This window comes from Leopardus geoffroyi, chromosome A3 (genome assembly GCF_018350155.1).
Source record: "Leopardus geoffroyi isolate Oge1 chromosome A3, O.geoffroyi_Oge1_pat1.0, whole genome shotgun sequence".
NCBI lineage: Eukaryota > Metazoa > Chordata > Mammalia > Carnivora > Felidae > Leopardus > Leopardus geoffroyi.
The window spans coordinates 39,283,294-39,427,472 of NC_059336.1; the positions used below are offsets into that span (position 1 = coordinate 39,283,294).

General features: G+C 37.7%; 3 protein-coding genes across 18 annotated transcripts in view; 1 reads left to right on the forward strand and 2 right to left on the reverse strand.

Moving 5' to 3' along the window:
* Positions 1-3,164: 3,164 nt before the first annotated feature.
* Positions 3,165-70,244, reverse strand: ESF1 (ESF1 nucleolar pre-rRNA processing protein homolog). 2 transcript variants are annotated; one of them, XM_045445338.1, is made up of 14 exons: positions 70,140-70,244; positions 68,123-68,799; positions 62,422-62,801; positions 61,490-61,603; positions 58,708-58,808; positions 57,521-57,673; positions 55,253-55,367; positions 53,488-53,635; positions 46,529-46,690; positions 19,534-19,655; positions 15,673-15,760; positions 7,084-7,166; positions 4,738-4,884; positions 3,165-4,022 (listed from the first exon to the last, which is right to left on the reverse strand). In XM_045445338.1, exons 2-14 carry the CDS (start codon positions 68,754-68,756, stop codon positions 3,729-3,731), a joined length of 2,541 nt encoding a protein of 846 aa, XP_045301294.1. In that variant the 5' UTR covers positions 68,757-68,799; positions 70,140-70,244; the 3' UTR covers positions 3,165-3,728. The 2 variants fall into 2 exon arrangements, with proteins under 2 accessions (XP_045301294.1, XP_045301295.1); XM_045445339.1 differs by lacking the exon at positions 70,140-70,244 and adding an exon at positions 69,879-70,126.
* Positions 70,244-97,828, forward strand: NDUFAF5 (NADH:ubiquinone oxidoreductase complex assembly factor 5). Of its 11 annotated transcripts, none has more exons than XR_006703345.1 (12): positions 70,244-70,539; positions 73,442-73,482; positions 75,610-75,673; positions 78,277-78,324; positions 79,641-79,744; positions 81,631-81,670; positions 84,892-85,089; positions 90,182-90,242; positions 94,182-94,242; positions 94,970-95,066; positions 97,013-97,107; positions 97,460-97,522. XR_006703345.1 is itself a non-coding variant. In XM_045445340.1 (11 exons), the coding sequence occupies exons 1-11, from the start codon at positions 70,318-70,320 to the stop codon at positions 97,807-97,809; spliced, it is 1,038 nt and encodes a 345-aa protein (XP_045301296.1). In that variant the 5' UTR covers positions 70,247-70,317; the 3' UTR covers positions 97,810-97,828. The 11 variants fall into 11 exon arrangements, 5 of the variants coding, with proteins under 5 accessions (XP_045301297.1, XP_045301296.1, XP_045301298.1 ...); XR_006703344.1 differs by having other exon boundaries at positions 97,024-97,107; XR_006703346.1 differs by lacking the exon at positions 94,970-95,066 and having other exon boundaries at positions 97,024-97,107.
* Positions 97,829-122,785: 24,957 nt separating this feature from the next.
* Positions 122,786-144,179, reverse strand: part of SEL1L2 (SEL1L2 adaptor subunit of ERAD E3 ligase) — a 122,518-nt gene continuing 101,124 nt past the window's right edge. For 3 of the 5 annotated variants that reach the window (XM_045445350.1, XM_045445346.1, XM_045445349.1), the window contains exons 13-20: positions 142,337-142,399; positions 141,683-141,770; positions 137,591-137,739; positions 136,295-136,460; positions 136,112-136,186; positions 131,348-131,520; positions 123,124-123,252; positions 122,786-122,989 (exon numbers count right to left, since the gene is read on the reverse strand). In XM_045445350.1, coding sequence (XP_045301306.1) covers positions 122,867-122,989; positions 123,124-123,252; positions 131,348-131,520; positions 136,112-136,186; positions 136,295-136,460; positions 137,591-137,739; positions 141,683-141,770; positions 142,337-142,399 — 966 coding nt within the window. In that variant the 3' untranslated portion in view covers positions 122,786-122,866. Of the gene's footprint in view, positions 122,990-123,123; positions 123,253-128,054; positions 129,670-131,347; positions 131,521-136,111; positions 136,187-136,294; positions 136,461-137,590; positions 137,740-141,682; positions 141,771-142,336; positions 142,400-144,179 lie in introns of those variants that run through there. The other 2 variants (XM_045445347.1, XM_045445348.1) reach the window with 2 other exon arrangements.

Here is a 144,179-nt window from a genome sequence, read left to right on the forward strand (position 1 = left end):
GAGCGAGAGCATGAGCGGGGGAGGGGCAGACAGAGAGGGAGACACAGAATCCAAAGCAGGCTCCAGGCTCTGAGCTGTCCGCAGAGAGCCTGACGAACTCACGAACTGCAAGACCATGACCTCAGCCAAAGTTGGACACTTAACTGAGTCACCCAGGCGCCCCGGAACAACTGTGTTTTTAATTTCAGTTTTCATATTCCATTGTTAGTACATATACAGAAATGTGATTAATTCTTGTGTGCAAGACATTGTATCCTATAATCTTGCTGAACTCATTAGTTTGAGGTGTTTTTTTTTAAATTTATTTATTTTGAGAGACAGAGGGAGGAACAGAGAGAGGAAGAGAGAGAATCCCAAGCAGGCTATGATGTGGGTCCCCATCTCACGAACCATGTGAGATCATGACCTGAGCTGAAACCAAGAGTTGAACCCAGGCGCCCGTTTTTGTTTTTGTAGATTCCTTGGGATTTTCTATGAGGGCAATCGTATCATCTGCAAATTGGAACAGTTATATTTCTTTCTGTCCAATCTTTATGTATTTTTTACTTTTTTATTCGTTTTTTGCTAGAACTTTCAGTATTATGTTGAATGAGTAGTGAGAGTGGACATTGTTTTAAGGATACCTGGGATATGTTTATGCAGATATAAGACAAGCAGACATGGGAATGACAGTCATGATGTAAGTTTTTTATACTCATATTCCTTCAAAAATGGGGGCATAGCATATCACAGAAAGGGGCCACAAAGAGAAACACTAGGTTTGGTCAGGAAGCAGAGAGGGCAGGGGAAGATATGGGCAAGAGCTTTCCTTGTGGTTTCTTTGGGGAGGGATGGGCAAGATGGGATAAGCAGGTTTAGGATTTGCAGTAGGCTCTAGGGTACATGGGCTGTTCCTAGTATGTCTGCTTCATGGACACAGGGTGAATAGAGTAGGGGGATAGAGCCCTGAGTGTGAAAGCCCAGTAAAGGAGGTGGTTGGGGATATGGGCTCTGGATTGGTTGGTTTGCATTTGAAAAGCGTGCTTGCTTGCAAGTTATTTACTATCTCCAGGAATTGGCTAGCATGGGGTGGGGCAGTTTCTCTAGGGTCAGTGAGGCTTCAGCCATCAAAGCCATCATAATGCAGAAAACTTCCAGAGACAGGGTTAAAACAGCCTTGCTTCCTTCTCAATCTTAGGAAAGCATGCAGTCTTTCACTAGTCAGTATGTTAATTTTAGTTTTTTCATAAAGATACTCTTTATCAAGTTAGGTAGTTTCTCTCTATTCCAAATCTATTATTGATCATGAATGGGTGTTAGATTTTATCAGATACTTTATCTCATCAATTGATACGATCATTTTATTTTCTTTAGTCTGTGAATATAGTAGATTATGTTGATTGAATTTGAATCAGCCAGCTCTGTGTACCTGAAATTAAACGCCATTTATTGGTATGGTGTATAATTCTTTTTACAATGTTGGATTCAATCTGCTAATTTTGAGGACTTTTATGCCTAAATTCATGGGACAGATCCTCGAGGAGTCACATTTCTACATACAAACCATGTCAGTCAGTGTTTTTGTACTGTCTTTGTCTGGTTTTGGTATCAAGGATACCAACAATAAACAAATAAAATAAATGTGACCTTAAAGGTCACCCGAACTATTCTCACATTGTTGGAATTTTGACAGTGTCCACTTTTCCCCTGAGTTTTACTACTAGCAATTATTTATTGATATCCTCACATTCTTGGTGTGGAATGTTTATTTAATGTACCTGATAATACTATTTTCATTTTTTCTTCTACCTAAAAAGTATCAATTCATTGAGAAAAGGAGTCAGAGCTATGCATAACTTAGAAGCTCAACTTATTTGTTGTAAGCAATTACATGCCTGATTAGTAATATGAGATTTACAATTAAGAACAGTGACTTAAAAACATAGAACTCAGGGGCGCCTGGGTGGCGCAGTCGGGTAAGCGTCCGACTTCAGCCAGGTCACGATCTCGCAGTCCGTGAGTTCGAGCCCCACGTCAGGCTCTGGGCTGATGGCTCAGAGCCTGGAGCCTGCTTCCAATTCTGTGTCTCCCTCTCTCTCTGACCCTCCCCCGTTCATGCTCTGTCTCTCTCTGTCTCAAAAATAAATAAAAACGTTAAAAAAAAAAAAAAAAAAAAGAAAAAACATAGAACTCAAAAACAAAAACAAAAAAACAAACCAAACCAAACCAATCAAACACCAAAGGGCTAAGTTTCACAGGAATCTTAAAATCAAACCCTGAGTAATTCCTACATTATGATTAAATATTTTAAAGGAAACGAATAATTATAAAACTGTTTATAGACTATATTCATAAACATATTAAGATTCATGGTCTTTCAGTGAGTGAAATACTGGGAAGTTCACAGAAGCATCGATAGGAACACTGCTTTATTTGGCTGAATTACCTAACAATGCCAGTGCTTTATGAAAACGTACACACACTCACACACACACACACACACACACACACACACACACACACACACACACTACTCTGCCTTTTTCTCTGTTATAATGAGCAGTGTCCTCTTTTTTTCTTTCTCCTTTCAGAGTCTGTTTATATGCCCTTGTCATCTTGATATCCCTCTGAGTTTTCCATCCTTTTATTCTTAAAAACACATACTACATTAGCAGGCTTGAATTTTTATATGAAAAATGTTAAGCTTACTATTTACCACAATTCTGGCTAAACTCCTACTGCCTTTCAGGAGCTACCGTATTTATCATTTGTTCTAAGTGACCATTTGTTTTTTATCTTATTTATATAGCACATTTAATTCTCCTCTCTAAATGGTTAATAGTTTATAAAACCTAGGCCAGAGGAGATCCAGGAGTATTAAGGCCCTACAGGTGTGTTTTAACTTAATTTTAAAAGAAATTAAGAATCCTTAAACTCTATAGCAACATATCTACCCTTCTAAGCATTCCAAAAATCTGAAGGGCAGACAGAATTTTCTGTTACTACAAATAGAAAAATCATTGCAGAGCTCACGAACATTTCAAATACAATTATGAGCAATGCAAACCTGGAACTGCCTCTTCGTAGAGTTGTCCTCTTAGTCAATTTTTCAGGTATTTTTTCAGACAGTTTATTTAAGGTGCTATATATAAATATAAAAGTAAAGAAGTCAGTGCTACACAAAATAATAAAAATATTTTATACTTTTATTTACAAATTAATTTCATAAACAAACTATAATAAATATGAACAAACAATGAAGTTATTGGCTTCTATCCATTATGGCCAGAAAAATAAATTTACATAGATACCTAAATCTGCCTCCTTTTCCAGAGAAATTAACATATTGCATCTACATATTTTCAAATTGTTCCTAACTCTTATTCAGACTTAACAACTGGGCACTGCTCTATTTTTATATAGAATTGTAAATAATCTTTTAAAAAATTAGGACAAGAGTAATTTTCTACTAGTATGACTCAATTTCATAAAATACAAAAATTTTATAAATTTTGTATTTCAGTTTAATTAAATTAATTATGATTAATCTGTGGAAACATACAGAACAAATCTGTCAATCATCCACAATTAAGTCAAACTGTTGTATAGGGGAAGAAATTTTACAACTATCAGAATAAGATTTTATTCATATTCTTGAAAGAAAGCTTTGTTCCCAATAAATATTCCCTCTATCACTTCAGTACACTTTAGGAGAACACATTCTCAATCCAAAAAGAAACAACAAACAGCTATTTGACTTTTTGTTTTTTTCTTGCTTGAAACTGCTCTGTTTTGTTTTTTACAGATTTAATCAACATTGACAAGGCAGGATCAATGGACCTCTTTTGTGATTCCTTTTGAATTTCACTCTCTTTTTTCTTTATTGCCTGAGTAAGTTCTTGTTCTTTCTGTTCTCTCTGCCGGGCTTTCTCCTCAAGGATTTTTTCCATAGCTTTTGTTTTCTTGAAATTAGGATCTGAAGGATCCAAATTGAACAAGTGGGAAGTATACATTGCCTGAAACCGTGCATCCTTAACATTTACCTGCAAATACAAAAGAAAAACAAATAAATTAATAAATCAGAAGGCCCAAAATGGGGCCAAATTTTGAAGTGAGTTGTTGATTATATAAAATACAAATGTGAGCATTTTGTATTGATTCATTAGAAAACTGTATCCCACAGTCAATGGAGTTTTAAGGCCTACTCTTGGAAGTCATTAAGTAGTTGCTGACTGCTGTTTATAGATTTTTTGTACAGGCTCAATCAAACCCACACATAAGGCCTGTATGACTATTAGGAATATGTACTTATTAGCAAAAAGAGGGAAAAGAGGGAGTGACAGAAACAAGAGATATAGCAATGAAAAAAGTATAGCCTATTGCAGTGGCTATTGTACACAGTGATATGATGTGACATGAACCTGTTATTTTTCAGTCAAGCTTGAGTATGCATATCTTTCCCACTGTGAGCATCACACTGCATGCGATTCTAACATTAAAAGGTATGTATTTTTGGTGCAATAGGGCTACCAAAAGACAAGCCAATACTTCACCTGGTACCCAACTAAATAAACAGTGATTTGATCCACCCTGGGATGAACTGGCTGTTTTGGACTAAAAGATGGTAGCTCTGGCTCTACTACGGGCCCTTCTTAAGACATTTCAGGCTAACTTTGGTTGTGCTCAGTGATCATCTCCAGAGTTGACTTTAAATTCAATACCACCTTTAAGAGGCTAATGACTTTTGTCCCTGGTTACCTCAAAGTCATCCTCTAATAATTCCTTCTTTTTCATCAGCAGTTTTTTCTTCTTTTTGCTTAGATTCTGGTGCTCTACAATCTTATTATAATTGAAGTGTTTCTTGCTCTCTTCCTCCTCGTCCATCATGAGCAGAGCCATTTCAGCCTGTTGAGAGAAAATAAAGATCAAATACACAACAGTGCTTTTTTTCCCCCAAGCAGAAGTATGGGGCACAGATATCCCCTCTAGGAAGAGAACCTGGTCGCTAATGCTCTGGGACATCATTTATCATCTATAAACTGATTGTAGATTATCAAAACTCATAAAGAAACCCAAAGATCTTGGTAGAGCAATAAGGTAAAAGTTTTAGAAGCATCACCAAGAGGAATGAAAGTCTGTATTTAAAAACCAGACATTTCACTTATTTTAACTGGTTAATAGGCTATAGAAAAGATTCCCTAAATCTCTCAAATAAAAATTTCTCATTTTCACCTTGGTCTTTAAAAAAAATATATTTTTTTTAATGTTTATTTATTTTTGAGAGAGATAGAGAGACAGAGTGTGAGCAGGGGAGGGGCAGAGAGAGAGGGAGACACAGAATCTGAAGCAGGCTCCAGGCTCTGAGCTGTCAGCACAGAGCCTGACGCGGGGCTCAAACTCACTAACTGTGAGATCATGACCTCAGCTGAAGTTGGACACTTAACCAGCTGAGCCACCCAGGCGCCCCATCACTTTGGTCTTTTTAAGTAATGACACTCAATCTAACAATGTGTAGTATTTTGTGACACAAACTACACTTTCCAAACATGTGCTTTAACAGCAAGGTATTTCTTCTTTCTTTTGCTTTTTTACCTTTAACTTTTCAATATTGATACATTTCTATAAAGGCAGGATTTTAATATTTGCTTCTGAAATCTAATATGTCTGTTTCCACTGAAGAGTGGCATTTTCTACCAACCATGGGATTAAACATGAACTTTGAGGAACTGAGTAAATACTAGAGAAAATGTGTACTAGAGAAAATACAGAGTATGCTGTCAGGCTTTGGTGAATTTTCCTATACTAACACTTAAATGGCTTTAATTTCCTTTCACTTTCATCACTGGCACCTTTAGTTGGCTTTCTTTTTTAAAGCCATTTTCCACAAAAGATTTTCTTTGTGTTCCTTTACTCTATGAGCATTACTGTTACGTGCAATAAATGGAGGTTAGAAAATATGCATTATGGTGCAGAGTTTAGGTGACCAGTCAGGCTGACTCCCAGGGAGTGACATGAACATCAGTCATAGGGACACTGTTGACTCCAATTCCTACCTCAACAAAAATACATATTAATCTGTGCCATGGATCTTTGGAGTCACTGAAGCATAAGGGTCACTGCATTTTCAAGAAAAACTTTAATTTTATACATTAAATTTATGTTGTTTACATAATAAGAGAGAAATTAGCACTTGACAACATAAAAGCAGTCTGAATTATAGGACAGATCTGGATTGAATTAACTTATGGCAATATTATTTCAAGGTTTTAATAGTAGTATTTTTGGTCTTACAGTAAGAATTTAAAAATTTTTTTATTTTTTTATTAAAAAATTTTTTTTTTACATTTATTTATTTTTGAGAGACAGTGAGACAGAGCACAAGCGGGGGAGGGACAGAAAGGGAAGGAGACACAGAATCTGAAGCAGGCTCCAGGCTCCAAGCAAGCGTTCAGCATAGAGCCCCACGCAGGGCTTGAACCCACGAACCATGAGATCATGACCTGAGCCGAAGTCGGTCACGTAACTGACCAAGCCACCCAGGAGCCCCCCCCAAATTTTTTTAATGTTTATTTATTTTTGAGAGAGAGAGAGGGAGAGAGCCAGAGAGTGAGTGGGAGAAGGGCAGAGAGACAGAGACACAGAATCCAAAGCAGGCTCCAGGCTCTGAGCTGTCAGCACAGAGCCTGATGTGGGGTTCAAACCTGTGAACCACGATATCATGACATAAGCCAAAGTCGGATGCTTAACCGACTGAGCCACCCAGGTGCCCCACAGTAAGAATTTTTAACAATGAGTTATTTTCCTTTTAATCAAAAAAGACATGCTTTGGGTTTGAGATAAATTTCAACTTTGTACTAGTTGGAAAAATGTTTGGTAAAACTTAAAAACTGCATTGCTAAAATACTTAATTATGTGTTTTATAACTTAATTATAAATACCACTGCTATATAAGTTTTATCTTTTATATTATATTTTTATTTTTTATATTTTATTTTATAAGTTATTTTTTTTTTAGGGACAGTAGAAACTTATGCAGACAACTAACTTTATTTAAATTGTACATATCAATTATCCACTAGTCATGTAACAATGATCATGTTTTACCTTTTGTCTTTCTATTTCAGCTTCTTCCACTGGAGATATGCCATCTTTTGTAGATTTCACTGATTTTTTCTTTTCTTTTATACCTGGCACAACAAACCAACACAGAAGGGGGGAAAACTGTAAGACTATTCATAACATTCTGACTATGCTAGGAACAAAAATGCAAGATATCTAGGAATAATCTTATCAATAAACGTATAGAAACTGAAGAAAGTAAAAAAAATATTACTAAGTGACGGCTATGGGTGTGAATGAAATAAATACATCTGGATGGGGTGACTGAATATTATAAAGAAGGAATTTCTTCTGAAAGTAATGTATGATTACATCATTAACTAAAAAAGAAAAACCATAAGATCATTTTAATAGGTATAGAATATGCATTTGATAAAATTCAACATCCATTCATGAAATAGAACAGTTATGGCTTAGTATATAATAAAATGCAGCACCATACATCACTGGAAAAAGAAGAGATTATTGAATAACTGGTGCTGGGCAACTTGCTTTATTCTGGGGGAAAAAAATTGAGTTGCAGCATCATCTTCAATGTACAGGAAAATAATGCAGCTAGATTAAAGAGTTTAACATTAAGGGGGAAAAAAACAACACCTAAGAGATATCCAGGAGAACAGTTACCTGAGCTTAAATAGAGCTTACATTTTTAGTGTAAGAACAACAGAAGAAATCACACACACACAAAAGTTACTTTAGTATATAAACTCTTAAAACTCTGTATATAAAAAACTCATCTGGAAAATGAAAAATTCATCTTTGCATTAAGAATTTCACAGTAAAAGTTTAACAAAACTCTCATTCTCTGAAGACAAATTTGATCTTCGGTTAACTTTCTAGTGCTATTTTTGGGCAAAACTACTTATGGTAATAATGGCTCCTTATTGGTACCCTGCTTATATTCCTAGGGACTCAGGGACTTCTGGAGACAAGATGTTAGATGAGATGTTCTTGTCCTGAGTGACAGGTAGTCATGAACAGCAATTAAAGGCACTTGAGTCTGGAGCAGTTGACCTGGGTTTAAATTCCAGCTGTACCACAGTTCGGTTGAGGCAGTGTGGGTCTGTGTCCTTATCTGTAAAATGGCGATTATAATAATAGCACCTACTTCATAGGGTTACTGTGAGGACTAAATAAATTAGTAAACATGAAGAGGTCAGTTAATACCTAACACACAGTGCTATAAAGTGCTTGTTGTTACTGTTATGATAGTCTGACTACACATACATAAGATGTCCTGGGCTCCTTGGCGATCATGCTGATGCCTGATTTTTTCTTCCTTTTTTGGGTCTTTGGAGTAGGAGGGATACAAAGGGAATGGGTGTCAGGGTGCAAAAGTATGAAATACTAGTGTAATGAATAAGACGGTTCAGAATCTACAAAGACATGTTCTGTTACTCTAGAATGTTATTACACGATGCCAATCTTCTCTGAACTACTGAACATGGTCTTCTTTGGCTAAGCTGTGTTCTGCACTTCCAACGCAGAGAAACCAATGGTCTCTAAGCTTACATAGTACTTACTATTGTGATAGGCAGCAGCACTGTTCTCTTCACTTTATATATATTAACTAATTTAATCCTCACAACAATGCTGAGGTAGATTCTATTATTTGTTATAATCTTCATTCTGTGGATGAGGAAACCAAAGCACAGAGAGCTTAAGTAATTCTCTCAAGTTTAGTAAGTGAAGGAACCATGATTTAAACCTGAGCAGTCCAGCTCAGGCTCTCTAATGTTAATCACTAAGCTATATTCCTTCACTATCAAATGTCATTCTCCTTCTAACAACTCTTTCCATTTAAAATCCATTTTGTGGGAATGCAAGCTGGTGCAGCCACTCTGGAAAACAGTATGGAGGTTCCTCAAAAAACTAAAAATACAACTACCCTACGACCCAGCAATTGCACTACTAGGCATTTATCCAAGGGATACAGGTGTGCTGTTTTGAAGGGACACATGCACCCCCATGTTTATAGCAGCACTATCAACAATAGCCAAAGTATGGAAAGAGCCCAAATGGCCATCGATGGATGAATGGATAAAGAAGATGTGGTATGTGCATATACAATGGAGTATTACTCGGCAATCAGAAAGAATGAAATCTTGCCATTTGCAACTACGTGGATGGAACTGGAGGGTATTATGCTAAGTGAACTTAGTCAGAGAAAGACAAAAATCATATGACTTTACTCATATGAGGACTTTAAGAGACAAAACAGATGAACATAAGGGAAGGGAAACAAAAGTAATATAAAAACAGGGAGAGGGACCAAACAGAAGAGACTCATAAATATGGAGAACAAACTGAGGGTTGCTGGAGGGCTTGTGGGAGGGGAGATGGGCTAAATGGGTAAGGGGCACTAAGGAATCTACTCCTGAAATCACTGTTGCACTATATGCTAATTTGGATGTAAATTTTAAAAAATAAAAAGTAAAATTAAAAAAAAATGCATTTTGTGGGGTGCCTGGGTAGCTCTGTTGTTTAGGGGTCCAACTTTGGCTCAGGTCATGATCTCATGGTTCGTGGGTCTGAGCTGCACGTTGCTGCATTGGCCTCGGTGCTGACAGCTTAGAGCCTGCTTTGGACTCTGTGTCTCCTTCTCTCTCTGCCCCTTCTCCACTCTCACTCTGTCTCTGTCTCTCTCTCAAAAAATGAAATAACATTAAAAAAAATGCATTTTGTTGTGAAAAAGTAAAATTCACAGAATATAACATGGTTGAATAACTGCAGCTAATGAGGGATAATAAGAAAAGCAAAGCCTAAAGTGGAGAGAGGCTTTAGAAACTGCTCCATGTGTATTAAGTCCCTGCTGTACTTCGGCAGCCATACCCAGCTGAGAGAAAATGCCAGCATAAAGTGTTTAGGTTCACCCCTCAGTGCTACCAAGGCATTTGTCTACACTTCCAGGAAGAAATATTTGTAGACAGCCCTTCTTCCTAAAGTGTAAATCTTTATTGCTCCTATCTCAAATATTCTCCAGGAAATGGAGGTATCTATTTTCAGATTATAACGTTTTCTCTATTTTAAAGAATGTATATCTATATCTATATATATATCATCAGGGTTCTAGTTTCTTAGGGTCTGACTTCCACACCCTAAGTTTACTTCTGCTCCTATGTTCTCAAGGCAAGAGTTCCTTCTAAAGTGAATGGACAAGTGACGTACGCAGAAGATCATCCCGTGGCAGGAAAAAAACAGGCTGTATATGATTAATACATAAAGGAGATAAAGATCTTCATATACAATTGTGGGAAATGATTTCAAAGAACCCACAACTAACTGTTCCAGATTTTATAACAACCTGGTGAAAAGTAATAAAAATAAACTTGAAAGAAAGATTGTAGCAAAGGAGGAAAAAGAATCTCCAAAATGGTAAGGGTTAAAAATGATATCCAATTTTAGCATGATAAAAATTTTTTTGCTCACAAAGAATTTACTCTGCCGGCCTGAACTGTTTAGTCAGAAGATAAATAATGTGTAGAAATCCTTTCTGCACCGTTAACAAGATCATATTAAGAGAGCATATCTTATTTATTTTTTTTTAAACATTTTTTTTTCTCCTTGGAAAGTTTTCAGACCTAAGTTAGATAAGAGTACTAGGGAAATGAAAGTCCCTGTTCTGAAATGTTGTATTTATTTTTTAGTAAATCTTCTGGCAAGTAAAAAACCACATGTCCTGGGACTGCTGCAAAAAGTACATATGGATGATTCTAATACATTGACAGAGATTCAAAATCAGATGTTAATGGCTTAAAAAAATAAATCTAAACAATCCTTACTGGGGCTTACTATCCTTACTATCTCTTTAAGCAACAAATGTAACAGAATACATCTATGGAAAAAGATTTGTTGTAAAAAAAGTTGACCTGTACAAGGAATATCTGTAAAGGAAATTTCATATTCTATTACTTGTAATGTCTGAGAAGCGTTCTCATAAAAAACTTCCTCCAGAGGGTTTAGCTGAGTACTTCTTAGGAAAACAGTTAAAAGAATTCACTGGAGGGCAAATGCGGTCTCAGTACTGACCAGAAGGGAGTGATAAAGCCCCCTTTGCAATTCACTGTTTTTGTAGCAAGTTCCAAGATTAACAGATACAGATTGTTAATCATCCTTTGGACCTGGGCATTCTGGCTTTTCTGGGAAATCCAGCAGTTCCCTATATCCACTTCTTTTTATTTATTTATTTTTTTTTTTTAATTTTTTTTTTTTTCAATGTTTATTTATTTTTGGGACAGAGAGAGACAGAGCATGAACGGGGTAGGGGCAGAGAGAGAGGGAGACACAGAATCGGAAACAGGCTCCAGGCTCTGAGCCATCAGCCCAGAGCCTGACGCGGGGCTCGAACTCCCGGATCGCGAGATCGTGACCTGGCTGAAGTCGGACGCTTAACCGACTGCGCCACCCAGGCGCCCCCCCTATATCCACTTCTTATACACATGGGTCCTTGGCTCTGGTTTTGGTCTTCACAACATACTCGTAGGGTTACAAAATGGGAGCCCATTTAAACTCAAGTTCTACCATTTACCACTGGCCCTTGGGCAATTCAACTATGTTTTTTGAATTTCAATTTACTCATCTATAAAGTGGGCTGAAGTTTGGATTAGAAGACAGAGTACATATAAAAGCATTTTAAAACTGCAAGCCAACATATGCAAGCAGTAGGATATAAGCACTCATCATACTGTTTGAATGAATCAAGTATGTATACCATATTATTAGACTTTCAGGATGGCTTATTGTTTATCAAATATCTAGGTTGTCAAGACAAAGGATACATTTTAATAGGGTATATTTACATGTGATGTATTTTATTTCTCTCCTACTTCTTCAAAAACAAAATCTTATTAAAGAGTTTATGCAATTAGACAGCAATAAACAAATTTTTCCAATACAGCTGATACTTGAACAACACAGAAGTTTGGGGCACTGACCCCCCACATGGTTGAAAATCCCTATGTGCCTTCTGACTTCTACAAAACTTAACTACTAATAGCTTACTGTCAACCAGAGACCCTACCAATAACATAAACAGTCGATTAACACATATTTTGCATATTTGTACCTACTACATTTATATTTTTATGATAAAGTTAGAGGAAAGAAAAAATGTTATTAAGAAAATCATAAGAGAAAATACATTTACAGTACTGTACTACATTTATAAAAAAAAATCCACGTATAAGTGGATTCACAGTTCAAATCCATGTTTTCAGGGTCAACTGTATTTCATTTCTAAGAGAAAAAATTAACTATTCACTAATTCTAGAAATACATATTTTTGAACCTCTCATTTGATATCAAGTTTGTAGTTTAGAAAAAAATTATAGCAAGTTTATAGTGTAGGGGAAAAACAGAAGGAAAAGTGAGAAAAGATTTCTAGTACTCACAACTGGCTCCTAACCTAAGCCAAACATCAGGTCTGGCATTAATCAATGAACTCAATTCCTCCATATTTTGAAGAGTATGTAAGTTTAGCTCTATGGGATTGCCAAGGGCAAAGGTGTTACAAATGTATCCAAGTCCATCTGGCTTAAAATGTCTCTGTCCTGCTCAGCCATGGGGCTTGAACTATACACCCTTCCAAACACTAACGCTTTTCCTCCTATTCCACAGCTGCTCCTTCTCAGTTTCTTCAACTTTCTCCCTACCTTCCAAGTAGTACCTTCTCCAGTATGACAGAGTAATAGTGCCTTGTGTAAGCTTTACCCAACCTAGAGCCCAATCACGCACACTCCTCTCTTACCAATGCTTTTAACTTCCAGTTCTATGGTTTGAAATACTATTTATATGCTATTGATTCCTAAGTTTGTACCTGCACTGACTTTTTGGCTGATCACCCAGACTTCTTTATAAATGTAACCTAATACATCTCAAAGTGATTATACCCAAAATGGAACTATTGACCTTACTTCCCACCCAAACCTACTGTTTTTACATTCCTTCCTAACTCAGTAAATGGAAGAATATTCTTCTAGAGACTCAAAACAAAAATCTAGTTCTGCTAAATTTCTTCCTTATTCAAGTAAGTCCACAAGTGTATGTCTAAAATAGATCTAGAATTCCATTTACTTTTCTCCTTCCAATTCCATTACTGGCATGCTACCTAAACCAGTATCACCTCTTGAAAAGCCTGGTCTCTCAGCTCTCACTGATGCCTTTTCTTCAATCTGTTCTCTTCACAGGAACCAACATATACACCAGATCATGTCATGTTCTTGCTTAAAGACCTTTCAGTGGCTTTCTGCTGTTAGGAGAGTAAAATCAAAATGTGTTGCCATGACACAAGGCCATGCAGGGTTGATCCTGTGTCCCAGCCTGGCCTCCTATCAAACTCCTCTGACCGTTTTCCAGTCACATTGGGTCTTTCAATTTCTCCAACACAAGTTCTTTCTCACCTCACAGCCTGTATACCTACTTTTCCCTTGTTTGCAATGTTCTTTATGCCTGACTTCTTCTTATTCTACAGGACTTATTCAAATGTCACCACCTTGGAAAAGCCTTATTTTTTTTTTGGCCCCCCTCTGTGTCTAAAGTAAGCTACTCTTCCTTCCTCCCAGTTTTATCCTCTATATTACGCTATTTTCTTTAAAGTTTGTTTATTTGGGGTGGGGGAGGGGAGAGAGAGAGAGAGAGAGAGAGAGAGAGAAAAGGAGAGAGAGAGAAAGAAAACACGGAAGGGGCAGAGAGAGAGGGAGAGAGAATCCCAAGCAGGTTCAATGCTGTAAGTGCAGAGCCCCATGTGGGGCTCAAACCCACAACTGTGAGACCATGACCTGAGCCAAAATCAAGAGTCAGACACTTAACCGATGGAGCCACCCAGGCACTCTTACCCTATTCTCTTTAAGACACTGATCATATTCTTACAATATTCTTATCTGTTTACCTGTTTAGCATGACTTCCTTAATACCACAGACTTCTCAAGAAACATAACTGTGCTTGTATTACTACTGTTATATCTCTAGCCTAGCAGAGTGTCCAGCACCGAGGAGGCAATATTTATTGACAGTATGAATAAACAGACATGGCAAGATACATTTTTTTTGTCCTAAAATTTATGTAAAAAAAAAAAAAAATTCTCAGCCTTTCTGTTTTTCTTTTCCCTTTAAAGAAACAACTTAAGCCCAGATACAAATAATTACTCTTAGGATTTATTCTGAAATCAAAAGTATATTGAAAGCAAACAAATTTTATCTACACTTTTCCTTGGAACTTCTGCTACTACCTTTAGTGAGAGCTTATTCACAATTTACATGTGCTGATTCCAAGACACAAGCCACCCCAAGCCATCAAACAATTTAACTTACTCTTTGAATCCTGCCCTGAGTTCTACAATCTGACCAGACTGTACATGCCAAATGAAGCACTTTGGAATGAGAACAAGGAAACTATAATGCTTTGCATTTCTCCATTATAAACTTGGTTTTCTGAAAGCAGAGGATAAGGCTAAAATCCATCATCTTCTAGAAATGACCGCTCAGGTATGATAAAAAGCAGAATATGCTAAGTTTCCATTTCCCTTTCCAATTCCTAAGAATCTGACATCCTATAACAGACTTTATTCATCTTGATCTCCTTTTTCATCAAAAAAAAAAAAAAAAAAAAAAAAATGCGAGTGCTAAAAGGCTGTAACAACCAGGAAATAATTTTGAGCAATTTTGACTTTCCTGTTGAGAACTATTCTGGCCCACTAGTCATCAGGGACAAGAAGCAGGGAAACTTCATAAAATCCTTCTCTTTACAATGCCAGCTTGGAGTTGCTCCAGGAGTAAGCCTTTTGGAGTTCATGTGTGTGGTATTCTGATCAGGAAAAAGGCAAAATGCATGAGAACAAATGGAAAATGCTTATAGTAGTCTCTGTACTGACTTGTGTATGTATGGGCTGAACCTTACCACACACATTTACACATAACCAAAAGGTAAGAATGAAAGCATTAGGGAAAGAATGAGCAGTGCATATACGATGGAAACAAAGTTCCTTGGATACAGGAAATCAAATACCAGATAGTTCTGGGATCCAAGGTAAAAGGGGAGGAAGCTGGCTTTCATCTACAATGATGAAGCAGGATAAATGTAAAAATGGATAAATGAAACATAGATGTTTTTGTATATTTGAGCAGAAAAGCTTTCATGCTACAACACCATGTAAAAATTCTAAGAAATTTATACACACATCCACATAAACAAATTTATTTCACACTTTCACTTTTTCAGTCTTTGTAAAGACCTAGAGATATGTCATAGAAAAGCAGTGTAAGCACACAAGAAGATCACTTCCTTTCCCCTCATCTTTTTATAGTCAATCTGTCTACAAGGATATTTCCAAAAAAGGGATCCCTAGTAAACCATTAAATCAATCACATCACCAAAGCCTCCTATAATGAAATTATTTGTATGCTGACCCTTTGTAACTGGATAGATGTTTATACCCCAAAGGACAGACCTTGCTTATAAGCCACTAAAAGAGGTACACAAATTCTAGGAATTTTAAGAGAATGAGTAGTTTACACTGCTTCTACCCATGTCACCTTTCTTTAAATTCCAATTAAAAACTCAAATATGGGCTGGCTTACCTATTTTTGTAATTTCTTCGGCAAAGTATGGGTCATTCAGATCAACATCAGAGGGAAGTTCATCTTCACTGACCTCTTCAGCAAGAGCCTTAAGGTGAATATAAAAATACATACAGTTTATTACAAAGACCATGAAGAAAAATCCTATCATTTCTTTTTCTTTTTTTATGTAAGTACCCTATTTTTTTTTTTTAATTTAAATTCAAGTTAGTTAACCTATAGTGTAGTACTGGTTTCAAGAGTAAAATTTAGTAATTAATCACTTACATATAACACCCAGTGTTCATCCAAAAAAGTGCCCTCCTTAATGCCCATCAACCCAGTTAGCCTATCCCCCCACAGCAACCCCTCCAGCAACCCTCAGTTTGTTCTCTGTATTTAAGTTTTTTATGGTTTGCCTCCCTTTCTGTTTTTATCTTGTCTTTCCCTTCCCCTATGTTCATCTGCTGTGTTTCTTAAATTTCTCATGAGTGAAATCATATGATATTTGTCTTCTGACTTATTTCACTTAGCGCAATACACTCTAATTCTATCCATGTTGTTGCAAATGGCAAGATTTCATTCTTTTTGATCACTAATATTCCACTTTGTGTATATACATATATCCGTAAATATATATATCACATCTCATTTCTTTTATTTTTTTTAAATTTTATTTTTTTAATGTTTATTTATTTTTGAGAGAGACAGAGTGTGAGTGGGGGAGGAGTGGAGAGAGAGAGGGAGACACAGAATCAGAGGCAGGTTCCAGGCTCTGAGCTGTCAGCACAGAGCCCAACACAGAGCTCGAACCCACAAACTGCAAGACCATGACCTGAGCTGAAGTTGAACGCCCACCGACTGAGCCACCCAGGCGCCCCAACATCTTATTTCTTTTAAATCAAACAGTACAATCTAGAATGAAACCAGTTTTTAAAATTAATTTGTAAAATAACTCCTATCTGATCATTCTTTTGTTTCTTCAACAAATATTTATGGATAAAAATAAATATTTATGGAATATTTAATAAATGCATAAAGCTATGTAGGGTTGTTGGGAAAAGTGAAAGTTTTCAGATACATGGTTTCTGTCTTTAAAAAAAATTATAATCTGGTGCCTGGGTGGCTCAGTTGATTAAGTGTCCAACTCCTGATTTTGGCTCAGGTCATGATCTCATGGTTTGTGAGTTCAAGCACTGTGTTCAGCTCTGTGTTGACAGTGAAGAGCCTGCTTGGGATTGTCTCTCTCTCTGTCCCTCCCCGACTCACACTCTCAAAAATAAATACATTTAAAAAAATTAAAATGAATAAAAATTTTACAATCTATAAAAAAAAAGCTAGACACGTAAACAGACACATATATTAGTAATAGCAGTTCAAGATAAGAAGTGCTAGAAGAAGCAAAAATGAAATGATACAGACATTCAAAAGAGAAGAACACTTTTATGTGGGTGATCAGTGAAAAGATGTGGCCTTATCTCTCACAAAATTGAGAAATGGCAGTGACTATCAACAGCTTGAAGTTATACATTGTGGATTATCATGTAAATAATTATTTATAACAATTTATTTGCTGGTTAAAGAAAGTGATTTTTTTTAATTTATTTTTTTTTAATGTTTATTTATTTTTGAGAGAGACAGAGACAGAATGCGAGTGAGGGGCAGAGAGAGAGGCAGACACAGAATCCGAAGCAGGCTCCAGGCTCTGAGCTGTCGGCACAGAGCCCGATGCAGGGCTCAAACTCACGAGCTGTGAGATCACGACCTGAGCCGAAGTCGGATGCTCAACCGACTGAGCCACCCAGGTGCCCCAAGAAAGTGATTTTTTTTATTATGAAAATTAAAACATATGCAAAAGCAGTAAGGACAGCTTAATGAAGCCCCTGTTTTCATCACCCAATTTTAACAATTATTTTGTTTTATCTATAATCCACCCTTGAAAACTCTTTGGCTATTTTTAAGCAAATGTGTTGGTTAATATTTTTCCTAATCAAATTTGAACAGACTGTCTACTAAATTAGAATACTTAAATAAAAAATCAAACCTATATAATAAATAGGACATGTGAACTGAGGTCAGACAAACCAGATTGAGGTTATTTCCAAGAATCTAAAAAGTGAGTCATTTTAACAAAAATATTCAGAATACATACTGTTAAATATTATCTTCCATGCTGAAGAAGACCCACCAAGCCCTAAAAAGTATTCATTTTGATATTAATATCCTTTTAAGAGCAAGAGCTTCTATGAATTTTGTTTACCAAACTCTTAAAATAGATTCAGTAGTAACAAATTTTTCTAACAAAGATTATAGAATAACTACGTATCTACTCACGTCACTGATTTTAGATCTAAACTTTAGCTGCATCAATTATTGCATATAAACATGTATTCATTTCTTCAGTAATAATTTTTCAACGTCAAAATGGAAGCCACAGTGAGGAAAAGGGGCAAAATATTTTTAATATGAAGGAAATTCTTGAAACTCCTCTGTATACGAGAACCTGTGGGTGGAAGGGATCTGTGGAATCCAGCAGTGATCCAGTACAGAGCACTGAGCCTAGAACAAACTGGCACTCAACAAACATATTTCTAGTGGTAGTAATGAGTCCAGGCTTAGCCCAATGAAGGGAAAGAGTAAAAGCACAAGATAAGCTCAAAGTGCCCAGCAAATGAAAATAGAAGAGAATAGCTACTAAAGATCTCAGAAACAAGAGACTACTTTATTGACCCAAAAAGACCCAGTTGTAAGTTTTACAGTACACAGATGGCTTAATAACTTGTGAAATTATTCTATTTAGAAGATATTTTACTTCCTGCTTAGTTTTAAAAGAAGTTCTAAGGAAGAGGGGGGACAGGGCTTTTACCCTTTATCCTCATTGTATTATCTATTTCCAGAAACACTGACTAAATAGAGGAGTATTAAAAATCCCTCCAGTGCATCATTCAATTTTGCAGCGTTCCATCTTCACAAGCACTGAAAGTCACAGCTGCATCAAAAGCACAAGCTTATGTAGTATATTTAGAGAATACGGTATAGTGGAAAGGACACTGGAGTGAGAGATCTGGATTCTGGTCTCAGCTTGGCCATTAATAAGCTGTGTATCTGGAGATGAATCACTTAATTTCCAACAACTATAAAGCATCAAGATTGGACTAGAACTAATCGTTTAAGATTACTAAAGTTGCAAAATTCTGTGATTACTGATATTATCTTAAGGCAATAACTGTACTGCTAGAATGCTACATTTCAGTGACAAGATAGAGCATTTTTAGCAGCAAAAACCATTAAGTGGTCTCTGCTGTTACTAAGGACTCTGTGGAAAAGATATTATCCCCAAATAATGGGAGTCAATCAGATTTTTCAAGACAACATATTAGCACAGAGGAAATAGGCTTAATTAAAGGGATTTAATGACAAGATGTTAAAAGATTCATATGATTAATACTGAAAAATGAAAAATTCAGGTTGAGAAACACAAATGTAGAAAAAAATTCATGCATGTTAAAAATTTCTATGTGTATATATCCTCAAGTAGAAGAATCTGTATGCATATTTCTTTCTCAAAAATAGAAACAGAACCAAACTGTTTTATATCTAGGTATCAATTAAGCTGTTTATTTTATTTAGGTAGCACGTAAATGTAAAATACTAGAGCACAGTAGTTAAAGTGGCTCTGGGCTTTTATTAGGATTTGTACCTCATTATGTAGCTTTGCAGAAAACACTTAAGCTATTGGGTTTTCCCTTTCCTCTTTCTTAAAATTGTGATAACATGGCCTACTCTAGTGAGTGGTTAGCTATCTATCTTCTGATATCTTCTGCTTTCTTCTGATACATGATTGTTGTTCAATAAATATTTGCCCAAAATTATCATTGATACCTTTTGTTTCTTTTTCAGTCTTTTCTTCTCTTTCTTTTTCTCTAAAAATTGTTCCCAAGGGGTCAGTTTATCTTTTCCTTCCAATTTGTTTCTCACCATCTCTTCTGCACTTTCTTTCAGACCTAAGAAAAAACACAAATAGAGTTCAGTTTAAAATGTTATTATCTTATTTTAAATTCTATGCCATCCTTTTCATACATTAGCTGGATATAGTTCTATATTCTACAAAAAGAAGCTTCCCTCGTCCTTAGGTAAAATAAAAGTATATATTTAAAAAAATAATAAAATAAAAAAATAAAATGTTATCTTCATTCAGTTGAAAATATAATTTACCAAAAAGATCACTTACAGATATTTAACAGAGTAACAAAATAAAATACAATACTGAATTATGTAACTCCAAAATCAGAGTAATATAGGATCAAATCATATCAATGCTATTTCCTAATAACAAACAATAATAAACTTAACCAAACCAAAATAAATAAGCAAACCCAGCAAGTTGATATGCCGTCAAACCACTAAAGAAAAATCCTTTATTTAGGTTTAAATTTTATTTCTCTATACTTAAATTGCTTTGAGACTCTAAGAAAAATCCTGGAACAAAATCTTCTCAGGATACAACTAATCATTCACTTTTAATAGCAAATGATAAGTGGTCTTTAACATAATTATATCTAATTGCTCTGTTGCCCAAATAAAAAGACTGCATTCCCTGGTAACTATAGGTGACTATCAAAAATTGATTAGTAAGGCAATCCTTGTTGAAATAGGCCAGGAGGAAAGAGTTCTCATAATCTCTCAACTACTCTGTGAAATACATCCTTAAGATCAAAAGGACCACCAAGTTCTGATTCCACTTTGTATGCTTTAACTCTTTCAATGTTGTCATTTGCTCTTGTACTTCATCTCTAAATACTTCATCTCTATTTCTTATATTCTGCAGTACCTAACTTGTGTTTCTACAAGGCTTATGTAATATCTGGACAGGAGTGAAAGTGGGGAAGAAAAAGCCCTGAGGCTGACCTACCATCCATGAAGACCCTCACTACTGCCAAAGTAAAGGAAATGTGATTACTGGTGCTGTCACCTTTGATAATAAAGATGTTTGTTTTACTTTACAGTATTTTCTGGACATCATGGTTCAATTTGGAGAGGAGGCAGCTTCAATATTTAGATGACACAATATTCATTTCAGAAAAATATTAGTGGAATGATTCAAAATGCTTTTTAAGAGAGTCACGGTCAATCCAGATCATCTTCCCAGATATTTTCTAAATTCTAAGGTGAAAACAATCCTAAGGATATAACAATTCTTTTTTTTTTTTTTTCCCCTGGTAAGTATACTGAGACTAAGAACATTCAGCAACTTGCCTAAGAACGTACAGCTAGGAAGCTACATGACTGTAATTGCCTGGCTATCCTCTATACCATGGCCAGATACATCTAAAATGCTGGTCTGACCCAGAGAAAAGAAATGTATATAGTGGATGAATAAAATCAAAAGCTTTGGGTCTCAGTTTCTTTATCTGCAAAGAGCGGATGGTCTAGATCAGAAGCATGCAACCCTCCCACCTACATACACATTGTTTTCCCCCTCAAAGAAAATATGTGGTAGAAGTCCAAATACATAACAACTAAAAGTAGTGTTTTGGGTCTTGTGCCTCAAAGAACAGCCTGAAACAGCTGGAATAGATGATCTCTAAGGTCCCTTACTTGGCTTTTAAGCCAAGACTTAATCTCCAAATTTCTATGACTTAAAAAAGTATTAAATTATATGCATACTCAAGGTTATGTAGATTTGTTTTTATGAGATACTGTTGGTAAGATCTCTGATTTATTGCATGCCAAATCAGAACCACAACTCTCAATTCAAAGATGTTTCTTATGAGAAAAATACAATTCACTTTACTTAACCATTTGTAAGGAAATGTGAACTGTATAAAATGATGTCCAGATCTCTGACTGAATCAACAGATACACAGCACTAAGGAAATGTAAATTGGGACCCTCATTTGGGAGAAAGCAACAAATCCTGACAAAAGACGTTGATTTCAAATAATAAAATAGTAGGTTTATATATTATGCCTGTGGGTTAGCATGCAATCAGTCTAGCCTAATTCTACATGCACAGTATTGTATTATTAAATAAGATGTTTAAATAATCTTTAAGGTATTATAGTATAATTTCTTCAAGCACTAAGAAAGATTTTATTCCAAAATATTAAATTGATATATTTAGAGACTTTTTTTTCACCAAAAAGTATTGTTTAATTTTGATCCCTGAAGCTTAACGCGATGTTTAGAATGATGCTGAGGAAAGTTCCGTACCATTGTCTCTTTTAAGTAACTAGGACATTGTTTTGATGTGTCTCAATCACTATGAACTTCTACTACACATGTAGGGTCTTAACATTCTTTGGAACATGGGTACCTTGAGAATTTGATAAGATATAGAATCTCTCTCTGAAACACTGTACTGGAAACACCTGCATACAGCATTCAGGGGCTTATGGATACTCAAAGGTCATTTCTATATAGGGATCTAAGGGTCTCAGGCAAAGAACATTTACAGGTGCAGTAGAGGTCTACGGGAAAACAGGAGGCCAGCTCCCATAACTTCAAAACTTATTAGCACTGTGACATTTGTAGGTTCTATAGCAGGATTCCTCACTTTAGCACTACTGTCATGTTGGACCAGATAATTCTTTGTTGTGAGGAACTATCCTGTAGTTGTAAGGATGTTTATCAGTATCTCTGCATTATCCAGTAGATGCCAATAGCCTCAGTCATGAAAATAAAAATGTCTCCAGATATTGCCAAATGTCTTCTTGGGAGCAAAATTACCTCTAGTTGAGAACCACTGTTCTAAACAATGATTAGAAGTCATTTCTGAAAAGAAGGGCTATTTCATTACTTGTATCAGAGAAGTTATATATTATTTTATTTGGTACTTGATTATATAACATCTATTTTACTTTAGAGTTTTCTTCCAACTAAACCAAAGGCAGCTAAAGTCACCTTCTTTTGTATTCCATAATATTTAACATAGTGCCAGACACATAGTAAGTACTTAATAAACACTTAATTGATCTGTCTTGAAGGAGGAATTCTTATTTCAAGCCAACTGTTTGATCTTGTAAGTTTGGAACATATTCTCTCCAACAGAAAATGAATCAAAACTTTAGGATATAAATAAATGGCCTTTATCCCAAAGTGGTCTGGGTATGTGTGTTTAAGGACCTATAGTTGTAGAAAATTCATGAAATATTATTCTCAGAAAATATTTTAAACTTTTTTTCTGGTATTTAGTTGGTTTATAACAACAAAGAAATAGTTATCTTCAGTTCAATACAGTCTGTAATTTTTTTGCCTGGCTCTCACTTAATACACCAAATGTGTATTAAGTAGAATGACAAACACATTGCAGTGAATGAACACAACACCATGATAACTTAAAAATGCTTTGTTCTCATTGTCATCATGAGGTCATTTATATCTCTTGCCACAGATCACAGTTGTTTATGCTCTGGTTCTTAAAAATATGTCCATCCCAGAAGCCTCTTGGCATATGCACAAGAACATTCTTCAGACAGTTTTAGCCTCATTTGAGAGAAGCCACTATGTGACTAAAAAACAACTTCATTATAACTGTTTTTAGTTTTGCACAAATTTGTTTTTAAAAAGTTTAAGTGTATAGCCAAGGACTGCTGAATTAGTTAAGAATAACTCAATAATCCTACAAATAAGGGGTAAAAAACTCTTTCAAAGCCAGCCACAAACAGATGATTCAATTATGACAATAATTTAAGTACAATCCATTCAAAATTATTTTGGTAGTTTGCATATATACAAAAATATTTTCAAATATGTTTTTAAAATCCACTAAAACAAGACTATATATTTCTCCTGACCTTACTCATTTGAAATATTTGAAGTCTTCAAGGGGAAGGACATGAATAACTTAACTCAAGTAGGTAGTATAGTTGGTTTTGTTTATAAAAACAAAATGCATATTTTAAGATTTCTGATATAGGCTGAAACTGGCACTTTTTATTTAACTGAAGACTTAGGATCCATTGAGAATACTTATGAACATTTAATGACTCAATCTTTATTCATAGTTGTAATTCCAAAAGCAGTTTTTAAAATTTTTTTTTTTTTCAACGTTTATTTATTTTTGGGGCAGAGAGAGACAGAGTATGAACGGGGGAGGGGCAGAGAGAGAGGGAGACACAGAATCGGAAACAGGCTCCAGGCTCTGAGCCATCAGCCCAGAGCCTGACGCGGGGCTCGAACTCACGGACCGCGAGATCGTGACCTGGCTGAAGTCGGACGCTTAACCGACTGCGCCACCCACCAAAAGCAGTTTTTAAAATGTAACTAACTACCACCACCACCACCATCAGAGAGAACTCCCAACTTGGAATTTATTCTATGTATAAGGGTTTTAGAGGAAAACCACCAGCCATCTCCTGAAGAACACTGAAATCAAAGGTATCTGTTCAAATGGGCCAGTTATCCTCAATGGGGTAGGCAGAGGGAAGAACACATTTACTTATATAATAGAAGTCACAGGAATACTTGGTCCATGTGAGTAATGAGGATCTTCCCGGTGGTATTTTTTTCTCCACAATAATCAAGTCATTATGTACTTAGGTATCCTTAAAGCATACTGGATAAGTCAAACTATCAACCTTTGAAATAAGAAAGGTAAATACTTGATATGTTTTGAACTTGGTTTAAGACTTGTTCAGAACAAGAAATTGTTTAGAACATGTTCAGAATCTGGTCCATAATTTCTTTTTTTTAACTTCTGTAAATCCCTCTTTTTTAAATTCTTACAGTACTATATTCTTTTATTCTATACCATTTATCACAGTTGCAACTTCATACTTGTGTGATTTTTAAAATTATTATTAATGGCTGCCTCCTTTACTAGCTTGCAAGCCTCGTGAAGATAGAGACCATAGCTTGTTTCCCCCCTGGCCTCGCAAGAGTACCCTGGTGGCTAGTGGAGGACCTAAACAGACACCTAATGTCTGTTAAAAGAAATGTACAAATGAAAGGATAAACAAGTCAAACTTGTTCCCAACCTACAGATAGAGGGCAACAATGCGTGAAACTAAAAAGTAAAATAACTAGTTCGGGGAACAATAGTAAACAGTAAGAATTATCAATCAGATAGAACTGATACAAATGCTCCTTGTACACACTTAATACTGTTACAATATGGTTATACCTACTATGTGGAAACAACATAATAAAGATAATAAGGATAAAAGGGTGTAGATAAACTACTTAGACTGGAAATGGCTTCTCCCATAACATTTAATTCTGTATCTCCCAAAGCATTCAATGAGGTATCCATAGAAAATACCTAAAAAGTATGTACTGAATGAATACATGTTAATGTTTTTTGTTGTTGCTGAATGTCTAAAAACTATCAGTGGGTAGCAACTGTTTTACATTTGCCTTGAATTTGAGCTTATACTCTAAGCTCTTCTAAATCTTTTACTCTCCCTTAAGAGTGATGCCTTCCATTTATAAGTATTTTCAATTTATTATGAACCAAGCTGTCCTCACTTCTTAGAATTGAATGTTCTTAAAAAGCCGACTTCAAATACAAGACATTTGGGCCTCATTAGGGAGCTATTGTTTTCTGTATTTGTCTGTACTTTGTTTTTTGTTTTTTTTTTTCCCCTTTCAAGTAGTTTGTAATCACAATGTATATAATAACAAGCTGTCCTAATAATAACAGAATAAAATTCTGGCTAACTCTGATGAAGCCATTTTGCTATTTAATTTATGGCAAAGAGGAATGACAACTGTTTATTCTACCCTTATTTTTTACATGTAATGTTTACAGACAAGGTAGAAAGTTAATACATAACTTTTAAGAAGGGCTAAGATGTAAGGAAACAAAGGGGATTTTTTGGAGTCTAGTCACAATAAGAAAGCTCAAATAGAAATGTTATACTAGCTCAGAAGCAAGGACTTTCCCTTGGGGACATACATCCATCCGTTATGGTCTAGCATGGATCTTGGGTTTTAATGGGCTGTTAGTCAAGGAGGCAAGAGGCAATGTTCAGTGTCTGATTATGGTGTAAGTTCCTATCAGAAACCACTACCTTGAAGCCAGGATCCTTAAGGGTACCTTCAGTGGGTGCTGCCCCTCCTCCAAAAATTTAGAGGGAATGAATACATGCCTTTTTGGGCTTTGGCTTTGAGCAGAACAAGGGAAGTAAAAACATGTTTTTTTCCCCAGAGAATTTATAACCACAAGCCTACAAATCCATGGGTTTGTGGCTAGAATTCACACTATCTGTGTGGCCCCAAATACCTCAAACCAAAAATTTGGTTTCAATTGGTCTTGGAATGGAAGCGCCCTTAGGCGTCTGGCAAATACTTTCTAAAGCACTCTCTGAAGAAGTACTTTTGACCCGGGCCTCTGAGAATTCCCATAGGTAAAGATGGATCCCAGAACAATGAGATCACAATAAAAAGCCAATATGAGCCAGAGTCCACAGAAACAAAATAATACAAAGCCAGATCTATAACAGCTAGAGATTTTGGAATTATCAGATACAGAATAAGAAATCAGCACATTAAAAAAAACAGAAAATTAAAAGATAAGATTATCAAAAATATGAGACAGATTTGGAAACAAAACTTCCTCAAATGAAACATATAACTGAAATAATAAAGTCAACAGCCAAGTTAAACAGCAGCCTATACAGAGGTAAAGAAAAAAAATGAATGAACTGAAAGACAAACTGGAGCAATTACCCAGCATGCTTCATAGGTTCAAAAGTATGGAACATGTGAGTTATCAGAGATAGAATGAGAAGGTACCACACATATCAAATGGGATTTCCATAAGGAAAAAATAGAGAACATGAGGAAAACACAATATTTTAAGAGAAAATGACTGAGAAGTTTTCAGAACCGATGAAAGATAATAATCTTCAAGACTGTGGGTATCCTGTTAACTCTACACAAGATTAAAGCTACCAAGCAAAAATATGATCTAGATAAACCAAAATGAAATCCTAGAACACTAAAGTATCTTAAAAGCCAGGGACAAAAGATAGCACTGTGGAGAAAGGCAACCCTTTCCTAGCAGGGTTCAGAAGTGGGCCCCTGGGACATGGAATTAAGATGGTGTGTTCTTTAGTTATACTGGCTTCCTCACCTGTAATTGCCAACAGGAGTCAAGGGGGAGTCTTGTGATACACAGTAAATTTGCCTCTCCCCAGAATGGGGTTAAGTGGGGACTAACCTTGGTGCATCCATGGCAACAGAAGTAGATACCCCTCCTTCCCTAATCTTCAATACTCACAGCCTCACCACCAAAATCCGCCTTGAACCCACCAGGAATAATCTCTGTGCTTTTTATCCCTATTTTTGGTCACCCCAAAAAGCCCCTAATCATCAGGTCCCCCCTAATCTCCCATGTTCTTAATCTCAGAAGTTAACTATACATCTACTTTTCTGCCACTATCTCTTCTTCCCTCCACTCTCTACCACTAAATCTCTGGAATTAACAGTGCATTAACAGTAAAAACTCAATTATTATATCTCTGAACATTTTCTTCATCATCTTGCTTTAACTGAATTTTGGCTCTGCCCTGAAAATACTGCAAACTTCAGTACTCGCAAGTGGTTTGTTGTTGTTGTTGGAGTTTGCTTTCTTCAAAGAGCCTTCAACCAATTGTTCTAGGGGGGCAGGGTATATATGGGGGTCATTTGTACTCTTTATCCAGTTTAAGAAGTGTGGTACTAGTCCAGGGACAGACTGATAAACTAATAAAACAGAGAGCCCAGCAATAGATCCAGGCAGTTTTGTTTGTTTGTTTGCTTGTTTTGTTTATGCAGAATATATTCAATATAGACAAGATCCATGCAGTTTTGAAACTCTGGTACATGACAGAGGTGATAGGTCAGATTATTGGGGAAAAGGAGAGATTATCTAATAAATGGAAGAGGATAAAAAAAAACTCTATGTAGGGGCTCAGTTAGTTGAGAGCCCACCTTCAATTGGTTGAGCGTCCACCTTCAGCTCAGGTCATGATCTCATGGTTTGTGGGTTTGAGCCCTGCAGCTGGCTCACTGATGTCAGTGTGGAGCCTGCTCCAGATCCTCTGTCCCCTCTCTCTCTCTCTCTCTCTCTCTCTCTCTCTGCCACTCCCCCGCTCACACTCTCTCAAAAATAAACATTTAAAAAAATCCATGTAGAAGAAGATGAAACTGGATGTCTACCTTATATCATATAAAACATCAATTCCTGATGAATCAAGGACTTAAAAGTCAAACACATCAAAACTTTCTACCTTTAGTAGAAAATAAAGATGAATATCAGTCTCATCTGTATAGAAAAGGATTACTTAGATGAAACACGGAAACCATTAACTATAATGACTGACTTAGCAATATTAAAATCAAGAACTTTTATTCATTAGATAAACCTCCAGGAGAGTGTGTGGCAAGGGGTTGAGGCTGGGGAAGAGTTTCATATTGAAGAAGGACAAAGGACTGTTCTCAAAAATCCTATAAAAGACAAAGGACTGTTATGAAAAATAAATCAAGAATCAAAAGTCAGCAGAAAAAGCACAAACAATATAACAGAAAAATGGCCAAAAGACATTTATGAGTATTTCACTGAGGAGGAAACATATATGTCCAACAAATACATGAAGAGATATTCAATTGCATTTGTGAGAAGTGCAAATCAAGCATGCTGGTAGGAGTATAAACTTAATACCAGCACAAAAGAATTTAGTATTTCATCTTATAACCGTGAACATTCACACACCTTATGACCCAGCAATTACACTCTTTGATAAATACCCAGAAAAACTTAAACATGTACTAGAAGATGCACAGAAATGTTTATAACAGCATGTTTCACCATAGTAAAGAACATCCCAAATATGTATCCAACAGGAGAATGGATATATAAACTGTGGTATATATACTCAAATGAGCTACAGCTACACAAAACAGAGATAAATTTTAGGAACGTGATGTTGAATGAAAAAAAATCCCCAAAGATTTTTAAGTATCTACAACAAATCCACACTCCTCCCCTCAATGTTAACATTAACAGCTTTAGTGAGATAGTATTTAATATACCATATAATTCACCCATTTATATAATTCAATAGTTTTTTAATATACTCACAAGTATGTGCAACCATCACTGGTCAATTTTAGAACATTTTCATCCCCTCAAAAAGACACTCTATCTCTCCGCAGCAGGACACTCTTAAATACTCCCTCTCCTCCTGCAACCACTAATCTACTTCCTTTCTCTATAGAGTTTCTTATTCTGGATATTGCATATAAAATATGTAGTCTTTTGTGATTGGCTTCTTTTACTTAGCATATTTTCAAGATTCATTCACTTTGTAGCATACATTAGTACCTCATGCCTTTTTATGCATTCACACTTCTTAGGAATACTTACGAATGAGATGGAAATATATACAATGGAAAGCCAAGGATTGAATACCAAGATGTGGATGATGGTTATAATAGACATAGAGAAGTAGGGGAGATCAAAAGGATAAATGTAAGTTACTACACGACCCTAGCTTTTGTAGTGGATTCACTTACTGTTAAAAATAAATAAATAAATAAATAAATAAATAAATAAATAAATAAATAAAAGGGCCATGCTGGACCAATGAGAGTGCCCTAACCCAAGGATTATAATTAAATTATATGAACCAGAGGTATAAAAGAATAAAGAGACAAGGTTAATAAATTTGACTATACCTTTTTTGTTCTTCAAAAGATACTATAAAGAATAAAAGACAAAATCACAAAGTAGAAGATATATGACTGATAGAGACCAATACAGAATATATGAACTCCTATGACTCAGGAAAACAAATATTACATAAGTCAAGATACATGAACAGGCATTTCACATGAGGAAACACTAAGAGATGTTTTTCCTCATTAGTAATTAGGCAAATGCCTGAACAATCCTTTAGGTCAGGTCATATCACTTCCATTTCACATTTCATTTAGAGTAAAAGCTAAAGTCCACCCAGAGGTCTCAAAACCTTCTGTGATTTGGCCACCTTTCTGCCCTCATTTTCTACTACTCTCCATTCCCTGGCTCATTCTGCTCCAGTCACTTCTGCTTTAGTGTTCTTGGGCATATCAGAAATACTCCCCCTAAAGGCTTTTGCATTTATTCTTTCCTCTGCCTGAAATGCTCTTTCCCAGGATAACAACTAGTGTGTACTGTCCTTTCCATTAGGTCTTTGTGCAAATGCCACTTTCTCAATGAAGCCTTTCCTGACTGTCCTATTTAAATCACTACCTACTCTCACCCCTGAACTTCCTACTCCCCATCCAGACTTTATCTTTTTGTTTCTATAGCCCTTAATCACCACTTCATTATTTTACCTATTCATTTTCTATCTCCCCTTCTCTCCTTTCTCCTAACCTCCATAACCTAAAGTGTAGGACCCCATAAAAGTCTGTTCAGTGTTCCATGTCCAGAGAAAAGAAGAGTCTGGCACACATGGCAGGAACTCAACAAATATTTGAGAGTAACACACACATTAAAACCATACCGAGATACCATTACTTATATATTCAACTGGTAAAAACTGAAAAGCCTGACAATATCAATTAAAGATGAGGATAAAGAGCTTTGGGAACTCACGGAAACTACCAGTTAGAGTAAAAGCTGGGAAAACAATTCAGCTCGACCTAGTCAAGGTAACTCTGTGAGCAGGCTCCACAACCAAGGAATTCTACATATACCTAAGGCATTCTCTCTCTGTGTGTTCCTAGGTGAGAAGTCCAAGAATGTTCACAAAGATATTGTTTATGATTGGAATAAAGTATAATAACTGTCAATAGAACAGCCACATTGTTACATATCTACAATGGAATTCTGTGTAATAGTGAAAATTAATAGACCATATCTTTATATATTGATATGGATAATCTCAAAAATAGAATGTTAATAGAAAAAAGGAAATGATAGAAGGATACAGAGAAGATACTTTTTATAAAGATCAAAATTAATAAAACTGTTTAGGGATATATGTATATGTGGTAAAATGATCACACAGAAAAAGAAAATGATTAACATGAAATGTAGTTTCATAGTTTCCTCTGGTAGAGGAAGGAAGAGGTTGTAACTGAGGAGTCTCATAAAGGACCACAGATATTGGTAATGTTCTTTCATTTTTTAATTTAATTCTTAAAATTTATTTATTTAAAACCAAGTTAGTTAACATACAGTGTAGTACTGGTTTAAGGGGTAGAACCCAGTGATTCATCGCTCACATATAATACCCAGTGCTCATCCCAACACATACCCTCCTTAATGACCATCACCCTTTTAGCCCATCCCTCCACCCACCTCCCCTCCAGCAACACTGTTTCTTCTTTGTATTTAAGAGTCTCTTATGGTTTGCCTCCCTCTCTGTTTCTTATTTTTCCTTCCCTTTCCCTATATTCACCTATTATGTTTCTTAAATTCCATACATGAATGAAATCATATGGAATTTGTCTTTCTCTGAGCTATTTAGTTTAGCACAGTACATTCTAGTTCCATCCCCAACGTTGCAAATGGCAAGATTTCATTCTTTTTCATCGCCGAGAATTCCAATGTATGTATATACCACATCTTCTTTATCCATTCATCAGTCAATGAACATTTGGGCTCTTTCCAGAATTTGGCTATTGTTGACAGCACTGCTATAACCATTGGGGTGCATGTGCCTTTTTGAATCAGCATTTTGTATCCTTTGGATAAATTAGCTAGTAGTGCAATTGCTGGGTTGTAGGGTAGTTCTATTTTTAATTTTTTGGGAACTGTCATACTGTTTTCCAGAGCGGCTGCACCAGCTGCATTCTCACCAACATTAATGTAATGTTTTTTCTTAAGCTGGTACACAGGTGTTCATTTTATTATTATTATTTTTAACTGTAGAATACACTGTTTACATTTTGAATCTGTTTTTTTATACAGGTAGTAAAGTATAAAAAAAGTAGTTAGTGCTTACTCTTTGACAGCTGTGTGCTAAAATTAAAACGGCTTTCACTTGTCTTTTGTCATTTACTCTCCATCAAAATAATAAGTACTTGTACCCAGATTTTCTGGTACCAAGCCCTCTATGCTCTTTTCATAATCACAGTAAATTATTAATGCTATGACAAATTTCACTATAAGCAGGTCTCAATCTAGACACTGTATTTGAAAAATCTACCTATAAATTAGTGGCTTGAAACTGAGCCTAACTATTTTCCTCCCTGGAAGAGTTTCTGACCACAGAAGCTATTAATATAGAAGGACATTTTGAGGCTGGGGTCCAACCAAAATTGTATTTCTAAGTCAATTAAAGAAAAAACTTTATATTATAAAAGTAAAAGGAAATGAAAAACACATCAACCTCCCTAGCATTTCAGTATTTAACAACTTTTCAAGTTAGATTTTTCTTGCTGCAACCTAAGTATTTCCTTCCACATTTAGCTGGAGTTTATATATAAGTAAACTATACACTCTGACTACTTCTAAAAAGATTTTGCAAATAACTGCTAGGTAGCAGTACCCTGGCAAACTTTTTCCTATTGCGGTATAAATGATAAATGTTTACATAGCACACTGGAATAGATGGAGGAAGCAACCAGAGAAGGAAACCAACCTGAGGGCTCTGGTTGGCCTAAGGTCTAAAGGGATCAACCCTTTGGCAAATTTGTAATCCACAGGCAGTATATTGGTTGGGAATCTCTGACACAGACTATCATTTAAAGGTTACTCTTTCAACTTTTCCAGGATGTGTAATTAACCGAGAGTCTATTTCATTGGCAATGTCCTCCATTACATTTAAAAAATTATAGAATGAGAGTGATATAGAATGAAAGTAACAGTAAAACTTAGGACTTTGGGATGCCTGGGAGGCTCAGTTGGTTAAGTGTCCAACTCCTGATTTTGGCTCAGGTCATGATCTCAGTTTGTGAGATGGAGCCTCGTATCAGGCTCCTCGAGGCTCTCTCTCTGCCCCTCCCCTGCTCACATGCCCTCCCTCCCCCCAATAAATACATAAACATTTTAAAAAACCCAAAAAACTTTCGGGCGCCTGAGTAGTTCAGTTGGTTGAGCGTCCAACTCTCAGTTTCAGCTCATGATCTCACATGAGCCCCTCATCAGGCTCTGTGCTGTGAGTGTGGAGCCTGCTTGAGATTCTCTCTCTCTCCCTCTTCACAAAGACTCACATTGTCTCTGTCTCTCTCAAAATAAATAAATAAATTTTTAAAAAATTTTTAAAAACAACAACAAAACCTTAGGACTTCAATACTTCCACAGTTTATCTTATGTCAGCACTGTTTCTATTCTTAGGGATTCTTTGGTGACATAATCTACTAAGGAAACCATGACAGACCAAACATTCTTTAGGCCTCAAAAGATAGAATCTTAGAATACCAACTAATAACATGCAGGCCCAGAAGCTTGTAGTGTTCAACAACAAACACTCAAAAGATTTCTCTTGCCTTTTCTGTTTGTTAACTTCCAAAGCAGCTTATTAGTTAGAGGACAGCCTTCTCTGACATCATCACACAGGTGACCCTGGCTGCAGACCAAAATGTTCCCAACAGCCTGAGAAGTCTATGAAAGTACACACTAGGTCATCCCAGGTAAGTGCTTATTGTTTTTTTTAAATAAAATTTCTCCAAATTCTCAAATAAAATTCACTGAACACATCTTTACGTATCTTTGTGTACACAAGAGTAAACATACACAGGTTGAGAAGAGCACTAAATGAAGATAGTAGGCACCAGATTTAATTAGTAATCCAAGGAAAATACTCTTTAAAATTTTTAATGGGTACTTAAGTTAGACACATCAAGGTTTGAAATATAGTTTTCCTATCTCCCACCTTTGTGATCTTGAGTAAGTCTGTGCCTAGTTAAGGGTTCTGTAAGATGCATTAATAATCACTAAAGAATTGCTGGAAGAATTTAATGTCATATTTTTTATAAAGCACCTAGCACAGTTTCTGATACAGAATAGGCATCCAGTAAGTGCAAATTTCTCCTCTAAGAGCATTGTATTTATTTAATTAATTTTTTTTGAATTTTTTACTTCATTATTATTTTTTATTTAAGGGACAGAGCGCACGAGTGTACACAGGAAAGAGGGACTGAGGGAAAGAAAGAGGGAATCCCAAGCAGTTTCCATGCTCAGCACAGTTGGAGATCATAACTGATCCTGCAATCACAACAATTCTGGGATTGTGACCTGAGCTGAAATAAGGAGTTAGCTGCTCAACCAACTGAGCCACACAGGCATCCCCAAAGAGCATTTTAAGATGTAATTCTTCTGGGGTACCTGGGTGGCTCAGTCAGTTAAATGTCCAACTCTTGGTTTTTGGCTCAGGTCATGATCTTATGGTTTGTGGGATCAAGCCCCACACTGGGCTTTGCTTGGGATTCTCCCTCTCTCCCTCTCCCTCTGCTCTTTTTCTGTGTTTGCTCACGTGCTCTCTCTCTCTCTCAAAATAAATAAACTTAAAAAAAAAATAAAATGTAATTCTTCTTGATCAAAATTATGCATCCAAATTACTTTAACAAATATTTTAAAATCTCCCCCATGCTTCTACATAAAGGACTAACGGGAATCTAAAATGAAATCTATTTTATGACAACCAAAGCTGAAATGCTTAGAAATATCTTGGTTAAGTCCTTTGCAGCCAGAATTCCATATTTTATGTGAGTCAATTCTTAGGGAAGCATATGCCTTCAAAGTACATGCTTCAACTTACCACTAAGGCATATTATTTCAAACACCAAAGGGAACTCACTCAAGTCACAATTACTGGCACTCCTCTTTTGGCATACAGAGGATCAGGTTTTCAAGCTATGCCAACTAATTTAACAGATACAGGTTTTCCATGTCACTGAATGAGTAAATTGAGTTAAGGATGTATCTCTTGACAGCTCATTTGATGAGTGCTATCATTAATGAAGATTATCCTAAGGGAAGAAGGTCTGCAACCTCTTTCTCTAGTAGGCAAACAATGTCTCATCAGGCAAACAGTGTCAATGTGAAATGAATAATACAGAGCCCTTCCCACATGAAAATCGGCAGATTCAGCCTGCCTAGCCTAGCCACCAGTTCGAGCCACAGACATTTTTACTGGCTTTATCTTGGACCTCATAGCTGAAAATTATCATTGCACTATATAGTCAGTGAACATCTGTCTACAATAGTCTAACCAAAAGGGCACTGAGAAAGGCTGGCAAACGTTTCAGAGAACCAGAATATGGCACATGGTCCCACAGTGGGATTAAGTTTTGTATCAAACCAAAGATCTGCAGAAAGTACATATGTCCTTTCCTTTATGTGGCTTCAAAACCTGAACCTACTGTAGAAGCTAGTTTTGATTCTGTGCAAAATGTTGTTAGCATTTCTGAGGCATCTTCAGAAGTGAAAAAATGTTTCCCAGTTAGCATCATGAATTAATAGAACTGTTTCAAGATATATGATAAGAGATGTGAAGATGTTCTACTATTAGGAATTTACCCTAGGGGCACCTGGGTAGCTCAGTTGGTTAAGCATCCGACTTTGGCTCAGGCCATGATCTCATGGTTCTTGAGTCTGAGCCCTGCATCAGGTTCTGTGCTGACACCTCAGAGCCTGGAGCCTGCTTCAGATTCTGTGTCTCCCTCTCTCTCCCTGCTCCTCCCCCACTTGCACTGTCTCTCTCAAAAATAAATAAACACTAACAATAATAAACTAATTAATTTTAAAAAGAGGAATTTACCCTAAGAAAACCCAATATAAGGTTATGTTATCCACAATAGCAAAACATTAGAAAGAGGCTAAAACACAACATTAGGGGAGTGATTCATCATTTATATATCAGAAACACAATGGAATGTGGTACAGGCATTATGATTATAAAGATTATTTAGAAACAAATAAAAATAAGTATGAAAAATGAAACAAAAAAGGAGAACTCAAAATGAGGGTCTAATATAATCAATTATGTCTGCTTATAGAAAATGTATGAAAATGAATGTGTTATAGTTAAAATATGGAAGCAATCCAAGTGACCATCACTTGGATGGATAAGTAAAATGTGGGGCATGCATGCACATGTGTGTGTAATAACAAAATTATTCAGCCTTAAAAAGGAAGGAAATTCTGACATATGTTACAACATGGATGAACTTTGAAGACGTTACACTAACTGAAATAAGCCAATCACAAAAGGACAAATCTTGTATGATTCCATTTGTGAGTTACTTAGTGTGGTCAAAATCATAGAAACAGAAAGCTGAATGGTGGTTGCCAGGGGCAGGGGGGAGGGAGAATGAAGAGTTACTGTTTAATGGACACAGATTCAGTTTTGCAAAATGAAAAATAGTTCTGGAGATGGATGAGGATATGGCTGTACAACAACATGAATATACTTAATACCACTGACTGTACACTTAAAAAATGGTTAGGATGGTAAATTTCATATGTATTTCATAACAATAAAAAATATCAAGAAAAAAATCAATGTGTTTAGTAAACATAACGTTATATGATTTTCCAGTTTCAGGAAAAAAAAGAACAATAATGAAACTGCTGAAAGTAAGTAGTCTGAGTGGATTCTAACAGAATAACATATGGAACATGTGTGAGAAAAATGATGGTTGGCTAGCGAGGCAGTTAGCATATAGAATGATGATGTGGGACAACCTCAAACAGAATAGGCAAAAGTTCTGCTTTAAAGACCAAAGAGTTCACAACTTCAAACAAATCAGCATAGCTGTGGGCTGTGGGAAAACAATACATGAAACAAGCTCGCTCTTCTTGAACTGACTTCAGGGAGATTATAAATCTGTGGCAAAAGTACTACTGTCTGGAAATAGTGGCTACAGATGCAAACAGTACAACTGAAGTGATATATGGGCAGAGAAGGAATGACTGATTAAAAAAAAGTCATCCTAGATGTTTGCAAGCATCCCAAGACAGCAGACCAATTAACCTGAAACTTCAAAACATACAGGAATTTTAGCACTTTCTGAAACTATGACTGGTATAAAAATATCCTCAATTCTTGCTTCAGATATTTTTTTAAAGCTTTTTGGAAAGCTCTTTTTAAAATTAAGTCTTAATATTGTTAAGAGAGAAAATAATCTTTAAAATAATCCAGGAAATTCAGAGAAATTTACTGGCAACTCTATGTAGAAAATGTGCTACCAATCAATGTTTTTAGATAACCCTAGCTGCTTTTCATTTTTATTACACATTCCATAAATGATTCTTTTTTTATTTTTTTCACATCAAAAAATTTCAGCTTATAACTTCACAAAATCCTTACAGTCAACGTGTTAACTGGATGATTCATGGAAGGAGCACACACCCTACAATTCTAGCCACTTACTAGCTGTGTACAAGACAGAATAATGTGCTGCAAACTCATTTCCATCCCATCATCAAAACACAAAGCATACTGCAAATTCTTTAGCCTAAAGTTCAGGTTTCCCATTTAATGCTTTCCTCTCCACTCAATTCAAAACTTCACACATCTGGTTATTTTAAAAGTTGCAACCAAAAAACATTTTTGTGAATACATTTCAAATAATGAATACGTTGACAATAATTGGATATACCGATATAGCCAAAAGTAAATAATGAACAGGTTTTGAGATGTATGAAAATTAAAATGTTTGAAACTGAGCTGCCTAGCAAAAAATACCCAACTGATTCAAAAACATTTTAGTTTTGAATAGAGAATAATGCAAAGAACATAGGTATGTGTCATTAATGTGTCTCTGTGTTTAAGCTTCCCACTGGGACACTAAACAGAAGCATGAGGGTGGAATAAAGGGGAAAAAAGGAAGGACAAAGGACAAAGTGGACACCAGAATAAAAACAGAATTACAACTGTAGAGGGTAGAAGAAAGAGTAAGTTAAGGAAGAGCTGTACCCATACCTTCTGGCTCAGTGAACTGACTGAGACAGTAAGAGGAGTCCTTGCTGCTTCTCCTCTGGCTTCCATGTCTCCTTTGAAAAAGAATCCTACAGCTCTAGGTTCCAGACAAGAGCTCCCTCAAGAAATTCAGTCTCACCACATTAAAGCTTTAGTACCACCAGTACTAATCTCATTATGCCCTTTATCCCTATTTTAAACTGTCACCACAAGAAGTCTACAACTTCCAACTCATCTAATAAAGATTGAGAACATGACCATTTCTCACTCTTCCTCAACAATGAAGGCCTTCTACAAGTTAGTCAGTTACAATCGTTCATTAGTAGTCATTAACAGAATTTTCTTCATTTACCTGCTAATCTGAGTCTCACTGAAACCTGTTCTCCTCTGGGGCCTATATCCCAAATATCCTTTTTAGGTGGTGAATTTTTCTTTCCCATAGTTTGTCCTTACTACTAATTGCCACCTCCAGTCCACTGGCTGGCCCTTCTCCCTAAAGTCCCCAACTCTGAATGGCATGTTATTAGACTATACTACCCACAAGCCCTTTTTAATTTTTTTTTTTTTAATTTATTTCTAAGTAGGCTTCACACCTAGTGCCGAAGCCCAGTGAGGGGCTTGCACTCACAACCCTGAAGACCAAGACTTGAGCTGAGGTTAAGAGTCGGATGCCCAACTGGGTGCCACCCAGGCACCCCTACAAGCTCTTCTTATTGTAGATACTTAATAACTAGTCTCTCCCCTTATATCTTGAAAAGCTAAGCCCTTGGCTCACTGCCACTCTCCAATATAAGCACTGTCATATTGGTGATTGCAGTATCTACACAGATGATCTTGGGCCTTATAGTTCACTGACCTCCTCTTTTCCTATTACTCTATACTCCATCTTAAAAACTTACTCCCAGGACCATAACTAGACCATGTCATAATCCTAAATTGCAATCTCAGCATAATCTTAATTTCAAGTATCTTACTCTTCAAACACTAGCTCTAATCTTTCCATTATATTCTCTCTAGTATCTAACCTTCTGTCTCATAGGGACCTACAATCCATTAATCTTCTCACCTCTTCCCCATCCCTCATGCTCAACATACCCTCATTTTCCTCCTAACCCAATATAGATACCTTGGTCCATCATTACAATCACTGCCTTGCATATAACTTTCAATCCCCTTACCCCTCTCCTGCTTGGTCATAGTTGGTTGACAAATCTACTAGACTGGTTTAGTCCAACTCTCCCCTTACTCCATGATTGCACCACATCATTAAATGTGGCTAAAGAAAAATATAATTATGTTGACTCATCTAACTTTATGTGAACATGAACTGCAAGTGCACCCTTATTGGTGTTCAGCAGTACTATTAAATTTCCCTCTTTACCACTCTCTTAGACAACTATTTCATATCTTCTTTTTGTCCAAATCTCTGCCTCCTCTCTTATCCCTACTCTCAGCTGATGACCTTCTTCCTATTTCACTTGAGAAAATACAAGCAAATAGAAGAGCACTACAAGCTGTCACTACCATTTCTACCCATTACCCTGTGATCATACTCCTTGCCTTCTCTCTTGGTACAATGGATGAAATGCCCATGCGCATAGATCAAAAGTCAATTCTTCCACTTGTGTAAAAATATTCCAACTCTTTTTGCCTACTTTAGAACACAGTTCTCTGTGCATCATCATTTTTTCCTCTCTCTGGTGGATCATTTCTAGAAGCATGTTATTTTCCCCATATGAAAGAAAAATGCTCTCTTGATCTTACTTCCTCCTCCAGTTTCTTTCCCATTCCTCTGTGACCCAATATAGAAAAAACCCTCCAGATCTGTCAATCCATTGGTCCATAATAAATTAAGAAAGGGGGTAGATGCTAACTAATAAACGTAGAAGGAATGACAGAAAATCAGCAGTTTTCAATGAATGGTATAATAACTTGATTCAAGCAAGGATCATCAAAGAATGCAATGCCATCAGATAGGATTTTGGGGAATAGGGTAATTTTATACATCCCACAAATTACTTACCAGTTACAAAAAAAAAAAAAAAAGTGCCTTTACAATGGAAAAACCAGTCAGATGCCACCTTAACTGAGTGAGCAAAGTTAACAGCACAAATAATGGGACAAACTGACATCAGGAACTTCATGATATGAAGCAATGGGTAGTATACAACACCATTTATGGAGAATTCTTGCCAAAGCCTTTCTCTCTGAATTAACTGTGAGAAAACAATCAGACAAATCCAGATTGTGGGTATTCTATAACTCACTACTGTACACTTTAAAACTGACTGACACGATTACGAAAGAACTATAAAGAATATTATTGGAATGAATGAGAAATCTGACTATTTATCAATCTTAAATTCCTTTAGTGTGATACTGTGCTGATGTAGAAGACTCTGTTTTTGGAAGTTACATGTTGAAGTACTTTTTAGGGATGAAGTGTCACGATACCTGTAACTCTTGAACAGTTAAATACTTTAGAAAAAGGAATTGTCTGTACATGCTGTCTCCAATTCCACCCCTCATTCTCTCTTGAACCCACATTAATCTTATCCCTTTCATTCCACCAAAACAGTTAAAAATCACTGGATATCTGATGATCTCCACACCGATCATTTTTAGTCTATATTTTATTGACCCATCTTTTCATTGAAATGCTTTCTTCACTTGGCTGTCTGGATACCCTACAATCCTGAATTTTCTCCTGTGGTTTTTGGTGGTTTCTTCCCAGTTGTCTTTGGATAAATCTATGTATGTTTTCCTCACCTTCTAAATGCTGCAGTACTCCAGGGATCAGTTTTTGAACCTCTTTTCTTCCTTTCTACCTATACTCACTCTTTTGGTGTTCTTCACTTTCAGAGGCGTGGACAAGGAAGATATCCAAATTCAGATCTCCAGCTATGACCTCTTTCCTGAACTCTAACTTGTATATTCAAATGTCTCCTTGACATGCCTATTTTGAGATGTAATAGGCATCTTAAAATTAACATGTGACCAAAAGAGAATTTTTGAGGTTCCTTTGCAAACCTATTCCATCCACAATCAGGAGTAGTACAATAGCCTCTTGACTGATTTTCTCCATTTTGTCCTTGCCTCCTACCTTAATCTACCCTCAACACAGCACCCAGGATGATCCTGTTAAAAAAATAATTCAGATCTTATCACCCCTCAGCTCAAAACTCCAACAGTTTATCATCTCAATCAGAGAAGAAGTTCAAGTCCTTCTGGCTCCACGTTACCCGTCTGACCTCATCTATTATTCTTTTTCCCACTTACTCACTCCAGTCACACTGCTCTCTTTGCTATTCCTTAAACACAACAGATAAACTATAGCTTCGGGGCCATGTACTTGTTATTACCTCTGCTCTCATACTCTTCTCTGCATGTCTCACTATCTGACTTCTACTAGTTTCTGCTCAAATACTATTTTTTATTAGACTCATCTGAACATAAGATTTATGAGGTCAAGGATTTGTATGTTTTGCTCACACTGTGTCTAGAAAAGTTCCTGGCATTAGCAGGTGCTCAATAAGTATTTGAAGGAAAGTTGGAGTGCTGAAGGATATTGAGAAAAAAAGAAACAGATATCCTTTTCACTAGCATCTACTAAACCAAAGATAACTAAGGAAAAGAGGACTTTTATCATATCTAATGTTTTAAGATTATAAACAAATGTCATTATTTGTTCATATTCTGGATGGAATTTCAAAAATATTATTTACATATACCCTGTATCATCTACAACCAAAAAATTGTCACATCGATTATTTGAACCATAATGTAAGAGAGGTTATTTAACATATGAGCTAAAACTGACTATCCCTCATTTATATGTACATTACAAATTCCCTAATGAGGCACATTCACTGGTGAAGACCTAACATACATCACCTTATCTATTTATCAAAATGAGTCAGCCAGGATACATTTTTAGCAACACACTGAGATGGGAAAAATTACTCCACAAACATCAAAATAATGAACTACAACTTTATTTAAAAATTTTATCATTCAACATTTTTACTTACTCATAATACTAACTAATGTGATCGTATTACTACATTTGCATAAGGAACTAAAGTATCAACAGAAAGTCTAGTTTATTCTAGTTGTTATACCAATGTACCTGTTATCTGCCTCCTTTAATACTATACCTTTAAGGAATTAAACTCATGCTGTTACTATAGTATATAACCCAATGTAAAAAGATTAGAAGTTTAAATACTCTAAAATAAAATTCCTTTTAAAAACCAAATGATGCTAAGCAAAATTAGTCAGAGAAAGACAAATATCACATGACTTCACTCATATGATGACTTTAAGACACACGGGAACACAGATGAACACAAAAGAAGGGAAGTAAAAATAATATAAAAACAGGGAGGGGGACAAAACATAAGAGACTCTTAAATATGGAGAACAAACAGAGGGTTACTGGAGGGGTTGTGGGAGGGGGATGGGCTAAATGGGTAAGGGGCATTAAGGAATCTACTCCTGAAATCACTGTTGCACTGTATGCTAATTTCAATGTAAATTAAAAAAAAAAAAATTTAAAATAGTGTAAAAAGAAACCATATTCCAACAAGTGTTAGTGATTAACGGTACTTATTTTTCTGAAAAGCTTAATATTTTGGAAATTCAAGCCATAGAACACCTAGTAAATGAGATAGTATAATCTCATACTGACCCTTTGTGGTTTATTGAAGTACAACATAAAAGCCCTGTGGTTCCAGGTAACTATTACTGGGAACACACAAATCCACCAAAATTAACATATGACATGAATAGTACTGTAGCTTATCAGGTACCTTTATAAATATCTCAGTTTCAGCAAAAAAGGTATTACTAGTCCCACTTTCCAAACAAATAAACAGATCCTGAAGATTAGCTTATTTGTGTCATTTACTATATACATTATATAAAAGACCCTTTATATTTACACACATGCACATTTATGCAGATACTCGTGTGCATGCATATACCAAGGATTCACAGATAGCAATACTCTATTTGAGACTTTCAAACATACTATGGCTAAAGACTTAAAAAATATATACTATATATTAGAATATCAACTGTCCTCCATTCAATTAGCAGTAAAAAAAAGAACATATCTGGGGTGCCTGGGTGGCTCAGTCGGTTAAGCGTCCGATTTTGGCTCAGGTCATGATCTTGTGGTCCGTGAGTTTGAGCCTTGCATCGGGCTCTGTGTTGACAGCTCGGAGCCTGGAGCCTGTTTCAGTTTCTGTGTCTCCCTCTCTCTCTCTCCCTCCCCTGCTCATGCTCTCTCTCTCAAAAATAAAGTTAAAAAAAAAAAAAAAAAGAATATATCCAATTTTGATGGTAAGTCCACAAAAGTGGCACTTTTACTTATTGCTGAAGGCATTATAAGCTAGTACAACCCTTTTGGAAAACAATTTGGCAATTATCTCAAGACACAAAAAGTGTTCATGCGTTTTCCTAGTAATTCCATTTCTGGGAAGTTATCCTATAAAAATAATTCAAAATATGGAAAAAGCTATAGATTATTTATAACGTCCTAGATGCTTGGCATCTGAGATTTAACATTTGAGGTTTTGACACTGGTAGTTTTAACAACTTGTGAGAGAACCACAGGTTGATCCACAGCATATGTCAAGTTGCTATGTGAACGAGAAAGTCACAGAACTACCGGGTGAGCTTGACTGCCAGTATATAGCTTTCTTTGTGGTCTGACTGCTCTCTAGATGCTCAGAAACATTTCTAAAATGGGGAGAGAGGGAATGGACATGTTCATTAAAAAACTGTTTAAGGGGCGCCTGGGTGGCGCAGTCGGTTAAGCGTCCGACTTCAGCCAGGTCACGATCTCGCGGTCCGGGAGTTCGAGCCCCGCGTCGGGCTCTGGGCTGATGGCTCAGAGCCTGGAGCCTGTTTCCGATTCTGTGTCTCCCTCTCTCTCTGCCCCTCCCCCATTCATGCTCTGTCTCTCTCTGTCCCAAAAATAAATAAACGTTGAAAAAAAAAAAAAATTAAAAAAAAAAAAAAAAAAAAGAGATACTTTAAAAAAAACTGTTTAAAAGTAAAAAGCCCTATGGGGCACCTGGGTGGCTCAGTCAGTTAAGCCTCCGACTTTGGCTCAGGTCATGATCTCATGGCTCTTGAGTTTGAGCCCTGTGTTGGGCTCTATGCTGACAGCTCAGAGCCTGGAGCCTGCTTCAGATTCTGTCTCTTTCTCTCTCTGCCCCTCCCTTGCTCATGCTCTCTGTCTCAAAAAGTAAATAAACATTAAAAATAAAAGGCCCTAAAATAGTAAGCCAGTTACTTGGCTGGTGATGAATGTGAAGAGTCTAAGAAAGTACTGATATTTTTAGGTTAAAATTAGTAATGGTCTTCAGTCACATTTCTTTCCAATACCTTAAGTCTACCACAGTGAAAGATCAGAAATATGATTAAGTGTTCAACAACAGAGAGATGATAAATCAATCCATCTAATCACTCAGTGGCTGAATTAGGATACTGGAATTAACAGACAATAATTTTTTATTTTACATTTTCAAGATATTTTCTGTGACATTAATATTACATCTAGAAATTAAACCCAAGATTAAAACGTACTGCTAAACAGAAAAAGGAAGAGTTCACATTTCATTTCATAAGGTCTGCACTACCCTGATACCAAAAACACTACAAGAAACAAAAACCATAGACAAATATTCCTGATTAACATAGGTGTAAAAAATCTAACAAAACATTACTAAATTGAATTCAGGAATATGTAAAAAGGATAGTACACCATGAGCAAGTGAGGTTTAGCCCCAGGAAAACTGTATTACTTATATCTTCCAGGTATAAACAAGTATAAATATCACTTTTTTGTAATTTCCCTATATAACTGTATTAATGTAGACAAAGGTTTGATCTGGTCCACTTGACAAAGCTGAAGTATTTGCTATAAAACTTCTCAATCAAGTTTGTTATAAATCTGCTTTCTCAGTCAATTCAACACTCCAATTCAAAATGTTCATTTTAGGGGTGTTTGGGTGGCTCAGTCATTTAAGCGTCCAACCCTTGATTTTGGCTCAGGTCATGATGCCATGGTTCATGGGACTGAGCCCCACGTCAGACTGCACTGACAGTGCAGATCTTGCTTGGTATTCTCTCTCCCCCTCTCTGCCCCCCACCTGATCATGTGCATGCATACTCTCTCAAAATAAAATGATAAAAACATTAAAAAAAATGTTCATTTAAAATATCTTCATTCAATGAGCTCATTCTAAGATTAAACTGTAATTACAATGTATTTTACTTAAAAGACAGAATTCAACATTCCATGGAATTATAAAGTAAAGAACCTCAATCATAAAGTGAAAGATGTTCTTCACATTCTCAAGTGGAATGGTTAGATCACCTTATTGTGAGACTTACTGAAAAGAGCATCTAACCCCTTAAAGCAGCCTCTTTGATTTTTTTGGTGGATAATTCTAATGATTAAGAGAATTACTCTTTATATTAAATTAAACTCTACCTTCCTTCAATTTTTATTTACTAGCAGAAGTACTGACTTCTGAGATAATAAGAGCAATTAAGTCTTCATTAATACAGTCATCCTGCAAATACTTGAAAATAACCAGTAAGTCACTTTGTAGACTTTTCCTCTCCAGGCTAAACTTGAGTTCTCCCAACAACTGTTTCAATAACACTACTAAATTTCATTTTTCTTACCACCATTTCCTGCAAAAGACAAACATTTAAAATAAATGGGCTACAACGTAGCACCACATTCCTACAGGAATATGCAGGAGATGTGTCCACCCTAGCAATTTTATTACACTAGTCAAACAACTACCAACTATCAAACTATGCTAGTTTCCCCCCTAATAAAAATCTATGCAAACATTACCAGTGAAAAAACATACTAATTGTATGAAATAGATACAATTGAATATAGAACACTTAATTTTTTTTAAGTTTTATAATTTTTTGAGAGAGAGAACAAATGTGCATGCATGTGTGTGTGAGCAAGAGAGAGGCAGAGAGAGAGAATCCCAAGCAGGCTCCACACTGTCAGGGCAGAGCCTGAAGGTGAGGCTTGAACCGTGAAATCATGACCTGAGCCCAAATCAAGAGTTAAACTTAACCGACTGAGCCACCCAGGCACCCCAAGAACACTTGATATTCCTACAAGTTGTTAATACTCTTTGATCTAGAGATGAATTGTGGGAAAAGAACTGAATCCTGGTCAAAAATTATACCTAACTTTAAAAGATATATGTGTATGTTGTACACCTGAAACTAACAACACTGTATATTAACTATACTGGGATTTAAAAAAAAAAAAAAAAAGATATACATGTATGTAAACAGCAGTAATCTGCAAAAACAATATTGGTTCCAAGGGTACATGTTGCTTTGCTCAGGTTGCTGAAAAAATGAGTATGCTAGAAAACAACCCTCATTTATAATAGCTTTTATCTTTGTTTAGCTTTGACATGGTTTTAATTAGTATTGTACTACTCTAAAAAAATGTTGAGCCCTTCAAGGCAGTTATAAAAATCACTTACTATATTTCTTTGACTCTTCACAGCAAAACTGAGATGGAAAACTATGTATTAATGTATTTTGTGCTAGTGAAACCTCACTAATTAAGGTCTAACAGGGGTTATGGGAGAAAAGTTCATTTACGAATTACATATTTTAAAAAGAAGTTTAAAGACCTTACAACACATGGTGCCTGTATTCAAGTTTGTACATCTTAAGAATACTGGAATCAAACCTAGGAAAGGTCTATCTTCATAAATAGACAGAAATACTTTACAGTTAGTAAATCAAAGAAACCAATCAAGAATAAAGTGGCAAGAGTCTATAACACTACTCCCTAAAAAAATTAAATGATGTATGCAAATACCATGTTAACTTCCTCACCAAAATATTCCTGGAAAATAAGATTTGTTTTTGTTTCTAAGAGTTATTTTTCTTTTCTTTCATATCTAAAATACCCTCAATATCCTGAAATGAAGAAAAATAAATGAACATAGTAAGTATATAATTCTTACCTGGAACCCACTTAATTTCCATTTCCATATCATTTTCTTTGCCTTTCTTTTCTTTTTCTTGAATAACTTGCAAGAGCTGTTTGTATTTAGCAATTTGTTCTTCATCATCCTTCTGACTTTTCTTTGTTTTCCCATCTTCTTCCATATTGACTTTATCATCACCTAATAAAAAAAAATCAATTTCATCTAACCTACAGAAATAATTGACACTTAAATCTAGTATTTAAATCTCACAGTCACTATAGCACCTTCTAAAAGATGTTATTAGATATAATGCAAAAACAGAATACCAAAATCAGACAAATTTCTTAATATTAAATGAATTCATTGAAAGAATTAGGTCTTGTTTATAATAAAAATCATTTGCAATATAAGTTCTAAGTAGTGTACTTGGAAATCTCTCTTTTATTAAAATTCATATTTCAAAATAATTTTATAGACATGTAACATCCTTGGACTTCTCTTCCCTATAAATAAGACAGCAGAGATAGCTTTTTATCCCTCTTTACATCTTCCACCATCTGGCATAGTGGCTTTAAAATGTTATGGTCAATACAAGGGTGAATGTTGTTGGGATGCATGTGGTACATGGATATAACTGTTATACTGAAGAGACAGATAAAGGAAGCTGCTTGTAGTCCAAAATGAACAATAAAGAGTCTTTTCCATTTGATATGCTTACTCTCAGGATCTCATTAATACACTGAGAATAAAAGCAGATAAATTAGAAGTTAATTCAATTAATATCCCTCTGTGGAAAAATATCCACATTTCCATGTCTTAATTTATAAAAATAATAATTAGAATACAAAGGAACAATATAAAATTCAGGGCAACAAACACCAAAGAAAACTAATACGTGAAAAGTTTGTTCGGTCTATATTTCCACTGTAATTTTCCAAGTCAAAAACATAAATTAAGAACCTAGGTTTTAATGCAAAACATACAGACTTATTGAATTGACTAAATGTCCCTGGTAAAGGAAAATTTAGAAGCAGCATAATGAAGACCCTCTCTTCTATAAGCTATGGCTAACCGGTCACTAAAAATGTCTAATATCATCAAACATTTAGCTGTCAAACATCAATGTTAACAGATTGCCCTCACATCTTAAAAAAGGTGACATGGAAAAAACATTGGTTAAGTAAATGTTTTCATAGTTTTTTTCTCTAAATGAATAAAAAAATAGTCCAGGACATTCTTTCCATCCTATCACACTTTTATATTTTCACTCAAACAGCTGAAATTCATCTTTTTCCTGTTTGTGCTTTGTGCCACAAAAATAATGTTGGATAGAATTCTGTCATGTATCCCATAACTCAATGGATAAAACATCAGGAACACATTAACAAAATGGCAATGTATTTCTTTCTATTAAAAGCTTACTTCTGAAAACATAATTAGAAGCAAGCTCCTTCCAGGTTGAAATTTTAGTGGTAAGTCTCTGATGGCCTACTTTAAATTGATTTTTTCCAGTACTAAAATTTTACTTTCCAAAGCTCTAAAATGTGGGATAATTCATGTAAATCTGTTTTTTCCCAATTCAAGGACAATACTTTGTGAGAGCCTTAATACTATATAAGGAATGAAAAAAGTAGTCCAACAGTAAGAAGCCCTGTGATGATCTTTTATAAACAACACCAGGAACATCTAGTAACTCTAAAGCATTCAAAAATACTAATGTATCTATCAGAGGCACTACACTGCAGATTAAAGTAAGCTGGCAATCAATTAAAATAATGAAGAAAAATGCATGCTTTTAAAACTTAATGAGTAGTATATTTAAAACAAAAAGCCATTAATTCTTAAAGTTTTAGAAGTAAAAATATATGATACATGGTAGTATGGTAAGCACTTTGTGACCATTATCTCAATCTTTCCAAACATGAGCCAGGTACTATTATTATCCTCATTTCATAGTTGTGGAAAGAAAAGCACACGGGCTTAGGAAAGTTAACCTATGTAACTTTACTATGTGGTAAACTCAGGATTTGAAACCAGTGGAGCACAAGATCTTAAAAATATACTACACATCACATTTTTGTCCAAATGTCAGGGGCGCCTGGGTGGCGCAGTCGGTTAAGCGTCCGACTTCAGCCAGGTCACGATCTCGCGGTCCGTGAGTTCGAGCCCTGCGTCAGGCTCTGGGCTGATGGCTCAGAGCCTGGAGCCTGTTTCCGATTCTGTGTCTCCCTCTCTCGCTGCCCCTCCCCCGTTCATGCTCTGTCTCTCTCTGTCCCCAAAATAAATAAACGTTGAAAAAAAAAAATTAAAAACAAACAAACAAAAAAAAAAACAAAAAAACAAATGTCAGTATCATTTCAAGTCTAGGTCAGTTCTCTCAAACCAATCAAAGAAACCTATTAACATTCTTCACAAACATACATGTTCTCTTCTTTCCTTTAACTTAGATCAGCTAGTGAAGAAAAACTATTCCAGAATTATCAGAAAGTGATAAATGACCACACAGGCATGTGAATAAAAAGAATCTATAGACAAATCAGTATGTATATGAGAGAAAGACAGGCTATTTGAAAAAGGACTTGGTTGTTCTGATCATACTAGAAATAAAATGGTCACTAATCTGGAGTTGAGTTTGAAATGCCAAAAATTAATAAGCAACAGTCACTGAAGCCTGAAAAAAAATGAGAAGGCTTTTATGCCCAACATAACTACCCTTGCAAATCATACTTTTTCAGAGACTATTAAATACCTAAGAAATTATGTGGTTTTATTAATATGAGATGTCTGAACAAAGAAACTAGGATGACTTTTCCATTCCATGTGTGGAGTACAATTCACGTTATGAAAAACTTAGAAAAATAATGCAGTATCTTCAGTAGTCTAAAAAATGATAGGCCAATCATAGGATCTCAGAAAGTTAGTTTAATGGTCCTATGATAATACTAAAAAGAATTTTATGGCACAAAACCAGACACAACAGAACAAAGAACCCAGAAATGGACCCATAAACATATGGCCAACTAATCTTTGACAAAGCAGGAAAGAATATCCAATGGAATAAAGACAGTTTCTTCAGCAAGTGGTGCTGGGAAAACTGGACAGAGACATACAGAACAATGTACCTGGATCACTTTCTTACACCATACACAAAAATAAACCCAAAATGGATGAAAGACCTAAAGGTAAGACAGGAAGCCATCAAAATCCTCGGGAAGAAAGCAGGCAAAAACCTCTTTGATCTTGGCCGCAGCAACTTCTTACTCAACATGTCTCCGGAGGCAAGGGAAACAAAAGCAAAAATGAACTACTGGGACCTCATCAAAATAAAAAGCTTCTGCACAGCAAAGGAAACAATCAGCAAAACTAAAAGGCAACTGACAGAATGGGAGAAGATATTTGCAAACGACATACCAGATAAAGGGTTAGTATCCAAAATCTATAAAGAACTTACCAAACTCAATACCCCAAAAACAAATAATCCAGTGAAGAAATGGGAAAAAGACATGAACAGACACTTCTCTAAAGAAGACATCCAGATGGCCAACTGACACATGAAAAAAAATGTCACTCATCATCAAGGAAATACAAATCAAAACCACAATGAGATACCACCTCACTCCTGTTAGAAAGGCTAACATTAACAACTCAGGCAACAACAGATGTTAGCGAGGATGCAATTCTGCATGAAAACTGGCGCAGCCACTCTGCAAAACAATATAGAGGTTCCTCAAAAAATTAAAAATAGAGCTTCCCTAGGACCTAGCAATTGCACTACTAGGTATTTATCCAAGGAATACAGGTATGCTGTTTCGAAGAGACACATGCACCCCAATGTTTATAGCAGCACTATCGACAATAGCCCAAGTATGGAAAGAGCCCAAATATCCATTGACTGATGGATGAATAAAGATATGGTATATATATACAATGGAATTCTACTTGGTGATGAGAAACAATGAAATCTTGCCATTTGAAACAATGCGATGGAACTAGAATGTATTATGCTAAGTGAAATAAGTCAGAGAAAGACAAATATCATAATGATTTCACTCATATGTGGAATTTAAGAAACGAAACAGATGAATATAGGGGAAGGGGAGCAAAAACAGATAAGATAAAAGCAGAGTGGGGGAGACAAACCATAAGAGACCCTTAAATACAGAGCACAAATTGAGGGTTGCTGGTGGGGTGTTGGGAATGGGTGATGAGCATTAAGGAAGGCACTTGTCGGGATGAGCACTGGGTGTTATACGTAAGTGATGAATCACTAAATTCTATTCCTGAAATCATTATTACAGTATATATTAACTAACTTGGATTTAAATAAAAAATAAATTAGATAAATTAAAAAAAAAAAAACAGAAAAGAAAAAAGAAAAAAAAAGGAAAAAAAAAGTGTGAACCATAATGTAAACAATGGACTTTTCGGTGATACTGATATATCAGTGTAGGTTCCTCATTTGTAACAAATATGCCACCTCGGGATGTTGACAATAAGGAGGGCTGTGTGTATGCATGTGTTAGGAGGGTGGGCAGAGGGATGTGGGAACAATGTATTTTCAGCTCATTTCTGCTGTGAACTCAAAACTGTTGTAAAAAATATAGTCTATTAAAACAGAAGAAAAGAAAGGCTCAAGAAAAAAACAAAACAAAACTGGAGTAATGTAGTCCCAGAATGACCAGAGCAAATGAAAGTTCTCTGATTAGATACTCTCATCTCAACTATCAAATTAGCACACAAGGTTAACTACATATACAAGGAAACAAAAATAATAGAAATGAACCCAAAAAGACTTAACATACTGAAATCATCAGATACAGACTTTAAGAAGATACTTAACTCTGTTTATGTAAGTGTTGAAAATATCTGCAATGAATAGAAAATTATATAAAGTGGTATTGCTGTTTTGAAAAATGGCCAAACAGGACTTTTGGAAGGCTATCAACAGATTCAACACCACTGAAAAGCAAATTAGGAACTGGAAGATAGGTCAGAAGAAAACAGCAGAATGCAGCACAGAGAGATGATAGATCAAGAAATATACAAGAGTAGCAACATGGAAGTTACAGTGAAAATATCTTATATACATACATATATATATGTGTGTGTGTGTCCACACACACATAATTAGAGTTCCAGAAAGAGAGGGAAGAAGAAATGTGTGACTAGACAATGGTTGAGAAATTTCCAAAAGGGATCAAAGATACCATGGCACAAATGCAAGAAATCTAATAAACCCGAAGCACACAAATAAATCTGTTAGTTCACAGTAAAACTGAAGACAAAAAAAAAAAAAAAAAAAAAAAAAAAAAAGGAAAAAAAATCTTTAAAAGTAGTCAAAGAAAAAAGAAATCCAGGAATCTAGATAACCTTCAAAAGACTGAAAAAAGTAGTCACGAAAAAAATTCTAGACAATCTTCAAAACACTGAAAATGTCAGACAGGTGATTTCTCAAAAACGAGGAAACTACAAGTCAGTAGGATATTATCATTATCATTAGTGTGGGGATGGAGAGGAATTCCTAGAATTTTTTTTTTTTTAACTAGTGAAAGTATCTTTCTCAAATGAAAGCCAAACAAGGATATTTTTTTTACTAAAACTCAAGAGAGTTTGACACCAGCAAACACTACCAGAACTTATCAGGGATATATTTAAGACAGAAGGAAAATGGTCCTTAGAAGTATGACATTTAGAAAAGAATAAAGAGCAAAAAAAAGTGAAGAAAATGTGGGTAAAATGAAATAGGGCAGTTTAAATATCAATATCCCGTGGAACTTATAAAAAAAGAGGATTACAAAACAGAGGATAACATGAAAGTCGTTTTAAGATTCTCTGTATTATCTAAGAGGTTAAAAATATTAATTACCATTAGACCTTAATAAATTAAGAATGCAAGTCACAATTTCTAGAACAATCACTAAACGAACTGAAACAGTCTACTTTCCAAACTAGTTGAGGAGAAAATGGAATACAAAAAATAATCAATCCAAAAGTAACTCCTAATAATAAAAAAGGAGGCATTATAGAGTATTTGACTAGTTTGTTAAGAGACTACAAAACTATGTGAATTAGGACAAGTCTAAAAGGCCAGGCTTTAGGCACCTGGGTGGCTCAGTCACTTGAGCATCCAAATCTTGATTTTGGGCTCAGGTCATGATTCCAGGGTCATGGGATTGAGCCACCCATTGGGCTCCACATTGAGTGTGGAATCTGCTTGGGATTCTCTCTCACCCCTTCTGCCCCTCTCCTCGGCTCACATATGCTCTCTTTAAAAAAAAAAAAAAATTAAAATTAAAAGAATTAGGGGCGCCTGGGTGGCTCAGTTGGTTGAGCGTCCGACTTCAGCCCGGGTCACGATCTCACGGTCTGTGAGTTTGAGCCCCGCGTCAGGCTCTGGGCTGATGGCTCAGAGCCTGGAGCCTGCTTCCGATTCTGTGTCTCCCTCTCTCTCTGCCCCTCCCCCGTTCATGCTCTGTCTCTCTCTGTCTCAAGAATAAATAAACGTTAAAAAAAAAAAAAAATTAAAAATAAATAAATAAATAATTAAAAGAATTAAAAGGTCAGGCTTTTTTTGTTTGGTATAAGCTGTGGGGGAGGGGCAGAAAAAGTGGGGGGAACAGAGGATCCAAAGCAGGCTCCATGCTGACAGCCGAGAGAGCCTGATGCAGGGCTCGAACCTACAAACAGTGAGATCATGACCTGAGCTGAAGTTGGACACTCAACCGACTGAGCCACCCAAGCGACCCTGTTTGGTAAAAGTTTTAAACAAAATGTTTGTGATTAAAGAAATTCAGGCCAAAAAAATACTTCTAAAAAGTTTCAAATATTATCCATAGGTGTATATAATACTGTACACTTGAGTATGCTTTGCAGGCAGCCTAAGAATTAGCTTGGCACTCCCTTTAAGCTACTGCCAAAGACGTATTTCCACTAATAAGCCTAGGTTAGGGATCTAAATGCTTGTGAACATAGAACACCAAAAGACTAACAAGTACCTTGTAGCTCCTCTTCTATCTCCTCTTCATCTTCACTAGAGGAAGCTAAGTAAGCTTGAAAATCCATGTCCAAAAGCTCTTCCTTTTTAAACTTCCTGTTGAGTGTTGTAATTCTTTCATGATCAGTCTCATCCCAAGTGATTTCCACCTTCACCAATAAGAATAAAAAAGTATCAAAATATTTGTCGTTAATGTGGATGTTTAACAATATTTAAAAGGTTAAGACATGTTAAAGCAAATCATAAATGACATGCTTAATAAAAAGTATTTTATTTATGAAAGAGGAACCATTTTCATCAATCTATGTTCTTCTATCTCTCTGCTATATGCAAGGTACTCTATTATTAGGAGTAAAAATTCATCAGTGTGTTAATTAATTGTAGGGAAAAGAAATAAAACACATTAGTGAAAACGTTACATTATTATGAACCAAGAAAACATGTTTTTCACCTGGAGTTCTATGTGAAATCTATTAAAGCTTTCAACACAATTTCAATAGGGTCCTTTTTCCAAAAAAAGATCAAGAGCCACTGATAAGAAATGTATCTACTGGTTGGAAGTACAGTAAACCCCCACGATACAGAAATTCATCTATAACATGATTAGTCTGTTGATTGATTCCTGCCCTCTATGCAGCCCCTATTCTCAGATGGGGTCTTGTCAGATGTTTTAACTTCATTATAAGTTAATGAATTATAAGGGTGGGTCCCCTATGTTTTGTTTTGTTTTGTTTTGTTTTCTCCTCAGGCTAATCTCCCCAGATCAGGACAACCAAATGGGCACCAGTTAACCAAAGGATCCCTAAGATAACTGTCACTACCTTAGAAGCTCTAACTAGTCACAGGATTCAGAATTACCCCTATTCAGAAAATTTCCCTGAGATGATAACCATAAAACTGCTACTAGAACTGGTACAGATGTGGATGGTACCCTACGAATTCCAGAAAAGCTGTCTGGACAGTCTTGCCTTGGTCATTTTTCAGTCTTGAAAAGAAACCAACCCTACATTTTACGTTACTGAATCTTTTAAACTACACTTATCGCATAATGGTGGGGTTTTACCATACTCAGTAACTCATCAAGGTCACATAGTGCCCACCATAGCATGCGGAAGACAGATACAATAGGTTTCTCTACCATCAGCCTGTCCTCAGAAGAGCACAGTGGTCTGTCACAGAAAAGGCAATGGGAAGACTGGGTAGTTGCTGCAGAGTCTATCTGTGGGTAGAAGGTTTATGGGGGGAAAAGAAGAGAGAAGGTAGGCAGCTAAGTAACAAACTAATTCAATAAAAATCTTCTGGCCGTTCATTATTAAGCATTAATGTGACATCTAGTAGTCCTGAATTACTTTACTTAAATTGTTTTTATAATTTTGGATCATATCCGCAGAAAAAATGTGTTTCTATTTAAAATTTCTATTGGTTTTAACTGTGATTTGAAATAATCTGTTACCTCCTTCTCCTTACTCTGTAGGGTATTAATAACTGACATATAACTTATTAAAGAATCTAGTTGAATAAGAATGTACGGGAAAGAGGAGAAAAACATTTGCGGGTAAATGACTCAAGCTTAAAGGCATAACAAAAATTTGAAAATAGGTTCAAAGAAATAAAAATGCAAATATACTTGTGTTTCCCTTCAACTTGTATTTGTGCATTAAAATTTTGAATACTTTCCATTTTCAAAGATGTTATAAGTAAATAATACACAAAATATTTTCTTAAAGCAAGAATCCAGCTATACACTTTCAACAGTTAAGAAATACCGTTGAGGTTCCCATCGCAGCAGATGTGAAATATTTTGGTGTATATGCTGTTAAATCCACTTCTGAGGCTATGTCCTTGGGCTCATCATCAAAGGTAATATCATCTGGTATAAACCTAAGAAACAAAAAATAAATTTATTTAAATATATGCTGTAGTGATAAACAACCAGAGTTTATATTCTCCCCTAATTAGTTCTAGTTTATACATACATACCATATAAAAGTTTCTATAAAACACACATGTAGATGAGGCAAACAATGTTAGAAATGACCTTGTTGCAAAATTTCTGAAATTCATAAACCATAAATCTGTAATTCCACTAAATTTGAATGAACTCTGTAGGTAGAAACCCTGCATTAGGAATCAGTTAATATGAATCAGGTGCAAACACACATGGGCCGCCCCCCCCCCCCCCACCCCCATGTTTCAAAACGACCTAGACTCCTGATGGCACAGTCTTGGCTTGTATGTGGTATTTTGAAGATAAAATAGAACTAATAATGGATAAGTGTTCTAAATATAAAGTATCAGACACAGAAGGTGTCAGTGAAAAGAAGGAATAAGCTTAAAATTAAGACTAAAAAATCTTCACAATATTATCTTACAATATCTTTTCATAAATAATTAGCTACTAAGTGTAAATGTAATTGTCTGACAACGCTTAGGCATCAGGCTAAAGAATAGGGGGGAAAAGCATAGTTAAATAACCCATGGTTAATATATTTAGGTTTTGTAATTTATATAGATTTTGTTCCATACACAAAAAAAGCATATGCTCTGTAATCCACTAAAAATTATTTGTTGGTAGAGAAACAGATAATTAAGGTTCACTAGGTCTACACAGTATCCTCCTCCAGCTACACTTCTGCACAGATTTAGTAGAAGAGAAATAGGTATCTGAAATCAATATTTTTAAGTGTTATTAATGTGCATGCATTTATATTTTTGGGCAGGTGAAAAAAAGTTTCTCTAGATAATTGGAGAGTAGCAGAAAACTCAATTTTCTTTTCTGATGCATGCTTAACAAAATAAAACAGGGAATGTAAATTTTTTCTATGGTCACTGATCTTATTTTCTAGGCCTGCCAGACCTTATTCTAACATAGTATGGAAATGTCCCCAAACAGAACTAGAAAGAACAAAATGATCCCAAAAACATGTTAACATGAATTCGTAACATCCAAAGAGTTTGATATTCTAATAATGTTTGGTAACTACTATTTAAACATTCAGAACAAGTACCTCCAACTGAAACTCTTAACATAAAAGAGAAGGAAACACTTGTCTGATGAGATAAGCCCTTTGTGTTAAATATGCAAACATACTAAAATTTTATTCCAAATTATCAATTCAAAAATTTTTATTTGTTTTTCTACCAGTCGGAATGCTTTCAAAGTATGAAAGCCACTGACTATGAATGATGCATTTTTTTTCGGAAATATTTCATTTTGAGAACAAAGCCTCTCACAAACCTGGATACAGAGAACTGATTTTTATTCAAAGTGTCATAGTAAAATGGTGTATTGGGTTCAAAAGGACTAGGCTAATGATAAAATGGTACAGTAGTTTAGTTTCCTGTTTCCTCAGAACTGACATTTACAACCACCTAAGGGTTTTCAGCTCTGGGTCAGTGAAGCCTGTGCACGTGGTGAAAATAACGCCGAAGTCCAAAGACAATGCCGGCAACACCATTCATTCATTGAACAGCATTTATGGCGGCATTGTCCAATGAAACTTTCTGTGATGATGGCAATCTGCTCTATCCAACATATGGTCTGCCCTATATCTGCTCTGCATTAAGTACTTTACATATGTCTAATGACTAAGCAAATGAATGATTTTAAAATTTTTAAAAATTTTAAATAGTCAGATGTGACTAGTGGCTACTGTATTAGACAGCACAGATGTAGAGGTACCAGTTTATTAGCAAATTCCTCTGCCCCTACCTCAATGCTTTTTTTTTTAAGTTAATTCACCTGGTTCCTAGTTCTAAAAGAGAGTTGCAAAGAAAATATCACTACATATAACTAAAAACATAGCCAGTATGTTTGAAATTCAGGATATAAATGTGGGGTGACTCATACATAATAGTTTAGCATTTCCTTTTATAGTTTTCTTTAAGAGTGATGCTCCACAGAAGCAAACAATCCCAAAGCAAAAAATCCTCTTTCACAACATGAAACAACATAAAATACTAGGAGTCTAATATTTTACTTCTTATAATCATATTGTGCTACAAGATAAAATCGGTAAGACATACTGGATTACCTTAGATCTATGAATGAACAACTACTTTCAAATTCCAGGCCATCACAATCCTCATAAATTTTGCCAGCTGTTTCAGGGGAATCACAGTCTACTACTGCATAATAGTACTTGAGTCGTTTGAATTGATAATCTCTCAGTTTTTCTCTAGAAGTCCTAAAAGGTAGAAAACTCATTAAGCTTAGAACACAAATACCGATCTTCCTTTAAAAAATAAATGTAATTGTTTCAAAAAATTGTTTCATCCCAATCTATCTTTCTTTCATGACTCTCTGCCTTTATGGGCATTAATACTTAAGCTCATTTTATTATTTTGACAAGGCACAGACTAGGTATTTTGGTTGAAATTTAGTGTCTAGAAGAGTGTAAGAATTACATATGGTTACCTAGAGTTTAACTCTTGAATAGTCATTTTTTTTATTTTGCTACCACATATAACCGCTCAAGTAAAACTGCTGAACAAGTTTATAATGTTAAATGTATTCTATTAACATAATATATTAACATTAATATAATTAATGATAATTAATAATTAATGATAATATTAATAATTAAACATATTACAAACTATGCTAGGAAAGCATTAGTTCTAAGCACAAAGAAATTCCTGATCTGGTAAAATGTTTATTTCAGATTTATGTGTTGTCAAGTCTAAATGGTTTTAAGTTTAATTTCATTTAACATATTGAAACTCTTCATTGGCTCTCTTCTGCCACCAATCTTGTCAATTACCATTTTTATTACGTGCACATAGCTCCACCTAGTGGTTTAAAAATTACCTTAAATTTTTTTTCAATACTACATTATGATGATAAAACAATGTTATCACTATTTTTTTATTTAATCGTCAAATTTACAAAAACTGTATATTTTGAAGGCAAATAGGGTTTCAATGCCACTATTATGGAAAGCAACATCTCAGGAAAAAAACAAAACTTATTCAGAGCAATGAGGCTGAGAAATGTTTTTCAAAACTGCAGTAATTTGTGAATACTGAAATGTAAATATACACACAAAATGTTGTTGGAATAGCATGCCACTTCTGACAGACTTTAATCTGCTTTTGCAACCTGTTTTAACGATGAATGGCAGCCAGAGCATAAACTTTAGTTCCATTACAGTGACCACAATTCTGAGTTAGTGACATTAACTTATGAGATTTAATTTTATTTTCTATAATGGCTTAATACCAGTCCTTTTCAGGGGCATCTTCAGGTATACTTAATAACTCTACTGGTCCTTGAACTTGCTCTTCCTTCATCCTCTCCTTTCCAAATTCTGAAGGATATATCTAAAAACACACACACACACACACACAAAATAAGATAAGATCAATATATTCTTTACTTTTCTTACAATATCCGGAACTCCAAGAATTACAACTGAACTCAATGAAAACAGCAAGAATGACTCACTTCCAAACCTACTACGGAAAGCTAAAACATTCTGAGGAATCTCCTTAAAAATAGTTGTTTTGGTTGGAATGAAACAGATGTGGAACTTGAGAACAAAAACAGAGTGTCTCCTGCATACATCAACTAGGACAAGATGGTTCTGGAATCCAAGGGAAAAATAAAAGCAAAACAAGAGTCTAGGTACTCAAGGAACTCAATGTAAACACACACATGAGAAATGACTGTTGACGCAAAATACACAAAAATGATTACTGAAGGACATAAAACATACGTAATAAAAAATAATTTTGTAATACTCAATTTATCTTTTAAGTCATATCATTTATCCAATATCCATTATCCAATGCTTTAAGAAATCCTTTAAATAGAGGGGCTCCTGGGTGGCTCAGTCTGACTTTGGTTCAGGTCATGATCTTACAGTTCGTGGGTTTGGGTCCAATGTTGGGCTATGCTGACAACTTGGGGAGCCTGGAGTCTGCTTCAGATTCTGTGTTTCCTTCTCTCTCTGCCCCTACTCTCCCCCTGCCCCAAAATTAATAAACTTAAAAAAAATTAAGAAATCCTTTAAATATAACTGAAAATTATCACATAGTTTAGATACAATCTTGGTATAAAAAAAGGATTCACCCTGATTGGGATTTGGTACTATTTTTTTTTTTTAAGTTTATTTATTTATTTTGAGAGAGGGAGTGTGTGTGTGAGCATGAATGGGGGAGGAAAAGGGAGAGAGAGGGAGAGGGAGAGGAACAGGGCGAGAGAGAGAGAGAGAGAGAGAGAGAGAGAAAATCCCAAGCAGGCTCCATGCTGTTAGGGCAGAGCCCAATGTGGGGCTCAAACTTAAGAACCATAGATCGTGACCTGAGCTGAAACCAAGAGTTGGACATTTAACCTACTGAGCTACCCAGGCAACCCAGGATTTGGTATTTTTGTATACTGGCTACTTTTGAGAGTCAAGAAATATAACTGTATTAATTTGTCTTGTTTGGATACTACTGGGCTTAATATATATGTTAACAAACTATTTTTTTTCAATTCTGTGCAATATGCAATTTATCAAATAGGGGATTTGAGTTTTTCCTATTAGTGTAAGTGGCAATAATAGGTTTTCACGTAGAAGTTTTAAATATATATGTAGTCACATCTGTTGATTCCTTTTCCCTTTTCAAAGTCTAGAAATTCCTAATACCTATTTCCTGAAACACAGATTTAATAAAAACACAATTTCGTTTTATTCTGTTTCTGGGGTTTGATTTTTTAATTTTTTCCCATACTTTATCTAGAGTTTATTTTGGGCTATTATAAGGTAAAGATCTGAAATAAGCTCTTCATATAAAGACTCATCCATTTGTTCCAATATCAGGTATTCAAACTTATTTTGGTCTAAATTATAATATAAACTCTTCTATTTATCTATTCCATTCCATCTATTTGTCCCTCTATTTTTACCCAAACTTGTTAACTCACATAGCAATATAAAAGATTTAGATGTTGTACCTGACAGAATCCTTTTATACTGGTGTATTTTCCCAAAAATGTATTAGTCATTCTCACTGTTTATTCTTTTAGATGATTACTGGTATCCTTTTTCTTTACTTTCATTTGAACTGAGATTATGGCTGAAACTACACTAAACCTATAGAACTGACATCTTTAAATATTTAAACAGAATTATAATTTAGAGCTGTTTCAGGCACTACACTAAATACTAAGTGTGAGTTTCTTTTCATTTCATCCTTACAACTACCCTAGGAAATGCTATTTTTGCATCCACTGCCAGATGAGAGAACACATCTGAGAGATTAATAAAATGCCCAAAATCACATGCCATATATCAGAATCAAGATTTGTATTTTTTTTTAATGTTTATTTATTTATTTTGAGAGAGAGAGCATGAGCAGGGGAGGGGCAGAAAGAGAAGGAGAGAGGGAGTCCCAAGCAGGTTCAAGCCTGAGGCAGGGCTGGTTCCCACAAACTATGAGATTATGACCTGAGCTGAAATCAGGAGTTGGATACTTAACTGATTGAGCCACCTAGGTGCCCCCAGAATCAAGATCTGCCTGCAGTCTGTCATACAACAAAGCCTAGATTCTTAACCATTATGCTTGCTTTCCAGAAATATGGTATCTCAAAATTTAAGTTTTTCAAATTTACCAGTGTTACCATTTCACATATGTCACATATATTTAAGGGAATTCTCAAGGATTTTGTGTTTCTGCTGCTAGTAAAAATAGATTTTTTTTTTCTTAATTGGTTAAGAATTGAAGAATGCAATTAAAAAATATTTATTTTATACTCTGTCCCTTTATTGAGCTTTATATATTGTAATAGCTTTCCAATTGATCTCTTTGGGTTTTTAAATTACATACAATCACCTAACCCATCAATAGCAATACTTTTACTCCTTCCTTTTACGTTTGTTATACTGGTTTCATGCCTAACTACAGTGGACAACTGCCAGATTATTTTCTTTAAAAGAAAAAGTATGACTTAAAAAAAAAAAGAAGATCAGATTCAAAATGTTTAGAAGTATTTACTTCAAAATGAAATCAATTCTCACCTTTACAGAAAATATAACACCTCCTTTAGGTTTAAATGAATTAAACAAAGCCAGCAAATCTTTTGCCTTTAATCTGTCCCAGTCCATGTTGCAAACAGCTAATCGACGTGTAATCTAAGAAATGAGAAAAATTAAATATTACATAACCTCTGTCATTCCCAACACTTATAAAATATACAAAAAACGTAATGCTTTCTTTCCCCCAAAATTCTGACATCATCAATATAAGTATTTATCTAAATAGTTTCAATATGTATAAGAGAAAACTTTGGTCCTGAGAAACTTAACAGAAGACCATGGGGGAGAGGAAGTGGGGAAAAAAAACTTTACAGAGAGGGAGGAAGGCAAACCATAAGAGACTCTTAAATACTGAGAACAAACTGAGGGTTGATGGGACGGGGGGAGGGAGAAGGTAAAGTGGGTGATGGGCATCGAGAAGGGCACCTGTTGGGATGAGCACTGGGTGTTGCATGGAAACCAATTTGACAATAAATTATATTTAATATAAAAAAATAAATAAATAAAAATAAAGACGATATTTAAAAAAGAAAAAGAAAACTTTGGTTGAGTCACACATGATAAAACTGTCAACAGATAAACACTTTCTCTTATATGGTTTTTAGTTCTTGAATCAGAATACGATAATCAGCTGATTTTTTAATAACCAAGTTTGTTAAGCTATTTTGCTTCCCATGCATGAGCATGGAGGTTAAGTAGATTACCCTATATCATTTCTAATAGGTGCAGTAGGAACTGAAATAAAAACTACCAGCTAAAACAATCAATTCCATGTCAAGAAGTTTTAATGAGAATCATCATTAAGAGTATTTACCAATAAATCTTTTCCCAATTTAATGACATCAATTCTACCATTCATAAAAGCTACTTGTACTGTGCTCATCACATATAATCTTATTTATTCAAAAGTTCACCTCATCAGCCCGAGGAGCATCTTTATCTAATTCTCTCCAAGCATGCTCAAAACCAGAGTCCTCTGGCAGTAAATCTGCCATATCTTCTTCATCTTCAGAACTAGTTTCTATATTTCCTTTACCCCTTGCAAGATCAGGACCACTGTCACTTTCATCATCATTCTCACTCTCCTCATCTTCATCCTCCTCCTCATCATTTTCATTTCCATCAACATCATCATCAGTTGAACTTCTACCAATGCCTGTAATTTCATCTTCAGATTCTTCATCACCTATTTCACTAGCACTTTCTGAATCTTCCTCCAGAGCATCTTTGTCAAACCTCTTACCACCTGTCGAGTTTTCATAACCATCACTGTCTCTTGCCATTAGCGAAACCACTGCAAAAAACATTAAAGGAGGGAGAAATTAAGAAAATGTAAACACAATTAAATTCAAATCATGTTATTCTGACCTCAAATTAAAAGTAATTTCTATGTCGGGGCGCCTGGGTGGCGCAGTCGGTTAAGCGTCCGACTTCAGCCAGGTCACGATCTCGCGGTCCGTGAGTTCGAGCCCCGCGTCAGGCTCTGGGCTGATGGCTCAGAGCCTGGAGCCTGTTTCCGATTCTGTCTCCCTCTCTGTCTGCCCCTCCCCCGTTCATGCTCTGTCTCTCTCTGTCCCAAAAATAAAATAAACCTTGAAAAAAAAAAATTAAAAAAAAAAAGTAATTTCTATGAAAGAGACTTAAAAAACAAACAACCCCTAAATTCAACAAAAGTTCATGCCTAAATTACTTGATAGAAATTTTGATATGTACCCAGATCATACAAGTAGATTCACATATTTGTTCAGAATTATGCAGTGCCTGCTGTGTGCTAGGTGCTCAATATAAAATCATTGGTAAGAGAAGTTATTAGTTAAGCGAATAGATGGAAGGGTCTGGATCAAATAAAATCAATCACATCCATACACATAAAGAGCTACAATAGGAGTCTCTATATAAGTGCAACTGAGTTGCTACTTGAAGGATAAAGAGGAAGTATTCAAGATTAGAGCAATGAGGGAAATGCTCCAAACACCAAGAAAAATAACTGCAAAGATCCTAGAATAGGAAAAAACTGGCAAGAATATATGGACTGCAGGTGGCCAAGAGTCAAGTAAGAAATTAAACTGAATAGCGAGGTACAGGCCACGCTTTCCAAAAACCATGTAGAAGGTTTGGATTTTGTCATAAAAGCAGTGATAAGCTACTGCTATGCTTTCAGAAAGAGGGACATCATCAGATTTGCACAGTGAGATAGATCACCTTGACTATGCTGTAGAAACTTGACCAGATGGAGTCAAGAGGATATGATTAGAAAATTAGAAGTGTAGTACAATACTCCTACCAAGAGATGAAGATAACACTAAATTATTAGAAACAGATACAAAGAGGTTAATGAATTCACTTCAGAGTTTCGGAGTCAGGAGTTAAAATCAACAGTAATTAGTGACAGGGGCTTGGTATGAGGCACAGAAGTTTTAGAATTGTCAAAGATGAGTCCCAGCTTCTTGGCTTGAGGATGGATGGATAGATAGATAGATAGATAGATAGATAGATACACAGATACATAGATACATAGATAAACATGCAATATTGGAAAAGAAACAGTTTGCTTGCTTGGTAGAGGTAGATCATGAGTTCAGTTTTCACTACGTTGAATCTGAAGTGCCTTGGAATCATATACGAGGAGATATCAAGAAGGCTGCTGGCTGTATGAGTTTACAGCTCAGAAAAGTTGCGTGCTGGAGATAAAACTTTTCACTCACTCATGTGTAGTGATAACAGAAGCTTGAGATGTGGATGAGATCACCTATGCAGGGCAAAACACAGGTTTTCTGCTAAATCTTGAACTTTGTAACTAATAGCAATACTATGAAGAGTGAAAGATTGTTTTTACTTATATTGGATTTTTTTTTTTTAACCCTCATAACTCTGAAAAACCTCATTTTCTAGTTCTAAAGCAATTTATATGATTCTTTCTACTATGGGTATGTGTATGTTCATATACAGTATCTCACACATTTTATTCATCTTTAGGTTGGAGCTTATGTTTCTGCTTAAAGCTCTATTTGGAGAAATGAAAAAAATATTAAAAGCTTAATGCTTAGAATGAAATTCAAAGTTAGTTTTTCCCTTGGTCCTATAATCTTATAATAGTTATTCATTGACCTACTATTTACTACTTACTTTACTATGTAAATAAAAGGCATCGAACTCAGGAAAAGAAAAAGGGAGATGGCTTGTAACATGATCCTATGCTCCTGATTGTTCATAAGCCAAAAGAAATTGTTTATTGAATAATGAAGCTTTATTCTAAGGTAACACAGAAGAGACATCTAAATTTGCCTGCAGAGAGGTATTTAAGACAGGCTTCACAAAGATGCCATTTGATCTGAGACTAAATGAAAGAGTTCTGCTAGGAGGAAAAGAAATGGGCTTCTGTTTTAGTACCACAAGAGAGTGGGGGACCATAAAAAATAACTAGCCAGTAGATGTGAAAAAGCCAAAAAAAGGAATTATCATAAGTTCTGCATATGAGATCAAAAAACACCACAACAGTGAAGGAGAGTTACTATGAGGCAAGCACCAGAATTCACTTTTAAGCAACGTGCTCAGAAATAACACCTCAGAGATCTACCTTTATCTAATACTGCAATTATTTCTCAAGCATCAGTCATTATTATGCCATTTTCATGATTTTTGCATATCACTGATGTTTTTCACTAAATTGAAATTTTTTTTAATTAAAAAAATTAGCTTTGTTCTAAGTATCTCTGACGTCACAGATGTGATGTAGTGGTTCTACTTTTTCTTAAATAAATATTTATTCCTAAATACATATCTATTAACATAAAAAACTTTGAGTATCTTGTTACATATGCCATGTTTTTCCGTATGACAATGGTACATACATCACACTTTGTGTGTGATTTGGGTTATATAATAAATCAATACACGAAAGACTTAAAGAAGATCTAGTATTTTAATATTTTTGATAATATCGAGTACATTCAGAGTACTGATTTATTCAGTAAATATTTGCTCAGAGCCCACCATGTATACAATACTAGATAATGTAGGATTATCTCTCTATTCCTGGATGGTACTGCTCTACAGTAACTGTAAACAGTACTTACCTTGCTACTTAAAAAAATGCTTTGTTACCCCCCCCCATTATAAAAGTAATGAATGCTCATTGGAAAAATATTAAGAAAATACAGGTTAATAAAGAAAATAAAAAGACTAGTAATTTTTCATGCAGAGATACCTGGATGGCTATTTTGGTACATAATTCCCTAAATCTGTTTTCTATGATGTATCCATTAATTTTTTTAAGTAGCTTGTCACACCATTATTACTATTTTGCAACTTATTTTCAAAGCTTCATATATCATAAACGTTTGGATATATCACAATTTATTTAATCAATCCCCTGATTTATGCTAATTTTACATTTTAAAAACAATGCTATAATGCGTATTTGCACTTATGCCCAATTAAAATAAGTTCTTAGGAGTACAAGTGCTGGGCATCAACATATCATAATGACACATAATACCAAACCATACCTCCTCACATCACCTGTACCTTGCAGCACTTAAAAAGACCCCTGCACATAGTAGTTGCTGGAATGATAACTGACAAATGAATAATGAACAAAAGATGGTTATATACAAAGTCACTATTCCTTACTTACACCTAATGCCTTTCTAGACTATAGAACTGATGTAAATTACTGGAAGAAACATGATGGGGTAGAAAGAAAGATTCAAAGACTTGAGTCGCAGGCCCAGCTCTGTGTATCCTAACATAAATCACTTTAGTCTTGTTTCCCAATTAATCTATCCTAATTTCTCAAGCTTACTGAGAAAATTTAATGGAGATATATAAAAAGATTCTATAAAATCAATCCAAAGGATTATATGGGTATGTTTTATTAATCCAATGCCCCAAATCAAGTGAAATTTAAAAGAGGCTAGACTAACATCTCACAAACTCAGCATCAAACAAATCTTGCTGCTGTTCCTATTCTGATCTTATTCTCCAATTTTAATAACCAAACTCCTATCCCTTCTCCTTACACCTCAGTTTGCTGCCTGGTTCCACTACAAACGAAATGACACCCCATCCTGACCTCCTACTCCCTATCTAGAATTCTATCTACTGCCTGATACCTCCTACCTTTCCAATATAATCTCAGCCTGTCAAGACCTCTCGGGCTCTTCCTGGATGCCTATCCTCCTTGGGTCTCGTAATCACAGCCAGCTTTGGGTTCACCTGAATACCAACTTTCAATTAACAACATCAACAACTGGCAACACCAACACTCAAAATTCCTTGCTGCTGGACGGGACACAAAATTTTAATAAGTAAACAAGTAGGCATGAACTAGAATCAGACATTTCTTAGTTCCAAACAACCACTTTTAGCTGTTTTATCCACTCACCCCTTTAAAGACTTTATTATCTAATCAAATGGGAATACTTATCTCTTCTGAACATATCCAACCATATCTTTGCTCAAAAAGTCCTTTCTATATGGAATGCTCTGGTCCCTCAATTTACTTTTTCCAAATCTGATGGTACTTCTCCTATCAATTTTTCTCTGGTTGCCATATCTTGAGCGACGTCTTCCTCTGAATTCTCATAGCCCTCTGCTAAATATCTTTTATACCACTTACCATTATTCTATCATATATTATGGACCTAATTTCTTCTACTTTAGATCTGTGGTGTCCAGTATGTACAAGCAGCCACATGTAGCAATTGAGAACTTGTAATGTGGCTCATTCAAATTTTATACTTGAGATTAGTATGAAAATAGAATGTAAACTATATCATTAAACTTTTTTTAAGTTGATTACATCTTGAATGAACTTTTTGATGTGTTAGGTTAAATATTATGTTATTAAAAATGAATTTCACCTGTTTTTTTTTACTTCTTAATGTGTCAACTAGAAAATTCAAAATTATACATTTTTTATTAGACAGTGCCGCTTTAGCTGATGCCACTGCAGAGTTTAGCAGGATGTTATTTACAAAAGAGGATCTGCAAAGGGCCAGGAAGGGCTGAAATCAAGGCCAAACTCCACTAACACGCTCTGCAGGCGTGTTGTGTCTGCTCAGGGGAAATAAACCTAACTGCTTCACCCAAAGCTGCTGGCCCTTACCAAACTGTGAGCTCTGGGAGCTCTGCATGTCTAAAAGGGCGTAACTTTTTCTAATATGCACAGACATCATATAAGCTAGTAGTAGGCCTAAGATGGGGGCCCATATCTTACTCATGTTTATCTGCCACATTACAAGTTACTACAAGTAGCTGAATGAAGGATGAATGAGTACCCAACTCTACTAACCCTCTTCAGACACCTCTTCTTACTGTGTGATGACAACATATAACACTTTATTTGGTTACAGAACATAGCTCTCACTAGTCCCCACCACAAATCACAATCATTGTGTAGCCTCAAGTTTTTCTCTCCTAGCAATTAATAACACAAAATAAAAAATTAATAATCATTACATGGTATTCTTTCTTTCATAGCTTTATCTCCCAAATAAGCATTTGATCATTCTCATTATACTATAGAAATTCTTACTACGTCTCCTTTTTAAAAAAATCAGTATAAAAATTAGTAATGTAATATCAAAGTATCTGTAATTCTTTCCAACAAACCTGATAGCATTTCTCTTCTTGTCTTAGAGTACTTGAGCTTGGGAGATTTCACAATTTCAGAGACGCCCAAGTCTACCTTTCCTTTGGGACATGACTCTGTACTATGTTGAACAATGTTTTTTTTCCCTGTTGTACTTTTCTGTGTAAATTCTTCTCTGTTTTTCTTAGAACTTATTTTTGAATCTACCTTCTTAGATTTGCATGACTTTTCCATTTTCTGAATTCTGTCAGAGTTATCCAAATCATTTTTATCTCCAGAATCCTTTTGATTAATTTTTTTGCTTTCTCTCTTTTTCTCTTCAACTAGATTTTTTGATTCTATTTTGTTGTTAGTCTGGGGTTTTTTCTTCTTCCTTTTCTTTTGGTTCAATGCTTTATCATCTTCATAAGATAGATCTGAATCAGAATCTGAAAGGTCATAAAAACGCTTCAAGTCCTCTGTAGTGCTGTGGTTGATGGGGCGTCCTCTTTTATCCACAGCATAATTCAACTTGAACCTTTTGTCATGAAACATTGCTCGAAATCTCTTGTCAATTTTGACTTTTCGATCCTTTTCTGGCATTTCCCAAAATCTTGGGTCCTTTGTAACCCTCCTAAACCGCTGGTCACTCATTATTTCTTCTTTGGATGCCATTTTTAAATGTCTGACTGGACAAATGCTTTGAAGAAATCAAACACTAAAAAGCAAAACAAATATTATAATAATGAAGGATTAGTAATACAAGATGCTTTGGGAAAAAATACTAATTCACAATACATTCTAAGTTAAACGTACATAAAGTTAACACATCCAATTTCATTTCCCAAACTTATTCTTAGTCACATGCAGAAAAGCAAAAACAATCAGAACATCCTCTTTTGATTACAGAGCATTTGGAGAAACAAATTTAAGGCAAAACCAAACAGAACTCCAGGGCTTTACAGAGGGAGGCAAAATGCTTACTAGCCAATTGGCTTAGTAAGCCAATGCTTACTAGCCAACTACTCGGAGTTTGTACATTTCTTTTTATATACCTGTACTTGTTACAAGTTAAAAGCTAATGTAATCAAGTTTCCCAAGCCTCAGTTCGTCTCATTTGTTTCTTCACATTCTGGTCCCATTCTGTTAGTCTTCACCTCATGCTACTCTGGACAGCCCTTAATTCTACATGGCTAGTGTCGTAACAGACCCAAATCAATTAGGTTTAGCTCACAAAGTTCCCTCTATAAATCCGAGCATCCTTCAAAAATCAGGTAAGGTTTCATCGTAGTTAATGAATTTCACTTCTTTCTATTTTTTCTTATTTTATAAGAACTACGGCCCAAACAGGCTGATTCTTGTTGAAATATATTAGACTCTGTAGGTGTGGGAGAGATTAGTATTGTTCCCTTGAAAATAGTTCCTAATGGTTTAACATCTCAATTTGCTTTTGCAGAGCTAAGAGTCATTGATTATTAAGAACAAAAAAGAACTAATCAAACAGGGTAGTGCTTTGTTTTGAAAGGCTTATTTTTTTCCTTAAATTTGAAAACAACTTTTTATAACCAAAAAGAAAAAAAAATCACAGGTTTCAATGATGCATTTACACACTTAATCATTTAACCCTCTGAACAGGTGGGAACGGAATAGGTGTTTCATCTAGTTATTAGGTGTAAGTATTAATGCTTACGCTGAAAGCATTCGATAAACGTCAGATATTCAGGCAGAGAAGGGCGACCTGACGTCACCTTCTGACCCCCACCTTCATTTCCATAGCCCACTCTCCCCTGTACCCACCCTCTAACGCGGAGAACACCAGGGTGGTCCCAGAACGACGATCTCCTACCCAACCTTAAACCTCAGGGCACAGCTACGGACTGAGGTCCCTCAAAAGGACCCTGGGGAGGATCAAGGAAGTCTGAAAAACGAGACCGGAATGGCAAGGGAAAAGGGGGTAACCCCCCCCCCCCCCCCCCCCCCCCGTGAATCCGGAGGAGACCCTGTCAGAGATTAGTTCGGGATCCCCTGCAGCCCTTTCAGAAATCCAACCCTACTCACCTCCTCGTCGCGTCTCACATGCGACGCAGACCCAGAGTCCTCCGCGGGACGCTCCTCCGGGACGGCAAGAGAACTGGTCCAAACTACGTTCCCTTTACCTCTGCGGCGACCCGTAGCGTAGGCGCCGGAGCCGCGGTGGCGCAGGCGCAACGTAAATGCGCCTGCTTTACCCGGGGAGATGTTGCAGTTAGGCGTCCTCTGTCTGTGGCGGCGCAGACCTCTGGTATTTGGGGTCCCAGCAAAGAACCTCGGCCTTAGAAAGGTTGCTTCCGGCGTCTCTCCCCCGGGCAGCACCTCGCCCAGAGCCCTAAATATCTTCGACCGGGATTTGAAGAGAAAACAGAAGAACTGGGCGGCCCGGCAGCCCGAACCCATGAAGTTTGACTATCTGAAGGAGGAGGTGAGTCCGCGCGGCAGCAGAGGAAGGGCGACGCCGAGCTCTGGCTCCGAGTCCGGGGGCTCCGGCCAGGCCCCAGCAGACCCCACATCACGTGTGACCTTGAGCAGCCGTTCTGCCTGAGCCTCTACTGTAATCCCTGAAGGGGTGGACCGGGATATTTGTAAGCTGTTCATTCACTCACTCACTCACTCACTCAGCAAATATCGCTTGAATTGTGTACATGTATGTCCTGGGCAGAGTAAGACCGCTACCCTCAAGAGGTTTCATTCTTATGGGAGTAGGTGAACAAGAAATGTAATTTCAGCCAAAGTAAGGTGAGGTACTAAAGTGAAGTGGGGTGAGGACTCCGATGGTCAGAGAAGGCCGGTCAGGAAGAGGACATGATGAGGCAAGCTGAGATCTGGAGAGAGTAGCCTTGTAATCAAAGAGAAGGACAAGTGTCCGTGAGGCGGGAAGGACCTTGTTGAGGACCTTGTTGAGGCCTCCAGTGAAGCTTCCGTGAAGAGGAGAGTGGAAGAGGAGGTCAGGCCGAGAGGACTCGGGTTACTAGGGCGGTAAGAGATGAGGACTTCGGATTTACTTGTCTAACTGAGCTGCCCATTCAGTATGGTGATCTCTGGCCCCATGTGGCTATTGAGCACTTGAAATGTGGCTAGTCCAACTGAGATGTGCTGTTAAGTGTAAAATACACTGGATTTCAGTGACTGAAAAAAGGATGCAAAATATTTCATTATTTTTTTTTATCTTGATTACGTGTTGAAATTATAGTTTTGATATATTGGGTTAAGTAAAATATGTTAAAAATAATTTCTGCTGTTGTTTTTTTTTTTACTATTTAAATGTGGCCATTAGAGGCGTGCCCGGGTTGCTCAGTCTGTCAGGCGTCTGACTTCGGCTCAGGTCATGATCTCATAGTTCATGGGTTCAAGCCCCACATCAGGCTCTGTGCTGACAGCTCAGAGCCTGGAGCCTGCTTTGGATTCTGTGTATCCCTGTCTGTCTGCTCCCCCGCACCCCCATCCCCCTGCTCGCCCTCTGTCTCTCTCAAAAATAAATAAACATTGGGGCGCCTGGGTGGCTCGGTCGGTTGGGCGTCCGACTTCGGCTCAGGTCATGATCTCAAGGTCTGTGAGTTCCAGCCCCGCGTCGGGCTCTGTGCTGACCGCTCAGAGCCTGGAGCCTGTTTCAGATTCTGTGTCTCCTTCTCTCTCTGCCCCTCCCCTGTTCATGCTCTGTCTCTCTCTGTCTCAAAAATAAATAAACGTTAAAATTAAAAAATAAATAAATAAACATTAAAAAAATTTAATTTTTTTAAGTGGCCATTAGGAAATTAAAAATTAAATATATGGCTTTCATTGTTTTTCTGTTGGTCAACTGCTCTAGAGGAATGCAAGCCTGTTGAGTGGTTTTAAGCAGTGAAGTGATGGGATCCGTTTTATGTTTAGGAAAATTTAAGATAAATTAAGGTCTCTGATTTGTGCTGGTTTAAAAGACCTCTTCCTATGTCCAGGTGGACTAGAAACTAGGGGTTTCTGCTCTCTGTATATGCAGCACCAAGTTCATCCTAAGGAAGTGTTTCTTTGGGGATGAAGGAAAATTGAAGTTAAGTATAATGAACTCTTTCAAGGAAAAGCAGGAAACAGTTTTTGAGCTCCTTTGGACAGAATTCTGTGCAAGCCTGGCCTGACCAGATGATTGACTGTGTTTCTTTTTAGGGTTCATAATGATATGTACTTAGAAGATGTATATTTCTAACCACTCTTCTCCAAGCAAAGCGTGTAGATTACAACTTGACCGAAGCCTTGTCAATGTACAGGACTAGAATAAATGAGATAAAGTGTATGAGAGTTCTTTTTTTTTTTTTTTTTCAACCTTTATTTATTTTTGGGACAGAGGGAGACAGAGCATGAACGGGGGAGGGGCAGAGAGAGAGGGAGACACAGAATCGGAAACGGGCTCCAGGCTCTGAGCCATCAGCCCAGAGCCTGACGCGGGGCTCGAACTCACGGACCGCGAGATGGTGACCTGGCTGAAGTCGGACGCTTAACTGACTGTGTCACCCAGGCGCCCCATAGAGTTCTTTTTAACATAAACAAAAAGTATTCATAGTGGGAATGATACACCAAGTGTACCCTGTTAGAAGACTTCTGCCGTACCTCTTTCCTTCCCCTTCTCCCCCCAAAAGCAAATACGCATATGTTCTGAACTCCCCCAAGTCCTAATAAAAACTCTGGGGTGTTTATGAAGGATTAGTGGAATGTGAGGAATATTAGGCTCCCACATCTTTATTCCTGCCAGATGAAGCTAGCCTAGCATAAGGAGGCACCGACCTTATGACCTCTTTTAGATTGGGGTGGGATTGGGGAGAATAGCAGGAAGTGCAGTCTCTTCAGGTTTGGTTGACTTTCTAATTTGCACATGTTGCTTAGAAAAGTTACCTGTGTAGTAGTTCCACAGAATTTCTTAGTAGTTTTCAAGTAATAAAGTTTTTACATGATTGCTTATACATTGATCTGTAATAAACCCCAGCTAACAATATTTTTTCACTTCCATATATCTCATGCTGGTTTCTGTGGACAATATTGTACCTGTTATGCTCCTATTACTTCTTATCCTTGTGATCTTACAGCCAAATACATATATACATATACATGAATATTTAGTCTTGATTTTATTAAATTGACTTCTGAAGTAATTTGCCTCAATCTGTTTCCTAGGGTAATTTAATAATTATGTTCCTATTTATAATTTGTGGTCAGATTGAAAATGGGATAGGGAGAAGTACTTATCAGCATGTTGAAACATAAGTAACCTATGGATTGTTGAATGCTGGAAAGAGAGTGTTGCTTCTCTGTTATGCATACTCGATTTATATACATTGTTGCCGCTTGTAATCCTTCAGGTTGGAAGTCGGATTGCAGACCGCGTATATGACATAGCTAGGTAAGTGATGATTATCATAATAAAATACAATTTTTGACTGGAAATTCAAGAGATTGAATGCTGAGAGCTTAATGTATGGAATGGCAGAATCTAGAGGAATTTATTACCAGGATTCTCAATGTTAATCACACTCTAAGTCTCTCCTTTATATATGTACGTATATATATATGTATATGTATATATGTATATATGTATATATGTATATATATGTATATACGTGTATATATATATATGTACATATATATATATAAAATATATAGGAGAACAAGTGTTCTTTTTATTTCATTCTTGCAAAAAAAAAAAAAAAAAAAAGCACAACTCCTAGCTTCTCTCTGATCCTGAATGACTGATCCAATTTCATCTGGCCAAAAGCCACTAATGAAAACATTGCGGTTAAATTGTTGGTTAAATTACACCAACATGGGATGAATTTATTACATTTGTCTATAAAAGGAATTTTATAAAATCAAAAACAATAATTTTTTAGAGATATTCTTGCTACTTAGAATCTTGGTATGAATTAACTTCATAAGGTAAGAGAAAATGCTTCATTGTTACAAATAGTTACCCCCATTTCATCTGTTTTATTAGGAAATGAAACAAATAGTTCTCTACATTTGCTTGGATTTTAGGCCATTTATTAAAAATGAAACATTGAATTTTCTAAGTCAGTATGGATTGTACAGTCTTTGTATGTCTTAGTATGCCTTAGTACTGAGCAAAACATCGTTTACAGAGAGACTTGTGATTGTGGCATATCTTAAACTAACATTAACTTTTTAGAATTAAATCATTAAAAATACCAGTCTAAAAAAAAGTACCAGTGTAAATGTCCTTGAAGTAATGTTCTGTTGTTACAAAGTATAGTTTATATTGTCCACCCTGATCTTTTGTTGATTTTTAAAAACTAGCCCCGCAGATTATTAAATGTCTTATTTGTGGTATCTGAGGTCCACTTAATACTGTTACAACTTATGATAATAATAGCAACTCATAACCAACATTTGTTGAGCATTTGTTCTGTGCTAGATACTTTCCATGCACCATTTCATAAAATTCTCTCGAGTGAGGTAGTAACTTTTCCATTTTATGGATGGGGAAACAGATTCAGTAAGATTAAGTCACTTGTCTATGGTCACAGAACCAGTAAATTGCTGGCCCAGAATTCTAAATCACATCTTTCTCATCCCAAAGCTGTGCACTTCAACATGTCACACTGCCTGTGTTCACAGTCAAGATAGTGAGCATTTTGTAAATAAACAGTTCTTTCTCACACCGGTTCTCCAATTGTGTACTGGTGTTCTATATTTTTGACATAGGTTTTTGACAGAAATTGGAAAAGGACTCTTTTGGTACCAATAGAAAATATGTTATTAATGGATGCAATTTTAAGTTTTCTTGTCACAAATTTTTCTTAAACCTGTGGATGGCCTACACTTAGATGTGTTAACTGGTGTGGTTTAGTATGACATTTATTTAGAGAAGACAACATAGCATAGGGGTAGTAGTTTTGGTTCCAGGATTCAAACTAACTGAATTCAAGTTCTGACTGCTGCTTATTAGTTGAGTGACCTTGGGTTGAGTTACTTTGAGCACATAGCACATTGCTTTGAATCTGGTAAGATTTCAGTAAAAGTTAGCTACTATTTAGTTGGTGTTTTGTTTTGTGTTTAGCTTAACATATTAATAGTTCATGATATTTTACATGATGATTTTAAGTCACCTGTTGCCTCAACAAATTGGAGAAAAAGATAATTAGTAAGTTCTAAATAAGTATGCAGATATTTTCATGTTAATTTACATTAGCTTCTCTTCATTCTTTATTTGGATATATTATCAAATTTAAATACTCCTACCAAATTTGTTCTTTGAATTCATATCTTGGAGCAGCCTCATGGAAAGCTGGTTAACTGTGGGGTCCTGTGAATGTCTGTACCAGACAGACTTGCTCTTTCAATATGTTCTCTGGTAGAAATAGCTTGTGAGGTGAGGCAGAAAAGGCAGATAATATAACTTTTTGAAAGTTGTATTCATTAATATGTTTTTATTTAAGAAAAATTACTTCTTAATAACTGTTTTATGGACTGTTATTACAGACAAATCATAACTTCTGTGTCTACTTTTTAGAAAATTTTCCCTTGCTTTGGATGTTGGTTGTGGAAGAGGTTACATAGCACAGCATTTGAATAAGGTATATCTATTCAATGACTTAATTTACTTTAAGAAATAAAATTGGCTAATCTTAAAGTCTTCCTTAATTCAGCTTGTATCATATTTAGATTTTGATTATATCAAAATTGCCAAGTTTTTTTTTTATTGGCAAACCAATAGTTGTTTTGTGTCTCCTCTTAAGTATTTTTTTCTTAAAGTGGCTTTTCTTTTTTTTTTTCAATCCATTTTATACAATGATTCCTACCTATAGTTTAAGTCTATGTAAGATATGTTGCTCTTCATTCCCATTCTGTGCAGATGTTTTTGATACTTCAAATTAAAATCAGATCGACATTCATTTGGAAAATGTGATTGAACTAATTTTTTAGCTGGGAAAAATATTTTATCATTTGATTAGAAATCTTTGTGTATTTATAAGTAGACATTATTAAGGCTTATACCATTTTATTTTGCATTTTCTAATTCAGAACATAAAGACATTTATTGTTTTAACCCCTGTATATATGATACTGTGTTGGACACCAATTAAAGTGGGCTTTCTGTGTAAAATCTACTTCAAAAAAGCATACACTTGGGCCGGGGTGGTGGGAGGGGGTTGTGAGAGGCTCCACAAACACAAACAATGCTCAGGCCAGAAAACTTATTCATTGATTCTTCTTGTGTCCTCCCCTCCCACATTGAATCCATCAGCAAATTTTATTTAGATTTCAAAATATATCCCTAACTACTACTTCTTACCACTTTCACTATTATCATATTGGTCTACACTGCAGTAGCCCCTTAATGACCTCCCTGCTTCTACCTTTGCCCCCAGTAGTCCATTCTCACAGCAAAGTAATCCTTTTAAAGCACAGGTCAGTTCATTGCCAGTCCTCTGCTCAGAACTTTTGGCTTCTTATCTAACTCAGTAATAAGCCAGTCTTAATCCATAAGGCCCTCAGTGATCTGGCTCCCTAACATGTCCCTGACCTCATTTCCTTCCCCTCATTCCTTACTTTTCAGCAATCCTGACCTTCTCACTGACTCTCAAACTGGCCAGGGCTTTGCATTATAGTTGTTCTTGCGTTCTTCCCTAAGATATCTGTGCGGCTTACTTCCTCGCCTCCTTCAGGTCTTTGCTTAAATGACCCCTCATCAAAAATTCCTTCCCCGACTATTCTGTAAAATAAGGTCCCCATTCTCCGCTGGGTATTTGCCTTATTTGTTTCCACAGCACTTTTTAGCACCTGATGTGTTTGTTTATTTGGTGTCTGTCTTCTCTTAGGGAATGTAAACTCCATAGACTTGTTTTTGGTCACTGCTAAATTCCCAGTACCTAGAATACACAATGAAGATTTATTAAATGAACATTACATGAATAAATGCAAAGTAACTTTGAAGTTATTCCCTCACTGACTGGAAAAAGGGGATGTGGTGGGGCAAGGAGCACAGGCTATTCCTGTTTTAGATTTGCTGAGTTTGAGGTAACAGTGGACTATATTAGTGTTAATGTCTGACAGGTAGTTGGAAATGTGTACTTGGAATTGGGGTGTTGAGGTTAAGAGCATTGCCTTGAACTTGGGCAGATAGGGATTTCAAATTTAGCTCTGCCACTTGGCAGTTGCACTTGGGTAGTCAGCAGTGGCCAGGTAATGATAGGGTATCCTTTCAAGTTGTGGGCAGGAGGTTCTTTAAGAAGGGGGTGTGCATGAAGTGGAAAGGATTGGCTTCTTTAACAGAGGAGGGGAGGACTACAACAGAGCTGGACTTCAGACAGGTCAAGTGAAATAGGACTTGAGAGGAGACACACTGTTGTAGTTGATGAGGTTGTTAGTAATCTTTATAAATAGCATGAGCAGGGAGAGTAGGAATAGATTATCAAGAATTAAGGAGAAAGACATTGGTGAGAATTAGAGTTGCAGATTGCAGACAGAACAACCAGAAGGTAGTTAGAGGTGAGGAGATCTTTCCAGAGTGGGAGGCTCATGACTGTTTCGAGGTGAGGGAAAGAGACACAGAAGAGATAGATGAAAGATTTGATAGAGATGGTGATGGAGGGAGCAGGATCCTGTAGAAAAGAGCATAGTGGAAAGTGTTAATCTTAGGAAAGAAGTGGTGCAGTGCTTTTTCCTTTTGGAAAGAAGAGGGGAGACATGAAACAGGGAAAATGAAACCAGCGAACCCCTATACCCCCCCCCCCCCGCCCCACTCCCAAGTATCTGTGTTTATTAAGTCTTTTCTTTACTCTGTGTAAACTCTTTGAATGAACAGCTAAAAGAGGGAGGAAAACTATCCAGGACTTCTGTGGCCCAGGAGCGGGGACCAGTTCTCAGCACACATAAGTCTTAATCCTCTGGAGTAAACTCAGGATGTTGATTACTCACACCTGGTTTGTGTATTTTATTAAGTATAGTTAAATGTATTAAATATAGGCATGGTTGTTTAAATTTAAATCTGAGTAACTTACTTTGTGTTATTAAAGCTAGTTGTGTACTATACTGGTTTTACTGCAGGAAAATACCCTTACAAAGCTAAAAATTTACCTACGAATTATCACTTTCTCCTTGAGCAATTTCAGTAGTTATTTTGTTTTGTTAGTAGGCTTTTGTTTTGTATTATCTAATTAATTTTATTCCATTGCAGGAAACTGTTGGAAAGTTCTTCCAAGTAGACATTGCAGAAAATGCGTTGGTAGGTAGCTTTTTAACACTATTGATTTCTGATCTCTTGGTTTTATTTTTAGTTCTTTATTTTTATTTCCTTCAAAATGAAAATAGCTTTATTGTTTTTTTTCTGACTATAAATATAACACATAAAAAAATTAGACAATGGAGGAAATATAAAGGAGAAGAAAATATCACCCCTGGTCCCCACCATTCAGGGACAACCACTGTTGACATTTGGGTCTCCACCTTTGCAGATGTATAGCTATCTCTACAATTTTATACAAATGATATAATGATAACATGCAGTGCTTTTCACAGGATATCATTCTTTTATATCAACGAATGATATACGTACATACAAATTCCACCTTTTAAAATGACTAGATAGTATTCTAATATAAGAATATTCCATGGTTTATTTGGCTAAATTTCTATTGAAGGACAGTTATATTTCTAGTTTCTTAATAACCAACACTGGGAAGAACATCCTTATACAAAGAAACTTTGTACATTTGATTTATTTTTCTCTCTGGGAATAAATTCCTAGTAGTGCAATTTATGAACTCATCGATGTTCATCTTTAAATTTTTTATATACATCTCCAGACTGCTGTTAGAAAGATATAATATTGTATGAAAGCACTTTTTTCTCCTGTTTGGCAGCACTGAGCCAATGGATTCTGTCTTTGTCAGTTTAATAGGCAGAAAGTAGAATCTTACTGATATTTTTATTTGCACTTTGATTATGAATGCAGCCAACCAGCTGTTGATGTATTTTGGCTATTGGTATTTCTTAATTTGTGAATTTGTAAGTAATTTTGTGATGTGCCTGTACCTGCATTGTTGCCTTAGCATGTTCTTATTGTGGGGAGTTTGTAAGAGTTTGTTTTGGGGGGATATTAATTTCATCATCTGTGTTGTAAATATTTCCCAAAGTGTGTTGTTTACATTGTTTATGGGTTTTTAGAAGTTTTTGATTGGTTTATCATCATGTAGATTAGTCTTTTCCTTTATAGTTTCTGGCTTTTGAGTTATGCTTGCTTAAAATGTTTCCACCTAAGAGTATGAAAATGTTCACCCCTATTTTCGTCTATTACTTTTATGGCTTAAGTTATGCCACTGAAACTTTCAGCCTTCTGGATTTGTTTTAGTGTGAGATAGGATCCTCTTTATGTTTTTCCAACTAGCCAGTTTGTGTCATTTTAGAAACACTTCTTGAGCTTCTCTGTGACTCTGGTTTTAAAAGGGATAGAAACTGCCAAATAAATATAACGTTGACTTAAATAATGATTGTATTAGTAATTGGCATTCTATATGAATATGTTTATTTTTTAATCACTAGAAAAATACCTTAGAAATGGAAATCCCTACTGTCAGTGTTTTAGCTGATGAAGAGTTCCTTCCCTTCAGAGAAAATACATTTGACCTGGTAGTTAGCAGCTTAAGGTTGGTAATCTGTTTGTACTTCTTCAAAATGTATGTTTTAAATAGGTAATTCGTGCTATAAAATTTTAATTGTTATGAGATAAATAAAATAGCTAATAGAGCAAGTTTTTTTTTTATATATATATAATGTTTATTTATTTTGAGGTGGGGAAGAGACGGAGAGAGAGGGAGAGAGAATCCCAAGTAGGCTCTGGCTGTTAGCGTGAAGCCAACACAGGGCTCAATCCCACAGTGAGGTCGTGACCTGAGTGGAAATCAAAAGTTGGCTGCCCAACCTACTGAGCCATCCAGGCACCCCGGAGTAAATTCTTAATAACCTTTTTTAAAGTCACAAACCAGTTTTCTTGGTTTATAAACAATAAGATTTCTTTGGTAAAGAATTATAAATTATATACTCCTTAGTGGAGATAATATGATATAGTATCTTAACTTTTTTCTCCCCAACTTTTTTCAGCTTGCTAAAGCTAATCTATGATAGAAGGATTTTCCTTCCTAATACATGTTACTTAGTATCAATATTAATGGAGGCAGGAGTTGTAAAGAATATACTGGCTCCAATATTCAAACGTTAGAGCCCTTACAAACTCATTCTGGCAAATAGGGAAAAGCTAGTATTTCCTTCAGCATCAGTATTTCTTCCACAGAAATATAGTCCCGAAGGTTATTTTTTTCCATTTGTGCTTCCTATTGTGGCCCTCCACATTTATTACATAAATATATAAATACTTATTGAATAGATTATAATATACTAGGCTCTGAGCTAGATTCTTTTGGGGAATACAAAAATGAACCCAGACAGAGATCCTGCCCTCAAAGAACTCAGAGTCTAATAGAGAAATTAAATATTTCTTTTTTTTAAGACTTTTTTTTTTTTTTTTTTTTTTCAGTAATCTCTGTACCTACTGGGGGACTTGAACTCACAGATGCTCCACCAACTGAGCCAGCCGGGTGCCCCCAAAATAAAATATTCTTACTTCCCCTGTCTTGTTTTATAGTCATATTTTCTTTCAAAGATTCAACATGCTCTTCATGTCAGCACAGCCCTTTTGATAGCTGTTTTTAGGGTGACCAGTCACCCAAGACTTTGCCAGTGTTAACACTGAAAAGGCTTATGTCCCAGGAATCTCTCAGCCCCAGACAAATTGGGAGAGTTGCACTCTTGCTGTTTTCTTCAGTGAGTTTATAATCTCTTCCCTGCTTCTTAAGATATGCTAAACAAATTTAGAAAAGTATTTACGTTCTATCATGAAATGAAAAATATTACAGAGAATGTTGGTCTAAGGAAAACAGCCCTGGGCAGGGAGTCTGAATGTGAGTTTTAGCTCTTCTGCTTGCTGTTTGCAAGTGCCTAATTCCATTGCTTTCAGTTTCCCCATAAGTATGATAGACCTTATGATATGGTATGACCTTCTTAATTTTTAAAGTATCTAATAATTGTTAGACAACATTATGAAAGATAAATGTGCGCTTAACACAGTATGGTTTGAAATGGGCATTCAGTGCTATCCTGGAAGTCAGCATAAGAGGATACCACCTTAGTCAAGATAGTGTGACCATACTCTACAGAGACTGATTCTTGCCGTCACATATCACCACACACTGGGAGATGGTGAATAGAGGCAAAAGAAAATGGAAGAGATTTCCTAAATTAAGTTTTAAATACTTTATAGTATTATAGTACTGTCACATTTTCTAGTGTGACAGAAGGAAGGTTTTCCCCTAGGAATATTCTTTGCTTTAAAACTTACATGAAAATAATCAGTGAATTTTGATATGCAGTTTCAGACTTCAAAATTAACACCTTTTGTTGTGGCTTTTCTTTATATGAGTGATAATTACACTAATTATATGAATTAAGCTAAAGCAAATATGTTTTCATATTCTAGTTTACACTGGGTGAATGACCTTCCTAGAGCACTTGAACAGGTAAGAAACTTAATGTTGACTCCAATAGGCTGTGTTATTATTAGAAACTTCTAAATATTTCTGTTTTTACTAAAAACTTCCAGATGTTTTCCATTTTATACTTCTGATGATTGGAAATGAAAGTAAATCAAGTATTTATTATCTTCTATGGGCCAAATACACCTGATGCCCTTTGGCATATTGAGAAGTACATTGGGTGAGCACCTGGGTGTCTCAGTCGGTTAAGCGTCTGACTCTTGATTTCTGCTTAGGTTGTGATCTTGCGGTTCATGAAATCAAGCCCCATGTCGGGCTCTGGGCTGACAGCGCAGAGCCTGCTTGGGATTCTCTCTGTCTCTCTCTCTCTCTCTCTGTCTCTCTGTCTCTCTCTCTCTGCCCTCTCCCCTGCTCATGCTGTCTCTCAGAATAGAATGAAATGAAATGAAATGAAATGAAATGAAATGAAATGAAATGAAATGAAATGAAGAAGTATATTGGGTGACTCCCCCCTGCCTAGGAATTCAATGAATCTAATTATGAAATGTTTTAAATATTTACAAAAGCTTATATATTGTCCAAAATAACTTTGAATAGTATTGACATCACATTGATATAAGACATTTTCTGTGTGGGTTCCTTTTCTTAATTGTCTGTAAGTTTTTTCTGTGGGTAGGAACCTATTTGTTTTTATTTATATCTTCCCTACACCTTACACTTAGAGAGTGTGAGGTACATTTGTTGCTTGTCATTTATCAGTGAACTGGTGAGTAAAGAGCATTGTGTTCAGAGGAGGGAAATCACTGGGCCATGGAGTAGCCGAGGAAAAAAGTTTCAGGAAGAGGGAATTACTTGAGCAGGGCCTTGGAGCATAGGTCAGATTTGGGGTGGGAAGGCAGAATCACAGGATGGGGGGAGGTAGAACAGCCTCACGAGGATGAAAGGACAGAGAGGGAGCCTTTTTGGAGATTAGTACTGGGCAATGAGGTATGTTGGGACCAAATTTAGGAAGACTTGGGTAACAGATTAAGGAATTTAGAGTTCATTCCTTATGCAGTTCAGAGCCACTGGAGAATTTTGAAGAGGAAAGTAACATAATTAAAAGGCTGATGGGCAGGATAACTTCCATATCGTAAGCACATAGTGTTTGCCAATCACTGTGCCTTGTTTTATACGTGTTAAATAAATAACTCTGTACGATGTTTTCATTTTGCTAGTTGGAAAACTGATGCCAGAAGTTGGTTCAATTAAAGAGGCTTCTTCTGTCATCCAGGCATGAGAGAAACTAAAGCTAGGTGGCAGTAGCAGGAATTAACAAGAATAGAGACTATTTGGGACTCCTGTAAAGGAGGAGTCAACTATTTGGCTGGTTGTATCTGAAGATTCAACCTTAAAGTTTTGAATCTGGATGCCTGGGAAAATGATTAGTAAAAGTAGGGGAAGGATTGGTAATGATCAGATAAAGAGAATGGAAAATAGTAATTGACAGAAATAGGCAGTTGGAGAGGGGAGTGGGTTTGAGAATAAGTGTTATGTATTTGTTGGTTGTGTTGGGAGGGCGAGTGCCAAGAGACAAATGTCCATGGCACAGGCAGATGAAAATGAGTTTAGCACATTTCTGGGAAGATGTCCAGTCTAAAGATAGTGATTGGGAAGTCATCCTTGTGAAATCCATGGGAATTGATAAGCCCTCTGAAGTAGAGAGAAGCTGCAGGGAGCTGAGGAGGGAATCTTTGATACTTGCTAGGCGACAAGAGAAGGAAGCAACACCAAAGGGGCAGAGGGTAAGAAAGCAAAGATTTTACAGTTGGTTTACTTGTATACTGTTTTGTAATTGTTTCATGATATATTAAATATAAATTTAAGATGGGTACTTTGATTAGCAGAGCCTACTGTGATTTTTGGGTTTACTTCAGAATCAACCCTTTCCTGTAATGTTCCTCATTGTTGAGAATAGAGTCAAATCTATTTATGGATGGTAATTCTAAGAGTCAGTGAGTAAACATTTGTGGTTCTGGAATCCATTCCAACCACTGTTTTGCTTAAGTTATCAATTAAAAGTTGTTTTTGTTTCAAAGCTGGAAAATGAGTTAGTTACTTCTCATTACAGGAAACTAATATTTGACTAGGTTAATGTTGTGAATCATAAAACTTTCTGTTTAAATTAGCTTTTTTGCATAATAGGCTATTCCAACTTAGTGGTTTAAAACAACAGTTTACTTAGTTCATGATCTGGTGGGCTGGGAATTTGGGTTGGCCTTAGTTAGGAAATACTTCTGGGTCTGGCCAGGCTTACGCATGTGTCTGTGATCAGCTGCTAGATTGTCCTGAAGCTGGCTGGTCAAGAATGGCCATAGCTGGAATGCCTGACTGAGATCTGCTCCTCCTATCTCTTATCCCTTACCAGGCTAGCTCATTCAGGCTTGTTTATGACATGGTGGCAGCACAGGGAATCCTGTAAGGCCATCTCAGACCTTGGTGTGACACTGGCACACTGTCAGTTGCACTGCATTCTTTTGGCCACAGCAAGCCACGAGGCAGTCCCAGATTCAGGGAGAGGGGAAGTAGACTTTGTCTTTTGATGGGAGTTGTTACAAAGTGACATTTAAAGGGCACAGATAGAGGTTTGTGATTTTTGCAATCTATTGCACTTTAAACTTTTTTTCTTTCAGTATTTTTCTGATTATAAAAGTAACTGTGGGGTGCCTGAGTGGTTCAGTCGGTTAAGTATCCAACTCTTGATTTCGTCTCAGGTCATGATCTCACAGTTTGTGGAACCGACCCTGAGTCAGGCTCTGTACTGACAGCACTGAGCCTGCTTAGGATTCTCTCCTTCTCTTTCTGTTCCTCTCCCACATGTGTGCTCACTCACGTGCTCTCTCTCTGAAAATAAGTAAATAAACTTAAAATAGTTACAAAAGTAATATATGTCTATTAGAAAAGTTGAAAACATAGAACATATTTTGTAGGTATTAATGCTATCAACTAATTATTAATATCAATAGGTATTAATACTACCAATAAATTATTGTCTATCTTTACAGTAATATTATACCACAGTGCTTCTCTGACCTGGATGCCTTAGATATTATTTATTAACTTTTCTGATTATTTGACAAAATAAGAATAGTAATCGCAAAAATATTGATTCAGACACCACGTATTTATTCTTTTAACGTATTTTTATCCTTTTAATAATTTTTTATATAATTTTGAGTAGTTTTGTTGTCTTGTGTTTATTACAGATTCATTATGTTTTAAAACCAGATGGAGTGTTTATTGGTGCAATGTTTGGAGGCGACACACTCTATGAACTTCGGTGTTCGTTACAGTTAGCAGAAACAGAAAGGGAAGGAGGATTTTCTCCACATGTTTCTCCTTTCACTGCTGTCAATGACCTAGGACATCTGCTTGGGAGAGCTGGCTTTAATACACTGACTGTGGTAACTATCAAGAGAGTTGATTAATTCTCATTAACCCATTAATCACACAGTTCAGAAAGAACTTCTCATCTTAAAGATAGAAAATTATAGGTATTGATGGTATTATGGAAAGGTTTTGGCATTTTTTCTCTTTTTAAACTTAGTTTCTATAAACGTATCTTGACTGACACAGGTACAAACATAAAATTTTTAGTACTTGTTACCTGAATAAATAAAATAGCTCAAAAAAACCCGAACCTCAGTTAACAAGGAGGTTATTTTCTAAGACCTGTTATTCCAGTGCATTAGAATCTTCAGATCTAGAGTAATGTGTAATATGAGGGAACATTTTAGGTGATTGGGAAAAGGGGAGGTACAGGAGCACTTACAGTGTTGCATCTCCCACTAGCCCTCAACTGAAATAGTGCCACACAAGGCAGAAATGAAGGTATCTTTATTCATGATCCAGGGTAGAGAATGTAGGAAAAGGGGCTGTACTCCATTAGGGCTGGAGAGATCTGGAAAGAGGACCTGTAGGCTGTTAGAAGAAATATGGAGTCAGCACAGTACAGTGATGCTACAGGGCACTGGTGTCTGACAGTTATAATTTGGTTCCTTACTTTGCCCCGTTACTAGGTAGAGGAATCGGGGTGGGGGGTTACTTCACGTCTCTGAACATTCATTATTTTTTTAAAAATTCAAATGTTTCTCACCTGAGGTTGGATGTTAGTATTAAGATAAAGGGTGTGAAGTGCCTTGACCATAGTAGATGCTAAGTAAATATTTGCTTCTGCCTTCCTCTCTCCCCACCCATACTCCTTGCACTTTGCCATCCTAGGCTTCCAACTAGGAGTCATGTGGAAAGACAGTGGTTGCCCCCTTCCAGCTCCTTTCATTAGCAGAGTCATTCTAAAGGATGTCATTGCTGCCTCCAGATATCGGTTGAGTAGACTTGTTATGATTTTCCTAACTGCTCAGGTCTAGACACATCTCTTTCCTGGAGGAAATAGAAATTTCTTGACAAAGATTTCTCATTGATGATAGATTTAAGATTGAAATAACTGTTTAAGGAGATTTAATGTGAATATTTTTCATAAAATCAACCAACCAAAAATAGATTGCCCTGTCCTTCCTTGTTTTGGTAGAAAGCATGGGGCATTAGACCAGTAGGGTCTTTGAAGTTGGAAAGGCGCTTCAAGGGAAGGGAAGAGACAGTACATTAGGAAATGACAGCAACTTTCAGGATTTCACAGCTGTACAGCTGTGTCTTATGTAAACTGTTAATGGCCTGAGTCAGAAGATACTGCATTCTGAGATATTGGCAGCTGGAAATGGGATAGCTCTGCCTCATGTGAGCGTTCTGCTTTGTAATTAAAGCAAACACTGGCAATTGTACATAGAGGGATCACTGTATATTTTTTAATTATATAAGTAGTAATACATACATTTTAAACATTAAACTGTACAGATGAAGTGATAGTCTGTCATTTGCCCTTAATCTCCCAAATCTTAGCTCTCTCCTGAGAGTAACGGTTTTCAAAATTTTGGTCCTAGGACCTTGCTACACACTTAAAATTATTGAGGACCTTAGAGAGTTTTTGTTATGTGGGTTATATCTATCAATATTAACCATATTAGAAATGGAAACTGAATTTTGGTGTTTAATAATATGTTTAAAACTAACAATAGTCTGCCTATTATATGTTATCATAAATAACTTGTGTTTTGTTGGGGGAGAAAGAAACTATTTTGCCAAAGAAAATAAATTAGAAGAATATCATTGCTTTTCATTTTTACAAATTTCTTTAACGTATGGCATGATAAAAGAGCACTGGATTCTCATGTCTGCTTCTGCAGTCATGAAACTGTCTATTAGAATATCACATATCATGTAACTTACGAAGAATCTGTTGTACTCGTGAGAGGCTGAGAGGTGAAAAAGCCAAATAGCATCTTAGTATTATTTTAAGAATAATTCTGACTTTGTGGGCCCCCAAAAGTGTGCTGCCTTGTGGTTTTGTATGGTTGTAAAGTGGATTGTGTATTTTAGAAAGATTTCTACCAGAAATGTTTAACCTAACATTAAAGCATTTAAAATCCTACACTTCTGTTAATTGGGAAATCTATTACGGAAATACCCTCTATATTCTTCTCTGAAAAATGAGCTGAATAACTCAAACACTAAGATAATACAAAAATACTGGTGTGGAATCTTCTTTATGGTTTATAAAATTAAGAGAGTTGCTGATTTAATACTAAATCTATCCAAATTTGTTCCTTGAGAAACATACACTGTCTCTAATGTGCTGTATTAACATTATATCATAATTCATTTTCTAAAAATCCCGTCCGCCAAAGCTTTTATATGTAATCAGCTACACAGTTTTATATTGCATACATTAGGTATATTATTTTTACACTGATGGATTTTTATATTCAAGTTAAATCAGTATTGCCTGTTTACCTTTATATGACTTTCTTAGTGAATTATTTTCAGAGTTAGTTGACATTCTGAATGAGGCTCATTTCCTTTTAGAGTTGCCAGTTTAATATATTATAATAATATATTAGGAGAAAACTACAGATATGGTCCATCTTAATTTGAATAAGGACTTTGACAAAGCTATTGTATTCTTTTGATTGAGATGGAGATAATGCTTTTAGTTTCATTGAAAAGATTGTTTTCAAAGGATATTGCTTAATGGCTAGGTATCAGGCTGGAAGGAATTTTTTTTTTAATCTTATGATCTCATAAAATAGTTTCTAAATGTAGAAAAATATAGAGAAGAAATTGACTACCCAGAGATGGTGTTATTAAAAAGTGCACATACAACATGATCATATATATGTTAGCAAGAAAAAGGAAGTAAAAAAATGTATAGATAAAGAGAATGAGATAAACACAGCAGGTCTAAAGTGGAAAGAAGTCTCCTTTTCCTGACTTCAGATACTTGGTCACTCACCCCAAAGATGATCTTTGTTGTCTTGTATACACTTTCAGAACAATTTTTCATCATAGGCCACAATACAATTACGTCATTTAAACCTACATATGCAACCATATGTACACTCTGTTGGGGCACCTGGGTGGCTCATTTGATTAAGTGTCCGGCTTTAGCTCACGTCATGATCTCACAGTTTTTGAGTTCAAGCCTTGCGTCGGGCTCTGTGCTAACAGCTCAGAGCCTGGAGTGTGCTTCAGATTCTGTGTCTCCCTCTCTCTCTGCCTCTCCCCTACTCACCCTTTCTTTCTCAAAAATAAATAAACATTAAAAAAAAAATAAAATATACACTCTGTTGCTTTTTTTTCGTATAAGCACTCTTTGAGGTTTTTTAGCCAATAGTGTATCTTACAAGATCTCCCCCTACACGTATCCACCGTATCTACCACTTTTTTTTTACCAGCTGTATAGTATTTCATTAAATAGATACAATTTATATAGCCAGTTCTCTATTAATAGACATTTAGATTGTTTCCAGTTAGTTTTTTGTTTTGTTTTGTTGCTATTTCAAACAATGCTGCAGTGAATATCCTTTCACATAATCTTGGCATATCTCCAGGTTAATTTCTGGCAATGGAATTGCTGGGTCAGAGATCTGTACATTGAAATTTTGACAGAGAGGGTCAAATGATTCTCTAAAAGTAACATCAATTTATATGCCCCATCAACAGTATATGTGAACTCTTGCTTGTACTTTGTTTTCTATTTCTGAGGTTAAAAAAAATGTTCTTGGGGCGCCTGGGTGGTGCAGTCGGTTAAGCGTCCGACTTCAGCCAGGTCATGATCTCGCGGTCTGTGAGTTCGAGCCCCGAGTCAGGCTCTGGGCTGATGGCTCAGAGCCTGGAGACTGTTTCCGATTATATGTCTCCCTCTCTCTCTGCCCCTCCCCCGTTCATGCTCTGTCTCTCTGTCCCAAAAATAAATAAACGTTGAGAAAAAAAAAAATCTTTTGTTTTGCATTTCTCTAGGAATTAGAGTGGATGTTTTTGATAAGTGTTCTTTTGGGCTGTGTACTTAATTCTGTGTAATGTTAAAGTCCAAAATTGGCAGGAATAATTAACACATTAAATAGAATGACAAAACACAAAAAATGACACTCCAAAGTGATTAGTGCAAATAAGTTGAAGTTTGAGATATATGCTGCATTATGATACTAAACTTGAAAAAAAAAAAAAGTATGAGTCCTGTATTTGGGGGCTAATTCCCAATATAGACAAACTCCTATACCTTCACGCTTCCACAGATTTTTATCACATTACAGCCCTGTGCTGATTGGGCAGCCCATCTCTATCCCATGGTTGTGCCATCTGGCTCTTGCATCTTCTGAGGTTACCACAGCAAAAGGGATGGCTTGGGAAAGTATCATTAGTTCTCTATTACCTTGCTCTCTTCTTTGACCAGAAAAAAATGTCTTTCAGGGTCTGGGAAGTATCAAGGAGCACCGGACATTTGGGGAACATCAGTACTCTCTGCCACTGTACCAGTCAGTAGTAAACTTGTGTATCAAGCTTCAGAAAGAATGGGACGTAATGTCCCAGAAGTCCATTTGAGAAATAAACTTTGTGTCAGTGGTGTGCCTGACATTCAAGTGAGCCGTTGCAGTATGACAGCATTGCTAGAGGTAGATTGAAGACATCTTGAGAGATGACCCTATTTGGCTTCATTCTGGTGCCACATTTTAGGAGATTGATATTGACTACGTATAGAGCAATACAGTAAGGATGTGTAAAGATCTATAAATCTATAAATTTTGTCCAGAGGACTAACCCCTCCCCCTAAAAAATTACAATGTCCTGGAAGAGTTTTCAGAAACTTGAAGAGGGCGATGGTTTGCAGATACAAAACGGACTTTTTCTGTGTTGTTCCCAGGGAGAGACCTGGAACCAGTTGATGGAGTGTTAGGAAAATTTCTCTTAGAATAGTGACGGATCATTCTGTAATTTGACCTTTTGATAAAACAAGCATAAACCAGATGACATCTGTGAAGAATATTGTAAAAAAAAAGTTTCTGTTTACCGTGAAACATTGTTCTGGGTAATTTCTATGACCTGTTTTTAAATCTGGGTTTAGTGATATATGTCAAATGAATATTCCTTTTTCTTTTTAAATAGGATACTGATGAAATTCAAGTTAACTATCCTGGGATGTTTGAATTGATGGAAGATTTACAAGGTAAGGCACTTTAAAGCTTTAAAGAACGTTTAGATTCCATTTGAGAGTCATATTTCGAGAAGAGACTCTTGACGGGCACAGGGGCTAACCACTAGGGATAGATTGGTGAGGAGAAAGCAGACTGTCTTCATGGAGCTTATAAAATAAAATGGGTGAGGCAGACATCACACAACTGCCATGAAGATAAATGTTAAATTAGAATCCTGGTAAGAGCCACAGATTGGGGTGCAGAGTGCTATGACTGCCTGTAAAATGATGGTGGGACTTTCTCGAAGCATACACCTGAGGCTGGTAGAGCATATCGGTGATTTTCTCCAGCAACAGTTGGCAGCCTGGATCCAGGCACAAGAAAGCGGGTATTTGGGTTAGTGTACGAATGGGATTTGTCAAAAACGTAAGTCCTTGTCTGAGAGAGTCAATGAAGTCTTGTCTGAGGAAGTAGTGATTGTGCTCTAGAAAATGAAGATGAGTTAACTAGGTGGAGAGGGGCACGGCAGTGTGTCACAGGCTGGGAGAACAGCATGTACAAAGACTCTGGGGCAAGAAAGAGCATGGCAAGTACTGAAAGGGTATTTGGCTAGAGTACAGGGAATGAAAAGAGAATTAAATAATGTAATTGGTGAGTAAATGGGGGCCTTACAGTCCCTGTTGAGATGATTTGTCTTTATGTTAAAATGCCCCTTGAGGCATTTAAAAAAAATTTTTTTTGTTTATTTATTTATTTTGAGAGAGACAGCACAGCAGGGGAGGGGCAGAGACAAGGAGAGACAGGATCCCAAGCAGACTCTGTGCTGTCAGCACAGAATCTGACGTGGGGCTTGAACTCACGAACCCTGAGATCATGACCTGAGCCAAGATCAAGAGTCGGATGCTTAACCGACTAAGCCACCCAGGCACCCCTTGAGGCATTTTAATGGAGGGGAGGTAAAGGGAAGTCATGATACCAGATTTGCATTTTGAAAGAAAATGGACTGGCAGATAAACTGGTTGAGAGAGACTCATTGCTATAAAGATTATTAAGAAATGATGGTGGACGTGCCTGGGTGGCCCAGTGAGTTATGCGTCTGACTCTTGATTTTGGTTCAGTTTATGATCTCACGGTTTGTGAGATGACAGCATGGAGTCTGCTTGGGATTGTCTCTCTCGTCTCTGCCCCTCCCCCTGCTCACATGTGCTCTCTCTCTCTCTCTCCCCCCCTCAAAATAAATATTAAAAAAAATAGAAATGATGGTGATTTGGACTAAGGTGGTAGTGGAGATTGAGAGAAGTAAATGGATTCTAGAGATAATTAGGTAAATTTGACAGTCCTTGCTGATGGATTACGTGTGGGTGAGTGGAGAGAGCTATTTCAAACACAACTGCTGAGTTTCTGGCTCACATAACCAGAGAGATGGTGCCCCTTCCTTGATAGAGGAAACAGTACAAGACCAAGTATGGGCAGGGACACCTCTTAAGTTCACACGTGACTATTTTGGGTTTGAAGTGCTTGTGAAATATCTAAGAGGAGATGTCAAGTAGGTGGTTGGTGTGTGGATATGTGGTTTAGAGGAGGCAATTGCCTGGTTAAAATATGAGTCATTTGTGAATTGGTGGTATTTGAAGCACTTGCCTGGGATGAGGCCATGAAGTGAGAAGAGAACACAGCCAGATGCTGATCCTTCAGGAACCTAATGTACAGTGACTACAGAAGAGGGACATGTCTGGACATGTTACAGATGTGATGGCAGAGGCAGAGTAATGGAGAACCATTAGTGGGGGAGTGGACTAAAATATCTTAAAGACCATGGTACTGGTGATTATTAGCAATGAAGTCACCCAGGGTCATGGCAGGATTTGGGGTACAGACAGGAGCTGAACCAGGTGCCAAACCCTCAGATTATTGAGGAGAAGGACTGGGAGTCTGACGTCTGACAGCAAGCAAGAGTGGGAAAGAGGGATGGCTAAATAGTGCGGGTCTCAGCAGGGCAACGGTTTTTAACAAGTTAAAGGGGTAATGGCCTGGAGGAGGCTTTGAGGAGCAACAAGGATACAAACCCTATCTCTGCATCCCGAAATAGATAAGGTAGGCAGACATACATATCTGCCACTGAGGGTGCTTCTGGAGAACTGCTTTTCTCCAAGGAAAGCTTCAACTTGCCTAAGAAATTGTGAGCTTTGGCTTTTTATTACACAATTGGCATAGGCAGTTTTGATGAATGAGAGAAGCTGAAGCAATTAAAAACTTTTAATCTTTGAAACCAGAACTCTGCTTACCTACGGGCACTTTAATCCGATCCTGAAAAATGAGAAGATGATTTAAGCAGGAGAATTGTAAGGATAAGTAGCTTGCAATTGTTTACAGATTTATAGTTGTTCTGACATGTTGTTGCAGTTCCTCAGTAGTCCTCTGCTAACTAGTGTATCCCTAGATTATAAGTGAGGAATATTAGTCCCAAGGGGACACTTGTCTGTTAGTGGCAGAATTAGATGCCAGACTCTTGCTCTGGCACTCTCTTACCTGACTCTACTACTGCTTTTGTCTACCCATTTGTAACACAGTTCATTTCACCCATCATCCAGCCTCCTCTGGGAATGGGACTTCTGATGGCTTTACAAGGGGAAAGATATGTAGCCGAAAACTTACTATTAGAGTCACTCTTCATTCATTATAATTTAATACAGGGATTGGTAGCCTATAGCATGCATGCCTAAGATGACAGGGGACCAGTATAAATCACACATCCCCTCCCAAGCACTGCCCCAAGCACTTGGCTCCCCATGATGTAATCATGGGGCTCCTTCATCTCAAAGGCTTGAGTGTTGGTGGTGGGCTGATGATGTATCATTCAGACTCTAATGATAAAAATATTTCTCAAATGCAGCATTTACTTTTATTCTGCTATATAATAAATACTGTGCTCACGATTCATTTTAAGAGAGAAGCAAGAGAGACTAGAAATTAGATGTATCAGTTGGAAAAGGTTACTGCCCACTTATTTAAAAATACAGAAGTTACTCTGTGCTGGGTGCGGTTCTGTGAGGTTTTCTGATATCCTAATTTTACAGATAGGCAAATGGAGACATTGTGGAGTTAAGTATCTTGTCTGTGGTCACACGGGATCTGGAATCCAAAGTCCAATACTGCCTACTTGATCTGCGTGCATTTTTTTTTCCATTAAATCTAGCATAGTAAAATGCTCTCATCTCAACTGTATAGTTACTCATATTTTTATTCACTATCCAGACAAGGACTAGAACATTTCCAGCCCTCTCAGAAGGTTGCCTGATGCTGCTACCCAGTTGATAGTCACTGCTTCCCCCCAGAGTTTTAAATAGGTCATATATTTTGAGGACCTCTTGCCTAATATTTACCTTAAGAGGCTTTTGCCAGTGCTGCTTTAATTTTTCCTGTACAGTCTTGTACATAAATCGTATATTTTAATCTTTGAGTCTCTTATCCTTAGGAGGATTAAGAAGTATTATCCAAAGATAACTTGTAAAAGTGATATTTAACAAAGTAGATATGAACGTTAACTGGTTGATATTATGTTCATTCACTTACCATTTACTGAACATCTACCATGTGCCAGCTATTGAGTCAGTGATGAAAATACATAGTTCCTTATCTCGGGGAGCCTGTGCTCTGGTAGACACACAGATAGAGAGACAGACCTAGGCATTTAACTATAAAATGAGATCATTGTGTTTTAAAGTATGGAAAAATGGAATCCCTAAATCTGCTTAGGGAGTCAGGGGTACTTTTGTAGAAGAGACAGGACCTAAGCTAAAATGAGTTTGCCAGGAGAATGGATGGGTGGGTGCAGGTTTGGGCATTTGGGGCATCGCCTTCCAGGCCACGGAAATGGTCTGTGTAAAATGGAGATGCAAGAGGAAAACACACTTCCTTCACTTTCCTAATTAAGAAACTCCACAGTAATTCTGTTTTGCTTGAATATGTAGAATGGAGAGATGATGGGAAATGATGAAGAATAGTCCACCAGAGGCTTCTAGATTTTATCAGGTGAGCCTGGTAGTGTGTGGGGAGAATTTCATGCAGAGGAGAGACCATCAGATCAGTGTGTTAAAAAGCTCATCTTCCAGGGACGCCTGGGTGGCTCAGTCGGTTAAACGTCCAACTTCAGCTCAGGTTGTGATCTCACAGTTCACGAGTTCGAGCCCCATGTCAGGCTCTGTGCTGACAGCTCAGAGCCTGGGGACTGCTTCAGATTCTCTGTCTCCCTCTCTCTCTGCCCCTCGCCCACTCACACTGTCTCTCTCTCTCTCTCTCTCTCTCTCTTTTTCTCTTTCTCTCTCTCAAAAATAAATAAACATTAAAAAATTTTAAAAGCTCACCCTCCAGCTTTGTTTATAAGGCATACTCTATGAGGAAGGTAAGACTAGAGCTAGCATGGTTCATCTCTCTTGTTACACATGAGAAATTAAATAACTTGCCCCAGGTGATACATTGTAAATGCTAGAGCCAGGGTTTAAGTCCAGTGTAGCAGCCTCAGATCCCAAAATCTCAACCACTCTGCCTTTAAAAGGTCAGAGGCAGCTGAGATGGGAAGGAGAGTGGTCCAGGAATGAAGGGAGGAGGTGGGGAGCTTGGGTGACTACTTCCAGGTGTGCCGCTTTGCCTACTGGAAGATGGTGTTACCTTCAGATTCGTTTTTGATATTTTATATTGTTGCATTTTTTTGATGGTTGTAGTATTTCTCATTTAAGCTGCTGTTATTATTAATTCACAGAAAAAAGTCCAGAATGTTGACCTAATTTTACAAAACATGTTGTGTATCAGCTGATGAATGCATGAAAAGTTTTGGAGGCTTTCACAGTAGTTTTAAGGTAAGTTCAGTTTTTGTTGTTGTGTTTTTTAAGACAATACTCCTAAAGCATAAAAAATTCGATTTTTATGCAAGCAGTTGAACTTAACCTTAAAAACACTGTGAGAGTCTTAAACACCTGCTTCCTGGATTTTTCTGTTGTCCCAAAGCACAGAGCTGGTCAGAAGTCCCTAAAAGTGTTTCCCAGGTGGTCTACCATGAAACATTGAAATGCTAGCATTCCATTTTGAAGATGATAAAACTGAGTTTAATTAGAGTTAAGTAACTTTGCCCGAGATCCCTTAAGGCTCAGAACTGGGATGATGATCTTACAGTCTAGACTTTCTGCCCCGCATCACTGAACTGCTTCCTCTAGGAGAAAGGAAGGTGGGTATGGTGGTTTACTTGTCTCGTGAGGCAGGGGGCGCTGCCCTGGAAGCAGAGTTGCTATGTTATGCAGTAGTACTCTCGAATTTCCATATCAGAACATTGTGCATAATAATGTTAGTGTCTGTAATACCAATTATTTAGAAGGCATTTTAGGATTTCTAGCATATTAAGTATTTTTCTCCTTCCTTGGCCCCTCCGTCGTAGTATATTAAGTATTTGCATTAAATAAACCTGATTTCCACTGGCATTGCCTACATATAATGTGTAAGTCACAGCACTGGGAAGGTGAACAGAAGTGAAAGCAGCACAGCCATCAGCAGCAATAGACCCTCCCAGTCCATCTCACAGTTTACCTCTGGTCACTTGATCTGGCTGATACAATGTGCGAATGTTTTTAAATTGGATTATGTAATGGGTCTATGATGTTAGCCCTAGCAGCCTGTAGAGATCATCTACTATGGCCACCTTGAAGACCCAAAGCAATTGGTCTAAGATCTTCTAGCTGCTTTGTGACGGAGTAACATCCACTTTTTGCTTCATGATGATTAATCTGTTAGTTTGTATGTTCTTCTTCATGAATTGGGGCTGTTGTACTGACAGGACACTGGACATTGCTTTTAGTATCAGAGATTCATTACTTTAAGAAATAGTAGGAACCTTTTGGGATTGGAGAGAAGAAAAAGGTTCATTTATTACAGCTGATATGTTGATTGTTTTTAATAAGGCCATTGAAAACTTGGAAGATTATTATTATTTTTAACCTTTAAAAATAACTGATATTGGGAATTTTATTGTTTTATTTTTGTGAAAGTATAAAAACAAAAGTAAGAACTGATTTGTGATTGCATAGTATATAGAAAATAAACATGAAGGATTTTTACCTTTGAAATTTGTGTTGATTTTGTGGACTAGTTTAAAATGTGGCCTTTCAAATTAATTTTGTTTAAATACGTGCATAAAAAAAACAAATATACAGCATTAATTGTTAATGAACAGTACAAGAGTATTAATCCTAGCTTTTAGCTATCAACTTGAAGGAAAGAAATCTAAATTTTGAAATATTAAGAAAAGTGACCCTGAAAAGAATGCACATAAGTTTTTCCTACACCTCGTAGTTCTAGTACTATCTAATGAGTCTCAAAGTCCTCTCCCAAGTTTCATGGTCAGGCAGACATCTGTGGCTTAGAAGGAGTGAGCCATTGTAGCAGTTAGTGCCCTGTCCTCCTCTGAAGAGCAGCTAAAAGGGGCATAAAATGTGGCATCTTTGAATACGTAGTTGCCAATTCCTGGTGACTCACCTGGAGGGCCAGTTGCCTTACTCTTGCCCAGCTGGCCCGCTTTTAGACCACTGCTGGCAAGTAAAGCATGCTTATGGGGCCTTCCTCCTGAAAGTTGACTTCTTCACTGGTTTTACTATCCATAAGCTTCAAGTACTTTGTTTGGCCTTAGAGTCACTAAGAAGCCTAGCTATAGTCTGTTTTAGAGAATGGGGATGGGTATGGTATTGGGTGAGAAGAGGTTAAATGTGTGTTGTGAGTGGCTCATGCTTTTGGCGGTATTATCTAAAACTGTCTGTAGTGTATTTTTAGGTATGGGTGAGAGTAACTGTGCTTGGAATAGAAAAGCCCTGCTGCACCGAGACACGATGCTGGCGGCTGCAGCGGTGTATGGAGGTAAGGGAGCTGAGCGTCCTTTCCCCCCGTGCCTCACTGGGGAATCCATGCCCTGCCATGTTTGCCCCTTCGAGTTGCCAGGGCTTTTTCCTTTCCTGTAAAGGCCTTGTCAGATTTCTCGTCCTTCCTTTCAGAACACAGATCCTGTAGTTCCATATCCTTTTTCCAAACAGCCCTTACTGTGTTCATAACTGTCAGCTTCTCAGTGTTGAGGATTTTTCACATGAAGCATTTTCAGCGTCTTCCCAGTATCCCAGTATCCATTTCTCCTTGAAGGACACGACCTTTCATTGAGCAGATTTTCTTTTCCTACTTCCATTTTTTCAGATTTTAATATTATTTGTCTTTATAGAAATGTACGGAAATGAGGATGGTTCAGTACCTGCCACGTATCAAATCTATTACATGATAGGATGGAAATACCATGATTCACAGGTAATGTTATTAAGATAAATCACTTTTCTTAGTGGGTTCATGTTTCTATTTAGTTTCAATTTTTTATTTACATAGGGTGGGGGATTTAAAAAAATACATGATGGCATTAAGGGATTTAATTTAGAGCTCTGTATTTATCTATTTCTAATGTCTTTAATCTTTCATTATTTTCAGGCCCAACCAGCTGAAAGAGGTTCAGCAACTGTGTCATTTGGAGAGCTGGGAAAAATAAATAATCTTATGTCACAGGAGAAAAAATCACAATAAATATTTTATCCAGTGTTAATGTAGTCCAGAATTTTCATCAGAGATGGATAATTTTCATGTCTAAAATTACTACGTTTTGCAGCAGGAAGTCTATAAGTAGGGTGCCTGGGTGGCTCAGTCAGTGAATTGTCTGCCTCTTGATTTTGGCTCAGGTCATGATCTCACAGGCATGAGATTGAGCCCCACGTAGGTTCCACACTGGGTGTTGGAGCCTACTTAAGATTCTGTTTCTCTTTCCCTCTGCCCCTCTCCCCGCTCATGCTCTCTCTGGGGGGTAGGGGGGAAAGCAATCTATAAGTGGTGTACTGTCAGACTTCTAGTAATTAGAATAACCTCATGCTACATCTACATGTAGTAACCATTTCAGTTTTACGTGGTTTCTGTTTTCATACGGATACTGTTACCTAGTGATTTGAGTGCCTTATTTGCAGATTCAGCCCAAAAGCAAGAAGGTATTTCTCTGAAAAGTCCACAAATCTGTTCACATATAGAAATGCCTGACTTGATGGAAAAATATTGCTCATGCTGACATTTTGTACCTTTTTCTCCTTCTGACCTTTTGTTTTCTTCCATGAGAGGGCCATAGCCATGGAGATGAGAGGAAGGACAGGTTGGTAGATTTGCTAGAGTCCTGGCTTATTTGGAATGAAAACAGTTCTTATAAATGACTGTTCTAAGAGACTTAAGCCAAAATTATTTGTCACGCTGTCATCTTTGTTGTGCAGACAGCATGGAATTATATCTCTCTCCAGAGCTATTATGTAGTATTGTACTTTAGAAAAGTGTGGCTCTTTATTGAATCTTCCCTCATTTTTTTTTTTTTTTTAGCATCTGAATTCTAATCATTTCTTTTTCACCTTTATGGTCTTGGTAGGACCCCCAGGGTTTTACACCCCCATCCTACCTTAGGTAGGAAGAGAATGTTTTAAACAATTACAGAGGTAAGATCCCACGTGAAAGGAGTTGCACAGTGATGAAAAGTGCTGTTTGTTGTTTGCCTTTCCTTTGTCATTTAAGGCCTTTGTCACTATTATTCTAATCCAGGTCCACTGTCCCATTGTCATCTAGAAGTGATCAAAATCATTTGGAAGCAGTCAAGGTCAGATGGCTTAAAATAGGGTGAAGAAGGTGGTGATGAGGAATCAGGGAGGAGGCTTGGAAGCAAACAAGAGTGTGCCGGGGCGCCTGGATAGCTGAGTCAGTTAAATGTCTGCTGGGCATGGAGCCTACTTCCAATAATTTTTTTAAAAATAAAATAAGAATAAATAATATAAAATAAATAAAATAAAAACAAAATAATAAAAATAAAATAGTACCGACTTCCATTCCTCCAACTTGAGATAGGATGTAGTGCTGTGGAACAGCTGAGCAGGTGTGTTAAAACTTCATCCTCACTGTGAAATGCCAGGTGGTGGCACTTGGTTGTTTATTTATCATTTATGTTGAAATAAACCCAGCAGAAACAGGTCTGTGTCAGTTCACATGGATGAGGCACAAAACTCACCATACTAAAAAAAGAAAGAAAGAAAGAAAGAGAAAAAAGTGCTGAGTCTGCATCACCATCAATTGAGAGCCATTTGCTGTCCTTTTCGTTTAACCAGGCACCACCCCAGCCGCCTCCTCTTCAGCGTTAGGTAAGTTAGTACGGTGTTTGCCTCCTGGGTCTTCTCTCCCTCTACCACACTGGCACCAAGCTCTTCTGGGTATGGGCTGTGTCTGCCTTGTCCACAGCTTGGTACTTTGCACGTAGATATTCAGTTGCATTTTGAATTGAATTATATGGAAAATGTATCCTTTGAAAAACTTAAGTTACAGTTACAAACCGAAGTTTTGTAAGAGAAAAAGAAATTCCTATTCTTGCTACCTTCAGGTAGGAAATCTATCAATATTAGAAATTGGGATACTCTTTTCAGCTTTCTGTTTTATTTTTAACACGAAGGAAAAGAATATGTGGGAAGTAGAATTGGGGGAAGTTTTTTTAAGCTTAATTTTCAGAATTTGAAGGGAGAAAAGAACAAAAATAAAAACCCCTATGTGTTAAAAGTACAGACTGATGACCGAGGAACAGATAAATTCCATGGTGATTGTGGTGACTGTGTTTCCTAAAGAACATGTGTTTATATGCCTTAATATTTGTTTTTGAAGAATGCATACAAAATTGCGGTTATTGCTGAGAAACTAGGTGTGTCTGTATCTGTCATGTTTGGATGTCTGTCGGGTGCAGGAAGTGAGCAGAAGTTAGGAAGGAGACTTGTACTTTGCATTTTTTTATTTTTCTGTAAAATTTGAAGTTTCTTACCAAGCACATTACCTGTTTCTTTCATGCCAATTGCAGATACATGGATTGTGAGGTGGGGTTGGGGAGGAGTCTATGCTGGGCTATCTCAAAGATGAGACCGCTTTTTAAAAAAATAAAAGAAAAATTAACATCTAATTGAGGACACTTACTGTTTAGCATGAGTGACAGTAGTAAAGTTAATTTTAGTATCTGCTTGAGTGGAGGTTCCTCAAAAAATTAAAAATAAACCTACCCTGTGACCCAGCAATAGCACTGCTAGGAATCTACCCAAGGGATACAGGAGTACTGATGCATAGGGGCACTTGTACCCCAATGTTTATAGCAGCACTCTCAACAATAGCCGAATTATGGAAAGAGCCTAAATGTCCATCAACCGATGAATGGATAAAGAAATTGTGGTTTATATACACGCTGGAGTACTACGTGGCAATGAGAAAGAATGAAATATGGCCCTTTGTAGCAACGTGGATGGAACTGGAGAGTGTTGTGCTAAGTGAAATAAGCCATACAGAGAAAGACAGATACCCTATGTTTTCACTCTTATGTGGATCCTGAGAAACTTAACAGAAACCCATGGGGGAGGGGAAGGAAAAAAAATAAAAAGAGTTTAGAGTGGAAGAGAGCCAAAGCATAAGAGACTCTTAAAAACTGAGAACAAACTGAGGGTTGATGGGGGTGGGAGGGAGGAGGAGGGTGGGAGGGAGGGGAGGGTGGGTGATGGTTATTGAGGAGGGCACCTTTTGGGATGAGCACTGGGTGTTGTATGGAAACCAATTTGACAATAAATTTCATATATTGAAAAAAATAGTGATATCTGCTTGAAGTATCTGTCAAACTTTAATTGTTTGAAACCCTCAGGCAAGTCATTTTTCTGAATAGCTGTGTTTTCCAAATTAAGAACTCATCCTTTTAAGCAACGATACTTTATTATTTTTTTAATTTAAACTTTATTTTAATTTATTTTTTAAAAACAACTTTTTAAAATTGTGTGGCTGACACAATGTTACATTAGTTTCAGGTGTATAGCATAGTGATTCAACAAGTTACGCTATGCTCACCACAAGTGCAGCAGCCATCTGCCACCATACAAGGCTATCACAACACCATTGATTATATTCCTTATGCTGTACCTTTCATCCCCATGACTTACTCATCCATAACAGGAAGCCTGTATCTCCTATTCCCCTTTTACCTACCCCCATTTTATCTACCCCCGCCCCTCCTCTGGCAACCATTAGTTCTCTGTATTTATGGGTCAGTTTCTGCTTTTGTTTGTTTGTTCCTTTGTTTTTTTAGATTCCACTTACGCGAAATCATAAGATTATTTGTCTTTACCTGATTTATTTCACTTAGCATAATACCCTCTAGGTCCATCCATGTTGTTGCAAATGGCAAGAACTCATTCTTTTTTTATGACCGAGTAATATTCCATTATATATATGTATATATACACCACATCTGTATCCATTCATCTATTGGTGGACACTTGGGTTGCTTATGTATCTTGGCTACTATAAATAGCACTGAAATAAACAGGGATGCATATATTTTTTTGAATTAGTGTTTTTGTTTTCTTTGGGTAAATGCCCAGTAGTGGAATTACTGGATCATATGGTATTTTTAACTTTAATTTTTCTGAGGAGACTCCATACTGTTTTCCACAGTGGCTGCACCAGTTTGCATCCCTACCCACAGTGTATGAGGGTCCCCTTTTCTTCATATCCTTGCCAACAATTGTTATTTCTTACCTTTTTGATATTAGCCATTCTGACTGGCGCAGGTGATATTTCATTTTGCTTTTGATTTGCATTTCCTTGATGATGAGATACGTTGAGCATTTTGTTATGTATCTGTTTGCCATCTGTATGTCTTCTTTGGAAAAATATCTATAGAACATAACCATTTCTTTATAACTCCACAGTCATTATCATAAACTCAAGTTGTACTGCATCACTTGCTCCTACACTGGCCCCAAGAATGATGTGGTTTGTCTCTTATCCAATACTTTTTTTATTTACTGCCACTTGTGAATTTCATTAGCTCACCAAAAGTGAACTTTCTTCAGTCAGTCTACTTTTCTGATCTGTAAGATTAGAATTCAGATTAGAAGGTTTCTAAGACTAGTGTGTAAGGTAGGAAAGAGGAGTGAGGTTCTGGGAGAAGGACTTTCCTTGCAGTAAAACTAATGAGCTTTATTGGTTCCATTAACACATCTTCACTGAGGTTCTTGTGCTAGGCTTCCAATGCTCCGCTTTTAGTTGGCGGCCTAACAGGACTTCCATGTATGGGCACTGGGACATCTGTTGGCTGTCAGGAGACTTTTGGGATTATTCCTGGTTCTTAGCAGTATTCCACATTGTTGGTATGAAGAATTCCAGAAGTGGCAGTATATATGAATATTTATATTTTAAGAATAAAGATTGTTGCTTTATAGAAAATTTCTGCAGGATTTATTGAGATGGAAGCTACTCCTGGATATCAAGTACGTGATATGACCGTAAAAAGTTACACATGTTGTGCAACTCATGAAGTATCTATGAGGCAAGTTTTGTCTTTCAAAGCCTTTCAGTACCATTTTATTTACTAGGTGGAAACAATGATGCTATGGCCTATGCTGAAGACATGTACAATTTTTATACTCCGTATATACCCCTTAAGTAAGGACGGGATAAAAGTGTTTTACCGTGGGCTGGATTCTGCATAGGAAAGAAATTAATATGAATAGATATTTGGGAAAAAGAAGGATATTTGGCATAGTGATTATTATTTTAGTCCTTTGTAAGTTGTTATTTTAGCCTCTGTTGCCTAAGAAGAAATGTTTTGAGCTTTTTGTAGTGGTGGGGTTGGGGTGGTGTTTTCTTACTATTATTGTCATTAATAATGTAAAGTTTATCTTTGGGAAACTTCCCATAAGTGGACCTGCCGTTCCAGAAATTCGTATACTTTAATTCTCTTCCTGAATACTTGACAGATAACTTATCTTGCTGGTTTTAAAAATATTAACTTGCAAATAATGGAAAGTACAGTGGGCACTGGTAAGTTGTTAACAGGCTAATAATTCTTTGGTACTTGTGGTGGTTTTAAAATCTATCCACAAACTCTGTGACATGTTCCTATCTACGTGGAGGAGCGTCATTCCCCTTCCTTTGAGCATGGGCTGAATTTAGTGCTTCCCTTCCAGTGGAATATGGAAGAGATGGTGTGTCACTTCTAATAGAAGGTAATGAAAAGCATTGCTTCCACCTTACTCTTTCTGGGATCACCCACTCTTGGAAAGCCAGCTGCCGTAGTGTGAGGGCATTCAGGCAGCACTGTAGAGGGGACATAGAGATGAGAAACTGCCAGCAGCCCTGTGAAGGAGCCATATTGGAAGCAGATCCCCCAACCCATCTAACTCAGATGCCCGTAGTTCTGACTGACCCCTTGATGTAGCCTCAGGAGAGAGCCAGAACCACCCAGCTAAGTCACTCCCAAATTCCCAACTCACAGAAACCGAGATAATAAATGTTTGTTGTTTAAGCTAGTGTCTTTGGAGTAATTTTTTTCCCCCAAAAAAATGTTTTTATTTATTTCGAGAGAGAGAAAGCGTGAGCAGGAGAGGGGCAGAAAGAGAGGGAGACAGAATCCCAAGCAGTCTCTGCAAGGTTAGTGCACAGAGCCTGACCTCGGGCTTGAACCCACGAAACTGTGAGATCCTGACCTGAGCCGATATCAAGAGTCAGACACTTAACTGAGCCACCCAGGCACTCCTGGAGTAAGTTTTTAATACAGCAATAGATAACTAATAATACTGTCTGAGAAAAGTTGGGTGCCCAGGGTATGCCAAGGTGTTACTTTAAGTATAGAACAAAGCCTGCTTATTTCAAATTATGTAAAGTCAGCATAAGCTACCAATATTACCTTTATTCTCAGGGAAACCTGGATCTGGGATATTTTTACCGTGAGGTTTGAGCCCATGGTATCTCGAAATAGAACTAGGGTACATTTAGCAGGCCTCAAATTTCATTTCCTAGGAATACTAGGATCAATTTTCTAGAAGCCCAACTGGGGCTAATCCAAAATGAAACCAGAGAATTTGAGATTTTGACCTTGAGGATTCAGTGAGCTAACCAAGTCCATGTGGCTTCCTCACTGCCTTCCCTTCTGCCTTAACTGTTGAGTTGCTGACAACTTGTTACCAGCGTGGAGTGTTAACATTGTACACTCATTACCAGGCTGTCAGATGATCACAATGCTGTGGAAGTAGTTAAAAAAGCCTTTTTTAAAGCCAGAATTGAACTTGTCTTGATAGCCATTGCTAAAACCAGGCGAAGGTAAATTGCACTTTCAAAGCAGCACGTGCAGTCCAGACACTGTCCAGACTCCTTGTAGAAGAATCTCCTGCATGTGCTCAGCATGCCATTGCTAGCTCTGTCAGAGGCAGCCCTGCTGCCAGAACAACTGGCCGCAGCTCCACGTCTCTGCATGTTAGGAGTCCATGCTTCCATTGGGAATGGGAGACTGGGGGAGGAGAACTCCAAAGGAGGACTCGCCAGCCCTTGCCAAAAAAGATGGGAAGGGCAGGGACTGAGAGTCCAGTGGTCTGGGTCTAGTCCTGGCCCAGCTGGTTCCTAATACTTGGGCAAACTCTGTCTCTCTGACCTTGGGATTTTCATCTGTGAAATTACAGGTTTGGTACTGAGTGAGTCCCAAAGGAGGCCACAGACCTGCCTTCCAAGTTCCTGCAGGGCTTTTTCAAACAAAACATTTCCCTCTTCTTCCCGTTGTTGGAAACAATGGCCATAGGCAGCTTCTGTCACCAAGGGGACCAAGGGACACCCCTTCATGTCATGGTGGGAAGATGGCAGTAAGCCATTGGGCAGATGATCTCAGGAGCATTCAGCCCAGTGTAAGAGCTGTGTCCCAAGATAAGTGGACAGGATTGCCCTCTCATCTTCACTGTTTCTTTTTTTTAATCCTTTATAATATTGATTTATCTTTTTTAAAGTTTTTATTCTAGTTAACATACAGTGAAGTATTTGTTTCAGGTGTACAATACAGTGATTCAACAATTCCCCACAACACCCAGTGCTCATCACAAGTGCACTTCCTAATCCCCATCACCTATTTCCTCCATCCCCCACCCATCTCCCTTCTGGTAACCATCAGTTTGTTCTCTATAGTTCAGAGTCTGTTTCTTAGTTTGCCTCTTTCTTTTTTTCCTTTTGCTATTTGTTAGACACCATGTTGATGTTTGGGGCTTCTTTTCCCTTCAAAGTTATCTTGGATTTCATTTGAGAATGAGGTTTGGGAAGGTGGGCATAGTGTGATTTGCCTTGGGGCTCCTAGTCTTACAAGTGGTCCAGAATGCATCATTGCTGTAACTCTCTGGGCCAAAAAGGAGGGCTCCAGACTCTTATGTATTCAGCATGGACTTCCCTCTATATTTTCCATGGAACATGCCATTTTTTTTACAGTCCCCAACCATTTACCATTTAGGAAGTGTTCCTGAATCTTGTAGAAAGTTCCTAGTTACTTATCCTGGTGACAAGTTACATTAGAAGAGGAAATGCCCTGGGTGCTTTGGTGGCTCAGTCAGCTAAGTGTCTTACTTCAACTCAGGTCCTGATTTCACGGTTTGTGAGTTGGAGCCCCATGTCAGGCTCTATGCTGACAGCTCGGAGCCTGAACCCTGATTCGGATTCTGTGTCTCCCCCACTCACTCCCTGTCTCTGTCTCTGTCTCTCAACAGTAAATAAACATTTTAAAAAATTAAAAAAAAAAAAAGAAGAGGAAATGCCCAGGGACCGCCTGAGTGGCTCAGTCAGTTGGACGTCCCACTCTTGATTTCAGCTCAGGTCAGGATCCCAGGGTTGTGGGATTGAGCCCTGCGTTGGGCTCCGTGCTGAGCCATGGAGTCTGCTTGAGGTTCCCTCTCTCCTTCTACCCCTCTTCCCTGCTTGTGCACACTCTCTCTCTCTAAAATAAAAAAAATAAATAAATCAGAAAAAAAGAAAAAAAAAAGCTCAGGCTTCAAGTGGCAGCACTCAGAGGACCAAGTGAAGAAATAGATATGAAAGTACTTTGCAATCCCTAAGTCAGAATGTCTGCATCATTTCTTGAGAAGCCAGCCAAACTTCTCAACACAGGCAGCTTTGTTTAACCTGTACCACAGTGTCATAGGTTGATAAAGCCCTTTTTTAAAAAGTTCAGTTGTATTGCATTCTTACCAGGCAGTGTGCTAAGGCTTTGATGTGCATTCTCAATTATTTCATACTCAGCTCCTTATGAGGTAGATACTAGTACTATTGTCCCTATTTTTCAGATGAGGAAACAGTCTTAGGGAGGTTGTGACTTCTTCAAGGTCACATAAGTAGCAGAGCCAATATGTGACTTTAGTCTTGTATGTGGCAAACCTAGTGCAATTAACAATTTTATTCTGCCTTCTCTGGGGGCGTCAAAGCCTTGTAAGAACTACCACTCTTTCCCTCCATGTCTCCTCTCCCACCCCAACTAGTGTAGAACCAGGCAGGCAATTCTGTCACTGTCTTCAACACATGCTAGCCCTGTGCTTGAATCTGTCCCTGCACAGCTGCCTGCTTCCAACCTCTTCTAGGCCCCTTCTGCTCTAAGCTCAGCCATCCTTTAAATCCAGCTCAAGTTCACCTTGCCTCCTTATCCCAGATTATCTTGAACTTTTGTTCGTTCTCTATCCTTTAGCACTTTGTATGTTATTTCCTGTCCATGAGTTCTGCCTCTTCAGCTAAATATTCAGCTCTTTGAAGCACTGGCACTGCTGTAACCAGGGTTTCATCAATCTCAGGGAACTCCCAGATGGAGTCACCACCAGGCAAATAATGGGGGAGGGGGTGTGGATTCTGTGAGCACAGCAAACAGTAGGAGACTGGAAAGATGAGCAATTGCATTGGGCCCATTCAGCAGCAAATCCCAAGCATCAGCCACTTGATTGAACTTCAAGGATAGATTCTTATTCTGATGGAATTTGGGTATCAGACAAAGCACTTAGATATGGATAACAGGACAGGAACACAATTGCTGGGACTGGTAAACAGAAGGGCTTGATCCTAGAGAATAAGACTAGAACCATGTTGGGAGGTAAAAGCAGGGCCTGCAGCAGTGCTGACTGGGCATCACACTGGAATGGGAGGTCTCAAGTCCAGGCAAGATGTCCAGCTGTCATTAGATACCAGCATGGCCTAATGAAGTGATGTCAGTTCCAGACTTAATAACCCAATAACCCTTTTTATCAAGGAATACCTTACAAAAACTTGAACCTGTTTGAGGGAACATTAGGCTAGATAATGCTAGGCATTGTATAGGCTTCTTAAATTGAATAGTTGTGGTAAAGCCTACATACAATTGTCAGATTCTACTCACCTGAAAAACTGTTTATGAACTTTCTCAAGGCAGTCCAGTGCATTGGTTAAGAGCATGGACTCTGACCTGGTTGTCCTGAATGTGTGGCCTTGGACAAGTTACCTGACCCAGTTTCCTCTTCTGTAAAAGAAGGAAGATGATACACTATCCTCCCGGGAAGGTAGCTCTGAAGATCAAATGAGTTAATAATATATTCGGTTAGAACAGTGCTTGGCCCATAATAAGTATATGTTAGCTATTATTATTCTAGGCAGAATGAGTTTTAGAGATGCTTTCAAGAATAAATTATTGACTTCTTTAGTGATGCTAGCTTACCATTTATCCTACATAAAATTCCCTCTTGCTCACACAAGAAGATTGATTAATAAACAGATACTGCTTAAAGTCACTATCCCTTTTTAAAAAAGAATAAATTGCAGAACCTCAGATAGCTGTTTAGCCTCTGTGGCAAAATTCAAATAGATCTCAGTTAAATGAGATTTGTTCTAATGCCCTACTAGATGAAGATTGAATGTTTCTTTTTTAGAGGCACTTTACCTAGACATTATTTTCTGATTAATGAAATACAAGTTAGGATAACTCATTTCACACACACAAGCACACAATACAAAAAAAAAAAAAATGTTTATCAAAACAGGCACCAATGCTGGATGAAGTTAATTGGGTGTCAAAAAATTAAAAAAAAAAAACAAAAAACTAAGAATTAAATTAGACCTCACAGTCTAAGAAATAATTCTATTCTTGCCACACATGAAAGGATTTTTAAAACATTTTTCTATTATAGACTTTTCTTGTCTGAGAGGGTAGATTAGAATTATAACATTTTTGAGCTATAAGACATCAGAGAAGTCTTGTTTTGCAGTTGAGGAAACTGACTTCCACAGAGGGACAGATTTGCCTGAGGTCACTAGCTGGTCCTGGAGAGTCTGGTCTGGAAGGTAGGTGTTCCAGAGTCTTATCTACAGACCTGTGGCAGGCTTGATGTCATTCATGCAACCCCAGCAGCACTGAGGCCCAGCTGCCACACCTCCCCTGTGCTAGAGGTAGAGTTGTGAAGTATGGCAAATGAACATTCTCAAGGTCTCACACAGTGCTCCATTTCAGGGTTTTCCATTATTGAGTTCTTTGCAAAACTTGGGAGTCACCCCTTATGCTGAATTTGTATAAAGCAGGATTCTGTGTTGCAGATTACAGGGGTGTGCATATTAAGAATTGAAAAGTACTGGTGCCTGGCTCCCTCTCCCCAAGATTCTGGTTTAATTTGGTGGTGGTGGTGGTGGTGGTGTGTGTGTTTTAAAGCTTTATAACCTGCTCTAGAGCAACAGCTTTCCTGCAGACAGAAAACTCCTATGTGAATCACAGACCCTATTTTAACCTCCCTTCTGTTATAGCTGGGAAACTTGAAGGGCTTCTGCTGCTATATTGGTTATAAAAACATATGAGTGTGTGTGCTTCGTGATGAACTTGTGTTGGAGAGGGAGGGTGTGTCAGACTGGGTTGGAGAGGAAGAAAGGTTGGTGTGGACAAGTTCATCATTTAGTGCTTATTGAGATGAGAAGAAACCTAATCTCTGCCCTCACCGAGTTCAACAGCTGGGCTGGCTGGAGACCACAGTGAAGCTGATATTGTACTTTTTTTTTTTTTTTTTCCAAACAAAAGTACTTTGATTGAGATGCTTATGTGAAAGCACTGTACATAACAGTGTGTAGCGATTCCCAGATAAGTAAGACAGGGGCCTTGCCTTCATTTTGGTGGTATAGGGTAACACAGACACTCCACTATAGTTTGAGATAGACTCAGAAAAGAGGTCCGACCAAGGTGCCTTGGGAATTCAGAGGAGAGAGATGATGTGCAGTCTTATGGGGTGGGCAGTAGGAATGGTACCAGGGAAGACTTTGTTATCTCATTTATTCCACCAATTCATTTGTGACTTCTAGGTCCCAGATATTATGCCAGGTACTGGGGTGTAATGAAAGGGCCGCGGTTATTTAGGGGCCTCAGTCAAGTAGAGCAGAACAAAAACAAACAATACAGGAGGGTTTTGTTTTTTTTTTTTTTTCAATTCTAAATACTGTTCATTGTGAGTTGTATCTTCGTTTTGGAGGTGTTAAATTTTGGAAAAATATGATTTTAGAATTAATGAGGTAGTAATAAATAACTCAGAATGCTTTCTATGTCCCAGACAAAGTGATTATACATACCAAGTTCTTGTCTCCAGGTTTGCTTCAGGGGAACCAAAACTAATAATAGGGAGTTTGACCTTCATCCTGAAGGCAATGTAGAGTCATTGAAGAGTTTTAATTGAGGGAGTGATACATAATTTCTTTTTGTTAAAGATCACTCTGGATACAGTGTGAGGAATGCCATAGGGGAGATAGAATATTTAGATCCTGAGATCTGAGAGTCCAGATGAGATGTGGGAGGCATCCCGGACAGATTGATGGACAGTGATGAGGGTGAGTATAGACTGAAATAGAAGGATGAGAAATCTAAGAGGTGGTAGTCAATAGGAATCCATGACTGACTGATTGGCTTGGAGGCTGCAGAGAGGATGGAGAATGCTGGATGCAATTGTCCAGGAAGAATGTACCCAGTAAGAAATAAATACTGCGCTGGCAGGGTTCTTCCTTCCCATTTGACCTGGCCCTTCAAAGATGATCAAGACTTTTTAGAAAACATTTTTCCTAATTACCCCATACCATCATTATAAATGTTATACATGTTTATTGTGGAAATTTGGGGAAATGATAATTCTTAAAGCCTTGAAATCCTATTAATCACCATTAAAATTTTAGTTCATATCTGTCCAGTATTTTACTAACTGCTAGCTACCTAGATAATAAAAATCAAATCATATAGTATATCATTTGCCATTCTGCCCTTTTCACATATAATGGGCATTTTCCTGTCGTTCTTTAAAAAACATAATTTGGGGGGACACCTGGGTGGCTCAGTTGGTTGAGCATCTAACTCTTGATATCAGCTTAGGTTGTAATCTGGTCGTGATCTCACAGTCGTGAGAATGAGCCTCATATTGGGCTTCGTGTTTAGTGTGGCACCTGCTTGAGATTGTCTCTTTCCCTCTCTCTCTGCCCCCCTCCCCCGTAGGCACACTTACTCTTTGTCTGTCTCTCTCGAAATAAATACACTTAAAAAAAAAAAAAAACTTTTTAAAGACAATGTAACATTTAATCATGTGAGTGTATCACACAGTAAAAGATTTCTGATTTGTAGTATTATATCTTTTCCAACCTTTTTTCTATTATAGAGAACTATATATACATGATGAATAGCACAAATTACTAAGTGAAATTACTAGATTAACATGCATGAACATATTTAGAGTTCTTTTTCTTTTCTTAATGTTTATTTGTTTTTGAGAGAGAGAGACAGAGCATGAGCAGGGGAGGGAAAGAGAGAGAGGGAGACACAGAATCCGAAGCAGGCTCCAGGCTGTGAGCTGCCAGCACAGAGCCCGACTCGGGGCTTGAACCCACAAACCGTGAGATCATGACCTGAGCCAAAGTTGGACGCTTAACTGACTGAGCCACCCAGGCGCCCCTTTTTTAATTTTGTTAAGTGTTTATTTATTTTTGAGAGTGGGGGGTGGTACAGAGAAAGAGGGAGATACAGATTCCGAAGCAGGCTCCAGGCTCTGAGCTGTTGGCACAGAGCCCGACGTGGGGCTCTAACTCACTAACTGCGAGATCATGACCTGAGTCGAAGTCAGCCACTTAACCGACTGAGCCACGCAGGGGCCCCAAGAGTTCTTGATAATTACTGTTAAGCTGTACCCTAGAAAAGTTGTACGAATATGTATCTTCTTTTAGCTGAATAGAAGGCAGCTCCAGCAAGGCAAAGATTTTGGTCCACTTTGCTCCTCATTATATTCTAAGCACCTAGAAAGTACCTGGCTCCTAGTGGATGTTCAACAATTATCGAATGTTTAAAAATTGTAGATGAATGAGGAGTGAGTGAATGAATGTCTTACCACACACTCACTATTTCAGTTATAATTACTTAATAGATCTTTGCCAATTTGATAATTGCATCATAATATATCATTGTTTTCCATGATGTTAATTTGATTATTAAGTATGAGTACATGTGTTTTCCTGTGAAAGGGTAGCGGCTAGTTCTGGCATTCATTAAGATTCAAGTTCAGATACACCTACTAGCTATGTGAGTTTTGAATCTTGCAAAATGCTTCACCAAACCTGTTATGTCTTTTTAAAATGGAAATGATATGAATACCCCCTTTATAGAATTACTGTAAGGAAGAATAATATAATGCATAATGCCTGCAAATATAGCACATGTCAATGTTGATTATGTTTTAAATTATTTGTATTTTCATGCCCTTTTCTTCTTCTATTTCATAGTTTATTTTAAATATTAAGGACCTTAACTCTCTGGCACATTTATCCCAGACATTTTCCCACACTTCTGTCATTTTGTATGTGGTGGCTTTCTTAATGTGCCAAAATTTTGTTTTATTTCTATCTTTACAAATTTTCCTTTGTGATAACTTTCATTGCTTTGGTGCTTAAAAATTAGTTCTTCATAAAAAAAAAAGTATTTCTTCATGCTGGGATGTTAAACATTTTTTTGAGTTTGTTTTTATTTTTTCTTGGCTATTTCTTAATGGTTCTGTACAAATCGGTTTAATCTATCTGTTATTTATTTTAGTTAGACTTAGTCTAGACTAGGAAGCAGTTACAGATAAACTCTGAAGTACCAGTAGCTTCCACAACAAAAATTAATTTCTCCTACAGGAGAAGTCTATAGGATGGGGAGAGAGGGTTTCTATCTGGTGACTCAGATTCGTGTTCCCTCCATCTTGTGCTATGACGTTCTTATCCTGTGGTGTCTAAGGTATTCTTGGCAGGGAAAGGAGGGATGGAAGAAGCACACTCACTTTTGATTGCTTCAGCCTAGAAGTGACAAATATTACATCCACTCACAATTCATTGGCTAGAACTAGTCACATGGGCCCAGCATAGCCACAATGACAGCTGGGAAATGTAGGAGGAGAGCATGTGGAACATTTATTGATGAGCACCAACTGTCTATGCTGGAGCGAGTGAGGGAATAACCTGATTTTTTCCCTAAACAGTCAATTGTCCCAGACAATTGTCCCAATTTCTTTTAACTTAGAAATATTTATAAGTTAAAATTTGAAGAATAAAATAACATTTATATTCTCCAAATCCTACCTTAATAACTGTTAATATTTCATCATATGCCTGAGTGGCTCAGTCAGTTGAGTGTCCAACTCTTGACCTCGGCTCAGGTCATGATCTCACGGTTCATGAGTTTAAGCCCCTCATCAGGCTCTACACTGACAGAGTGGAGCTTGCTTGGAATTCTCTCTCTCCCCCTCTGTCTGCCCCTCTTGTGCTCTCTCTCTCTCAAAATGAATAAACTTAAAAAAAGATATATTAAAAAAAGATTTTATTATATCTATGTCCCTTTATTTACTTTTTTATAACAGCTTTATTTGCCACAAACTTTTAAAGTGAATGATTCAATGGCTTTTAGTATTTTCACAGACTTGTGCAACCATTATCAGTATCTAATGTTAGAACATTTTTGTCACCTCCAAAAGAAGCACTGCACCCATTACTAGTCACTCTCTAATCTCCCCCAGGCCCTGTAATAACTAATCTACTTTCTGTCTCTGTGTATTTGCCTGTTCTGGATATTTCATGTAAATGGAATCACACAACATGTGACCATTTGTGACTGGCTTCTTTAACTCACCATACAGCTTTTAATGTTCATCCATCCATGTTGTTGTAAGTATCTGTACTTCATTTCTTTTATTGTTGCATAATATTCCATTGTATGGATATACCACATTTTTAAAAACATTTTATTTTGAGAGAGAGAGAAAGACAGTGAGTGAGTGGAGGAGGGGCAGAAGGGGAGAGAGAAAAAGAGAGAGAGAGAAAATCCCAAGCAGGTTACACACTGTCAGTGCAGAGCCTGACGAGGAGCTCAATCCCACGAACCGTGAGATCATGACCTGAGCCAAAATCAAGAGTCTCAGCACAGCATAGAGGAGCTGTTTGTGAGTACTTATCCAACCATGTCAAAAAATAGCTTTGCATCCTAGATGGTGACAGCAAGCAAACACACATGTTTTCTTCTAATACTTTTGCACATTTATTACATTTAAACAGATTCATGTTTAGAATTCATTTTCATGTAAATTGTGAGGTAGGGATTTGAGTCCCTCGCACTCTACAGGCTACTTTACATTGCATGCAATTCTTAATAACCTATCATTTGAATTGATTTCACTGATTTGAATTGTCACTTTATGTATTTGAGTCATTTGTGGATGCTCTATTCTGTTCTATCTTATTCAAAGGCTTAATTGTCATACCTTTATATATTATTGGCTAATGTAGCTATTTCTCCCTCATTCTCTCCCCTTTTCTGTAACTGTCCTTACTATGCATCTATGTTTATTTTTCCTTATAAATTTTTTTTTCAACGTTTATTTATTTTTGGGACAGAGAGAGACAGAGCATGAACGGGGGAGGGGCAGAGAGAGAGGGAGACACAGAATCGGAAACAGGCTCCAGGCTCTGAGCCATCAGCCCAGAGCCTGACGCGGGGCTCGAACTCACAGACCGCGAGATCGTGACCTGGCTGAAGTCGGACGCTTAACCGGCTGCGCCACCCAGGCGCCCCTATTTTTCCTTATAAACTTTAGAAGTAACTTATATAGGTTAAAAGCATTCTGATGGTATTTATATAATTTATGGATTATTTAGGGAAAATTAACCTGTCTATATTTTGACATCTTATTGAAGTGCAAGATGTATGTTTCCATTCGTTAAAATCTTACAAATGATTGTTCAATTATTACATTAGTTTAGATTCCTCTTTTATAATCTGTCCTTTCTTTGGCACTAATTAGATAACTTATCTTAAAGTCTGAAGAACCTTAGGAGAGAGCTAAGAATTCTCACCCATTTGTTCATTAATGAATTCATTCGTTCACTCATTTAAAAAGTATTTGAGACCAATTATGTACAGGTCTGGTGCTAGATGCTGAAGATACAATGGTGAACAAATCATAAACAGTCCCTGCTCCCACAGAGTGTATAATCTAGTGGGTATATAAATAGATGATTTTATTCCCAACTTGGTTATTATTTCTGTCTTCTGGTATTTTTAACATGATCTTTCCTTAGATTCTTTCTTTGTTTAAGTTCCCCAAAAAAACACACTCAGAGACAAATATTTGAGGGCAAGTAGTTTATTTGGAAAGGGAGTGGGAAGGTGAGGGAGTAGAAAAATGGAAGGGAGAAAGCCAATAAAAAATGAGTAGGTTACTACGGTGGAGAGCTGGGGTTCAAGCCTGCTGGACACCTTGTGAGAGACTCTAAATCAGCTTACTAGGGGCAAAGAAACTGGGGAATTCCTGTTCTTCGGTTGAGGGATGCTCCTGGGAGGTATAGCTCCCTGGCACTTCTGGCCTGTCTTGTGTGTGGTCAAGAATCCTCCTGCAGTCAGGGAGCCTACTCAGACAGAGGAATGCAGGTGCTGGAGATAGGAAACCATAGATGGCAGGGACTGTACATGAAAGATGTGGGTGATCTCAGAACTGGGCTGAGGGGACCCGGATGGGGCACTGATGGTATCTGCAACAGATACTGTCCATCTGGAAAAGGGAAAAACCTTACATAGTGGTGTGGGGGGGGGGGGGGGGGAGAATGGGAGAGAAAATCAGATAGTGTGGAAAGTCAGTGTAGTTCAGAGAATAATCAATAGTATTGGTCAATAAAATTGATTGATCACAATCAGTATTTCACATTCCATTTTGAGTTGTCCATGAGTCACATGGCAAGATTAATGATAGCCTTTTGGATTTGTGTATGTTGGCAAGGTTTGCACTGTGATGCTTTTAAAACATGATTAAAGGATTTTTTAAAAGAAGCTCATGTAAATTTTAACTTAAGTCTACTTTAATATTTTTAATAGGAAAAGTGAAAAATAATAGATGTCATATTAAAAGCTATATTTGACAATAAGATAATAAAGTAGGATGATGGGAGGAATAAAATGGAAGAAAGAACACTGGCTTTGAGGTTGGCTGTGAGTTTACCCCTAACCAGCAGTGTGACCCTGGGCAAGCTGCTGATCTGTTCTCCGAGCCAGAATATTCTTATCTGGAAGATGTGACAATTCCTTCTTCAACAGATTATTTAGCTTGGGTTTTCCCTGAAGAAGGCCCTGAAGAGATGCTTTTGGAGCACAGGAATTTGGGGAACTATAAACACTTCAGGTATATTGTGCCTCTGGAAATGGCGTATTTAGCACATGACTTTTTCCTCAAGTTAGTTCTAGTGGAATCACTATTTTTAGTTTTTACTTTTTTCTTGTTAATAACAAGCTATTGTTATTATGACACATTTATTGTTGCTATGGGTTGGTACCTTTTCTTATGAAAAGGATACAGTTTTTCATGAGGTGAATAGTTTTTTTTAATATTAATCATATTCAGGCAAAATACTCCATGGGGAAAGAATTCATTCTGGCAGAGTAAGGAATGAAGGGAAGACAGAAATGGTGGGAAAACCTATAGCCCCATATGGAGCAAAATTTCATGTGAAATCCAAGATTGATGTCTCCACTCATCCTACATTTTCTTTTTCTTTCTTTCTTTCTTTCTTTCTTTCTTTCTTTCTTTCTTTCTTTCTTTCTTTCTTTCTTTCTTTCTTCCTTTCTCATTCTTCCTTCCTTCCTCCTTCCTTCCTTCCTTCCTTCCTTCCTTCCTTCCTCCCTCCCTCCCTCCCTCCCTTCCTTCCTTCCTTCCTTTCTTTTGTAATGATAACTTTTATTTTAAAAAGTTAAATTCCCTTTCTGATGCCTCAGGTTTTTTGTTTTTGTTTTTTTGTGGCTGAGGTATAGAGTTGGCAAAGACTATTTTTATGAACCTATTACAAACTGAAGGAGTCTTTTCTGTCTAATCTGTCATAGGTAGGGGGTCCATCTTAGCTCTGAAGTTGCACATGTGCACATCACTGACAGTGCTGTGGCTTTGGAATTGTAGACTCCTCTAACCTTTTAATTTCCTGAGAAAGAAACTAGCAAAGCCTGAGTGGGGATGTGACTTGATGGCAGTCACAGTATTAGTTCCTGGCACAGTTAGACATGACTTAATGGGGGTCATGGCATTAGTTCCTGGCTGGAGCAAGCTGTTCACTTGTCCCAGCTCTGAGCATACTTCCCAGTAATGAAATTGTCACATAGGGATTTCTAGGTGATAAGATGTGTGCCTATATTTGTGTTGAGGTCCACAGGCTGAGAGTTGTTGAAAGGAGTTAATTTTCTAAACCGAGGGGCTGCCTGTCCTAGATGGATTTGCACCGTGGTGGAGAGTGAGGGCTAGGGTATTTGAGGCCTGAAGGAGGACAGTGGAGGCAAGGAGTTTTTCTTGCAAGGAGTTTTATGATTGCTGTTGTATTTCCCAATCTCCTCTTTAACAAAAAGAGAGGGGCTCTAGGGAAGCTACTTGGAGTACTTGATCTGTGGCCCCTGGAGTGTAGGGGATATGGTGGATTGAAGGGTAACACATGCCTACTGAGGAGAGGCCATGGCTACCTGTCTGAGGGGAGAGAGAGAATGAGACCAACAGAGCAAGAGGAGAATTCCTTTCCTCCTTACTCCTCACTCGCTAAGTAGGTCACAGCCTACTTTGTGCATTCAGTTCTTTCAACATACTCCTTACATTGGTCAATCTATTTACTTCGCTGGCACCTGCATTTCTTTTTGAGACAGAAACTCTTCATAAGCTGGTATCAAATACCATGAGACTGCTTTTAAGTATCCTCTGATAATGGGCTGTCCTCAGAGCTGTCTGCATTTCCACTGAGAGCAGGGGCAAGAATGTGTACTCCTCAGGGACCAAATGAAGCGCACAAGGAAAGGAGCCAGCTTAGAGCCACCTGGAGAGAGGATACTGCATTCATCTCCTAGGACCACTGTTAAAAAAAAAAAAAAAAAAAAAAAAAAAAAAAATCACCGCAAGAGGGCCACCTTGGTGGCTCAGTCGGTTAAACATCTGACTTCGGCTCAGGTCATGATCTCATGGTTTGTGAGTTCAAGCCCTGCATCGGGCCCTGTGCTGACAGCTTGGAGCCTGGATCCTGCTTCCTCTCTCTCTTCCCCTCCTCTGCCCTCCTGTGCTCTCTCAAAAATAAATAAATATTAAAAAGTATTTTTTTAAAAAATCACCACAAGATTGGTGGCTTAAAATGACAGGTATTTATTCCCTCACAGTTCTGGAGGTCTGAAGTCTGAAGTTAGAGTAGGGTGTTGGCCAGACCACATCTCTCCATATGCTCTAGGGGACAATCCATGCCTTGCGTCTTCCAGCTTCTGGTGGCTGTTGCATTTCTTGGCTTGTGGCCATATAACTCCCAATATCTGCCTCTGTGGTCACATTGCCTCCTCCTCTTCTGTGTCAAATCTCCCTCTGCCTCTCTCTTATAAGGATACTTGTGATTGCATTTTGAGGTCCACCTGGATAATCAAAGATAGTCTCCCCATCTCAACAATCTATAATGTGACCACTTCTGCAAAGTTTTGTGCTGTTTTTGACATAGAAGGTAACGTTTACAGGTTCCAGGGATTAGGACATGGGTAACATTGGGGGACCATTATTCAGCCTACCACAGGTAGAGAGTCCCACCAGAGAGTCTTTTGGATGGGCTGATGGATGAGCAGAGGTCTGGGGTTCAGGAGGCCCCACTTGTGAGGCTTTTACTGCTCAGCTTTGATTTCAACTGCAGCTACAGAGGGCCTTTCCCTGCAACCTCAGACTCCTGCTAACTTGTGTCCAGCACTAAGGGAAGGCACAGGTGTTTGTTCTATCTCAGAGATTTCCCCAAAGCCTCTGAGAAATAGCTGAAGGGGTGAGGGGTAGTTATTTCAGCCTCTGGAGCAACCCTCAAATGATAAAGGAGGTGCTGGTGAGCAAGTGCCCCAGCCTCTTGTCTTTTAGACAGACAGTTCCAGGAGGTATTTTGTACACTTTTCAGATCTTGGTAGGACAGAACCCCTACTGCCCACAGCGGTGACTTCAATAATTCACTTTTTTATGGCTTTTCATCCTTCTCACTCCCTCACTCTGAGTCCTGGGATCACCATCCAAATGAACTATCTAGACGCCAATCCTTGTCTCAGGCTTTGCTTTCAGGCGACCCCAAACAAAGAAAATTCCCAGCAGGGGAGTCCCCAAGAAAACCACAAAAGTGCTCTATGGGAGCTGACATGGTGAACTGCTATGCTCAGCGGGCGCCTTTGCAGGATGGCTTCTGGGCAGGTTTAGTATAATTTTTCCTAGTCCTTAAGCCACACCTCTTGCCACCTGTGTTCCCTTTACCATGGAGGAGCCAGAAGCAGGTAGCCTGGGCATAAGGGAGGGCCCAGCAGAAACTGACCATTTCCCACATTCCCTCCTCACCAAGGGATTCCAGGCTGAGTGAAGCAGGCAAGCCACAGTGTACCTACTGCATTCATTGTTTTCAACATACTCCTGGCATTTGCCAATCCATTCGCTTCGGTTACACCTGCATTTCTTTTTTGAGACAGAAATTATTCATCAGCTAGTATTAAAATATAAGGTTTTGCCTTTAAACGTTTTCTGCTAATGGTTGATACATCGTTCTGAAGCAGTAATCAGACACAGGCATATCTACAAAATGGAAGAAGAATTCCACTTCACCGACAATCCTGTCCTCCAACATAAGTAGCTCAGTGTCTCAGTGAATTTATATAATCCTTGATAGGTTTTTGTCCCTGTTGGTAGGTTTTTCAACAGTATATTTGTAGTAGGTTAAATATGGCTACAAATTCTTTGTTGCTGCTCCCAATGAGAGATGAAGTCTAATGTTTGACCAATAGAATGTGGCAGAAGTGACATCCTAGGACTTTCTGAGGGTTGAAACCTGCAGCTTCTGCCTGGGACTCTGAGAATACTTTCTGGGAGTCCTGAGCTGCTATGTAAAAAGTCCCATGACTCTGTCCATCGTGTTGAAGAGATCATGACATATAGGCACTGTGATCACCCCTCATAGTTAAGGCTGGTCTTCCAGCCACCTTACCAAGGTGCCAGGTGTGTGAAACTGTCTCGGACTCTCTAGAACAGCCTGTTCTTTGGCTGAACACTGACAAGTGGCTCCGTCAAGGCCATGTGGAACAGAACAATCACACAGCCATGCCCTGCTTAAATGCCTGAGATGTAATGATGGTTAAGTCACTAAGCTTTGAGTAGTTTGTTAAGCAGCAAGAAATAACTGCAACAGTAATACAGGGGAAATAATGTATTTTGGAGTCAGATCTGGACTCAAATTCTAGCTTCATTATTTATTATTATGTGACCACGTTGTAACATGATCTTAACAAGTTACGTAGCTTCTCCTAGCCTCATTTTCCTCCTGTGCAAGACAGAGTTACTTAAATCTACCTCCAGCCTCCTCATGAAGGAAAGAGAAAGAGAAAGGAAAAGTGGAAAGGAAAGAGAAAAACACAAGAGTGTGGCACATGCGGGTGTTCCTCTTTTCAGCCTCTTTTTCAGGCTGCCTTTTTTTCCTCTTTTCAGCCTCACCACAGCCTGTTCTCTGTGCTTCCTGGGATGCCCAGAGAAGGGAATGTGGCAAGCCAGTACCACCTGCCTCTGCTTCCCTCAGGACTTTCTTCTCTTCTTTTTCCCAGCCACTCATGGCCACAGTTGATAAAACCCACCACTTAGGATGTGGGGAAAAGTGTAGAATTCTAAAAGCATACTCCTCATAAAATGACTGTGGACCCTTGCTCTAATATATATATATATATATATATATATATATATATATATATATATATATATATATTATTTACTTGACCTTTAAAAAATTTATTGACTTGGGGCACCTGGGTGACTCAGTTGGTTAAGCATCTGATTTTGGCTCAGGTCATGATCTCACGGTTCATGCGTTCCAGCCCCACATGGGGCTCTCCTGTCAGCAAGGAGCCCACTTGGTTCAGATCCCTTGTCCCTACCTCTCTCTGCCCCTTTCCCACTCGTTCTCTCTCTCTCTCTCTCTCTCTCTCTCTCTCTCTCTCTCTCTCTCTCTCCTGCCCCTTACTCTTTCTACAAAAAGTTGCTGACTTGAATACTTACTCTGCTTTAATAAAGAATCAGGGAAGGAAATGTAGAGGGAAAAGGGAGTTACAAAGAAAACTGAGTTTAAAAAAAAGTTTCCTTGTAGTCTCTCATCAGTTTTTGTCTAAAGCTATCAGAAGCAGAAGGAATAGGGGCTCTGTATGCCCGTGGTGGGGGTGGGATTGTTGTAACCAGGAAGTAGAAGTGGCTGACAGGCGGGGGCTCTTTCTCCCTTGGCCAGTCATCACCCAGCTACAGCACCAGGTACAGCAGGTACAGCAGGTGCCCATCCATGCACCTGGGCGCCTCTGCAGAGGCTCCAGAGAGGAGGCTTAGAAACGGAACTTGAATGATTCAAACACCCTAAGCTGCTCATACTTTCAAAGCCTTTGTCACATTTAGTTGGAACGGTTAGCTGAAATGGGAAATTTATGAGCTCATACCATCCTTGCTTCTATAATTCTAACAGTGTTCTACTGTACACAGCAAGCCACAAAGAATCTCCCTTTCTCCCCTGCCTGCAGTTATTTTCATAAGCTTTTCCTTTAAGAAACTCACTTCTAGACTTTGAGCCAGGACTTCCCTATTTTGTTTTCCACACTCCCCTCTTTGCCCTTATACCCGTCTCCGACATCTTTGCATTGCAGACACCTGTGGGATATAATTCACTGCTGTCTTGTCCATTAGGCCCTAACTGGAGGTTTAGATGCCTGCTCCTTCTTTGCATGTTTGTAAATACAAGTTCCTTCAGAAGTTGAACTCTCTAGTTAGTCAGGGATTCTGTCCAGGAAATTCTAAACACTTGGATCTCAGGCCAGGATTAGTTCATGGCCAAATAACTGATGTAGCTAGTATTTGTATGTGTAGTGTTTATAAAGCATTTTTGAAGTCAGGCTTATGTAAACCTCACAATTCTCCAGTGAGGCAGGACGTAATCCCATTTAATGGAGGAAAAACTGAGATTTGGAGAAATTATGCCCAAAGTCATACATAGAGCTACCAAGGGACAGAGCTGGATCTTAAATCCATGTTGTTTGGTCCCACATTCAGTGTTCTCTCACCTTTTCATTCTTCTTTCTGATTATGATTGACATTATTAACTAACTCTTTTCCTGTCCTGGGGGTGGATTTCCAAGTAGGCAAGCATGATCTTTTCCCACCACAACACCCTGGATTTTGGCTGAAGAACTAACTGCAGGGCACTGAGCCCACACAGATTATTATCAACTCCACTGTCCCCATCTTCCAACCAATTTTCCATGAGGTTTTACAGAGTATTAGAAGTTACCATTTGTGGAGTTCATTCTAGAACACCAGGCCCTTTACACAGGTTATCCCTTTAATCTTCATACCAGCTAAGATCTTCCCATTTTGCAGATCAGGAGACTGAGGCTCAGAGAGGCTAACGAGTTGTGGAGCTGAGATTCAAGCCTGGCCCTTGACATAAGTCCTGGGCCTCCTGCTCCCTTCTTGCCCATGCTGCTCCCAGCCCCAGGTCCCTGCTCTTCCTGCCATGGGAAACAGGGAACTGGACTTTTTAGCTCTGTCCTCAGAGGCTGGTGTCTTCAGGGACCAAGGGAGAGCAGGGTTCTAGTGAGGGATGGCAGAGAGGGGTACAACACTGGACAGACCCAGGTGGCATTGTTCACTGCAAGCTGCTAAGGGAGCTTGGATAGAAGGCCCCTTGGGGAGAAGTGTGATCCAGTCCCCCTACATGGCATGCCACATGCTCATGATGTGGTTCACGGGATCATTCCCCCGAGATGAAGGGTCTATTTGTAAATTTATATCTTTCTCATTTTCTGAGGGATCTGTGTTCCTGCCCTCCCCAAACTCCTCCTCCTCTGTATCTCTGTGTGTCTGTAGGAGCCAAGAAACACATTTGTCCTCTTGAGAGGGAAGAGGCTGTTATAACAATGTGAAAATGGGTGGCCATTATCCCTAACTAGGGACTAGATTACCAAAACAACAAGTTCGTAAGGAAACCTCAGGTGACCAGTCTTCAGCAGCTCACTCCCCCACAAGTGGTCACCCAAACTAAGCAGGAAGTCTGAAATGGTTTCTGAAGACAGGTCTCAAGCTTTGTCCATTTTCCACCACAGGCCTGTGTGAGAAATCTTCAGCAGACTCTTGAGTTTCATGAGGAAATTCTTTATTTAGCAAGGATAGTTTGAAGTGAACTGTTCCCATGAGCAGGTTTTGCTGTGGTCCAGATTCTACCCATAGCGATTTCTAAGCAAGAAGATCAGCACAGCAACAATTAGGCCAATCACAAATAAATCCCAGTATGGTCCAAGGGTGTTGTCCAATTTCATCCATTTCCAACACATCGTAAACTGCTGGAAGAGACATTCTGTCAAAACAAATCCAAGCCTCCCGCTCCATACACAACCGTCATCTCCTTCCATCCCACCATTCAAAAACTGCTCATTGGAGTTTTCAGAGATTTGGGGCCTATCTGAGACAAACTTACCTTAAAAAACAGGATATCCTGGAGCACATGCACAGTTTCCAGTTTCATGAGGGCAAAGAAAACAGGTATGTGAGCATCTGGGCTTGTTTGAGCAGCCATATCATACAATCTCCTGGCCAAGTGAATGTCCTAGAAATAGAAGAATAGCCCTGACTCATTAAGTCCAGATTCCTTAGGGGTAATGAAATGGAAGCCATCACTTGAAATATTGTTATTTATCTTTGGTAGCCCACCACCTCCCCCATCCCTGGCAAGGCAGTCATGTCCTAATCCTTGGAACCTATGAATATGTTATGTTACATGGCAAAGGGGACTTTGAAAATGTCATTAAACCTAGAGATCTTAAAATAGATTATCCTAGATTATCAGGGTGTACTACATATTATCACATACTACATATTATCACATCTGGGTGTACTACATATTATCACATAAACACAGTTTTCTCAAGGCTGAGGTCAGGAGAGAAAGTCAGATATGGCAGAAGTACAAGTTGTAGCTTCTAGATTTGGGAAGGGCTCAACTCACTTGTTGGAGGGCCTCGTGGAAAGAATGAGAAGGAATGTGGGCAGTCAGCGAGGAAATGGGACCCTCAGTCCTACAGCATAAGAAACTGAATATGCCCAACAACCTGAGTGAGCCTGGAAGCGATTCTTCCCCAAAGCTCCCAGTAAGGAACACAGACTGACTTTAGCCTGTGAAACTACACAGGATGGGTCAAGCTCACCTAGACTTTTGAACCAGAAATCATGAGATAATAAATGTGGTTGTGGGGTGCCTGTGTGGCTCAGTCGGTTAAGTGACCGACTTGCTTTTGGCTCAGGTCATGATCTCATGGTTCGTGAGATGAAGCCCTGCATTGGGCTCAGCGTGGAGCCTGCTTAAGATTCTGTCTCTCTTGCTGCCCCTCTCCCTTACTTGTGCACACTCTCTCTCTCATAAATAAAAGTTAAATTAAGTAATTAATTAACGTGAGTTGTTTTAAGCCACTAAATTTGTGGTAGTTTATTATGGCTATAACATAGAAACTAACACTTAGAAAACTAACACAAAAAGCTTTCTTGGATACTGCGGGGCCAGACCTTAGATACGATTCCAGTTAAAGAAGTAGAACACTAGATGCCAACAGTCCAGCTCCCCCAAACAAATAACAATACAGATACTAACAAGCATTTAAAATTCCTAGTTTTCTTTATAGTACTTTTCATACCTGAAGTTACAGAATTTGCTTGGTCATCTGTCCTTGTCCTCAAGGACCTGGACTACCCCTCACTTGCCAGTGCCTAATGGAATGCCAAGTACATAGCTTCTCTCTGATAATACTTATAGAATGAATGAATGAACTTTTTACTTCTCAGGCTGGAATTTTGATTCCTCAAATTACTATATTTTTAGGGATCTTTTCCCACCATTAAATTATGCCATGGCAGGTAAATTTCTTTTCTTTAATTTTCACCTACTTGTGGCTTTTTATTTGTTTGCTTTACTTTTGCTTGATTTCCCAGAGTAGTGAAAAAGCTAAGTAGTGTTGTTCTAACTAAGTAGAAGTGCCTTGGGCCAGTCCCATTATTGTACTTTACTGGGTGCCTCTGGATTCGTTTCAAAAGGATAAGAAGAGAGATTTTCACAAACTGTGTTTATCTTGCATCTCTTTGTCCTCCCTGTCTTCCAAACCTCCATTACACAGAGTGCAGTAGTTGTGAATCCCTGCGGCCCCTGCTAAACCCATGTTTTGGGTGGTATTCTCTCAGCTGTGTTCTGCTTGTTATTTCTCAAATTTTTCCCAAAGCTTTGTGGTCTTGTAAATTGATTTGTTGGAGAAAGAGGAATGTTCTTGCTAAAAACTTAAAATGCAAGAGACTGTTCTGAACAAATCTTCCTGGCAACAGAGAAAATGAATGTTGTAAAAACTCTAATTTGTGTCTCTAATTCCAACAAATTCAGTGGGTGTTCTTTTGAAAGCACCCTGCAGATTATAAAGGCTGTGTCACCCCCACACATGAAAGGCATATTGACTTTAATAGGGCATTCAGGGAACAAAAGCATTTGTCAATATCTCAAGCATTCATTCTTATTTGAAACAGGCAATAGTTATTAATTTATTTCTTCAGGCACAAACATCACAATTCAGTTGCTTAGTTTGAAATAAAAAATAGCAAGAAGTACCATTAAGGTGGGATAAGCACCCTCCTTACCCAGGGGCCTCACAATTCTCAGTGGGGGTGGGGTGGGACATGAAAGTCTTTCTTAAAAATTCCCAGAGAAAGAAATTCCTGAACCCACTGGTTAATTAGGGCAACCCATATAAAAGAGATTTTATTAGCTGATTCTAGAAAAGGCTCCTTGTTCTTTGATCCTTATTAGGAAGAAATCCAAGTCATTCATACAAAAAATTCCCTTTCAAAAGTGTTTTGATGATGGCCAGGGTTCATTAAATAAGTCCATTGCACACCCAATCCACTTACATTTAACTTTCCTGTGATACATTTGAGCTTATTTTGCTTTAAATTCAATGATTGAGGAGATTATGTAAACCGATCTGCAGTCTCTTGTTAAATAATGTGTTTCCAAGTAAAATATCAGGTTTGCCAAAATATTGCCCAATGTTCATATGTTCAAAATAGCTTCTTATAATTCAAAAATACAGAATTCTCCAGGAATAAAGTATCTGGTTTATGAAAATTGTTCATATACACGATGCAGGAGTTTGCTAGCCCTGAATCTTTGGGTGACATCAAAAACTTCTTATACCAGGACAGAGGTAGATTTTTTGAATAGTTTATTCTTGTTTTCTAACTATAAATATACCATATACTAATGGGAGAAAACTTTGAAAACATAGAGCTGAAAAAAGTATTAAAAACCCACCTACAATTTCACTGTACATAGATAAGTACTGGTAATATTTTATACACATCCTTCCAGCATTCACATATATATATATATATATATATATATATATATATACACATATATATATATATACATATATATACATATATATATGCATATATATATACACACATATATATATATTCAAATATACATACTTTTAGGAATTTTTCAACTTGCACAATATTTTGTCTTCTGCTTTCTTAATCTAACAATATATTTCAAACAACATACTATGTCCTAAGATATTGCTTTAGTCTATAATATTTTTATTTTTAATAGTTGCATAGTATTTCATAATAATGGCTAATGCTTATTAAATACTCATATTGCGTGCCAGTTACCACCATCATTTATTTTAACCTCATGACAATTACATAGAGCAGATGATATTTACTATAAAGATGAAGAAACTGAGGCACAGAGAGTTTAAGTCAGTTACCTAAATTCATGTCACTTATAAGTGGCAGAACTGACATTCACATCCAGATGGTCTACTTCTAGCCTGCTCACTTAGTCACTGGGCCATAAAATACATACTACAGTGGTGTACTACCATGTGATAGTTTACAGAGCATGTCTTCTATTTTGAAGCAGTTTGTTTGTTTGCTTGTAGGATTTTTTTTCCTGTAATAAATAAAGTTATCCACACATAACTATTTTGCACATTTCTGATTATTTTATTAGGTAATAAGCCATTTATTTCAAGAGGAGTTATGGCCATTTTAAAGAGATGTGTGTTTTGTCCTGTCATATTTCTGAGAAGGCCATTTTAAATATCTAACTTGAACTTGTCCTTTCCAGAAAATAATTCTATTCTGGTGTTTAAATCTTCAGCTCTAACACTCTATAAGTGGTCAGACCAGACAAATGAGAAGTGAAAATACCTCGTGTCATAATTGCTCTTATTTTTGATAGGTTTATTTATAATTTATTCAGTAGATGTGGTTTTGTTTTCTTTGTAGGATCCCAAAAATGTGTTATCTGGTAGGTCTAACTATATATACTGGAAACTCATCTGCAAAGGCTACTTCCTCCCCTCCTTTTGTCTTAATTTAGGATAGATTTCTTAGTCCTTATCTTAAAACATACCTGCTTTCTTCCATTAAAGAAATTTGTCATGTGTTTCTTATAGTCCATGTTATAAAATCATTTTAGAACAAGACCTGGCAGTACTGATCCTTCCACCTGAATTCACTGTTCCCTCTTTAACATTTTCACACTACTTTATTTGTGTGAGCATCCAATAGTGCCTTTTTAGGCTTTCACTATAGCTATGGACATATCTCTTCCATAGTAGGCTATGAGCTTTTTGAAGGTTGTCTTGTTCTTATATCCCTAGAATGAAGCACATTGCTTCCCGACACAAAATAAGCACATGAAAATATTTGAGCGAATAAATAAGTGAAGAAAAGCAAGTCACAGTGCCATGGTAGTTTAGAAGCAGATGCGGATATGTTTCAAATCTGGGGGCTCATTGAAGGGTTCATGGAGGAGATGATAATGGAACTATTCTTGGAAAAACTCAGGGGTCTTTAATGGTCAAAACTGTGGGAGAAGATCATTCTAGCAAATGGGGTGACATGATCGAAAGTCAGGAGGGTTAAGTTCAAGGTCTCTAGTTGGGAGGGAAGGAAAAGTAGCCTAGAAGATATATAGGGGAGTAGGTAGGTTATGTCAAGGTAGGTTTGAATGCCAGACTAAGAAGTCTGGACTTCATTAAGCAATACAAAGTCAATAAGATCATTTTATTTTTGTTTGTTTGCTTGTATTTTTTTTTCTCTGTGTGTGCATGGTTTTTGGAGGAGTGAGGTGGAGGAGAAACAGTATCAGAGTTGTATTTTATAAAAAATAACATGGTACTGCTCTGTTAGATGGATTATGTATTAACTAAGGTAATGCTAACACCTGTAACAAATAAACCCCCAAATTTCTTTTTTTTTAATATGAAATTTATTGTCAAATTGGTTTCCATACAACACCCAGTGCTCATTCCAATAGGTGCCCTCCTCAATGCCCATCACCCAAACCCCCAAATTCCAACAGGGGTATTCCTGGTTGGTAACTGAGAGGCCCACCCTCCTTCTACTATGTGATTCTGCCATCCCTTAGAGCCTCTATAAGTTCTGCATCTAACAAATGGAAGGGGAAAGAGACTAAGGAGAAGCTCCATCTACTTCTTAGCCGCCTTAGCCCAGAAATGACACCCTTCATTTTTATTTCTGTCCCATTGGTAAGAACTAGTCACAAGGATGAAAGGGAGCTGGGAAATGTAGTCTCTGACTAGAAGACACATGTCAGCAACAAGTCCTCCCCGTGAATTGGAGATAATATATCTTTGGCAGACACAGTTTTCTCTGAGCAGATTTAAAGGAAGAACAGTAGAATGGAAGACGACAGAGAAGACTTTATAACAAGCCTGAATGAACAGAAATGCTGGCCTGAACCAGGATACAGACAGAAGGAATGGGCAGGAGGGGATGGGCAAATCATTTTGTTCATGGTTAAATTTCTGAAGTACTTCTGAATCAAGCGTAAATTGAGACATAGTTGCATAACAACTTGTGAGCTGAGTGCTTGTATTTCTAAATTAGTTCAGGTCCTCTCCTAGTTCTTCCTCAGGCATTATTTTATATTCCCACAACAATGGTGCAGCCAGTCTTGGCCCACAGTTTAAGTCAAGGAGCTCACTGAGCTTAATTCGAAGTCATAAATTGGGTAATGAGATGCTTCTCAGTGAAGCTATTAGGATTAAGTCACCTACATCACCCAGTCCCGATGCCCTTTCCTAAAGACAGATGAGGACAACAATGACCCATATTTTTATACTGATTTACCACAGGTTGATTTATACCTCACTTCCTTCTCCCAGAGAGTTTTGGTTTACAAACCCTTTTTCGGTTCTCAGAGAAATCCTGGTAATGATATTATACTTATCTTTCCTGCTGGTTTGCATGAGGACTAACTAATAAAGAGGATTGTGAAGTGCCCTGCTGAAGAAATGCTTAATTACTTGATGACTTAAATGCTGTGAAAGTCTGTTCTAATTGCTTTGCTTTCATTAACCATCGCCCGAACAAGCTTCAGCTTTTTAATTATCAGAATATTTATTTTAAGGATTAGAAAAGGTGGTATCTCCTTGTTAATTTGACTATGAGATGGCAAGATTAATAAAGTTTGCCCCTGGGTACTTGGTTATTATTTTTTGAATTGCAAAACAGAAGAAATTAATAAAGACAAAAGAGAAATGGCTCCTCACCAACTAAACCTAAAATTCCTCTGTCCGGATCTAAGTTCAGCTCTGCTTCTTATTTTTTGTTTACAATTTTTTATGTGTAGAGACTTTCTGTAGGAAAAAATACACCTGTGACTGTGAGAAAGGATCAAAATGAACAAACTACCTGTGATTTAACAGGACCTGGATAGGAAGGAACAGAACTATGTCCAGAGACAAATTACAAAGTTTCTTCTAAATGTATGAAATGTATGTCTTGACAGCTGCTGCTTGACATAGTGAAGAAAGTGACTGGGAGAGAGGCTAGCGGTGACTCCAAGGAAGAAAACCAGACCTTCTGATACAGTGGGCCATCTGGGCTCTGGTAGGCAGTGTCCTCTCTGGTGCACAGTTGACCCTGTGTCATCCTTGCCCCCAGGCTGTTAAGGCAAAATGGTCTCATTGTGGTGAGGATAAGGCTGTCATGGGGACCAAGTCCTTAAATCACACAGGACAGGTGAGCTAATTTGAATTTAACCCATAGAGTGGGGTCATTTTTATCCGTGATACACACAGTGCTCCTTTCACCTTTACTGTTACATTTTGCATGAGGAATGATGAATAAAAGCTTTAATCTTACTGAAACTTTACTTAGCAGTCACGCAAATTCTCTTCTGATCTAACTAACAGTTATTCCATATGCTGACTACAAAGCCCCTTCACAAAGGCTTATTTTTTATTTCAAAGCCTGGGGAGGGGAGGTATCATTGTTCTGTTTTACAGATGTGGATGATGGTTAAAAGGGAGTGGGGTGTGGCTAAATGACATCTGAAGAATCTTCTGATTTAGCTATTTGATCTCATTTTATAAACACAGGAAGCCTGTACCTGCTAAGGATGGGGAAAACAGACTGAATTTGGATTTGACAGTCTTTCTACTGCTTAGGGTTCTGGGGCTGATGGAAAGTGATCAGTCAAAAAGCAGGTCACAGGGAGAGCTCAGGAAGGCAGGGATCTGGATTGTTGGTGCTTGAATATGAAGCCGTTGGATGTTGCACAGTGCACAATTAGCAGATAGGAAATTCCCCACCAATAATTCTCAACTACTAGCACAATTGGAAGAAAGAAGAAAGCATAGAAAAGCAGATAACCCCTTCATTATTTGGCTCTCAAAATGTAGCCAGAAGTGTAAATACTGATACAAAATATATACTCGAATAGTAAGAATGACTCAGTGCAGGGCCCACTCTTTCAAAAACATAGGGTCAGACAGGCCTGGGTTCAAATTCTGACTCCCCCACCAATGAGTTCTGCAAATTCGGTCGGTGACTTAACCTCTCTGCACTTTGGTTTCCTGATGCATACAATGATGACACTGATAGGACTTCTCTCATTTATTGAGTGGTTGTGTGATTTAAATGGCATAGTATATATAACACACCAATGCCTGGCTATTACTTTCATTATTGATATTTAATACACCTTTCTCACTGAGTCAGAACCCAATGCCATCTTTAATTACACTTACCAAGGGATTTACCCAATATCTCCTTGTAGTGTTAGTTCTCTTTCTTAATAAATATGCCTTATATCCTCAAGTTAAGTATAGCCTTTGAAGGATGGAGATCCATTTTTTTAGGATTCTCCAGAGTGCTCAGCACTGTGTCATGTACATAGTGGGTGATTTATAAGACATTTCTGGATCAATGTCACCTTGGTATCCAGCTCTGACCTCAGTCCCACTCTCTCCTTGTTTACTGAAAGCTTGAGAGTCAATGGAAATTTTAATGGAAAAAGGCCTGGGGTGTAAGGGAGTGGAGGCAGGACCCACTAGTATAGCTGGGAAAAGTGTGAAGTTATGAATCTAATTAGCCGAGACTAGATTTATTTCAACTTGCTGGTTATGTCTTTGCGCATAAATGGAGAACATAATTTCCTCCTCATAGGGTTCACATTAGGGTAAGTACTATGTGTTGGTATGGGGGGAGGGACTCAGCAAATGTTGTCTTTTCCTTGCTTCCTCTACACTGATGACATCAATGAATTTAAAAACATTTACAAATGTTCCCTTCCCATTCAGCTGCCATTACTAGGTTTGGATTATTAACAACACAATTACCTTTGTGATACCTAAGCCATGTTCATACATATAGGCCAGATTAAACATGGCTTGAGCGCTGTGGTATTTGTCGGCTGCAATGCTGTAATGTGTGGCTGCTATTTGATAGTCCTTCTTAGTCCCGTAGCCATAGTAATGGTAATCTCCAATTTTTACTCTAGCGAATGCATTGCCTGATAGAGATATTAGAAAGAGAAGAAAAAGAACTCCAATGATTCACATACAGTTCCTAGTAACTCAACTTGATGATAATATACATAGAAAAAGAAAAACAAAAGACTCAATATCCTAGAATCAAGATTAGATATAACTTATGGATATAAATTATAATGCTCATTGTTAGCTGTCTTCCTTGCAGGATAACTCCCATGGTATAGTACAAATGTTCATTCCTAAAGAATAAAAATTATGAATTTTACCTTTTAAGTTCATTTTGTGAAGGTAGGTCAACTCTTGAAAAACTAGATCCTACTCCTCCAGTTCTCAAACTTCACCCCTGAAGCTGTGTTCTCCTGCATCACCCATGTCTCCCTCTTTCCTAGATTAGTCCTGTCAGTCATTTAAACACACTTTGGTATCTTCTATGAATGAAAACAAATCCTTTCTTTATCCCATGGTGTGTCCTTTTAACTACTCCCCATTTCTCTGTTCCCTTCACACTCAGCCTTTCCAAAGTGTGTTCTATACTCAATGTCTCCAAAGCTGCACCTCCCACATACTCTTAACCCACTCCAATCTGGCTTCTGCCCCTCTCCATGGAACTGCCACTTAAAGTGGTTGGTAACCTCCATGCAGCCAAACCCATTGGCCACTTCCCTGTCCTCATCTCATTGGACCTATCTGCCCAAGAACTTTCCTCTCTTGACACCAGTGACATCTCATTCTTTGGGTTTCTCTCCTGCCTCATCAGCCTCTCCTCTTTTAAAAAAAAAAAAAAAAATTTTTAACATTTATTCATTTTTGAGAGACAGAGCACAAGCTGGGGAGGGGCAGAGAGAGACGGAGACACAGAATCCGAAGCAGGCTCCAGGCTCCGAGCTGTCAGCACAGAGCCCGACGTGGGGCTCGAAATCATGAACTGTGAGATCATGACCTGAGCCAAAGTCAGATGCTCAACCGACTGAGCCACCCAGGCGCCCCAGCCTCTCCTCTTTAGACACTTGCCTGACTCCTCCTCCACCCAGCTTCTAAATGTTGGAATATCAAGGATTTATTAGTTAAATCCTTCTTCTCCTTTCTTCTCTTCCTTCTTTTCTCTTCTTTCTCTCCCACCCTCCTCTATCTCAACTCTTTTTCTAGGTGATCTCAATTAGTGCCATGCCTATCTTGATGTTTACTCTTCCTGAATTTTATCTACAGTCCTGTCTTTCCCCCAAGCGCCCGACTCTTCTAATCACCTCTTTGACTTCCCTGCTTGGATCCCAAAATATTCAGTGGAGATTCCTAACACGCTGCTACCTCCCTCCCTCAAACCAAACCAACCCAACCCAAATAATCAGTTTCTTCCCAATCACAGTGCTAGCATCACTGTTCAGGCACAAATTTAAATTAGTTATTCCTAATTGTTTTCCCCTCCCTTCCATTATAGAATCCATTAGCAGGTCCTGTTGGTTCTACTCTCAAACACACCTGTTTCTTGCTGTCTCCTCCACCACCTAGTTGAAGCCTGGAATACTACAATATCTTCCAAACTGTTCTTTTGTTTCCAGTTTCCAATATATTCTCCATACAACAGCCAGGATGATTTTTTTAAAATATAAAGTCAAATCATATTATTCCCTTGTGTTAACCCCCAAAGTGCTTCACTTTGCACTTGGAATAATATCCAGACTTCCTAGCTGACCTAGAAGTTGTGCTTCATCTGCCTTTTCTGCCTCCCTGACTAGCCTCATCACATGTTACTTTCTCAACATGCTCTAGCTTTCTTAATTTTCCTAATACTCCTTCAAAACATCAAGCTCATTCTTGCTTCAGGACCTCCGCATTAAGATTCTTCATGCCTGTCTGCCTGGCATGTTTGGACTTCCTCTGACTCTTCATGTGTCTGGTTTCTCATTATTCAGACCTCACTGCAAATGTCATTTCCCTCCTAGAGGCCTTCTCTGACTACTGTGTCTAAAGCATTGCCTCAGCCCGCCACTCTGGGAGTTATCTATCTCACCTCCATGGTTTATTTTCTTCACAGCATATATCGCTGTTATTTTATTTGTTTAGTCTCTCTCTCCTTCATGAATTTATTTTCTCTCTCTCTCTTATGAGGACAAGAACTTTGAAGGTCTTGATCACTGATTATAGTCCCAGACTTAGAATGATACTTGACAAATATTTATGGAATGAATGGACAAACATGGTAGGAAACTTTTTAGAAAATGCTTTCTCCAAATGTTATATAATTTAGAATCTTACTTTCCAACAAATTTGGATATAAGCAGGAGTAGAAAAAAATTCACGTGACTTTTAAGATATGAGACTTCAATCTTTTGAAGACCACAACTTAGTGATGACCTTTGGGGATCCATGTTTCCATTCACTAGGAAAATGTTGATTGAAAAGATGAGGGAATGTTAACTAGGACATCCATCTCAGGTGTGGCTAACCCCTCTAGTACAGTCTAGACTTTCATGGAAAAGGAGAAAGCACCCTGTGCAGTATGTTCTCAGGTGTATACTTAAGGGCTATAGGACTCCTCCATCCCAAATTTTCTCCATATTTGGCCTACTGCAATACCTAAAATCCTTTGCAATTGATTCCTTTGGATACTGAAGTTCTCTTAATCTTCTAGAATCCTCTATTGGATTCTAATGTAATACCATGACCCATCTTTAGCTCTGAGTAGAGGTATCATTATAAAATTCTTAAGCTGCCAAAGACATTAGTTAATAGGCTTTGCTTCCCAGGTGCTTCAAAATATACAGGTAGATGAGGGGTGCCTTGGTGGCTCAGTTTGTTAAGCATCTGACTCTCGATTTCAAGAGGCTCAGGTCATGATCTCATGAGTTTAAGCTCCACTGTCAGTGCGGAGCCTGCTTTGGATTCTCTTCCCCACCCTCTGTCCACGCCCCCTTCAAAATAAATAAATAAACTTTAAAAAATGTACAGGTATCTGGGGGGAAGTCCTTATAGAAATGCAACCCAAGAGAAGGGATTGGAGGGACCCAGAGAGGCAAAAGTCCCTTGAAGCCCTAATGAGAAACCCACTTCATTTCTAATTTTGCCCAAAGCTGCCCTCCTTTGACCCTGAGATTCTTTCTGGGCTATAACCACAAACGGACAGGACTTCTATGTGTTTTCAAGCTTTAGAAGGGGTAGGCAGGACCTCTAAAATCTCTGAGAAGGAAGGCAGTGAACAGGCAGGTTCTCCAGAGGATTCAGCTCCACCCTAATTGGGGGGCTGACTGGGGGAATATAGTGACCCTGACAGGCTCTCAGGGGGTCACTTGACAGTGGGGAGGATTCCTCCTTGAATTTCACAGTCACAGCGTGGTGACTGGGTCCTGATGGTTCAGCGTTCTCTGCACACACTGCACCACCAGTGCTGATCAGAAATGTTCATTATTAGATTTCCTAACCTCAAGTGAGGTACAGCAGCCTCATCTCCAGAGACACTCATGCCTGACCTCTCTTGTGACACATAGTTAATTTTAGCAGCCTGACTTTTTTTTTATATTGGAGAATTCTGTTTAATATTAATGTCCCCTCATTTTCAATGTCTCTTTTCCTTGGTGCAATTTCCACACATTTCCTGGCTTGGAACAGGCCTGTATTTGTTGCAATTGAGCTGATTTGCCACAGCTGAGAGATTGCTGGTGTTGTTTCCCTACACCAAACAAGGTCTTTATTGCATTTTAGAAAACATACACTTTTCTTCTTTAGGGAATTTCTCACTAAAGTTGCATGGATGGCTTGCTGCTGGGTCACCTGCTCAGCTAGATCTGAGAAGGCACCCCCCATAACTTTTCCCCTCTGCCTCATATTAATATCAGTTGAGAATTTTTTTCATACCATTCACTTCTTATAGAAAAGAGGTGATTCGACCTCAGCATGAGACAATTTTAAGCAACTTAATTGGTAGTAAAATTGCTCTTTTATTGCATGAGACTTCCTCACATATTCAAATGCAGATAGAGCTTTGCAGCATCTGTTTGCTTTTAATAATGCCACCTGCCAATGCTTTCCCACCAGTGCTATTACACTTTCCTTATCACATGTGAATCCTGTAAGCGGAGCATGGGAACCCCGGGAATAGGGAGAGGATCATGATATTTGACTCTGGGTTTTGTTCTGTTTTGTTTTCTGATGCTAACATGTTAATAGTTATAATAAAGGTGTGAAGTTGGTGGTAATCATCAATGTGGCACTTCAAAAGAGACATCAAATGAGTCTTAAATCCATAAGTAATTTTACCTATAAATTCATTGAGACATAGGTCACTACTCAGAAAAAAACTCAGCAAATGTGTGACTGAAGCCAGAACAACAAAACTGGTTTCCTGAGTAAAATTGTCATATTTCAAACAATTGTTCTGGTGCCATGGAGACAGAGCCATAGAAAAATTTCTATTGTTTACTAAACCAGGACCTTGAGAATAACAAAGAAATTCCTGGAAATGACCTGTCAACCAAAGACTGACCCTAACATTGGTACAGTTTGAAATACCACCTTCTTGATATCTTGCTGATACACCCGAGAACTCGGCTGAAGCGAATCGATGACTAATAGTGGACAGAGACCAGGTACGTGCTTATTTTTATCTAGGTTCTATACCTTGAATGGCAGCTCGATTCCATAGGAGAAGTGCCATTGGATACATCTTCTCTTTTTCAAGAATTTTAACCTTTTCTAAAAAAAAGGAGAAATTTCATTAGGAAGGCTTAGAATACCCGTGTAGTAAAGTCATTTATGCATATGTATGATTGGGGAATTGCAGAGAATTTTAACTTATCTTACTAGATTCCAAAATGAATGCTGAATTGCTTTGAGCTACTTCATACCCCATTTCTGCAAGCAGTGCATACTGAACAAGAGAAGAATCTATATCACCATCCTTATAGGCAAAGTATGCTGTCAGGAATTTCTCAGCCCAGTGGCCTAGTTCACAGACACCTTTATAAAGCTGTATATGGAAAAAGAAATCAAGCAGACTAGTTAGCCAATATACTTCATCCCAGGTAAATGATGAATGAAGTCAATCTTCAGCTCCTGCTGGCTGGTCAGGCAAGGATTTCAGGTTTAAAGCACGGTTTTTTGAAAATTATTTAGGGTGAAGACATAATACCTTTAATAGGCACAGAGATTACAAGTGTGTATTTTTTGATCTTGAGCTGAAACTTCCGGAGGCTTATTTTAAATTTGCGTAATAAACTTTCCTGACTTAGAGGCTATTTGGCAGGACAAGAATACATCGACTTCTTTTTTTAAAAAAAAGGACTTTTCTGGGCACTACTACACTGCAAGGGTGAGTGATAAGGCCACAGCTGATGTGGAAAGGAGAGAATGAAGGGAAGACAGTGCCTGAGGGTGTAGGTGACATAACCACGAGGGAGGTGTGCAGAGCTCTGTGGGGACAAACGTCAACTTAGCTGAATAGCCCTTATGTAACCAAAAGAGGCTAGCCATACATAATTCATTAGGAAGTTGGCAAAGGAGCAAATCTAAAGATAGATTATTAGCTGGCAGCTTTTGAAATGAGTTTCAGAGGGGCCAGATTGCAACATGGAGGTATTTATATTGGTGCAGTGGAAGTGTTTAATAAATCAATGAAGGACATTAAAGTCCTAAAAGCTTTCTTTTGAAAAGTACATCACTGGCTCAGGCTGAAAGAATTCACCTTCTCAGCTGTCATCCAAATCCTCAAAAACCTAAGGGCCCTGCTTTCCGGGAAGCAGTGGGCTGCATTTTCTGGGCTAAATCAAGACTTTCATTACCCACAACTCTCAATCCCACTGAAGTGTCCAGTTGCCCCGGCCATTTGAGTGAAGGCTGAGACAGAGCTCCTTAACTGAATTCTGAGGTGAGCTCTGAACCTGATGAAAAGCCAAATGCAAGAGAGGAGGGATCATTTCTCTTCTTCCCTTTCCCAGCCTGAGTTTCATCACTGCTTTTCCTCCCTGGCAAAAGTCAGTGTTCACGCTGCCAACTGGGAGAGGTAATATCTATAAAATCATAGACACCAACAACTTAAGGACAGTTTCACCTCCTCTGTGTGATAAATGAAAAATACTTTAAAAACATCCCATTATTTACCTCCACAGCAGTTCTGCACGATCTTAACACTCCTGTTCCTGTTGCGTACATCTCGGCCAGATAATAAATGGCGAGGGGCTGCCCACTCTGAGATGCCAAGTAAAAATATTTGAAGGCAAGTTTATAATCCTTCCATACTCCAGAGCCAGCTGAAAATTAAAATTATTTTGAGACACCCCTCATTTGTGTTATTTTTTATATTATAATCTATGAATATAATGGTCATAGTGATGCCTTCTGTTTTAAATAAGAACCAACCAATCCATAGCCAACCAAAAGTCAAGCTGTTACAGATCCACTATTTGTAGGGGGGAAAAGCTGAGTTTGATTATAAGTAAGAATAAGGAAATTTATGTTCTTGACCCATTCAGAAATCTGAAGAAGGACTCTTTAGTCTCATGAAGATATCTCTTCAATACAACATACCTAAGATTAATAAAAGTAAACTAAGTGTGGTCTCTGAGTACCAGGGACAACAACCAGGATGTGGCTCACCATCCTTGTCCTTCCACACCAGAAGACCAGTGTAGTGCCTCCCTGTCATAACTATGGATTTTGGAGCAGGCAAATCCCAGCTCCAGGAGGCTCAACTCAGATTCAACTCATGCTTGGAGCAAGGAGAGGCATTTGGGACTAGGATAGAAAAAACAGCATACTCTCAGCAGCTGGGATTCATATCCTGGCTCTTTCATTATTCCTTTGTGAGTTGGGCACTTCTAGGCCCTTTATTTTCAAAAGGAGAGGCTTTCACTAGATGGTCCCTAAATTGTTTTCCAGCTGTTAACATTTCATAACCTTTAGAAGCGGTGCCACTAAGAGCAAAGGCTCTGGAGGCAGATCACTTGGGCTTGAATTACCAGTTCCACTAACTGCGTAATCTTGGGCAAGCTCTTGGACCTTAATATGGCTCAGTTTGCTCATCTATAAACTGTAGGATACCCCCTAGATGTGCTGATAGGACTAAATGAGTAAATGCACATAAAGACTTAATAAACACTAGCCATTACTATTTCTCTTATTTTAGAAGCTTGAGTTATCTGATGGATCCTGGGCCTGCAACTTGTAATGAGCCAGAAGAACAAGGCCATCTTAGGCAACTACCCAAGACAAGTACAAAACAGGCCATCTCCTTGGGCTACTAAAGAAAATGCCAGCAGATGTTGCAGTCTGCTGCTACCCTAGCTCTACCTCGGAAAGGAAGGACTTATGGGGATACTCAGGTATGGTCAGATCTCTTGGTACTTGTTTTGGGCACTCCCTCAGTCCCCACAGAGTATTACAAAGTTTCAGGGTTCCTAAGACCTCCTACCCCAATCACTCTACCTTCCCTCTCAGAAGACAACTTGGTACCTCCTAGCTCATTGAGGAAATTCTTGCATTGTCTTTTCTCACTTGCTTCTCTCTCCTTCCTTCCAGATTTACATCTGCAATATCCTTTCCTCCATCTCTCCAGTCTTTGAGGGTGAGAAGTTCCTCCTCTTTATTAAGGCTAATGAGGCCTCCACCTACCTGGGTGCAGTCAGATACTAATGCCACCCTATTTTTTCCAGAACCTCTTCATCAATTATCTCATAACTTCCATGACACATTAATTATCTCCAATAATTGGCTGGCTCTTTTTTTTGTCAGAAATTATACCCAGGTCTCCCATCATCTTAAAAAGAATTCCCTCTTGGTTCTTGGTCTCTCTCATGCTACCATTCCATCCTTCTTCCTCCATTTAAAGGCACACAACTTCCAAGAATATTTTTACTTATCTACTTTCTCACCTTCCATTCATACCTCAACACATTGTGTCTGGTTTCTATACCAACCAGTCCAATGACCACATAAACATTCTCTATATTGACAAGGCCCATAGATTCTCAGACCTTTCTTATTTTTTGTTTGTTTTGTTTTGTTTTGAAGAAGCAGGCTTCTCATTACATTTCACAGAGGGGCTCATTCATTTATTCTTTCTTGACAGTTCTATCCCGTGGCTTCCTTAAGATCACTTTTTCCCCCCATTCCTCTGATCATGCTTTTTCAGTCTTTTTGTGTCTTCACAGTCCCCACAGAGTCTTCACTCTTTCTTTGCCCATCTTTTCAATACAACAGTGAGGACCACCAGATTTCTGACCATGGCCCACTGTTCCTCTCATGTTTTCGTTTCCTTTTGCAGTCTCAGCTACTTTTAATTAACTCCTATATGTTGATGCCTCTCAAATCTTTCTCTTCAAGTTTGACCTCTCTTGTGAGTTTCATACCTGTTTTGGGGTATCCACTGGACATCACAAGGCACCTCAAACTCAACCTTTTCAAAAGTGAGCTTCCTGACTATACCTTTTGCCTCCTTCCTCAACTGGTATCTTTTCCTTCAGTCTTCAAATTCCTCCTCAGATTGCTGCCTCAACATTCTATCTAAATCAATCACTCCAGCAATTTGATTTTTGTTAAAAAAGGAGTAGACTTAACAATGCATTTGTCATATGGATCCAGGAAAGACCCCGAAGAGCCAAAGTAATGTTGAAAAAGAAAACCAAAGCTAAAGAAAACCAAAGCTAAAGGCCTCACAATTCTGGACTTCAAGCTGTATTAGCAAGCTATAATCATCAAGATAGTATGGTACTGGCACAAAAACAATTACATAGATCAGTGGAACAGAACAGAGAACCCAGAAATGGACCCACAAATATATGGCCAACTAATCTTCGACAAAGCAGGAAAGAATATCCAATGGAAAAAAGACAGTTTCTTCAGCAAATGGTGTTGGGAAAACTGGATAGCAACATGTAGAAGAATGAATCTGGACCACTTTCTTACATCGTACACAAAAATAAACTCAAAAATGGATGAAAGACCTAAATGGAAGACAGGAAACCACCAAAATCCTAGAGGAGAGAACAGAAAACAACCTCTTTGATCTCGGCTACAGCAACTTCTTATTAGACATGTCTCCAGAGGCAAGGGAAACAAGAGCAAAAATGAACTATTGGGACCTCATCAAGATAAAAACCTTCTGCACGGTGAAGGAAACAATCAGCAAAACTAAAAGGCAACCGACATAATGGGAGAAGATATTTGCAATGACATATTGGATAAGGGTTAGTATCCAAAATCTATAAAGGACTTACCAAACTCAGCACCCAAAACACAATCCAGTGAAGAAATGGGCAGAAGACATGAATAGACACTTTTCCAAAGAAGACATCCAGATGGCTAACAGACACATGAAAAGATGTTCAACACTGCTTATTATCAGGGAAATACAAATCAAAACCACAATGAGATGCCACCTCACACTTATCAGAATGGCTAAAATTAACAACTCAGGAAATGACAGATGTTGGCGAGGATGTGGAAAAAGGGGAACACTTTTGCACTGCTGGTGGGAATGTGAGAGGTGCAGCTATTCTGGGAAAATAGTATGGACGTTCCTCAAAAATTAAAAATAGAGCTTCCCTAGGACCTAGCAATCGCACTACTAGGTATTTATCCAAAGGATACAAATAGCTGATTCGAAGGGGCACATGCACCCCAATGTTTAGAGCAGTGCTATCAACAATAGCCAAATTATGGAAAGAGCTCAAAAGTCCATTGATTGGTGAATATATAAAAAAGATGTGGTATATACACACACCCACAATGGAATATTACTCAGCAATCGAAAAGAATGAAATCTTGCCATTTGTAACAGCATGGATGGAACTAGAATGTATTATGCTAAGTGAAATAAGTCAGTCAGAGAAAGATAAATATCATACGATTTCACTAATGTGGAGTTTAAGAAACACAATAGATGAACAGAGGGGAAGGGAAGGAAAAATAAGATAAGAGAGAAAGAGGCAAACCATAAGAAACTCTTAAATACAGAGAACAAACTGAGGGTCTCCTGGAGGAGAGGTGTGGGGAGGGGGATGGGCTTACTGGGTGATGGGCATTAAGGAGGGCACTTGTGGTGAGCACCAGGTGTTATATGTAAGTGATGTATCACTAAATTCTACTCCTGAAACCATTATTACACTATATGTTAACTAACTTGGATTTAAATAAAATTAAAAAGAATAATGCACTTGTCAGTCTTGGCACAGTAGCTATATTTGTAGCACTTACAGTAGTACATGAAGCCTAACTGAAACTGTGCGTTGGGCCATCCTTTCTCTGCAGCTTTCTGAAAGTATTTAAGTGCTTCAGCATAATTCTGCAAGATAATTACACTCTATTACTCAAAGGTGTATTGTATAACTCCATGGTAACAATTGCCTTTTTTTTTTTAAAGAGTATAGATAGTGCCTTATGTGATTTAGGCTAATTAAAATAGTATCAGAAGCATTATAGACTTTATTTAATAATTATATTATACTCTATTAGGAAATAATTATCTCATTTTCACTGTAAATTATGTCTTTTCCTACACTGACGGTATTTTTTTTTTTAGATACTGGGGAAAGGTCACCCAAAAGTGCAGAGGATAACAAAAAAGATAAATTTCTCTGTCAGAAAAAGTCTTCAGGAATTATATAATTTCTAAGGTTACTTAGAATCTATAATTCTAAGATATAAATATGGTCATTATTCTTGTCACAAATTTGTTCTATGTCTCTTTGGCAAATATTCCACTGGATTATTTTATTTCTATCATCAAATACGATAGTTTGGCAAACTAGGTATTAGACACTAATTCTTTTAAATTAATCAACAATCATGAATTTTACCCCATAAATTGCTAGAAATATGTTGAAAAGATAATGAAATTATTTAACTTACCACAGGAACTCCTTTCCCATAAAAGTAAAGAAGACCGAGCCCATGAAGACCAATTGCATTGCCCTGGAACAGTTTTAAAAATCCAAGTAAAGTCCCAGAAGAATTCATGATAAGGTAAATTATGGAAAAATCATTCTAAATATTTAAAATGCACCCAGTAGAGGTTTAATCAATGCAGGTTAATGAGACAGTTGGTAAATTATTCTGTTTCTCTCTAGTTTCTCCTTTCATGCCTTCATAACCCCCTCTGACGAGAAAAGAGGGAAACAAAAGCCAAATCTTTTCTCCATTCTTTCATTCAGCGTTTATTTAGCGCTAGCTTTGTGAGTGACTCCATAATAGGCATTGGACAGACGTAGGAGGTGAAAGTTGAGAGATGACAAAACAATGATCCCTGTCTTAGAGAGTTCACAGGCTAGTGGGCTCTGATCCACTAAGTAGTGCCTCTTAAAATAGTCACGTCAAAAGTGGTAAGTCCTGTACTAGAAACAGATCAGGAGTGTTGTGGACACCTAGAAGGGGGACTCAACTGCCTAGATGAGGGTAGAGACTGAGGGGATTGAGTTGTCAGAGGTGGTTGACATTTGAGTTTGGTCTTGAAGGATGTGTAGGAATTTTCCAGAAGAGAGAAGTCTATCCAGACACTTGTTACCTGCTTTGGTCAAAGGAGGTTGACATAAATGGCCAAGTAACATTTTAGAGATTCTTTGAATTTCGATCTAGCAATTCTGGATGGTAAGGTGTTGTTAATATATGTTTCTTTATTTAAATCTGATTGCTTATAACATCATCAGTGTTTTCTTTTCCATTTGATGCTAAATTAACTACCATTTCTTTTTCTGATTAGTATTCTAAAGAGCCTATGGAATGGAGTATTTATTTAGCATGTTTAGAATTTAGCACATGTTCAAATACATCAGTACTTTGCATATCAATCCTGGATGAAGTGTGAACCTTGAAAGTGACTTCCCCATCCAGGAAGCCCACTTTTCTTTTTGTCTCCCATCATGTATTTCACCTGCTAGTGACTGAGTAAAGAGGCACATTTGGCCACTCGACTGTCATTCAGTAGACATATAGATTTGTTTTACAGGTTTATAGTATTTCCTCAGGACTCAAGTTTTGATAGAAAACTCTCCAGATTCTTCTTACCACCTAAATGTAGTTATTGTGGATGCAGCCAGAGTCCCTCTCACTGTTACAGGAATAGCACGTAACTAGAGAAGGCATAGTTCAAAAATTATTTCGAAACTCCAAAGTTTGAGCCTATGCATATCAAAGGGCCAGCTATTCCAAGAATTCTTAAGGACAGTCCAGCTGTATTTAAAACCGGTGGTATACAACTGCTCTCTTCTTCTTGCCTGTCCCCTTACTATGTATCTACTTGTTGTCCTAGAACTCTTGGGAAAGTCTGGTCTGGGGGTGGTAAGGCCTTGTGTGATAGATGTGGTAAAGTCTGGTGAGTCTGTCTTCTAACAGTGAGTCTGTCTTCATTCAGGTGTTGAGAAAAATAGAAGAGAAGGGAAATGAGAATAGAGAAGGAGGAAGGGAGAGAAGAGGGTAAGGTTTCTAACCTTTGGCTCACCAACTATTTATGGACCAGAGTACTTGTTTATAATTTTCAGGTCAGGAGTGGCCCACTTAGATCCCTCCAGGAGCCATTCAGGTAATGTAAGTAGTACATCAATCTGGTGATAGACTGACAGAGACTGAGGCAAATCAGAGAGTTCCTGCCCTGTTTAAAGGCAGTAGCACCGGGGCGCCTGGGTGGCGCAGTCGGTTAAGCGTCCGACTTCAGCCAGGTCACGATCTCGCGGTCCATGAGTTCGAGCCCCGCGTCGGG

Excerpts from the sequence above, each read along its gene's own strand:
- NDUFAF5 (XM_045445340.1), top strand. The coding sequence starts at position 70,318 with ATGTTGCAGTTAGGCGTCCTCTGTCTGTGGCGGCGCAGACCTCTGGTA. Across the intron at positions 78,325-79,640 it reads ACATTGCAGAAAATGCGTTG|AAAAATACCTTAGAAATGGA; the intron begins GTAGGTAGCTTT and ends TTTAATCACTAG. Across the intron at positions 85,090-90,181 it reads GCTTTAATACACTGACTGTG|GATACTGATGAAATTCAAGT; the intron begins GTAACTATCAAG and ends CTTTTTAAATAG.
- ESF1 (XM_045445338.1), bottom strand. The coding sequence starts at position 68,756 with ATGGCATCCAAAGAAGAAATAATGAGTGACCAGCGGTTTAGGAGGGTT. Across the intron at positions 57,674-58,707 it reads GATGCCCCTGAAAAGGACTG|GACTTCTAGAGAAAAACTGA; the intron begins GTATTAAGCCAT and ends TCTACCTTTTAG. Across the intron at positions 4,023-4,737 it reads TATTAGAGGATGACTTTGAG|GTAAATGTTAAGGATGCACG; the intron begins GTAACCAGGGAC and ends TTGTATTTGCAG.